Source organism: Scyliorhinus canicula, chromosome 1, assembly GCF_902713615.1.
Source record: "Scyliorhinus canicula chromosome 1, sScyCan1.1, whole genome shotgun sequence".
NCBI lineage: Eukaryota > Metazoa > Chordata > Chondrichthyes > Carcharhiniformes > Scyliorhinidae > Scyliorhinus > Scyliorhinus canicula.
The window spans coordinates 130,738,014-130,882,192 of NC_052146.1; the positions used below are offsets into that span (position 1 = coordinate 130,738,014).

At 48.3% G+C, this 144,179-nt stretch overlaps 3 protein-coding genes across 4 annotated transcripts; 1 reads left to right on the plus strand and 2 right to left on the minus strand.

Annotated features, from left to right (window-relative positions):
- Positions 1 to 34,280: 34,280 nt before the first annotated feature.
- On the minus strand, positions 34,281 to 34,523 carry LOC119956425 (ATP synthase membrane subunit DAPIT, mitochondrial-like). Its single transcript, XM_038784034.1, has one exon. It carries the CDS (start codon positions 34,503 to 34,505, stop codon positions 34,281 to 34,283), a length of 225 nt encoding a protein of 74 aa, XP_038639962.1. The 5' UTR covers positions 34,506 to 34,523.
- Positions 34,524 to 38,613: 4,090 nt separating this feature from the next.
- LOC119957110 (set1/Ash2 histone methyltransferase complex subunit ASH2-like) lies at positions 38,614 to 42,626 on the minus strand. The gene is made up of 2 exons (XM_038785215.1): positions 42,578 to 42,626; positions 38,614 to 40,728 (listed from the first exon to the last, which is right to left on the minus strand). Exons 1-2 carry the CDS (start codon positions 42,624 to 42,626, stop codon positions 39,356 to 39,358), a joined length of 1,422 nt encoding a protein of 473 aa, XP_038641143.1. The 3' UTR covers positions 38,614 to 39,355.
- An 8,525-nt stretch (positions 42,627 to 51,151) lies between these two features.
- On the plus strand, positions 51,152 to 83,709 carry LOC119967470 (UPF0500 protein C1orf216 homolog). 2 transcript variants are annotated; one of them, XM_038800043.1, is made up of 4 exons: positions 51,152 to 51,602; positions 72,116 to 72,293; positions 75,758 to 75,919; positions 82,532 to 83,709. In XM_038800043.1, the coding sequence occupies exons 2-4, from the start codon at positions 72,246 to 72,248 to the stop codon at positions 83,372 to 83,374; spliced, it is 1,053 nt and encodes a 350-aa protein (XP_038655971.1). In that variant the 5' UTR covers positions 51,152 to 51,602; positions 72,116 to 72,245; the 3' UTR covers positions 83,375 to 83,709. The 2 variants fall into 2 exon arrangements, with proteins under 2 accessions (XP_038655971.1, XP_038655980.1); XM_038800052.1 differs by lacking the exons at positions 72,116 to 72,293; positions 75,758 to 75,919 and having other exon boundaries at positions 51,157 to 51,602; positions 82,545 to 83,709.
- The last annotated feature ends 60,470 nt before the right edge of the window (positions 83,710 to 144,179 follow it).

Genomic DNA, 144,179 nt, shown 5'->3' on the forward strand with positions numbered 1-144,179 from the left:
ATAGTCTTTTCATGGCAGAGAGATCAACAGTACACCCGCTCTGTCTGGCTTCCGCTCCAACACTGAAAACAAAACTAAAACACACCCTGCAGCAAACAGCCTAAAACGAAAGTAAAAAGCTGACAGACAGCCCAGCTCCACCCACACTCTGACATCACTAATACACACTCATTTCTTAAAGGTACATTTCCTAAACACCCATTTCTTAAAGGTACTCTCATATGACAAAATAAACTCAAGGACTTATATCATTACAAGAATATAACATTGATAAATGTTGACCAGGGCACCCTTCTCTTTTTGAATTCTGCCTTACAGCACCTATGGCCACCAGAACATACAGAAGGTGTCTTGGTTTAAAGTCTCATCCAAAAATCAATGGCCTGGGATTTTCTTTGAAAAGTTGTATTGAAGCAATGTTACAATTGTGGGAAAATGCCCATTATTGTTATGTCAAGAGAATTTGGAGGTTGGATAGAAATGGGTGCAAACTACTTACTCCTGATTTTTTTTCAGTACTGTGTTGAACCCGCAAAATGTTCAACAAAAGTCTCACTTTGGCCGTACAAAACTGCGGTTCAAATATATTTGGATTGGATTGGGTTGGTTTGTTGTCACCTGTACCGAGGTACAGTGAAAAGTATTGTTCTGCGTGCAGCTCAAACAGATCATTCTGTACATGAAAAGAAAATACATAATAGGGCATACATAAAAGACACAATATAAATGCATAGACTCAGGCATCAGGTGAAGCATACAGAAGGTGGGGTACTACTACTCAGTAGTTAGAAAGGGTTCTAAATCTGTGCTGACACTTTTCAGCAGAGCAGGACTCAGAGCTATAATTCTATGGAGTTAATTTTAAGTGTTATTTTTTATTTGTCCTTACCTGAAACCCACAATTAATTTCCTGTTGATCAAAATATTTTGGTTAACTCCTCTGATGGCTCAGGGAATAAATTGAAAGAACAGTTGATCCATACAGACCATGAAATTCTCCATTTGATCTGAGGACTATGCAGAGTCCTGCTGAGCTAGCAGTAGGAGCGTTAGAATGAGTCAGCAGTTGTGAATTGGGATTGAGAATATCAGACAAGCTTCCGGTGTCTGAATAATATTAGGAGACCAATGCTGAAAGTGCATATGAGTATAAGTTGGATGAATACAAGCTATGTTTTTTTTAATAAATATTTTTATTAGGTTTTTCAATTTTTTTAACATAAAATACATTACACACATTCAACTAACATTTAACAATCGCTTCCTCAACCTGAAAACATTTAATTAACTAACGACGCCCCTCCTTTTAGCTGCTGACTGAGGCTAATTCCTTCAAGTGAGATATGAACAGACGCCATCTCTTGTGAAACCCCTCCTCATTCCCTCTTAAACTAAATTTAACCTTCTCTCGGCTCAGAAAATCTATTGCATCTCCCAGTCATACTGAGGCACAGGGTGGAGAAACTGACCTCCACCCCAATAGGATCTGCCTCTCGCCACCAGCGAGGCAAAGACTAAGACACTTGCTACTGCCCTTGTCCGGCAAGTCCTACACCCCGAATATGGCTCCCAGTGGTTGGGTTCTAGGTCCAACCGTAACACTGTCGGCATGGTGCTAAAGAAGTTGTCCCAGAACATCCTCAGTATCACGCATGACCAAAACATGTGTACATGATTGGCCGCTGCCTTCCCACATCTGTCACAAATGTCCTCAACCCCTTCTCATTCTCGACCTCGTCAAATGTGTTCTGTGAACTACTTTCAATTGTATTGGTGCCAATGTCACACATGAGGTCGATGCATTTATCCTCCATAAAATTTCGCACCAAAGCCCTTCTTTCAATGTCTCCCTAATTCCTCCTCCCATTTGGCCTTACCCTATTGAGGGATTCTGATCCTGCTTCCATAGTTTTTCTATAAATAGCAGAGGTAACTCCACCTTCTATCCTCAACACCATCAACACCTCCTCCAGCAAAGAAGAAGGGGGTAGGTATCATTGAAACATCTCCCTTACAAAAGCCATATCTGTGTATATCTAAAGGCCTCCCTCCTTGGGAGCTCATATTTCCCCCTCAATTCTTCAAATGTTGCAAACGACCTTCAAGAAGAAGTCTTTCAACATGATCACACCTTTTTCCTCCCAGTCTTGAAACCCAGCGTCCATTCTTGCAAGTTTAAACAGATGGCTTTCTCGAACTGGCAGTAATTTTGACCCTGCATAATTTAAAATGTTTATGAAACTGCTTCTATATCATCAGTGTTGACACTACAACCGAGCTCTTTGAGTATTTCCGTGGTATCAATGAATGTGGTGCTGTTGCCAGCACCCACGGCCTCGACCCTTTACACACTGTCATGGGAGTGTCCCTTTAAGAAATGTTTTGTCTTATCACATGGCTTCAGTGATGACATTCTGTGGGTGGAGCTGAGTTGTGGCTTTTGCTTTGGTTTGGGGCTGTTTTGTGGCTCTGAGGTTTTTTGCTTTAAGTTTCACATTTGGCTGCTGTATTCAGACAGACAAGTATCTTGGTGTCTCTCTGCATTTTAAAAGCTGTTTCCAGATGACTTGATAACTTAAAAAGAAATAACTGTTTTCTGGAAGATATTCAAACCTGCTGTTTTGGGAAGGATACAAGAGCGTCCATAACAGGTCTTGAGTGCTGTGTGCTGGGCCACACCTTTGAAAAGGGGTTTCTGGTTTCTGGGATTCTGTTACTAAATTGGAACAGCTTAAAGGGGGAATTTATTAAAGGTTATACATAGAGTACTGTAGCTGTGTGGGGTATTTATGTTTGTAGTTGATAAAAATGTTTACTGTGTGTGTTTATAAAAATGTTAACTAAATTCGTAGAATAAACTTTGTCTTTGATTAAAAGTGCTTAAGGCCTCTGTTGAGTAACACCTGAAAGGTAGACCCATAACCAACATTAGTAATCAGTTGTAGTTCAGGTGAACTCCATGATATATTTTGGAGCTTTCTAAACCCTGGCCCATAACAATGCCCCTTCCTCCATCTGCAACCAAACCGTACCTGGTTCTCAACTGCAGCATTGAACCTTCTTGGCATTCACTGTCCAATAACAGTGCTGAAGATTCGGCAGGGCTAGGCCACCCATTGTTGCTCCCCCTGACACAATGATTTACAAATCCTCGGGACCTTACCAGCCCATATAAACAAAGAGATCAATCCTTCCACACCTGTAAAAAAGGTTTTAGTTAAAAAGACTGGGAGACACTGAAATAAAAACAAAATCCATGGCAGAACATTCATTTTTACCCCTCACACTCAGCCCGTAAACAATAGGGGCAGAGTATCCCATCTTTGTAAGTCTTCCTTAACCCTTGCTTTTAGGCTTGTAAAATTCAATTTGCGGAACTGAGCCCAGTATTGAGCTACTTGTACCCCAAGTAGTTAGTTACTGATCGAAATGGAATGTCTTCCATGCTCTGTCCTTCCCTCAGTGCTGAGATTGAAAAGCACTCACTTTTTTCAAAATGTAACTGCTGAAAAGGTTACAAATGTTTCCAAGCGTAGCCATTGGGCTAGATATATACAAAGGTAAATCGTTGGCATATAATGACACCCTGTGTTCCACCCTTTCCTCATTATCCTCTTCCATTGATTTGAACTCCTCAGCACAATGGCCAAGGGTCCCTTCTCTAAAGTAAACAGTAGAGGGGACATGGGGCACCCCTGTCACATTCCCCTCTACTATTGCTGAAAGTATTCCAAGCTCATTTTGCTCATTTGTACACTTGCCCTCGGATCTGATTTGACCCAAGCTGCGAACTTAGGCCGAATTCTAAACTGTTCCAACGTCGCAAACAAATACTTCAATTCTACTCTATCAAACGCCTTCTCTGCATCTAATGCCATTATCACCTCCTACTCCTTTCCCTCTGCCAGCGTCAAAACCACGTTTAACAGATGTCGTACATTTGAAGCTAACCGTCTCGCAGTTACGAATCCCTTCTGGTCTTCCCCTATTATCCACGGCGGGCACTTCTCTAATCTAAGAGCCAACACCTTTGTCAATATCTTTACATCCACATTTAATAATGATATTTGCCGATATGACCCACACTCCATTGGATCTTTATCTTTTTCCAACACTCGTGAAATCAAAGCTTGCCTTAGCATCTCATCCCTTTACTGCATCTTCAAATATTATTACCAGTAGTGAAGCCAGCTTATCCATAAATTTCTTATAGAACTCCACCGGGAAACCATCCAGTTCTGCTGCCTTCCCCGTCTGCATCTTCCCTGTTCCAATATGTATTTCCTCCAACCCTTTGGGCCCCTCCCGTCCGGCCTTATCTTCTTCATCTAGAATAGGAAATTTCAATTCCTCGAAGAATTTTTGCTTATCCCACTCATTTTCTGGGGGCTCTAATCTATACAAATTTCTAGAACATTTTTCCAACACCTTATTCGCCTGTTCCAGTGTTGACATCAACCTCCTCGTTTCATATAGAATCATATAGAATTAGAATTTACAGTGCAGAAGGAGGCCATTCGGCCCATCGAGTCTGCACCGGCTCCTGGAAAGAGCACCCTACCCAAGGTTAACACCTCCACCCTATCCCTATAACCCAGTAACCCCACCCAACACTAAGGGCAATTTTGGACACTAAAGGCAATTTATCATGGCCAATCCACCTAACTTGCACATCTTTGGACTGTGGGAGGAAACCGGAGCACCCGGAGGAAACCCACGCACACACGGGGAGGATGTGCAGACTCCGCACAGACAGTGACCCAAGCCGGAATCGAAACTGGGACCCTGGAGCTGTGAAGCGATTGTGCTATCCACAATGCTACCGTGCTGCCCTGTTTCATCCCAGACTTGCATAATCTCCTTCGAGGCCACCTGATGTCTAAGTTTGCTTGCTAACGTCTGACTACCTTTGTCCCCACACTCATACACTGTCTTAACTGTCATACCGCTTTCCTGGTCGATAGCAAATCAAACTTCATTTGAAGCTCCTTCCTGCTCCAGTGTGGGTTTCTCCGCATACTTCCCATCTACCTCCAACATTTCATCCACCAGACATTGGTGTTCCTCCCTCACTTCCTATCCAACTGTGCCTTGTATGTGATCAATTCCCCCTGCACTCCTGCCTTTAGTGCTTCCCAAACCATTGAGGGCAAGACCTCCCAATTATTATTACGCATAATATATTCATCAATAACTCCACTTATCCTTCCGCATAAACCTGAATCTGCCAACGATTCCACCTCTACCCACCATGGCGGTCTTTGAATCGGCCCCTTCGCCAAGACTACCTCTACCAAGTGTGGGACATGGTCTGAAGTAACAATCTCAGAATAATCCGCTTTCCTCATCCCCGGTAATTGCGCCCTCCCTATGATGAAAAAAATCAATCGTTGAAAATACATTATGTACAGGAGAGAAAGGGTATTCTTTTCCCTCAAGGTGTAAAAACCGCCAGTACCACTGATCTTCCCTCCAATGTACCTTTGACTATGACGTACCTGCCCCCTTGATCTATTATCGCATGTTCCATCTGAAATTTAACCATTTTGCTCACCAATATTGTCAGCCCTCGGGCCCTGCTATTAAAACCCAAGTGGGGTATCTGACTCACCCATCCCTTTGGAGCTGCTACTGATCCTTTATCCTCAAATGAGCCTCCTGAGGCAGCACCACATCAGCTTTCAAACTCTTCAGATGTGAGAGGACTCTTGACCTCTTCACCGGACCTCCCAGTCCCCTTACGTTCCAAGTCACAAACTGGACTGGGGGTTTCTCACCTCTCCTCTCAACCAATTTAACCATCACCCTTCCAAGGGATATGTCTGCCCCCGCCAGAATTTCCAATTCCTCACCTCATTTTTATAACCTTTGAGGGCAGCACAGTGGCCTAGTGGTTAGCACAACCGCCTCACGGCACTGAGGTCCCAGGTTCGATCCCGGCTCTGGGTCACTGTCCGTGTGGAGTTTGCACATTCTCCCCGTGTCTGCGTGGATTTCGCCCCCACAACCCAAAAGTGTGCAGAGTAGGTGGATTGGCCACGCTAAATTGCCCCTTAATTGGAAAAAATAATTGGGTAATCTAAATTTATTAAAAAAAAATAAAAATTTTTTATAACCTTTGGCCTTACCCGCCCGTTGAGCCCAACCCTTATTTCATATCTCTGTCAGCCAGCTTCTCCTACTCCTCCACCCTATCCCATAAATCCCCCAGATATTTAGTCTTGAAACTATTTTCATTATCTTTATGCTATTCCCCATTCACTCACACCAGCTTACCAGCGGGGTGGCTCTCATTAAAGCCCTTTACATTAATGGCTCAGATATTAGGGACTTCACGTTGCCCTTCTCCCCTACTTCCCTCTTTTTAAAAATATTTTTTATTTGTTTATCTATTTTTCCCCCTAAATATTATATGTTTTTTCTTTTTCTTCCCCCTCTTAAACATACACATTCTTTACCCCAAATTATTTCCGAAACATTTATATACAATCCTAATATAATACAAACAGCCAAATATGTTAACAACAAACATCAAAACCGTATAAAATGGAGATATCTATAACAAAACATTACATCAAACCAATCCAACCTAATAATAATATCAAAGCCTCACCGCAAGACTTAATTAAGGGCAAAGGTCTTTGGAGTTGAATGTCACTCGTAACCTTGGCGGTTAGACCATTCTGAATCGTACATCCTCCTTATCGTGTGCTGCTTTCGCCTTGCTGAAAGATATATGTTTTTTTGCAAGCTCAGTTGTCACACCTTGACAGATGTGAATGGCGTTGACTTCCCATCTCACTTCACTTTCAGTTTCGCCCATTACAATACTTAGCCTGATATCTGCTGAAGCAAACGATCACTGCTATTGGCGATTGGTTCGCCTATGATTTTGGGCGAAGTGATCGGGGGCCCTGTCTAGCTCAGAGAGTAACCTCCTCTTCTTCACTCAACAGCTTCGCAAACATTCTGGCAAAGTATTCTGTTGGTCTCTGGCATTCCAGCCCCTCTGCCAAACCCACAATCTGAAGATTATTCCGTCTTGACCGGTTCTCCAAGTCTTCCATCTTTGTCCTCAAGTCATTGTTGATGCTATGAACTCTTGCTACCTCTATTTTCAGAAATTCTAGGTGGCCACTATGTATTGATAGTGCCTCTTCCATCCTTTCAAAACTTCCCCATATTCCTGCACTGTCACTGATGCCTTGCTCAAAGCCTCCTTTATTGCGGCCAACATATCCTCTAGTGACTGCTTCAGAGTTTTCATCATTTATTTACCTTGTCTTCCAAAGTGTTTGGTGAGTTGTATTTCAAATTCAGCAGCCATGATTTCTAAGAGGATATCTACTGTGACAAGTGTAGCAGTACCATCTGACGGTTTTATTTCTGCCATTTTGATTGTACTTTTATCTTTATTTTGAACGACTGTGGTAAGCCACAGCAGCACTTTGGGGGGGGGGGGGGGGGGTGGTCCACTACTGTGGTAAATGCAGCAGCAGCATTTAATGAACCGGGGTGGTTGAGGGTGGGGGGGGGGGGGGGGGAGGAGGGGGGGTTGGGGGTGGGGGGGGAGGGGGGGTTGGGGGGGGGGGGTGAGGGGGGGTTGGGGTGGGGGGGGGCCCCTTTTAACTACCTGCGCACTTTCAGCAGCAGCATTTGGCCGATTTCTTTTTTTTATTGTTGTAAGTGCACCAGCGTAATATCAACAGCAGCATCTGATGAATTCACTCCCGCCATTTTGACCACACTATCTGACGGCATTATCACCTCCACCCTACCTTCCTCGGGGCTCGAGCCTTCATTCATCACCATTGATGAAGAAACACCCATCTCTGTCCTTTTGTTCAACAGTTATTGCTGGGCTCGGCGTGCCTTTAAAATTGATAGTCACCGGAACCAATCTTCGGCGAATTGAAAACAAAACAGCGAAAGAAGAGCGAGAATCTAGGATATCAACGGGAACAATTCCAGGGAATTTTTTTTTAATCCCAAAAGAAAAGGGAGGAAGAAGAGCGATAGTTGAAGATGTCAATGGAACTAATCTCCAGTGAATTTTGTTTAAAAAAGGGAAAGAAGAGCAAGAATTGAGGACGTTGACAGGAGCCACCAACTTGCGGCCATCTCCTACATATCGTCAACCAGAATGGTTGAGGAGAAGCTAGATGCCCATTGAAATAATATAGTCTGTCAGTGGTTACAAGAGGCACAGTGGCACAGCAGTTAGCAATGTTGCCTCACAGCGCCAAGGCCCCAGATTTGACTCCGACCTTGGATGACTGTCTATAAGCAGTTTTCACGTTCTCCACGTAACTGCGTGGGTTTCCCCCGGGTGCTCCGGTTTCCTATCACAGTCCAAAGATGTGCAGGTTAGGTGGATTGGCCATGTAAATTGCTCCTGAGTGTCCAAAGATGTGTAGGCTACGTTACGGGGTCATCGGGATAGGGCGAGGGAGCGGGCCTGGGTGGAGTGCTCTTTTGGGGGGTCCATACAGAATTGATGCGCTGAATGGTCTCCTTCTGCACTGCAGGGATTCTATGATTCTATGAAGCCTGGATTTCGAACTGAGTGTCAGCATAGTACTTGCACAATTCATTTCAAATGACTCATTGCCAACATTAAGATAATTCTAGGCCTCATTGTTGCAGCCACACACATGGATAATATGAGCTAAGGGAATGATCCACACCTACAGGACTGCATCCCAAAAAGGAATCAGCACTTTATGAGGCAAAGGGCAAAATGTGGCAGGGACAAGAATTTCTCATTGACTCCATGAGCCACAGATACACTGTCGCTAAACTATCACATTAGGAAACATCTGATCCTTAACAAAGTAAATTATCAAGCAAGAAGCCTATTCACTTACCGAGATTAGCTAAAGATTAATGGTGATTGATGTACCATCAATTCACTGCAAGACGACGAGAGTGAGGGAACATAGGCTTTATTACCCAAGAACCTGCCTGCCTGAGACTGCTGTAACAACTGAGCGCCGCCCCCAGGCAGCCACCTCGGGGTAGTTAGAAATATAGTCCACGAGGAGGACGTAGTCCCGGCCTTTTGCGTGAAAGAGATCAATGCCAACCTTGGTCCATGGGGACGATACCAGTTCATGCGGCTGCAAAGTCTCTTTCGGCTGAGCCGGCTGGAACCGTTGGCATGTTGGGCAATTGAGGACAGTGTTGGCGATGTCCTGATTGATGCCAGGCCGATATACTGCCTCTCGGGCTTGCCAGCGACACTTTTCCACCCCCAGGTGACCCTCGTGGAGTTGGCGAGGATAAGCTCCCGCATGCTCTGGTATTATTATCCTGTCCAGTTTCATTAGTATGCCATCGACCACTGCCAGATCATCTTTTATATTATAGAACTGTGGGCACTGGCCGTTTTGCCATCCATCTGTGAGATGGCGCATGACCCGTTGGAGTAGTGGATCCCTGGCCGTTTCATGGCGAATCTGTACGACCCTTTCATCAGTGGCCGGAAAATTGGATGCGCAGAACTCAACATGGGCGTCGATCTGGCAGACGAAGTCCGACTGCTCGCACGGCATGGTGATGGAGCGAGAGAGTGCATCGGCTACAATGAGCTCCTTGCCCGGGGTGTAGACCAGGTCGAAATCATAGCGTCGGAGTTGAGGAGGATACGTTGTAGGCATGGCGTCATATCGTTGAGGTAGTTCTGTATGATGTGAACCAGTGGCCTGTGGTCCGTTTCGACCGTAAACTTGGGGAGTCCATACACGTAATCATGGAATTTGTCAATCCCCGGGCGTGGAGGAGGCATTGCTTGAGGGCGTCGGAGGGAGGCGTTGCAGAGGAGTCGAGGTAGGCCTCAAAACAGCGGAGCCAGTGGGGGAAGATTTCCTTAGCTTCTGCAGCTCGTGCGTCGAGTTCTAGTTTATCAGGCTTCAGAGTGGTTTCCATAGTGATGTCTTTAGGTAATAAATTGACGTACCAACAATTCACCTCAAGATGATGAGAGCGAGAGAACATAGGCTTTATTACCCAAGAACTTGCCTGCCTGAGACTGCTGTAACAACTGAGTGCCCCCCCCCCCCCCCCAAGGCGGCTGGTCTATATACCGTCCGGGGGGGCAGAGCCAGGGGCGGAGCCCACCAGGGTTCCAGTCCAATACATGGAAGGAGATCACATTACCATTGCTTGGCCATAGGCCACAGTACTATACAGACAACTTATATTATGGTGAATACATTCACCACAGTGATCTTTACAGCGCCAAGTCTCAATTTACTGACAAATGCACAATATTTGAAAAGAACTGTGGTCATAAGTCTATTACCAACCAATGTGATTCACTGCTACAAAACGTTCCAAATATTGTCAAAATTATGTTCACAAATGGGTGGCGAATGTTACATGCCGTGATTTAAAATTTTGGGAGATTTCTTGGCTCAATGGTAACATTCTTGCCTCAGAAGTTTGTCAGTTCAAGTCCCACCAGTGAACTGAGCCTCTCGCCAAAGCTGATACTTCAATCACAGAATTACTGCAGTACAGAAAGAAGCCATTTGGCGCATCGAAGCTGTACTGGCCCTCTGAAAGAGCACTCTACCTAGGTCCAAGCCCCCACCCTATCCCTGAAACCCTACCTAACCTTTTTGGACTCTCAGCAACAATTTACCATGACCAATCCACCTCATCTGCACATCTTTGGACTGTGGGAGTGATGCACGATCAATTGCAGAAAGACAAGAGTTGAATACGACTGAGGCTTCATTACACTGAGATGTGTGGCCTCCTACAGCAGCTGGCGAAATGGCTGCTGTACGGGGCGCACACATATTTATACTCTACCTACTGGGTGGAGCCAGCAGGCAGGGACTACCCCCGTACCTGTAGTACAGGGTCTTACCACACCCCCCCAATATATACAACAGTGGTGCTTACCACATTCACACCCTGTTAAAATTGAGTCCGGCGGGGGTGGCGGAGAACTATATACGGAACAAGTTTTAATATACAGAGGCAAAACATCTTTGGAGTCCAGTACAAGGTGCTTTAACAGTCCCGAACCAATTACAGGTTTAGCCGGTCCAGGGCCTTGATCTGACTTTGGGAGCGACGCAGTGGTGGCGGCGATTCCGGTGTCGGTCTGGTCCTCGGTGACTCCGGGAGCATGCCGAAATCCTCCTCATCCTCGGGCGTGGGCAGGGGGAGGATTGATGGTTCTGGGGAGGTTGCTGCTGGGTGCGCCAGGGGAGGGGAAGGTGGCGCCGGGCCAGAGGGGTGTGTGTTTGGGGAACCTGCTGGTGCCAGGTCCCTGAGGGAGACAGTATCCTGACAGCCATCGGGGTACGCTACGTAGGCATACTGGGGGTTAGCGTGGAGTAACTGCACCCTTTCAACCAACGGGTCCGCCTTGTGGAGTCATACGTGCTTACGGAGGAGTACGGGTTCTGGAGCTGCGAGCCAAGTCGGGAGCGACACCCCGGATGTGGACTTCCTCAGGAAGGCGAATTGACGTTCATGGGGTGTGTTGTTAGTCGCAGTGCATTAGAGCGACCGAATGGAGTGCAGTGCAATGCATTGGGGAGGACCTCCTGCCAGCGGGAGGCCGGGAGGTTCCTGGAACGGAGGGCCAGTTGGACGGCCCTCCAGACCATCGCATTCTACCTCTCCACCTGCCCGTTTCCCCGGGGGTTATAGCTGGTCGTCCTGCTGGAGGCGATACCCCTGCTGAGCAGGAACTGACGCAGCTCATCACTCATGAATGAGGATCCCCTGTCGCTGTGGATGTAGGCGGGGAAGCCGAACAGAGAGAAGATTGTGTTGATGGCTTTGATGACGGTGGCAGACGTCATGTCGGGGCATGGGATGGCGATGGGGAATCTGGAGTACTCATCGACCACACTGAGGAAATACGTGTTACGGTCAGTGGAGGGGAGGGGCCCTTTGGAATCCACACTGAGGTGTTCAAAGGGGCGGGAAGCCTTGACCAGGCACATGCAGTGAGCTGGTAGAAGTGCAGTTTGCACACCGCACAGACCTGGCAGTCTCTGGTGATTGCCCGTACTTCTTCGATGGAGTAGGGCAGATTGCAGGCTTTGATGAAGTGGTATAACCGTGTGACTCCTGGGTGACAAAGGTTGTCGTGCAGAATCCAGAGACGGTCCGCCTGTGTGCTGGCACATGTACCTCGGGATAGGGCATAGGGGGGCTCGTTGAGCTTACCGGGGTGAATCAAAATCTCGTAGTTGTAGGTGGAGAGCTCGATCCTCCACCGCAAGATTTTATTGTTTTTGATCTTGCCCTGCAGTGTTTGTTTAAACATGAAGGCTACCGACCGTTGGTCAGTGAGGAGAGTAAATTGCCTGCCTCCAATGCCACACAGCTTCAACGATGGCCTGGGCCTCTTTTTCGCTGGAGGAGTGTCGAATTTTGAAGGCATGAAGGGTTCGTGAAAAGAATGCCACGGGCGTCCCTGCCTGGTTGAGGGTGGCGGCTAGGGCAATGTCTGATCCGTCGCTCTCTACTTGAAAGGGTAATGTCTCGTCGACTGCGTGCATCGCGGCCTTGCCGATGTCGGCCCTAATACGGTTGAAGGCCTGTTGAGCCTTGGCCATCAGGGGGAAAAGAGTGGACTGGATGAGTGGGTGGACCATGTCCACATAGTTTGGGACCCACGGGGCATAGTAAGAAAAGAACCCCAGAAGGCCTTGGGGAGTGGGGAAGGGGGAGTTCCATGAGGGGGAGCATGCGGTCGGGGTAGGGCCCCAGAACACCGTTCTGGACCACATAGCCGAGGATGGCTAAGCGGTTCGTGCTGAATACGCACTTCTCCTTGTTATAGGTGAGGTTTAGGAGAGTGACGGAGTGGAGAAATTTGGCAAGGTTGGCATCTTGGTCTTGCTGATCGTGGCCGCAGATGGTGACATTGTCTAGGTGCGGGAAAGTGGCCTGCAGCCCATACCGGTCAACCATGTTTAGCACAGGGCTTAATCGCTGGCTTTGAAAGCAGACCAAGCAGGCCAGCAGCACGGTTCGATTCCCGTACCAGCCTCCCCGAATAGGCGCCGTAATGTGGCGACTAGGGGCTTTTCACAGTAACTTCATTTGAAGTCTACTCGTGACAATAAGCGATTTTCATTTAATTTCATTTCATTCAGTCCATCTCCCTTTGGAAGTCCGAGACCCCGTTGGTGACGCTGAATGGAACCCTAAGAAAATGGTAGAGGCGGCCATCTGCCTCGAAGGCAGTGTATGGGCGGTCTGCCTTATGGATGGGGAGCTGGTGGTAGGCGGATTTTAGGTCTACAGTTGAGAAGACCCGGTACCGTGCAATCTGATTGACCATATCAGATATGCATGGGAGGGGGTACGTGCCGAGCTGCGTGTACCAATTGATGGTCTGGCTGTAGTCCACGACCATTCAATGTTTCTCCCCAGTTTTCACCACTACTACTGGGCCCTCCAGGGGCTTTTGCTGGCCTCAGTGATGCCTTCCCGAAGCAGCCGCTGGACCTCGGACCTGATGAAGGTCCTGTCCTGGGTGCTGTACCGTCTGCTCCTGGTGGCGACAGGTTTGCAATCCAGGGTAAGGTTTGCGAATAGGGAAGGTGGGTCGTCCTTTAGTGTCGCGAGGCCGCACGCAGTAAGGGGTAGTAGGGGCCCGCCGAATTTCAATGTTAGGCTCTGGATGTTACACTGGAAGTCCAGGTCGAGTAGCAGGGCAGCGCAGAGGTTGGGGAGGACGTAGAGGCGGAAGCCGCTGAATTCTATGCCCTGGATCGTGAGTGTGGCTATACAGTACCGCCGGATCACCACGGAGTGGGACCCAGAGGCCAAGGAGATTCTCTGATTGGCGGGATGTACCGCGAGGGAGCAGCGCCTTACTGTATCGGGATGAGTGAAGCTTTCGGTGCTCCCGGAGTCCAGCAGACAGGATATGTCATGCCCATCGATCTTCACGCTTGTCGAGGTGGTGGCTAGATTGTGCGGCCGAGACTGGTCAATCGTGACCGAGGTGAGTCGCGGCTGGTCGTCGCTGGTGTCGGACGATGGGGTGCCCGGGAGGCACGGGTCCTGGTACGATGGTGGCGCCCATGTGCCGTGGGGAGACAAGAGGTGGACAAGATGGCGGCGCCCACGGGCCGCATGTGGCGGGGGTTGAAAGAGATGGCGGCGTCCATGGGCCACACTTGGTCTGAGGAGGGGACGATGGTGGCGCCCACTGGCTGCACGTGGTCCGAGGAGGGGAAGATGGCGATGCCCACTGTCAGTACGTGGGGGGGGGGGGGGGGGGGGGGGGGAGTTCGGGGTGATAGCGGCGACTGAGCGGGTCTGGCACACCGTGGCAAAGTGCCCCTTCTTGCCACAGGCCTTGCAAAGGGCGCTGCGGGCCGGGCAGCATTGGCAGGGATATTTTTGCTGCCCACAGAAGTAATATCTGGGGCCCCCAGGGTTGGCTGGCTAGCGCGTGGCACAGGTGTATGATTGGCTGAGTGGGGTCCCCGGTGGGGCGGCCGTATGCGGAGTCCACGATGTGTAGGAGGAGTGGGCCGCGTGGCTGGGGGTGTAGGCCTGGATATTGCACGAGGCGAGTGTCATCGATAGCGCCAGCTTTTTGGTTTCCGTGAGGTCGAGCGTGGCCTCCTCTAAAAGTTGCTGGCAGATGTGGTTGACCCTATCCCCGTGACGAAAGCGTCCCGCATGAGGGGGTTCGAATGTTCCGTGGCCGTGACGGCCTGACAGTCACAGTCTCTGACCAGGGGAATTAAAGATCGCCAGAAATCTACGGACTGACCAGCGAGCTGACTACGAGTAGAAAGTATGTATCTGGCGAAGAGCGTGTTCGTCCGCTGGGCGTAGTTCCCTTTCAGTAGCGCCATGGCTTCATCGTAGGTTGGCGCGTCCTGGATAAGCGGAAAAACTTTGGATCTCAGCCGCGAGTAGAGGATCTGGATCTTCTGAGCTTCCGGAATTGGGTCTGGTGCAGACCTGATGTAAGCTTCGAAACAAGCTAGCCAATGTTCAAAGTCCTTTTTGGCATTGCTTGATTGCGGATCCAGCTGCAGGCGATCCGTCTTGATGCGGAGGTCTGTCTTCTGAAAACTTTAGTGGAATAAATTGATGCACGATCAATTACACAAAGACGAGAGTTGAATACAACTGAGGCTTTATTACACTAAGATGAAAATGAAAAAATGAAAAATGAAAATCGCTTATTGTCACGAGTAGGCTTCAATGAAGTTACTGTGAAAAGCCCCTAGTCGCCACATTATGGCGCTTGTCCGGGGAGGCTGGTACGGGAATCAAACCGTGCTGCTGGCCTGCTTGGTCTGCTTTAAAAGCCAGCGATTTAGCTGAGTGAGCTAAACCAGCCCCTAGTGAGCTAAACCGGCTCCTGTGGTTTGTGTGGCCTCCTACAGCAGCTGGCGAAATGGCTGCTATACGGGGAGCACACATATCTATACTCCACCTACTGGGCGGAGCCAGCAGGCAGGGACTACCCCCGTACCTGTAGTACTGGACCTTACCACACCTCTCCTAATATATACAACAGTGGTGTTTACCACAGGGAGGAAACTGGAGCACCCGGAGGAAACACACACAGGCACGAGTGTGAAAGTGCAAATTCCACACAGACAGTCACCCAAGGCCAGAATTGAAATGGGTCCCCGGTGCTGTGAGACAACAGTAATCACCATGTTAGCACTGTGTTGCCCATAATATTTATCTGATATTAATATTTATCCTTCTAACAACATCACTAAAGCAGATTATCTTGTTAATATCTCGTTATTTTTGGGAGTTTGCTGTGTATAAATGAAATGCAATGTAACAGTGGCTACATTTAAAAAGCATTTTGTTGGCTATAAAGCAACTTGCTAATCTCTGAGGCTATGAATGGTGCTATGTTAATGCAATGCATTCTTCTTTCACCAGTTTACAATGTCATCAGTATTAGTTGAATTTCTGCTTTTTAATCCATTTCCTGTCCAGTTCGATATTCTCTAACTTTCTCTCAACAATTAATAATTGCTTCAGGGTTTCGCTGGCAGATGTTCCTTATGCTCAGGTTAAAATATGGCTTCCAACATGTTACTACTATTTCTAGACCCCATAAAAATGAAAGTGCCATGATGTTTTTTTTTCAGGGCATTGTGAGAGGACTAAATCCTATGCAGTTCTGTAGGGTAGAATTAAGGGCCCGCAGAAACCTCTCCAAGATCAATGCATGGACAGCTTTGATCTCAGAACGTGCTCCTTTTGATTCCAGCTCTCAAAGTGTCTGCCTTGTCTCCTGAGAGTTCTGGAATCAAGCCTTTTCTTTAATCTCCCCATCATTAGTGCTGCTTACACAGGAAGTTGACACTTCCCAAAGACCTCTGGGACTTTTGCTCTCGGGCTGAATTCTAAGGTTTGCACATCCACTGAAATTTCTTAACCATTTTCTACTTTCTCTTGCTGTTATATAAAAACATCCCGCACCCTGTGTCCTAGAACCAATTCCATTTTAACCTAAACATCTTTTATATTTAAATAGTATTTGCTAACCAATGCTTCGTTTTGCTCTCTTGCACTTAACAATTTGTAATATATTAATGGAATCAAATATATTGCTTCTGAGGAAAGAAATAGGAATGAAATGAAAGGCATTTAGATTCTGTACATCAGTGGGAATCTCATATGGCTTTTATTGATGTATTTATTTATTCATGTTTTCCCTTTGTTTTTCAGTCCTGCTGCTCTGCGTGGAGTGGAGGAATAAAGTGAATGACAAATTCTGTGGCATTTTTTAAGCGCTGGTTGAAATAAACAGGTTCGCAACTTCATTTAAAATAAATGTCTAGGCATTTTACAAAAATGCATTAAGAGCTTTGCTAAAATTAGCGCTGAGGCATATTAGTCACCAGAGAGGCTAGTGGACTCCCTGGTGGTGGGAGGATATCTGCAAGTTACAACGTGATATTGTGAATAAAAATACATCCAAACTCTTTTTTTTAAGCTATCTTTCAAAATCTGCCAGGAATTAAAACTGTAACAGTGACAGACACAAAAAAGCCAATCAGTTATAAAGAGCTTGCATCGAAATTGGAAGGTAGTCAAACCATCAGTAATTGCCAACCCTTATCAAGGCACTAAGTGTTGTCAATGATCAAGAACCCTCAAAAATCAATCAGCGGTGCTCTGGGGGAATAAAGGATACTCCACAGTACGGAAGTTGTAATGAAGGTTATTGAAAACCAAGGAAAAGCCTTGGGGGACAAAAAGGAACAGTTTCTGTAGGGAAAACTAAGTTGCCTTATCACATTGGAAAGAACTGCACACCGATTGGTCAACAGATCAGTGAGGATAATACATCTGAGCTCTCTTGGGCCTAGCACTGCATTTATATTATCTGTACTATCACTCTCACTCAGGTATGTACAGAATTGTAAGTCGCAAGGCCTCCTGTTACATTGTTTGACTCCATACCTCCCCCCCTCCGACATTGATGGCCCAACCAACTCTTGGAACTCTTCTGTGAAGTCTCTTCACCTCACTAACCTCTCTCGCCACCTTCAAAAGCATCTTTAAAATGGACGTCTTTACCATGCTTTCAGTGACTTACCCCAACCTATTACCTGCTTGGTGTCTGGCTCTTCACCTGTAAAGCACCTTGGGACATTTCAATGCTTGGAAAGGGTAACATAAATGTGAGTAGTTGTATCCACTACAGTAAAATGGCTGCAGAACCTAATATAATTAAATATTATTGGTTGTCTGAAGGTAGTTCAGTAGCTATCACCTGATGCTGAATAGGAACGGTCACTTTTGGAGATGGCCCCAGCTATGTTTCAGTATCTATGTTGGGTATGTCTTTTGTCTTTCACTATGCATGGGTTACATGATATTTTAGTGTGAAATATCAAACTAAGTTCAGATTGAAATTGCCCAGAATCAAGTCTGTCATAACATAAGATTCAAACTGTAAAATTTAATAGAACAATAATTTTTGAATGAAACAATCACGCGTTGGAAATTACATACATACAAATTAGGAGCAGGAGTAGGCCACTCGGCCCCTCGAGCCTGCTGTGCCATTCAGTAAGATCATGGCCGACCTGAATGTAACCCCAAACTCACATTCCTCCTGTCCCCGATAACATAGAACATAGAACATATGGTGCAGAAGGAGGCCATTCGGCCCATCGAGTCTGCACCGACCCACTGAAGCCCTCACTTCCACCCTATCCCCGTAACCCACCAACCCCATCTAACCTTTTTTGACACTAAGGGCAATTTAGCATGGCCGATCCACCTAACTTGCACGTGTTTGGACTGTGGGAGGAAACTGGAGCACCCGGTGTGGTAAACCACTGTTAGTATATTATATGTATTGTGGTAAACTGTTACTGTATTACATGTATTGTGGTAAACCACTGCCTGATGGCTCCGCCTCCCCTCAGGCTCGGTATAAAGGTGGCCGACCTCCGGCCCTGCCCCAGTTCGGGATCAGAGGCCAGGAGGCTTTCTGTTTAATTTATTAAAGCCTCAGTTTTGTTCACTACTCGTCTTGTGTTGATTGATGGCACATCACGGAGGAAACCCACGCAGACACGGGGAGAACGTGCAGACTCCACACAGACAGTGATGCAGCGGGGAATCAAACCTGGGACACTGGCGCTGTGAAGCCACAGTGCTATCCACTTGTGCTACCGGGCTGCCCACTAACCTTTCACCCCTTTGCAGAAAATGGGTACCAACACAAGATGGCTGCTGACAATGCTTCCACGTACTTATCGGCCCATGTGCAGAAGTCAATGATGCCATTTGCAGGAGACACCAGTCCATCCTCATAAATGGCAATAGCTTATTTTTGGCAGGCTTCAAACTTCTAATAATTAATCTTATTTCATTGCCCATGTATCCCCAGAATGATTTACACCACAAAAAATAACGCACCCAGGTGGACCATTCCTCTGAGCTAATTAACTGCCTGATGTGAAACTTCAAGCAATTGCACATTTCCTCAGCCCTGGGGTGAGTGGGGACTCAGGACACTGTTCACTGTCTCTCCTGCTTTCTCTCGCTCCCCAGCCATTTCTTTTGATATTTGATCTTTTAATAAATTTCCAAAAAGACACCAACACAATGTGTCATTTTAATTGGGGTTTGAGGATGAGCGGACGGAATGGTTCCATTTGCCACTTTCTCTTTCCAGCCCTGTCTGTGAAGTTTGCGGTAAACTGTCGATGGAGCACATTGTTAAACATGTTAACATGATGCTGCTAGGCCTGTAATATTGGCAATTCCAGGGTAGTGATGACTGTATATGCCCTACTGCAAATTCCCTACTATAAAGATGGTGGCCATGCATACAACTATGCATGAGCAGTCTTGGCAGCACATGGATGCATTGAAAACTTGCAATTCAATGAGTCTCAGCAGACTCATGGTCAGGCAGAGTATTGTAGTTTATTTGACTCTGATTAGCTATCACTGTGAGGCAATAAGATGTGTTAAACTCTTTGCATTAATTTGATCAGTAAATAGCAATGATGCATTGCAGCATGCAGCCAACTGTGTTTGACTAATTTTAAATTCTCTGTCTTAAAGAGTCATTACATTTGTTCTTAAGCTACTGTGCATTCTTATTGTGTTAGTGAGCACTCTTAATGTACAAACATAGGGCACGATTCTCTGGAAAGATTTCTACTTGGTGTAATGAACAGGAATTGATGCGAGCTTTCCAGTGCTCGGCCCAGCGAGGCCGGCAATGCTATTCAATGTTAATTGGTCCACTTAATGAGGCCTCATGGGCTTCTCGCCGCAAATGAAGGCTTGCCAGCTGATTTGCCGGCACTGCACTTGCCAGCCCCCCCCCCCCCCCCCCCCCCCCGCCCGCACTAATAAGGTCGAGCAGCACTTAAGTTGCACTTGCTCAGCCAACCCAAGCCAGATCACAATGATGGTGCCCAGAAAACCAGCCCCAAGGCTCGGGACACTGACCTGTGGAGGGTGCTAGATGCTTTGGAGGCCAGGAGAGATGCCCTATTCCCCCGAGGGTCCAGGAGGGTCAGCTACAAGGCAGCCTGGGATGAGGTAGCCATCCCACCACTATGAGCCACGTGTGTGGCTAGCGATGCCCCCTTTGTGTGTCTCCTCAGTTAAGTTCTCCCACAATCGCCGGGAGAGGGTCCAACTGTGTGCCAGATGTGCCAGATATCAGGATCCTCACCACCTTCAAGGAGCATGCCCTGAATGTGACCAGTGTGGCCGAGAACAGGGCATTCACCAATACGGAGGCTGGCGGACGCCGCAGAGATGAGGAACCACCGAGGAGGACCTGTCAAACGTGAGTTGTTATTGCCTTAATGACTGACCCATTCTCCCATAGTTCCTCCAGCCGACAGCGCCGGCCCATCCCAGGTGGCACCCTCTCCAGTTTCCCATGAGACCACCTTGGAGGAGAGCTCTGAGGATGCCACCATACTAGCCACACCACAGCTGTCATCCCCGCCCTCCAACGACGCAGATACATGCTCAGTGGGAAATGTTAGTGGTCGGGCTTCCGGGGCACAAGCTGGTGAGCACCACACTGCTACTGATGTACAGGTGAAAGCAGGAATCCCCAGGCGAGGCAACAGTCGGAGGTCTTGTGGTTGCTAGGACCCAGCTGGGTCCCAGGCTGACGCTGTGCCTCTGGAAGAGGACATCCAGCAACTATTGGAGATGTTAGGGTGAGGCTGGGACATTCAGATGGAGCAGTCAGTGACACTCCAGCAGATACATAGCCGCTTGGAGGAGTCCCAGAAGCTACGGGCAACATCTCGTTGCCGGTGATCCGTGGCACAGAGGCCAACACTGCTAGGATGGCGACCAAAGTTGTGAGCCTGGTGCACGACGTCGGCGCCATTAGTGAAGGTGTCCAAGATGTGTGCAGTCAGTGATAGCCATAGCTGAGGGTCTCGGCAGATGTCTGTCTCTCCGGGGGTTGTCACCCAGCACCAGGCTGATCTTGATGAGTTTCTTCGGGACATGCCCCGTTCTCAGGTGGGCATGGCCAAGGCGCTGCGGAGCTTGTCCCGGTCGCATTTGGGCATTGTCGCGGTACTGCAGAACATGTACGAGTCACTGAGATGGTGCAGACCTAGGGGAACTGCCGGTCCTGGCCGAGCCAGATAACGCAGGGGCAGACGGGGCTCAAACTAACTGCCCTCCGTCCCTAGGTGAACCCCATGGCCCTGTGGGCAACGACCGGGAGGAGGGGGTGCTGGTTGCCAACTTGGACCGGTCCCATAGAATGACCACCAGCTCCCCTGAGTTCCACCCCTCTGATGAGGCCATGTCTCACAGACAGTATCCGGAACAGGATGACACTGCTGTGCGTGCCGCTGACAAGTGAGCCGGAAGCCTTTGGCCCCAGAAACCCCAGAGTCCACATTCTTCCGCAATGCGGGCTGACCTCCGAACCCTTGGCCCATCTCTCCAGACATCTCCCCCTCCCCGTGGCACTCACCCACCTTTCGGCCGTGGACATGTCCCCGGAGCTGTGTCCCACCCCCTGGGTGTTCAGATGTTGGTTGCTGCATGTGTGGTGTTGCCTCCCACAGTGTTCAAGCACAGTGTCCCGGCATCAAGGTGTGATTATGATACTCGGCAATGAGCTGCACATGCTATGTGACCCGCCTACGCATCAGAATCTACTTGGGTTGTGTGAAGTGCTCATCTAACCACGATTGCCAATTCCCGATTAGTAATAGCCTTCAACCACATAGCCAGGGATCTCGGTAGTCGGTGGGGGTTATGGCTGGTCAGTGGGGCAGCCGGGCAGGGACAAGGGTTGCCCCAGGAACGGGTACACATGATCCAGGATATGGCAAGGTGGTGCCGCGCGCAGTTGAACCCCCCCCCCTCCCAGTTGCCCCCCCCCCAACCCTGCGATGGCGGCCCGCCCCGGCAGAGGATTCCCCACCCCAGGCGAGAGTCCCCCACCCCCCACTGAACATTGGGGGTGGCAGGTACTGCTCTGTGCCTATGAGCAAAGATGACAACACACCTCCTCGGCTGCCCGCAGAAGCCCTTCCGCCAGGTTCATGTTTTTCAAAAGGAGTACTAATCGGCACCAGCCTGGCCACTTTTTGGGGAGGCCGCTGATTGACAGGGGGCCATTGGATAAGGGGTGGCTCACGTTAATTGTATGGAAATAGCGCTTAAGTGGTGATAATTGTTTCTCTATGGCAAGATCCCAATTTCACCTACAGGAGCGGACCGGTTACATCACAAACTGTTTGGTGCTTGGTGCGGTTCTCATTTTTGGCCTCTCCCGTATTCACCAGCCTCGGTTTGCTTGAGTGAGAACGCAGCGAGGCCGGAGAATAGCGCCCTTAGTGAGCTTCCATACCGTGGCTGTGTACATTGCTGGATGGCCGCGGAGTGGGAGAACTTGGTGTCAACTGGTATGGCACTCTCTATGACATATGGGCGTTACAGGGGCTGGGGTGCAACATCATCCCTGGGAATTATGTTTTGGTTTAATTAGTTATGCTTCCTGTCACATTTTTGTTTTGCTTAAAATGCCCCACCAGAGGCTCTCACCCCCTCTTATTCAGAGATTTTTGTTTAATTTATTGATTTTTGTTTTCCTTAAAACGCATAATGTGCTTCCATTACGAATTTTCCAGAAACATTTCTTGTCAGATAGGGTTATCTTTGTGTGGTTGGATATAAACAAGCACAAGGAAGATATAAATGAAAACTGGACCTTGAATGTGGTTCTTTTGAACATATTTCCATGAAAGCTAGTATAGATCATTTGAAATTCCAATGGTTGCAAGGCAGAGCTGATAATTCATGTGATGCACTATTCTGAATCAAAAAAATCCGATGGTTTGCTTGGTGTCTTTTGATCTTTAAAAGATAGACCTTTGCAGGCTTACACTTAAAAAGGCCCATTGTTGTTTGTTGACAAGCCAGTTAACCAGTTGAGTGTTTATTGTTTCATATGACCATATTTTAATTTGATTAGACTGACAAGGTGTAATCATATAATTGTAATGGGGAACAGCACTGTTGAGCGTCAGATGAAATTCATACTGCAAATGCTCTCAACTCTTCTTCAAAGAATTGTTTTCGCTTCTCTTCTACTTCCCTGTTTACTTCTTTCCAAAATGACCTCACCGAACCATAAATGTCTCAAATGAAATGAAAATCGCTTATTGTCACGAGTAGGCTTCAATGAAATTACTGTGAAAAGCCCCTAGTCGCCACATTCCGGCGCCTGTCCGGGGAGGCTGGAACGGGAATGGTATAACTTATAACAAGTTTCCAGTTGGTAACTCGCACAAACAGGTGAGGAAGATGGGATGGCTTCCCTCTTTTCCCAATCCTCGTTTAACCGCAACAGTATTTGTAAAAAAAGAGTTTGTGCTTGCTAATTCAACAAGTTTTTAACTATGGCTGTTGCGCTTTTTTTTTAGCATGTCTTCACGCACACACATTTTTCCTTTTGAAGAATGGTGGAAGGATTCCTGAGCTGATTGAATCAGGTTGTGAATGCTCCTTTCGTGGCCAACTAGTCCTGGCGCTGGACTTAAACCCAGAGCTTCTAGTCCGAAGATTGGGATGCTAATACTGTGCCCCAAGAGCTCACCCATTGTGCTGAAACTATTAAAGACACAAGCAAACAGGTTTCTTTATGTTTTAAAGAAAGATACAATAGTATTTATTGTACATAACTTGGCCTAAAATATTCCATTTCACATACACACACGCACACTCAAAGTTTACACACGCACAAATAGATTACAGCGTGGGAGGTTAGATGAAGCACTTTAAAACCCAGTAAAGTAAATGGCTTTTTAAGGTTGTTGACTTGGTTGGCTTCTGGCTGAACTGAGTGGTCCTTCTGAATTTGGCATTGATGTTGTTTAAAGATGTAGATGGACAATTCATATCTTGTTTTGAGAGCTGGCTGCAAGGTTGAGCTCCTTTTAACAATGGAGTACCTGCAAAATCAAAAACAGCAGACAGGGTTCAAAACTTGCAAGTTGCATGGAGAGGGAGAGTGATAGGCAGAGGGAGACCCACACAGGGATATTGCTTCTTCAGAATCACATTTCCTTGTGCTGGGCTGCAGAGAAAAGAAGTGCTTAAACACAAGGGGTTAGTTGGCTTGATATATGACCCTCTAACTCAAACTTCCCAGATATTCCAAATATTTGATTTGATTTATTGTCACATGTACCGAAGTACAGTGAAAAGTATTTTTCTGTGGCCGAGAGAACGTACACAGTACGTACATAGTAGACAAAGAATAATCAACAGTGAACATTGACAAATGGTACATCGACAAACAGTGATTGGTTACAGTGCAGAACAAGAAGCCAAACCAAGCAAATACATGATCAAGAGCAGCATAGGGCATTGTGAATAGTGTTCTTACAGGAAACAGATCAATCCGAGGGGGAGTCGTTGAGGAGTCTAGTAGCTGTGGAGAAGAAGCTGTTCCTATGTCTGGATGTGTGAGTCTTCAGACTTCTGTACCTTCTGCCTGATGGAAGGGCCTGGAAGAAGGCAATGCCTGGGTGGGAGGGGTCACTGATAATGCTGTCTGCCTTCCTGAGGCTGCGGGAGGTGTATCTAGAATCAATATGAGGGTGGCAAGCTTGTGTGATGTGTTGGACTGAGTTCACCACACTCTGCAGTTTCTTGCGATCTTGGACCGAGCAGTTGCCATACCAAGCTGTGATGCAGCTGGATAGGATGCTCTCTCTCGCATATCTGTAGAGGTTTATGAGAGTCGATGCAGACATGCCGAATTTCTTTAGCTTCCGTAGGAAGTAGAGACATTGTTGGGCTTTATTGACTGTTGCGTCAACGTGAGTGGACCAGGACAGACTGTTGGTGATGGTGGCCTCCAGGAACTTAAAGCTATCGACCATCTCCACTTCAGAGCCATTGATGCAGATGGGATTGTGTGTCATGCTATGCTTCCTGAAGTCTTTGATCAGTTCCTGGGTCTTTCCAACATTTAGAGAGAGGTTGTTTTCGGTACACCATGCAACCAAGTGATAGCTCCCTCCTAGAGTCTGATGTAGTCCTGTAGTATGGTTGTGGTATGGTGGATTCCAGATGCTTGGCTCACATGATTAGATTACGGGCATGACTCAACCAAAATAAAACAGTCTGTTCTTGCCGGACTAGCTAACTGGGGTGGGATTCTCCCCTATCCGGCTGGGTGGGGGGTCCCAGCAGGACGGAGTGGCGTGAACCACTCCGGCGTTGGGTCGCCCCAAAGGTGCGGAATCCTTCGCACCTTCAGGGGCTAGGCCCTCCCCGGAGTGGTTTGCGCCCCGCCGGTCGCCGGGAAAGGGGCTTGACGCCACACCAACTGGCGCCGAAGAGCCTTCACCGGCCGGCGCGAGTCGGCGCCTATGCAGGAGCACCAGGGTGTGCTGGCGTCATCCCCGCGCATGCGCAGAGGGATTCGCTTCCACACCGGGAATGGTGGAGGACCACAGCCTCTGGTGCAGAAGGATAGAGTGCCTCCATGGCACAGGCCCACCCACGGATCGGTGGGCCCCGATCACGGGCCAGGCCGCCGTGGGGGCACCTCCCGGGGCCAGATCCCCACATGCCCCCCCAAGAACCCCAGTGCCTGCCCGCGCCGCCAGGTCCCGCCGGTAAGGGACCTACTCTAATTTACGCCGGCTGGACTGGCAACGAACGGGCCTATGGCGGGCCTGAGAATTCATGGAGGCCCGGGGCCCATTGAGTCGCGCCAGTCCCCGCCATTCTCCGAGGCGGGCAGCGCGACTCATGCCGGGACAATTTTTGGGGGCTGGGAGAATTTGGAGTACGGCGGGGGCGGGATTCATGCCGACTCCCGGAGATTCTCGGACCCGGCCGGGGGGGCGGCGGGGGGGGGGGGGGGGGGGGGGGTCTGTCTTGTTTCAATGCCCCGGTGGGGAACGCCTCTTGACACCGCACTTTAGCATCATTTCCTGTGCTGAAGAGCTCTGACGAGCGGAGCGATCCTCAGTGCAGCAAGAGATCGGGATACCATTTTTAAATGACATCCAGATCTCTCGATGCCCCAACCTCCCAACGGACCATCAACACAGCCCCAGACCCCCCAATGCACCAACTCATCTGTTGGGGTGTCCTCAGGCCCCCCTGCATCCCACCTCATACGGGAAGGCCACTCCCAGCCCTGATCCTCGGCACGGGCACAATGCCAGCTTGGCACCTTAGCACTGGCAGTCTGGCACCCTGGCAGTACCCCTGCCAGTCTAGCAGTGCCACCTGGGTACCCTGACACTGCCAGACTGGCACCCAGGTGATACTGTCAGGCTACCAGGCTAACAGTGCGAAGATGCCAGGTGGCATCAACAGTGCCAGGGCACCACCCTGCCCATGGCCGACCACCCAGCGGCCTCCGATCACCTGAAAGAACCCCCACAGATACCGTTCCGCCTGGTCCCAATTTGGGGATCCAGTGCTGAATGGCACCCAGCTGTGGTCTCCTCGGTGGGGCTGATAGATGCCGATAGATTGATTTGGTGTCGGTACGGCTAAGTATGTTCTTAAATTCACTTAGCAGTACAAGACTGGGTCCCATGGGCGGGATCCCGATCGCGATGTCCTGCGAGATCTGGTTAGATCTCGCGAGGCGTAACGGCTGTCAGGAATCCTGGGGAAGGCCTCTCTCAACACAACCGGCTGCATCCCACCCCAATTTCGTGGTCAGTACATTGCGTTCTACATCTGGGCAAACTCCTTTCATAACCAGAGCCCCATTGTCTAAGTGATTGTGTCTAATGGGTTGTCTCCATCCAGGTGAATGTCTGAATGCTTTGCATAGGAGATGGCTCCCATTTATGCTCCTTGAAGGTAATTATTCCTGGTGAAGCTTTGCAGTCAAGTGTTCTCCATTACAATGGCTTTTGATTGTAGTAGGTACAGTGATGCAAAGATGCCATCTTTGACTGACTCAACGAATTGGAATGTGGCCCCGAACTTTCCGGCAATTTATGCCGGTGGGATCTTCCAGTCCTGCCAATGGTGCACTCCCGCCATGGGTTTCCCAGTGGCAAGGGGTGCAATCAATGGGAAGCCCCATTGACATTGCCAGACCAGATGTCCCCAATGCCGGCCAATGACGAGCTGCCTCCGTTGCCACAAAACACATGCTGGGTTGCACCGAAAATCCCACCCATGGTTTTTTAAACATCAATTAGTGGCTGTTAGCCAGTGAATTCATTAAGTCTGTTATATTTTTTATAAAGCATGGCTTCATAGCAGTAGCCAGCAATTATAACACACTTTAAGAAAATTATTGGACAATGAAGAGGGTGTGAAGCCTAAGAAATGAGGCAATAGTATCTACCAGACAACAATGATTTCAATGCTACTTTTAACTGATGTTAATTAATTATTGCTTATCTGTGAACTCTGATCACCCATCTAAGAGAAGCATGTTATGGTAGTGGGCATCTACAGCTCAGAGATGATATTGGCATATAAATGTAAATGTAAATGATCTTTATTGTCACAAGTAGGCTTGCAATGAAGTTACTGTGAAAAGCCTGGATATTTTCTATCTTTATTAATTAATAGGGAGCAGCATTGATGCCAGCTGTAAAAAGAATGAATTTGGATTTCTTGCTGATCTTATCGGCATGACAGCAGCACCTAAGGCACTTGGTCAGAGGTGTGCCACCCAGAATGCTGGATAGGTGCTCATAAGAGTGGGTGGTGCACTGCAAGTATTGATTCATGCGCGCATCATTATCATTTTAAAGTTAGTGTCCAGTGCAGATTGCTTCCATTGTATTTCATGCTGCATGATCTTGTAATATGGGAGGATCAATCCTTATGCCTATTTGGGCAGGAAGAAGTGGAAGAGTAGTAAGAGGAGGGTGGATAGGGACAGTATTGAACACCCGCCCTCTTGGGTGTTTGAATGTTGCCTTCTGCCTCTGTGGTATTGAAGCCTCAGGTGTTCAGGCAGAGTGTCCAGGCCTTACGGTCTGGTTGGCATACGGGGCAGTAACTCTCACCAGCGAATGGCACATGCACCCAAGGAATCTACTTGGGGGCTGTAACGTTCTCAGATTACTACAGTTGCCAATTCCCTATTAGCAATGGCCTTCAGCTGTGCGCCCAGAGGCCATCAGGTCATGGTGGTTGGGAGGACAGATAGGCAGTACCCGGAGCTGCCCCCGTTATAGGTACAGACAATCGAGGGGGTGGTGTGGCATGCCCACGGGCCCTGGAGCACCAATCCCCAAGCCCAGGACATTCCCCCCCCCCACCAATGGCGGTCCACCGCCCTGACAGAGGTCGTTTCCCCCAACCCCCGAGCATTGGGCCAGCAACCCAAGTGCCCCGGGCTGATTGCCCAACTTCGAAGATGGCTACTCACCTCCTTGGATCCCCACAGCATCTATTCCACCAGTTCACATTTTTAAAAATGTCGACTAATTGGCACCCACCTGCCCACTTGCTAGGGAGGCGGTTAGATCATAGGAGGCCGTTAGATAGAGGATAATTTCCGTTAATGGTATGAAGATTGGTTTGGTGATTATTGGTTTCCTGCTACACCATGGCGGGATCCTGATTTCGCCAACGGGAGCGGGCTGGTTGGATTGCAAACCAATCGGTGTGCGGCGCGTTTCCTGATTTTGGCATCTCCCGTGATCTAACGGCCATGTTGCGCTCAAGCAAAAGCCCAACAAGGCCAGTAGATTGCGGCCATAGGTTGAGAGCTGAGAGGAGGACGAACTGCTTCTGCAGAGGCTGGTGAATTTCTGGAACGTGCTGTCCTATAGTGCGGTGGGGTCTGATTCATTGAATGGTTTCAAGAAAGAGATCGATAGATCTCTGATAAAAAAAACAGGTTAAAGGAATGTGGGGAACAGGCAGGGAAGTGGATTTGAGAGTCATGATCTGATTGAATAGGGGAGCAGGTCCGAAGAGCTGAATTGTCTGCTTCTGCTCCTGATTCCTGGACCCTGGGAATCTCGGAGGGTCAGAGAGACCTTGGTGTGCATGTTTATTGATTCTTTAAGGTAGCAGGACAGGTGGATGTGGTGAGATAACCACTGTAGTTATGTGTACTGCAGTAGGGGGATGTATGCCTGTACCTGTAATACAGGTTCCTCCGGTCAGCCCCTGCTGGCTAGCTCCGCCCACAGGGAGCTTATGTATAAATGTATGAGAGCTGCTCAGACCCTCAGTCTACTGTTGCGGATGGAGGGACAACATCGTACAGCAATAAAGCCTCTATTGTACTAGTCTCTCGGCTTTGAGTATAATTGTTAGCGCCACAATTTATTGCTGTACGATTTCCCAGTCACCATGGACATCAGAGTCAAGCCTGACCGTCTGCAGCTGGATCCACATTCGCCTCACGCCAGAAAAGACTTTGATCACTGGCTCGCAGTCTTCGAGGCCTACATCTCTTCAGCAGACCCTCCCCCGACGGAGGCTCAGAAAAAGCAACTCCTGTACTCCAGACTTAGCTCCAGCGTCTTTCCACTCATTCGAGATGCGACAGACTACACCGCAGCTATGGAACTGCTCAAGGAGAACTATGCACCATCGGCGAACACCCTGTTTGCGAGGCATCAACTTTCTACTCGCGTCCAGCAGCCGGGTGAGTCGATTGAGGACTTCTGGAGGGCCCTTATACCTCTGGTACGAGACTGCGACTGCCGGGCCATCACAGCCACGGAACATTCTGATTTACTCATGCGCGATGCCTTCGTTACAGGCATTGCATCGGACCCCATCCGGCAACGACTGCTGGAAGGGGTTGCCCCCGACCTCGCGGCCGCAAAGGCCCTGGCGCTCTCCATGACGGCCGCCTCCCGTAGTGCGCACACTTACTCCGCTAGCCACTCGGCCCACCCGTCCTACCCCTCGTGGACCCCGCAAACGGCTCCCCAGGCCCATCCGTCCCACCCATCGTGGACCCCGCAAACGGCCCCCCCAGCAGCCGCCCCCGCGCACTATGCCTGCGCTGCCCGCCGCACCGCACCCCCTGGGGGTCCCCACTGTTACTTCTGCGGCCAACAGAAGCACCCTCGCCAACGCTGCCCGGCCCGCACAGCGACCTGCAAAGCTTGTGGCAAGAAAGGCCACTTTGCAGCGGTGTGTCAGTCCCGGACGGTCGCCGCTATCGCGCCGCCGGTCCCCACGCCTCAGCCGCTCCCTCAATGGGCCCCGCCGTCCGCTTCCCCCGACCCCACGTGCAATCAGTGGGCGCCGCCATCTTTTGCCGGCCCGCCACGTGCGCCCCATGGGCGCCGCCATCTTCATCCACCACAGCCATGTGCGTTTTATGGGCGCCGCCATTTTGTTCCGACCCCATAACGTGCGCTCCATGGACGCTGCCATTTTACCCACAGGTACTGCGGATGCCGCCATCTCGTCTCCAGGGGCCGCCATCACGGGACACGGGTCGCTACCGCTCCTCGTCGGACTCATCTGACTCAACCGCCGACCAACCACTGCTCGCCTCCGTTACGCTCGACCAGTCCCGTCCTCGCAACCTGGCACCCTCTTCCACATAGGTGCTGGTCAACGGCCATGTGACCTCCTGCCTCATCGACTCCGGGAGCACCGAGAGCTTCGTCCACCTGGACACGGTAAGGCGCTATTCCCTTGCGATCCATCCCGCCGACCGGCAGATCTCCCTTGCCTCCGGTTCCCACTCTGTCCCGATCCGGGATTTCTGCCTGGTTAAACTCACTGTACAGGGTGTGGAATTCGACCGTTTCCGTCTGTACATTCTCCCCGACCTCTGCACTTCACTCCTACTAGGCCTGGATTTCCAGTGCAATCTCCAGAGCCTCACCCTCAAATTCGGTGGACCCCTACCTCCCCTCACCGTTTGCGGCCTCGCGACCCTCAAGGTCGAGCCCCCCTCCCTCTTTGCCAATCTGACTGTGGATTGCAAGCCCGTTGCCACCAGGAGCAGACGGTACAGCACCCAGGACAAGGCCTTCATCAGGTCCGAAGTCCAGCGGCTGCTTCGGGAGGGTATCATCGAGGCCAGCAACAGCCCTTGGAGAGCCCAGGTGGTAGTGGTTAAGACCGGGGAGAAGCACAGGATGGTCGTGGACTACAGCCAGACCATCAACCGGTACACGCAGCTCGATGCGTACCCCCTCCCCCGCATTTCTGATATGGTCAATCAGATTGCACAGTACTGGGTCTTCTCTACTATTGACCTGAAATCCGCCTACCACCAGCTCCCCATCCGTAAATCGGACCGTCCCTACACTGCCTTTGAGGCGGACGGTCGTCTGTACCAATTTCTGAGGGTTCCCTTCGGCGTCACGAATGGGGATTGGTCTTTCAGCGAGAAATGGACCGAATGGTTGACCGGTACGAATTGCAGGCCACCTTCCCGTACCTCGACAATGTCACCATCTGCGGCCATGACCAGCAGGACCATGATGCCAACCTTTATAAATTCCTCCACACCGCATCTCTCCTTAATCTCACGTACAACAAGGAGAAATGCGTGTTCCGCACAGACCGCTTAGCCATCCTCGGCTACGTAGTCCAAAACGGACTACTGGGGCCCGATCCCGACCGCATGCTCCCCCTCATGGAGCTCCCAATTCCCCACTGCCCCAAGGCCCTCAAACGCTGCCTTGGGTTTTTCTCTTATTACGCCCAGTGGGTCCCGCAATACGCAGACAAGGCCCGGCCACTTATCCAGTCCACACATTTTCCCCTCTCGGCCGAGGCACAACAGGCCTTCGCCTGCATTCGATCTGACATAGCCAGGGCGGGGATGCACGCCGTAGACGAGACTCTGCCTTTCCAAGTAGAGAGCGACGCTTCAGATGTCGCCCTTGCCGCCACGCTGAATCAGGCCGGCAGACCCGTGGCATTCTTTTCACGCACCCTCCACGCCTCCGAAATTCGGCATTCCTCTGTCGAAAAGGAAGCCCAGGCAATCGTTGAAGCGGTGCGGCACTGGAGGCATTACCTGGCCGGCAGGAGATTCACTCTCCTCACTGACCAACGGTCGGTAGCCTTCATGTTCAACAACACGCAGCGGGGCAAGATCAAGAATGACAAAATCTTGCGGTGGAGAATCGAGCTCTCCACCTTTAACTACGAGATCTTGTATCACCCCGGCAAGCTCAACGAGCCCCCAGACGCCCTCTCCCGAGGTACATGTGCCAGTGCACAAGTGAACCAGCTCCGTGCCTTGCACGACAGCCTTTGCCATCCGGGGGTCACCCGCTTGTACCATCTGATCAAAGCCCGCAATCTGCCCTACTCCGTCGAGGAAGTACGGACAGTCACCAGAGACTGCCAGATCTGTGCGGAGTGCAAGCCGCACTTCTACCTGCCAGATCGCGCGCGCCTGGTGAAAGTATCCCGCCCCTTTGAACGCCTCAGCGTGGACTTCAAAGGGCCCCTTCCCTCTACCGACCGCACCACCTACATCCTTAGTGTGGTCGATGAATTTTCTAGGTTCCCCTTTGCCATCCCATGCCCAGATATGACGTCTGCCACCGTCATCAAGGCCCTGGATTCCATTTTCGCCCTGTTCGGTTTCCCCGACTATATCCACAGTGACAGGGGATCCTCATTCATGAGCGATGAGCTGCGTCAGTTCCTGCTCAGCAGGGGTATCGCCTCCAGCAGGACGACCAGCTACAACCCCCGGGGAAACGGGCAGGTAGAGAGGGAGAACGGGACGGTATGGAGGGCCGTCCAGCTGGCCCTACGGTCCAGGAACCTCCCAGCCGCTCGCTGGCAGCAGGTCCTCCCTGACGCGCTCCATTCCATTCGGTCGCTACTGTGCACCGCAACTAACAGTACACCCCATGAACGTGTTTTTGCCTTCCCTAGGAAGTCCACATCCGGAGTGTCGCTCCCGACTTGGCTCACGACTCCGGGCCCAGTCCTTCTCCGTAGGCATGTACAGCACCACAAGGCGGATCCCCTGGTGGACAAAGTACGCCTTCTCCACGCCAACCCTCAGTATGCCTACGTGGAGTTCCCCGACGGCCGCCAGGACACAGTCTCGCTCCTGGACCTGGCTCCCTCAGGTGCCGATCCCATGCCCACACCCCTTCCTGCGCCAACCCCAGCGCCCCCCTATTCGTCCCCATCAGGTCCATCCCTCATCCCCCTGCCCACCCTGGAGGACATGGAAGATTTCGGCTTGCTCTCGGAGTCATCCCGCCAGCAGCCAGCACCAACACCGCCAGCACCTGCACCATCGGGGCCATCACCGCCTGTGCCGACGTCACCACCACAGCTACGCCGCTCACAGCGGAACGTCCGACCACCGATTCGGCTCAACCTGTAACCTGCTAACCGGATGGACTCTTGATTTTCCTTGTTGGACCCTCTTGTAAATAGCATCCTTTGTATTAGAGTTACATGTCACCCCCGCCGGACTCATTTTTACAGGGGGTGAATGTGGTGAGATAACCACTGTAGTTATGTGTACTGCAGTAGGGGGATGTATGCCTGTACCTGTAATACAGGTTCCTCCGGTCAGCCCCTGCCGGCTAGCTCCGCCCACAGGGAGCTTATGTATAAATGTATGAGAGCTGCTCAGACCCTCAGTCTACAGTTGCGGATGGAGGGACAACATCGTACAGCAATAAAGCCTCTATTGTACTAGTCTCTCGGCTTTGAGTATAATTGTTAGCGCCACAGTGGATAAAGTGGTTAAGAAGGCATACTTTATTAGGCAAGGCATTGAATTTAAGAGCAAGGCATTGAATTTAAGAGCAGGGATGTTATGCTGGAGCTGTATAAAATGTTGGTCTGGCCATAGCTATGATATTTTCTGCAGTTCTGGAATCTACATTATAGGAGGGATGTGATAGCGCTGGAAAGGTAGCAGATGAGATTTTCCAGGATGTTGCCTGGGCTGGAGAATTTTAGTTATGAAGTGAGATTGGATAGACTGGGCAGCTACAAAATGGAGGAATCTCTCATCTGTGATTTTGCGGCCAAATCCTGGATCGTGTGACAGCAGTGTACGTACCGGTCACGTGACCTTCTCTCTATCGCCACTTCTGGTGGGAAGACCTGCCATTTTTAAAAAGAAATTTGGTCCTGGGACAGCGCAGTGATGTCAGGAGGTGGCAACCTGCCCGGTGGGCACTGTGCTTGTGCACTGTCAGATCTGTCTGAGGGGGCATGCATGCGGATGATATTTCCTTTTTGTTTTAAACAGCACATGGAGTCCCATGAGTTTTATTTGTGAAGGCTATACACCATTATAGTGTCACGATTGCAGAGGTTTCAAATATTCACACAGATTTCACATGCTGATCCTAAATTCCACTTGCCCTGCCCCAGAGGAGAACCACGCAGCATTTATTTTCTGTGATTATCGCTGGTGCCTTGTTCATGGATCTCAGTTTGAAGGACAAACAAATTGCTGCAATCCCTGTATATGTAGCTGTCACATACTTCTTCCCCCCTGTGATGGTGTAGGCATTGAAGTACTTGCGGAAGCCAGTGAACTGGTGCTGACTGCCAGCATCGTGACCCGCCATTCTCACCCCTCACACAAACTTCACCCGTCGCTCTCCGTGTCCTTCACAGGCCCCGTGCTCCAACAGTCCCACCGCCAGAGGTACCGCCCTCGCCTCCTCCTATTGGTCAGCGGAACAACTGGCTCCGGATGTAACGTTAGGGAAGCTAATCACTCAGTGAATAACCTGGGTGCCGATCGGATGGAGGAAGGCAAAATGCTGCCGGTCCTGGCAGTCGCGGAGGGCATTCTCAGCCCAAAAGCCAGTCCTGGCCATTCGGCGCTTCTCCCGCGACCGGGAAGGACACAACCGATTTTTCCGCAACCCTCCCGACACCCGCCCGCGACCCACCCACCGGTCACGACACTGAGTTTGAAAACCCTGAAATAGAGATTTGAAGAAAGGAGCTAACAACATATGTTCCACATTCTCCTCGAGGCCCTGATTGTTTAGGTTGTTTTCTCCTGCTTTTTGCATTCCAGAATATGCTCCTAAGATTCTGAGGGAATTTTGGTGTTACGTTGCTTTTGTCAAAGTAAATCACCAATCATAACTGTAAATCGGATTGGGAAAATGTTGCCCCCCCCCTAAATGTTCATATAATCTCCAGGTTTATTTTGTTTTCAGTTTTTGTTCAGTAAGAATAGTCTTTGCCAATTTATGTCATGTCAGCTTCAAAACAAAATTTACGTGAAATCTGTCATAATATGCAAACATGCACATAATGATATACAGACAGGCAGCTAATTAACACCGAGAACAGGACATGGCCAATGAGCAGGCAGGACACTCAGGGGTGGTATCTCACTTTAAAAGGCACAAGGCATTCACACTCCGCCTCTTTCCACTGATGAACATCTACAGAGTGAGTCAGGGTGTATGTACAGTATCACACCTCCAGCACGTGGCTAAGAGCTAGTCTGGTTCAGTCGGACAGAGTAACCACACTTAGGTTAGCAGAGAGTCGAACTCATAGAGAGCTGTGCTAACTGTGCTACTAGTTCAATAAATCAGATTGAACTAACTTCAAGTTCTGGAGTATCTTTTGGTTAAAGCTGCATCCAGTTGCAGCCTGTGTTATCCCAGAGTACATAACACAACAAAATCTACAGTGCAGATCTACAGCACTTATAAACTAATGACTGTCCGAAATGTTTCATGATAGTTCATTTCCCAGAATGCTTTTCTTTAATAACGATATTTTGCCTCGTGTAGAATCAAAATCCATATATATATATATTTATAAATTGTATTTACTGTTGTATTTTTGCAGAAGAATTGTGGCATGGATCACTGAAAATCTACTGATCGGATTATAATAACACTTAAATTAGATCATACTAATTTGATCTGTTGAACATTAACTCTGTCTTTTGCTAATTGACAATATATTGGCCATACTCCAGTCCTGTGGCATACATCCAGAATCAGAACCCTAAAATGTACTTTCTAAGACCTTTGATACTTCTTCCCTCTTCAACTCCCTGAGGATCTGCAACGTTCCCCGTCAGATACTGGCACCTTTATCCTTCCTTACATTGCTCAACTTCTTTAATATTTAGCATTTTCCCCCCATATTTGTTATTTCACTTTTAACCAGTTTGACAATAGTGTCCTTCCCCAGTATGGCACGGTGGCACAATGGTTAACACTACTGCCTCACAGCACCAGGGGCCCAGGTTCAATTCCAACCTCGGTTGATTATCTGTGTGGAGTTTGCACTTCCTCCCCGTGCCTGCGTGGGTTTCCTCCAGGTGCTGCGGTTTCCTCCCACAGTCCAAAGATGTGCAGGCTAGATGGATTGGCCATGAAAAATTGTCCCTTAGCATCCAAAGGGTTAGGAGGGGCGATGGGATAGGGTGGGCTGTGGGATGATATTTCCAAGGGTAAGTGCAGATTTGATGGGCCAATTGGCCTCCTTCTGAACTGTAGGGATCCCCCATCCCCATCCTGGCATGTTTTTGGCACAGAGGCAACTGCCTGGAAAATCCTACCCAAAGTTCTTGTTAAGTGTTTCCTATCTTAACCTCTCCTTTCTGCAAGATTCGTTTTGCAATTCTCCTTTCACTGACATATTTGGAGAATACATTACTCCAATAGGTTATGGCCTAGATGTGATGTTCTAACAGCCCAGAATGAAGAAGCACAGGACTTCTGTTATCCTTCGTTCATTTACTCACTCGGATGCAGATCACCATGACTCACTACTGGCGAGGGGTGTTTGACAGTAACATTCCAACATATGTGTCTCCATTGTTAGTCTAATTAAACCCTAAGAACCAACTACAAACACTGTTGATCATTTATTCCTTCTATAATGAGCACCAGCATGACCATGCTGGAGTACCTGCATGGTCGGCTTTAGGAGCCTGCTCCTCATGATAGAGTATTAGGAATGGGAGTAGGAAGAGCTGCCGGTGACAGAAGAGGAACAGGAAGCAGACAAGTGGACCATCTAACATAATTTCTTTATTTCAGGCCATTAAAAATCAGACCTCACCAGGTTGCATTGAGAAGATGGATCTTCTGAACTTGAGCACTTAGTTCTTTGATATCATTAGTGTCTGTAAATGCCTGGTGAGTTCTGGTAGTGACTATGTTTAGAGCCCATTCTTCATTTATGTGCAGTTGTGTGCGACTATTTTTACAAAACTGCAATTGACAATGAAAATGTGGTCCAGGGACCAGCTGCTGCAGTACTCCCAGTGACTGGGACTCCAAACCCAATTCAAGTATTTCACATGAATACCCAGATTGCTGCTATTGATTCCATAAGATCATAAGAAATGGGCGCAGAGTTAGGCCTATTCAGCCCATTGAACCTTACCCACCATTTTATAAGATCATGGCTGATCTGATCTTGGCCTAAAATCCACTTTCTTGCCTATTCTCCTATAATCCTCGATTGGCGGGGTGTTTCTCGATGGCCACGGTGGCGAGATCATGGCCCGTACATAAAGGCACTGAGTGCTGAAATGAGCTCCCACAGCATCTCGTCATTACTGGCTGTCTCGCCATCTTATTCACCAGTCTCGCGCATCAGCATCTTGCCGTTAACAAGGGCAATCTTCTTTTAAACGCTCCCTCACCACTCAATCCCAGTCAACACACTAGTATGGGAGCGTGCAGACGTGCTCCTTACTCTGGGGATGCTGACCTGGTCAGGCTTCTCAATGCTGTCAGTGAGAGATGGGGCATCCTGAGGGGGTCAGTGGACCTTGATGCACGATCAATTGTACAAAGACTTGAGTTGGGTACAACTGAGGCTTTATTGCTCTAAGATGTGTAGCCTCCCACAGCAGCTGGTGAAATTGTTGCAGCATGGGGGACACACATATTTATACTCCGCCTACTGGGCGGAGCCGGCAGGCAGGGACTACCAAAGTACCTGTAGTACAGGTCCTACCATACATCACCTAATAGAGATGCAACAGTGGTTTACCATAGATCTGCAGCTGGGCCCTCAATACCACCTCGGAGGCAGTGGCAGGGACTGTCAGTGCGGGCAGCATGACAAGGAGGACGCTGTCCATTGTCTGAAAAAGACCAACAATCTCTAGAGAGTTGCAAGAGTAAGTTACCACCTCTCTCCTGGCATCAATTCCGCCTGCCATCCCTCAAATTCCCAACCCCCCTCCCCCTCACCCCCCACACAAATCACTGGCTGACACATTGAACACTCCCCACATCTGATCTGAGTGTTTGTTCCTCAGCATCCCCTCTCATGTCCTGGTGCGGTACCTACACGTGCCACCTGCTATAGATCCCCCCTGATCCATCAAGCGAGTGGCTCACAAAGCCCATACTTTGTCACAGCAGGAGAAGATAGCCCATTAGTGGGAAAGGGCCAAGTCAGGGGACAGAGTCCCAGAGATCTAAGTCCTCAACCCCTATGAGGAATGGGCCCTGGAAATCACGGGGATGTCCAAGGAGAGAGCAGTCACCGACAGCGAGGTTGGCCTGCACTGTATAGGTGAGGATCCATTGCCTAATTACCCAAATGGCCTGTCTCAAGTGAATTGTCCATATCAGACAAAATGATCCTTCCCTCTCACTGACCACATGCCAATTATCTCGCAGGATCCCCATCTTTTTTTTTTTTTTTTTTTTTTTTTTTGAGAAACAAACATCTATTCCAGCTTTTATTACAGGGTAATGATATCAAAATACAAGACTTTGTTCCGCCTGCCCCCATTTGGTCTTTGTCAGGCCGTGTTCCTATGATTGTGAAACCTGCCATTCCTGTGCAATCACCCAGTCACGCCCGCAACCCACGCAGCGCAACACAACGTTCTTACAGCGCTTTGGAACCCAATGTTGCGCGGCCTCTCGCAATCACTTCAGCCCGTTAGTTCCGATGCAGAATTGAGTGGAAGTTCACGGTGCTCCCGGCGCCGCTTTCACCAGCGGTTAAGTAAAGTGGTCGATGTTGGAAGCAGTAGCCTCGGCCAGGTCTGCGAGTCAAGGCACAGAGAAGCAAGAGGCCCATTCAACGCCGAGAGAACGCCAATGTTACTTATCCCATGTTGAAGGGGAAATATATCATTCAACGAGGCAGCGATTACGTGTCACCAGGCAATTGAGACTGGGTTGCTGGTGGGTGGGGGGGGTGCGCGATGAGCACGTGTACAAGATCTGACCTTGGCAATTGTGCACCGTATGACTGACATGTGCACGGAGATGGCTGGTAGTAATAATATCAGGTTGGCTCACCTGACCACAGTCCATTGAAATTGTTCTGAAATGGCTGTATTGTTGTATGAGCCCCTTCGCAGCAGTTTGTGGTTCAAGTATTACTTCGATTCAGCTCAGCTGCCCACAGTTCCTCAGCAACTTCTCCAGCCCCCGGGTTTCTCTCAGTTGAGGGGAGCTTACGGCTCCCATGGTGGGCTGCGCCTCCCGTCCACCTCCCCTTCGGCGTGGTAAAGTACGTCTGCTAGTGTGTGCTCCACCACAGCATACCAGCCCATGTCACTTATTGGTTTGAACGGAAGGTCTTTTGGAGGATACTTGAAATTTGGCCCAAAGTTGATCGACACTGTGCAGTTCTTGTACAAAGAGATTGCAGGGTGGTACACACCAGCATACACATCTTCATAGGCAGTCCCCTCACTATCGCCATTCTTATAAAATATCATCTTGCTGCCTGCTGCTGGTTTGAGATTCTTCTCAGCCTTGTCCACAAAGTCTTTCTCCTCAAAGTACAAGTAACTCTTGAATTTGATCAGAGCCTTGTCTTTGTAGGTGTCTGGCAGCGCCCGGGCAGCCTCCGTGTCCTCAGGCAGGTAGAGGTAAAAGCCCAGGATGTCCCCTTGGCCGTAGCCTTTGGCAAAATGTTTGCCTATCGACTGGTGGAACTTGGTCCCCTTCTTGCTGCGCCACGAGTAACTAAACTTGTCGTAGCCCAGAGGGGCCTGGAGGTTGCCTAAAGGCTGCGACCAGCCCAGCCTCGCAGCCGTCTCCGCAGGCATTTCATCCACTGTGATCTCGAAGTACCAGCCTCCTTTCCGGATCCCGTGAGACGCTCGCACCATGGAGTAACCTTTCTCGCCCGTCACTGTCAGCCGGTCGTCAGAGATCTTCAGCTGGGGGGCTCGATCATGCAGAGCCAGAAGAACCTTTTCATACAAGCACGCCCGGTAGAGATCCCCAGGGATGGGTTTACCAGCCCAGCAGTCCAGCTCCAGTTTCTCTGGGTCCGGAGCATGGGGATCTGGTTCAGCCAGAATGTATCGATAACCGTCCTTGTTGAACGGGTGTTCCAGGGGATAGCCGTGTGGGGGCAAACGTTGAGCAGCGAATAGCGGGTCACTTCGGGTTCTCTTGGCAGTCCCTCCTGAAGTGCCATCCTGTTTCCGTTTGGCTCCTCTTCCTTTCCCGCTCCCTCCGACATTGCCACCATTGAGGTTGCTACCCGGGGTCAAGGAGCCACCTTGCTTCTGGGTGTCGTATGCCGGTCCAATGTTAGACAGATCCTGGTCCAGCAGCCCAAACTTGGGGTACTCTTCCTGTGGGTCCTTGCTGCCAGGGTCCGGGTTCTCCTTCACCAGGAACACATCGCGCTCTTTGGTCATCGTCTTCACAATGTTGTTTGGCCAAGTGATTTTGCTGGGTCGCTGCCGTGTGGTCAAACATTCCCAGTATTTGTCAATGAAAGGGATGATGTCCTTATCCTTTGAAAACATGGTTTTGGGGTGTTCGTCTTGCGTCCTCGAGCGCCAGGTCAGATTTGCCAGATCCCCATCTGATGGAGCCGGATCATCCGAAGTCGTTTGCCCCAATCCCCAACCCCCCAAGAGATTACCTCAGAGAACGCCAAGGAGTCCACCATCGAGGCGTCATAACTATCACACCCACCTTCCACCAGTGCAGAGACACACACCTCGGTGTGTGGAAATCTACTGGGGCACAATCTGATGAGCACCACACAGTTGCTGATGCACATCAAGTGGAGGCAGGGACATCTAAGGGAGTTAGAAGTTGGCGGTTTGCTGGATCCCGGTACTCAACTGAGTCCCAGTCAGATGCTGAGCCTCTGGACAAGATTATCCCAGAGCTGATTCAGATGCATGACTGTGATATCAGGAGGGGATTTCAGCGACATTCCAGCGAGTGCATTGCCAGTTGGAGGAGTCCCAAAGGCTATGGGTGCAGGAAATGATGCCGACAATGTGTGGAACCAAGACCAACACTGCTAGGGTGGCTTCCGCAGTGGAAAACCTGGAGCATAAGGTCAGTGACTTAAGTGGTGGTGTCCAAGGCATATCTCGGTCTATGACGACCATGGTTGAGGGCCTTGATGTCATGTTCCAGTCAATGAGAGACATGTCCCAGGCACGGGACCCAGTCACTAAAGACCATCGCTGAGGTCGTCAATATCATGATGCAGACAATGGGGAGCCACCAAGACTGGCAGAGGTAGACAACAGAGAGGTATCTGGAGCCTCACTCCAGCTCTCCCTCCATCCCATGGCCCACGGGCACCATCAGGGAGCAGGAAGTGGCAGTGGCCAACCCGGGGCCTGCCTCCAAGAAGACGACAGCTGTCTCCAGTTCTTCCAAATCCCCCCCTCCTGACACTGGCACATCATAAGGGCAATGGGCATAACAGGGTGGCATGGCGATGCCAGTGACATTGCTAAGTCTGCCAGGGCCCTCGGCTCCAGGCCCTCCAGAGGATATCCGCAAGGGCATCAAAGGCCACAGGCCGTGGAAAGCAGCAGGCTGCCTCCACCTCTGATGTAATCTAGAGGGCACACCTAGACATAAAAGTAGACCACGGAAGACCATAAGATTGAGGAGCACTGATTGGGCATGGGAGATCACTATCTGTAACTACGGGGACTGGAAATGTCAAATATTCACAATTAAAACATGTCACATCTGATACATGTGATGCCTCTGTCATGTAACATTCATGGCAGGCCCCCCTGCACCCTCACCCCCTGTTGACCTCCACACCCCCCAGTCTCCCCTACCCCCTCCCCCACCACAGGCACAGTGGTCCAAGATCAAAATCTCCCGATGCAGACTCCATTCAGAGGAAGGATGTGAGTGCACTGTCAGCAGAAAGACAGGAGTCAGACTTTGGAATAAACTGAGGATCACCAGAGCTTTCCTCACAGCGAGTGATCATCACTCTCCTGCCTTATTGACCCGCTGACATTGCCAACACAGGCCCATCACCCTGGCATGATGTCACACAGACCCTGGGAGGGTGGAACAGGGTGTTTGGAGCTGTGGGGAGAGGAGGGGGTTGTTGGGGAATATGTTGGGAGGGGCACACGTTGAATATTGAGTGAAACCCTTTCCTGTGAATGAAGGTCACTCCCTGATGCCCCATTGTGTGCAAGGCAACATGCGTACCATTAATAACCCCCTGGACCTGGGCATCTCAGCAATGGTGGAGAATCCTGCAGTCCAGGCATCTTGGTTGGCTTGGTCCAGCTCCAATTTGATATATGGCGCAATCCACCTGTGCGTCCTGTCGGAATCGGAACCCGATGCGGCTGGTAGATCCTGGATGAGGCCTGGGATTACCCAGCTCGCCATGCCTCGAGAGATCTAACGGGATCTCGCAATCTGGATCCCACCTGCAGTGGCTATGATCCGTATTTGGCAAATCTCGCCTAATCGACACATGGTGTTGAGATCGAGTTAGTACTGGTCTCCACACATGGGGACCAGTTTACCGGCACTTGATGGGGTTACATTGGGGATTTGGGACTCCTTGGTGGCTGGGCTCTGGGCAGGGTGGTACCCTGGCACCCCTGATGCCACCCAGACATTGCCAGCCTGGCATCCTGACAATGCCACCTGAGTACCATGGCAATGGGAACCTTGCCCAGGTGGTACTGCCAGGCTTCTAGGGGCACTATCAGGCAGTGCCAATGCACCCAGTGGCATTTTTCCCACGTTGTGAACCGGGCATGCCCTTATTAGGGCAGGGGATGGAGGGCTCGATGACCCCCCCTATAGGTAAGTCGAGAGACTGGAAGCGGTCCGGGGTCATGTTGGGTGAGTCTTGAGATCGGTGACGCCCCGATCTCTTCCTGCACTGACGAGACTAAGTGAGGTCTTGGCAGGGCCTTCCCAGCTGAGGCCCCGAAATAAAACAGAGTGCTGTTTGGTAACAGGGTCTTTCACGGCACTGCTAACACCGGGAGACACTCAGCACAGAACTCTGTCTCATTTCTGTTAAATCATGCCCATAGTCTGCTGCCCGGGCATAAGGGGCATCTGCAACCTCACGGATTTACTTGTGTGCTGCAGTTTGTGATATGTCCCCGCTCGTGCCCTGGAATGAACTGGTTCACAGAATTCACAGAATTTATAGTGCAGAAGGAGGCCATTCGACCCAGCGAGTCTGCATCGGCCCTAGGAAAGAGCGCCCTACCTAAGCCCACGCCTCCATCCTATCCCCACACTTCCATCCTATCCCCTTAACCCCACTTTTTTTGGACACTAAGGGCAATTTATCATGGCCAATCCACCTAATCTGCACATCTTTGGACTGTGGGAGGAAACAGGAGCACCCGGAGGAAACCCACGCAGACACGGGGAGAACATGCAGACTCCGCACAGACAGTGACCCAAGCCAGGAATCGAACCTGGGACCCTGGTGCTGTGAAGCCATTGTGCTAACCACCATGCTATCATTGCACAGACGTTCAGGACTGCGGTGACCTTCAATGCGACCAGGAGCGGGTGACCTCCTCCTGCACAGAGTGCCAAGTCCACGAGGATGTCGTACAGGGCAGCACGGTAGCATGGTGGTTAGCATAAATGCTTCACAGCTCCAGGGTCCCAGGTTCGATTCCCGGCTTGGGTCACTGTCTGTGCGGAGTCTGCACGTTCTCCCCGTGTGTGTGTGGGTTTCCTCCGGGTGCTCCGGTTTCCTCCCACAGTCCAAAGATGTGCGGGTTAGGTGGATTGGCCATGCTAAATTGCCCGTAGTGTCCTTAAAAAGTAAGGTTAAGGGGGGGGTTGTTGGGTTACGAGTATAGGGTGGATACGTGGGTTTGAGTAGGGTGATCATTGCTCGGCACAACATCGAGGGCCGAAGGGCCTGTTCTGTGCTGTACTGTTCTATGTTCTATGTTCTAGGTGCCGTACTGTCTCTTTGTTGAGATGCCGCCTCCTGCGGCAGATGCTGTCCATCATCTCCTCAAAAAACCAACCGCGTCTGTACATCGTGGACCATTGTTGGCATCCCCTTTTGGGCTCCTCCATGGCTTGATGGGCGGTCGGGTCTTCAGGATGTGCAGTGGACCCCTGCACATGAGGTGCTGCCTCCATCTAGCGTTGATGCTGCTGCCTTCTCCGGCATCCAGCTGCCTAGGGGCTGCCATCAGCAGAGGACATCCTCTAGGGGAATGACACTACTATCCATTTTGGTTTCTGTAAGGAATTGGAGAAGGAGATAGACCGACAATCAGTTAGGGCTTCCACCCTGGGACCCACAAATGCACCAAGCCCCTCCCACCCTTATGTATCCTGCCTCCTCTCAGAATGACATCCAACGAGCCAGTTGCGCTGGAAAACCTCACTCTGCACACTCAGCCCAGGCCACTGCAGGAGCCCCTAGACCCCTGCCAGGAACATTAGGGAAACCATGCTCAGGTACCCTCACCTGATCCACAGTCACCTTTTGGTTGCGAGGTTACCCCAGTGCAGAATCCCAGCTCTCGAGTGTTTGATTGGTGGCTGCTGCCTCTATGGTGCTGATGCTTCTAGAGTTCAGGCAAAGTGTTCAGTCTTCAAAGTTTGATTGAAATGTGATGCAATAATCAATGTCTGAGACATAGCACATGTAGCCACGAGAAGCCACTTGAGAATATTTTGTTTATTAAACAGTCAACTGTACCATCATATAAAAAGACAACTACTCAACAGTCCATACATCACAGTAACCATGAACCAACAAGAAAAAAGCACCGCGCCACACCTTTTACTACAAAATATCAGCATAAACACAAAGCTGCAACAGTGCATTTATACAAGGAAAACAAAAACATACTTGAAACATCAAACAGTCAATAACACAATGAAATATCTTGCATCAAGCTACAGAAGTAAAAGTGGCGGCAGCATATAACCCCACACCATGTCCAGGTATGAAACATTAAACAGGCAACAATACAATAATAAAGTCACCAAAAATCAACAAAAGCATTTTTTCAATACCCCCACCAAATGGCCCATTCAGAACAGTCCATCACTCCCTTGATGCCTTGATGCAGCTGAAGGCCTGGCAGGTCTCAGTTGCCAGTGGGAAGATGGTGGCCTTGATTAGTGGGTGGGCGTTGTCCGAATAGTTGGGGACACACTGGGCATAATATGAAAAGAACCCGAGGCACCTGTTCAGGGCCTTGGGGCAGTGGGGGAGGGGAAGTTGCAGGAGGGGGCGCATACGGTCAGGGTCGGGTCCTAGAACCCCGTTTTCCATGACGTAGCCGAGGATGGCGAGTCTGGTTGTGCGGAAAACACATTTCTCCTTGTTGTACCTGAGGTTTAGGGTTTGGGCGGTTTGGAGAAATCTGTGAGGGTTGGCGTTGTGGTCCTGCTGATCATGGCCGCAGATGGCGACATTGTCCAAGTATGGAAATGTGGCCCACAGCCCGTACTGGTCCACCATTCGGTCCATTGTTCTTTGGAACACCGAAACCCCGTTCGTGACGCCAAAGGGGACCCGGAGGAAGTGGAAAAGGAGGCCGTCTGCCTCAAAAGCCGTGTAGTGGCGGACCTCCGGGCAGATTGGGAGCTGGTGGTATGCAGACTTCTGATCCACCGTGGAGAACACCCGGTAGTGTCCGATCTGGTTTACCATGTCTGCAATCCGGGGAAGGGGATAGGCATCGAGTTGTATGTACCAGTTTATGGTTTGGCTGTAATCTACAACCATCCGGTTCTTTTGCCCAGTCTTGACGGCCACCACCTGAGATCTCCAGGGGCTATTGCTGGCCTCGATGACTCCCTCCCACAAGAGTCGCTGGACCTCGGACCTGAGTGGGGGTAGGGCCCCCCCGAACTTCAGGGTTAGGCTCCTGAGGTTGCATTGGAAATCTAGTCCCAATAGGAGAGGAGCGCAGAGGTCTGGGAGCACATATAATTTAAAATTGGCGTACTCAGCGCCCTGTATTGCTAGAGTTGCGGTAGTGCACCCTCGGATTTTCACCGAGTGCGACCCAGAGGCGAGGAAGATGGTTTGGTGCGCCAGGAAAATTGTGAGCGTATGCGTCGAGTGGCACAGCAGATGGCAGCCAAGATGGCGGCCCCCGTTGGTCGAGCGTGGCGGGCAGTGAGGAAGGTGGCGTTCGAGATGGCAGCCTCCATGGATCGCACGTGGCCGGCTGCTTGGGGGGGGGGGGGGGATGGCCAAGATGGCGGCCCCCGTGAGTCGCACAAGGTGTGAGGGCTGGAAGATGGCTGCCCCCACGGATAGCACAAGGCTGATGACGCGTCTGCAGGGGGCGGAGTCGGCAGACACGCTGCCACACTGCGGGGTCTGTGGGCCTGTGAGTCTGAGGATTGGGCCTGAGAGTTAGAGTTCTTGGACCTGGCCAGGCAAACTTTGGCGAAATGTCCTTTTCTCCCGCAGCTGCTGCAGTTCGCGTTACGGGCCGGGCAGTGCGGGGGTGTTGGGACTGGCTCCAGAAATAGCAGGGTAGCCCCGCATGATGGGCGGGCGGCCGCGCGGCACAAGCCTGTGTAGTATTTGGTCGGGGGTCCACGAGGGGGTCGCGTGGTAAGCCGGGAATGCTTTAAGGCTCTGGAACGCTACCTCCAGAGAGGAGGCTAATTTTACTGTCTAATCCAAGTCCAGGGCCCCCTCTTCGGGTTGGTGCTGTCTCACATAGTTGGACCTGACGCCCGCCACGTAGACGTCTCGGACGGCGAGTTCCATATGTTGAGTGGCCGTAATGGCCTGGTAGTTGTAGCTGCGTGCGAGAGCATTGAGGTCGCGTAGGTAGTCTTCTAGCGATTCCCCGGGACGCTGGCAGTGAGTGGTGAGGATGTGTCAGTGCGTAGACCTCGTTCACAGGCCGTACATAGAGGCGTTCGAGCATCGGGAGGGCGTCTGCGTAGGAGGAGGCCTCGTCGAGTTGAACAGAGATTCGATGGCTCACCCTGTGCATGGAGGAGGCTCAGCTTCTGTTCGTCGGTGACGGAAGGCATAGAGAAGGCTGCGAGATAGGCCTTGAAAGCAGCGGAGCCAGTGCGAAAAAATGTATTTCGCCTCCGCGGCCTGCGGATCGTGTTCCAGTCGGTCAGTTTGAGGGCCGATTCCATAGTTCCGTTTAAGTTGATTAAATTGATGCGACCATCAATTCATTCGAGACATGAGTAGAAGTAAACCGTGGCTTTAATCAACTTTGAGCAGTGCCTGCCTGCGACTGATCCAATACTGAGAACTGCCTACAAGTCGACTGCTCTTAAGACCCCCCTTCAAGGGGAGGAGCCATGGGTAGAGCCCATACATTCCCCAACATGTTCCCCTATGGATAATGCCATACAATGGCCCATAGGAGAAGCCCACAAGGACAACAGTATAGCACAGATACAAATACAATGGTGGATTATTGGCATAATACATTCACCACAGAGAATATACAGTCAACGCAAAATGGGTTTACAAACATCCAGAGATTGCTCAAACTAGCCCTCCTGCAACTTCAGCCCAGTGGTAGGCCCGTCAAAATCCTCCCCTCGCCGCACTCCAGATAAAAGATACCAAAGGCAATTCATTACCTTCCCTTCATCCAGAGAGCAGCAAGTAAGCCCAAGGTGAAGAGGTAGCAGCAAGCAAGCAGAAAAGGCAGCAGAAAACAGCAAATAGCGAACAAACTCTCAGCTACAGCAGCCTGCAGACATTTGCAAGTCACCAGCAGCAGCAAGAAGCAAATACAGTCTGCAGTCGGGAGTTGCTCTCACAACTAACAAGGCCAATTCCTTATCAGCAATAACCTTCAGCGATGAAGCTGGAGGCTGCTCACTATCAAAGGGAGTTGTAATGACCTTCAGCATAAAACCAAGAACAGGGCTCTGTCCTGGAAGTGTTTGGCAGTACCAACAAGCAATAGCTGTTGTAGTTGCCCCTGTTATGGGTATCCACAATATTTAAAGATGGTTTGAAGGCCTCACAGATGAAAAGCCCCTCACTCAACTCCCCCCCCCCCACCCCCCCCCCCTCAGCGTACAACCTCTGACCCGAAACGCATCAGCCCTCCCGACCAAGCCACAGTCCAAAGATGTGCGGGTTAGGTGGATTGGCCATGCTAAATTGCCCGTAGTGTCCTAAAAAGTAAGGTTGGGGGGGGGGGGGGGGTTGTTGGGTTACGGGTATAGGGTGGATACATGGGTTTGAGTAGGGTGATCATTGCTCGGAACAACATCGAGGGCCGAAGGGCCTGTTCTGTGCCGTACTGTTCTATGTTCTATGTTCTAACCCTCCTGAGGGGTCCCCAACCCAAGAGAAAATGCTGGAAAATCTCAGCAAGTCTGACAGCATCTGTAGGGATAGAAAAGAGCTAACGTTTCGAGTCCAGATGACCCTTTGTCAAAGCTCAGGTGGGGTCACCCCCCCTCCCCACCTGACCACTGGGGTGGCAGCTCGTGACCTTGAGCTGCATGCCCAAAAATGGAAATGGCTACTCATCTCCTCAGTGCCCCTCAGCAGCTATTACGTCAGCTTCACATTTTAAAAAAGGAGTGCAAAATTTTGCATGTGTGATTTCTCGCTGGGGAGCCAGTTAATTCCTGGGAGGCTGTTACATTCGACTTCAATCTCGCAAATGAAATTAATGCAAATTAGGGTTAACGATATGCTCGCTATACTTGAGCGAGATTGGTAACTTGCCATCGGGAGTGAGCCGGTTAGATAGCAAACAGAATCGCGCATGCCGCAAATCTCGATTTTGGCCTTTCCTGATAAGTAACCAGTGCAGATCCCGGTGCTCTTATCGTGTCCCTTGTCAATTAAATATCTGCCCAACTCAAATATATTCAATGATCCACCCTCCATTGCTTGCTGTGGAAGAGAATTCCAAAGATTACCAACCTTATGAGAAAATAAATTCCTCTTCAGCTCCGTCTTAAATGAGAAACCGCATATTTTTAAATTGTTCCCCACTAGTTCTCAATTCTCCCACGAGAAGAAACATCCTCTTCCCATATACCCTGTCAAGTCCGCTCAGACCTTACATGTTTCAATGAGATGGCTAGATCATTGGCCTCAATATCTAGCTGACTGCTTCCTTTGCTTGAACATGCTGGGATCCTGTGGAAATATTATAGAGATCTTCACTATCCTTACTGTTGCTATAGAATCATAGAATCCCTACAGCCCTAACCACACTCACTGGCTGTGTTTCACTTCAGATGTGGTCCTGCATCAAAGCTCACTCGCTGCGCACAAAAAATGTTTCTCCTCATTAACTTTTGCTTCTTCAATTGACCTCCAACAACCACAACCACCTTTCTTTGTGGTAGGGATCCCTGGTCGTGCACTCAGAGCCTGCGCATACCAGCTGGCAGGGGTATTCACAGACATCTTTAACCTATCCCTACTCCACTCCGAGGTCCCCACCTGCTTCAAGACGACCACCATCATACCGGTACCAAAGAAGAACCAGGCAACATGCCTCAATAACTATCGCCCAGTGGCCCTGACGTCAGTTGTAATGAAGTGCTTCGAGAGGCTGATCATGAAGCGCATCACCTCCATACTCCCGGAACGCCTTGACCCACTTCAATTCGCATACCGTCGCAACCGGTCCACATCAGACATCATTTCCCTGGCCCTACACTCATCCCTAGAGCATCTCGAAAATAAGGACTCCTACATCAGACTCCTATTTATTGACTACAGCTCCGCCTTCAACACCATAATCCCAGCCAAGCTCATATCAAAGCTCCAAAACCTAGGACTTGGCTCTCCACTCTGCAACTGGATCCTTGACTTTCTGACCAACAGACCACAATCAGTAAGAATGAACAACAACACCTCCTCCGCAATAGTCCTCAATACCGGTGTCCCGCAAGGCTGTGCACTTAGCCCCCTACTCTACTCCCTGTACACACACGACTGCATGGCAAAACTTGGTTCCAACTCCATCTACAAGTTTGCTGATGATACGACCATAGTGGGCCGGATCTCGAATAACGACGTGTCCGAATACAGGAGGGAGATAGAGAACCTAGTGGAGTGGTGTAACAACAACAATCTCTCCCTCAATGCCAGCAAAACTAAAGAGCTGGTCATCGACTTCAGGAAGCAAAGTACTGTACACACCCCTGTCAGCATCAACGGGGCCGAGGTGGAGATGGTTAGCAGTTTCAAATTCCTAGGGGTGCACATCACCAAAAATCTGTCCTGGTCCACTCACGTCGACGCTATCACCAAGAAAGCACAACAGCGCCTATACTTCCTCAGGAAACTAAGGAAGTTCGGCATGTCCACATTAACCCTTACCAACTTTTACAGATGCACTATAGAAAGCATCCTATCGAGCTGCAGCACAGCCTGGTATGGCAACTGCTCAGCCCAGGACCGCAAGAAACTTCAGAGAGTCGTGAACACCGCCAAGTCCATCACACGAACCAGCCTCCTATCCATGGACTCCATCTACACCTCCTGCTGCCTGGGGAAAGCGGGCAGCATAATCAAGGATCCCTCCCACCCGGCTTACTCACTTTTCCAACTTCTTCCATCAGGCAGGAGATTCAGAAGTCTGAGAACACGCACGAAGACTCGAAAACAGCTTCTTCCCCACTGTCACCAGACTCCTAAATGACCCTCTTATTGACTGACCTCATTAACACTACACCCTGTATGCTTCAACCGATGCCAATGCTTATGTCGTTACATTGTATATCTTGTGTTGCCCTATTATGTATTCTCATGTATTTTCTTGAATTTTGTTTAATTCCCTTTTCTTCCATGTACTGAATGATCTGTTGAGCTGCTTGCAGAAAAATACTTTTCACTGTACCTCGGTACACGTGACAATAAACAAATCCAATCCAATCCAACTACTGGAGAGTTTGCTCCCGATTTCCATTGGCTAGTTTGGCTGGGGCTCCCTGATGCTACACTCGGTCAACTACTGCCTTGATGTCAAGGGCAGCCAGTCACTCTCACCTCAGCAGGGAAAATTACTGGGATCCACCCTAACAAAATGGATGCCCACATTGAAATCCACCTGCCCTCCTCTCAATGCCTCTTTGCAATTGGATAATTGGAGGGTCAAAGGATTCTTAATAACACTTAAAAACAAGTGGAAAAGCAATGTCTCTATGATTTGCCCCCTGGGTTCGTCATAACAGAGTCTGGAGGCTAATCTTTAATTCCAGAACAATGCCGGGCAGGTAGCTTGCTGTGCCCCAGCTGTCAGCAGCACTGGCTCCTGTGTTGGGGCTGAGTGGCTGCTGGATATCTGGTCCTCCTGTTTAGTGGATGCTCTGAGTGACGGGGCTGACGCTGTGGAGCTGCTGATGTATCTGCCACTGGCCAGGCTGGCGACGTGATGTATTTCCGCTGTCTGCAGCTGATCAAAGCTGCGGAGAGACCTGAGCAGAGAGCGGGGAAGCAGCCAGATACACACGCCTTCCTGCACGGTAGGTCAGCCTGGATCAAGCCGGGAGCGGTGACTGCGTTGGAGATGTGGGCTGAGTGCGGGGCTTGTTAGTTTTGTGTGGACGGGGAGGGTTTAATCTGTAGCCGGGAACCATTTATTAATGCGGCGAAATCCCGGGCTCTCTGATTTGGAAATCACAGATGGAAGATATATGTGCGGAGATGGGGGGCACCGGAATTGTGGATTTTGTTTAAATTCTTCCTCCTGCTGCTTTTTTAAAAGTCCTTAGCGTTAAAAAAGACATCAGCTGCCTTCTTAAAGCACCCTTCAGGGTGCTGAGCCCTGTATGAGTTTGATGACAGGACTGTATTCCAGGTATTTTACATCTATCACAGTCATTGGGCAGCTGATGGCCGACCTGGGAGGGGTGGGGGGTCCCTGGGAGGGGTGGGGGGTCACAGGGAGGGGGTGGGAGGCGATTAGAGGGGAGGGGGTTGTCGGGGGGGAGGGGCTGGTTGGAGGGGGGGGTGTCAGGGAGGGAGGGGCTGGTTGGAGGGGGGTGTGTCAGGGAGGGAGGGGCTGGTTGGAGGGGGGTGTCAGGGAGGGAGGGGCTGGTTGGGGGGGGTGTCAGGGAGGGAGGGGCTGGTTGGAGGGGGGGTGTCAGGGAGGGGGCTGGTTGGAGGGGGGTGTCAAGGAGGGAGGGGCTGGTTGGAGGGGGGTGTCAGGGAGGGAGGGGCTGGTTGGAGGGGGGTGTCAGGGAGGGAGGGGCTGGTTGGAGGGGGGTGTCAGGGAGGGAGGGGCTGGTTGGAGGGGGGGTGTCAGGGAGGGAGGGGCTGGTTGGAGGGGGGGGGGTGTCAGGGAGGGAGGGGCTGGTTGGAGGGGGGTGTCAAGGAGGGAGGGGCTGGTTGGAGGGGGGTGTCAGGGAGGGAGGGGCTGGTTGGAGGGGGGTGTCAGGGAGGGAGGGGCTGGTTGGAGGGGGGGTGTCAGGGAGGGGAGGGGCTGGTTGGAGGGGGGGTGTCAGGAGGGAGGGGCTGTTGGAGGGGGGGTGTCGGTAGGAGGGGCTGGTTGGAGGGAGGGGCTGGTTGGAGGGGGGGGTCAGGGAGGGAGGGGCTGGTTGGAGGGGGGGGTGTCAGGGAGGGGCTGGTTGGAGGGGGGTGTCAGGGAGGGGTGGGTGGAGGGGGGGTCAGGAGGGAGGGGCTGGTTGGAGGGTGTCAGGGAGGGAGGGGCTGGTTGGAGGGGGGTGTCAGGGAGGGGGAGGGGCTGGTTGGAGGGGGGTGTCAGGGAGGGAGGGGCTAGTTGGAGGGGGGGGGTGTCAGGGAGGGAGGGGCTGGTTGGAGGGGGGTGTCAGGAGGAGGGGCTGGTTGGAGGGGGGGTCAGGGAGGAGGGCTGGTTGGAGGGTGGTGTCGGGAGGGGGGCTGGTTGGAGGGGGGTGTCAGGGAGGAGGGGCTGGTTGAGGGGGGGTGTCAGGAGGGAGGGCTAGTTGGAGGGGGGGGTGTCAGGGAGGGAGGGCTGGTTGGAGGGGGTTCAGGAGGAGGGCTGGTTGGAGGGGGGAGTCAGGGAGGGAGGGCTGGTTGGAGGGGGAGTCAGGGAGGGGAGGCTGGTTGGAGGGTGGGTCAGGAGGGAGGGGCTGGTTGGAGGGGGGTTTCGGAGGGAGGGGCTGGTTGGAGGGGGGTGTCGGAGGGAGGGGCTGATTGGAGGGGGGTGTCGGAGGGAGGGGCTGGTTGGAGGGGGGTGTCAGGGAGGGAGGGAGGGGCTGGTTGGAGGGGGGGTGTCGGGGAGGGAGGGGCTGGTTGGAGGGGGGTGTCGGGGAGGGAGGGGCTGGTTGGAGCGGGGTGTCGGGGAGGGAGGTTCTGGTTGGAGGAGGTGTGTCACAGGGAGGGGGGACTGGTTGGAGGAGGGGGTGTCACAGGGAGGGGGGAGGGGCCGGGTGGGTGTCGGAGGGAGGGGCTGGTTGGAGGAGGGCATGCCACAGGGAGGGGTGGGCTGGTTGGAGGAAGGGGTGTCAGAGGGAGGGGGGAGGGGCTGGGTGGGTGTCAGGGAGGGAGGGGTTGGAGGAGGGGGTGTCAGAGGGGGGGAGGGGCTGGGTGGGTGTCAGGGAGGGAGGGGCTGGTTGGAGGAGGGGATGCCACAGGGAGGGTGGGCTGGTTGGAGGAGGGGGTGTCACAGGCAGGGAGAGGCTGGGGGTGTCAGGGAGGGAGGGTCTGGTTGGAGGTGGGTTTGTCATGGAGTGAGGGCTGGTTGGAGGAGGGGGTGTCACAGGGTGGCAGTGGCTGGTTGGAGGAGGGGGGTGTCATGGTGGGAGGGGCTGGTTGGAAGACGGGGGTGTCACAGGGAGGGGCTGGTTGGAGGAGGGGGTGCCACAGGGAGCGGCAGATACAGAGGGTGTCACAGGAAGAGAGGGAGGGTTTGATTGGTGGAGGGGAGTGGTTAGAGGGTGTCACAGCGAAGTATGAGCTGGTTGGAGGAGGGGGTTTCTGAGAGAGGGGGTGCCACAGGGAGGGAGGGGCTGATTGGAGGAGGGGGGTGTTACAGGAAGGGGCTGGTTGGAGGAGGGGATGCCATAGGGAGGGAGGGGCTGATTGGAGGAGGGGGTGTCACAGGAAGTGGTGGTTGGAGGGGCTGGGTGTTTGAAGGAAGAGGTGCCACAGTGAGGAGGGGGTGTTGAAAGTAATGTCACAGATGGGCGGGGGCTGGAAAGGGTGTCACGAGGGAGGGGGTGGTTTGGATGGGGTATCACGCGGGAGGGTGTGAAGAGGGAGGTAGGGTGTCATGGTGGGGAGAGGAAGAGTTAGTGGGAGGAAGATGAATTGTAACAATGGAGAGTTATGGTTTGTGGGCGAGGGAAGGAGAGAGTTTTACAGTGAGCAGGATAGACAAGTGTAATTGGAGGTGGAATGTGGTTGTAAAAACAAGGTAATGAGGCTGTAAGACTAAAATAAGTGACGTAATAGGAGTTCAATGGGAAATGGTCAGTGGATGTGGGGGTGGGTGGAAGGTGAAATTTTACACAGACCAGATATCGCTTTTTTTTTTTAATCGCTATCGATCTAACCATTGACTGGTGCCAGATTTCTTCACACTTGGTATTTTGACCCTTGGCCGAGTTGGCTTAGTAAAGCACTGGCAAGGGCCTGTAGTCATTCCTTCAAGGCTGCTGGATGGGACAAGGATCCAAGAAAACAGCATTATATCTCTTTCCTTCCCCATTCACCTTGGGTGCGATTCTCCAAAATGGACACGATGGCGCGAAATGGGCGCAGGGACTACTGAACGATGCTGGGGCGGTTCATGCTGCTCCAGCCTCCCTTCCCGGTGTCAAATGGGGGCTGCGCCAACCCGTGCATGCGCAGTTGGGTTGCGCCAACCAGCGCATGCGTGTGGGACTTCTTCAGTGCACCGGCCCCTACGCAACATGGCGTGGGGATTCTGGGGCCGGAAGCGGAGCAAAGTAGGCCCATTTGGGGGGGGGGGGTGGGGGAGAGGCTGGCCCGCCGATCGGTGAGCCCTGATCGCGGGGCAAACCCTATCGGAGCCCCCCCCCCCCCCCCCCCCCCCCCCCCCCCCCGGTGAAGGAGCGCTTTTCCTCACCGCACAGGCCGCCCCCCGACCCTTCCTGCAGAGTTCCCGCCGGCAGCAACCAGGGGTGAATGGCGCCGGAGGGACTCTGCCGTTTCCGCGTGGCTGCTCGGCCTATCCAGGCCGAAGAATTGGCAGCCCGGCCGGGATAGCGGCCCGCGACCGGCGCTGTGCCAAATGCGCCGGCGCAAATGGTGCCGATTCTCCGCACCTCAGAGAATCGCGCGTCAGGGCGGCGTGGCGTGGTTGCGGTGATTCTCCGGCCCAGCGCGCGGCTGGGAGAATCGTGCCCCTTGTCTCTGAAATTCAAAGCTGATCTACCACCACGCATCATTCCAGTATGCAGTTTTGGTACCTTGTGACACTGGACACTTTAACGATGTTGCAGGAAATAATGATAGAGAATGGAATGATGTGAGAACATGGGAATAGCACTGGGTTATTAAATCACCTTGAGCCTGCTACAGAGTGCCGCTGGATCATGGCTTCTCCGTATTTTAACTCTTTATACCTGCCTTGACTTCATAGCCCTTGATTTAAAAAAAATCATCTTTATTGTCACAAGTAGGCTTACATTAACACTGCAATTAAGTTATTGTGAAAAGACCCTGGTCGCCACATTCCGGTGCCTGTTTGGGAGGCAGAATTCAGAATGCCCAATTTGCTTAACAAGCATGTCTTTTGGGACTTGTGAGAGGAAACCGGAGCACCTGGAGGAAACCCACGCAGACACGGGAGAACGTGCAGACTCTGCACAGACAGTGACCCAAGGTGGGAATCAAACATGTTAATGTAAGCCTACAGTGTTAATGTGAGCCTGCTTGTGACACTAATAAATATTAGAGATCATTATAGAGATAAGGGTGTACCCAGAGCTCTGTACACTTGTATCAACTTATTCCACTTTGTAGTCCGGTCCTCTTAAAGTCAAAACCAACACCTCATGAGCCTTACCGAGTTTGTACCATACACTAGCTTTTAATGATTTTTTGTACTTAGAACCCTAAATATCTCAATCTTAGTTCCTAGCTTCTGGCCATTTATAAAATGACTAGGGTTCCAAAGAGTCATAGAACATAGAACATAGAACAGTACAGCACAGAACAGGCCCTTCGGCCCTCAATGTTGTGCCGAACAATGATCACCCTACTTTAAACCCACGTAACCCGTATACCCGTAACCCAACAATCCCCCCATTAACCTTACACTACGGGCAATTTACCATGGCCAATCCACCTAACCCGCACATCTTTGGACTGAGTCATATTGGACTCAGTTGTGTTACTCTCCCCACGGTTGTTACTAGACCTGCTGAGCTTTCCTAGTCCCTTCTGTTTTTGTTACAAAATAACTAGACTCATCTTTCTTGGTTCCATAGTGAATGACCTTGCGCTTCCCCATACTGAACACATTTGCCATAATTTTCTCCACTCAGTTCATCTAATCAATGTCCCTTTGTAATTTTCGGCATTTATCTACATTATTTATGGGGCTACCTAATTTAGTGTCGTCAACAAACTTAAGATATTCCTTCATTCAAATTTAGTATAATGGAGTATGTTAGACTAAGTCCCATAAAGGGTATCTGTCATAGTCTGTGATGTCATAGAAGGAAGTGACAAACTTGTGATCTGAGAGGGTCTAGGAGAAAGCAGCATGGGAAGAAGCTAGTGTAAGGAAGTGTTCTCATAACTATAAATCTTCATAAAGTTTAGTATTTTCAGCCAGCAGTGTTTGGGAGATATTGAAACTTATGCAGCCCAAAATGATGTTAGAAAAATCTCTACCTCTATGGGATAGTTTCAAGAAAATTGCAGACCTAAATTGGGCAGAAACATGGCCAGTGTTTCCTCAATTTCAAGCTGTATTCAGTCTTGCAGCATGCCAGACTGTAAGCAGGTCAGTACACTTTTGTACACAATGGGTGACTTTGCAGATGGCATTTTAGTAACCCTGGGGATCGATAATGGTATGTCATAAATGCCAAAGTCATTGATGTATCGAAGACATATTTCAATCTCTGCAATAATACCTTTTGCGGAACACGCAACGTTTAATAAATGTGTCCTGAGACATGGAGAACAGCATTGATACATTTATCAAAGATTTGTAATGGCTGAATCATGATCAGATGACTTGCAGTTCCAGGAAGACTTGATGAAGGCGATTGAAATAAATGGACAAACTATGATTAGGAGGCAGAACTGAATGGTAATTAGAGGACAAGAGAAACAGACTGAATCCCAAAGTAACAGATGAAGTTGAATTTGTCAGACCTAAGAAAGGGAAAACTGAGAAGGCGACACATGTGACATGAAAAGCAATTAATAGCAGCAGACTAGCTGATGTGGAAGAGAAAGACACTGGGCTTGTCCTGCCAAAGAATACCATTGGTAGAAAAAAATGGACCATTTCTAGGCTGTATGTTGCCACAGGAAAACATGGGCAGAATACTCCAAAGGAAAAAGCTTTATTTAAAAAGAAAGAGTCCACGATGTCCATAGGAATAACCCTTCTTGGGACAGATTAAAGAAACGGAGGGCAGCACGGCGGTGCAGTGGTTAGCACGGCTGCCTCACTCTACTGAGGTCCCAGGTTTAATCCTGGCTCTGGGTCACTGTCCTTGTGGAGTTCGCACATTCTCCGTTTTGTGTGGGTTTCGCCCCCAGAACCCAAAGATGTGCAGGGTAGGTGGATTTGCCATGCTAAATTGCCCCTTAATTGGAGAAAATGAATTGGGTACTAAATGCATAAATCCTGGCAAACGATCATAGGACACACTTTGAAATTGGATATGGAGCAGTAGTTTCAGTTCTTTCAGACACTGAACTATTGCTAAACAAGAGACTTCTTCAACCATCCTACAAAAAGCTACATGGACCAGGAGGGACAGAGCTGAAGGCTCTGGAAGAATTAACAGCTACTCCAAAGCACAAAGTACTTTACAAAAATTCTGGTCAGAGTAGGGTTGTGTCAAATCTCCATGGAGGCTGGACATTGGGTTTGGACCTATGAGCCAGGTCAAGGGCATGGGGCACCTGGTCTGATACAACTATGGCAGAATACCTGGCAGTTTGATCTGTGGGGAGAAGAGCTCTATCCAAAAGAAAAATAGTTGATGTGAGTAAGCATGGTGGACATGAGAGAAGTAGGAAATGTCCCTTGTGTTCTTGTGGAGGAAACACCAATGGTCCACACAACCCATTTGAGTCATGAAGTTGAAAAGAGCCTTGGAAACACCGGAGAAGGTGGATCTGGAGTTATCCTGCTTTGATTCTGTAACACCATTTAGATCCCCTCTGGAAACAAAAGATGTTGGGTGTCTAGATTAGGAAGGGAAGATAAAATATGATAAATTTTGTATTATCCCAGTTGGGGGCATAGATATAGATGCTCACCAAAACTACAGGGGTTTTAAAAAATGTGCCAGTAACCTTTGTATAATAATGTCCACTAGAGTCTGAGATTAAATTTAAGGGGGAGAACTGCATTCTTTTGTTAATCAAAATTGCTGTCCACCTAGCTCTGCCATCAAACCTGGAGTGAAACAACTAGCCAACCAATGTTTTCAGTAATCTGGTGTGATCGCTAACATGAAGATACATTTCATGAAGGAATGCAACATCTGTGTACGTTCCCTCGGCCGCAGAAAAATACTTTTCACTGTACTTTGGTGCATGTGACTAAATATCAATCAAAGCTCTTGAGATGTGATAACACTTTAGAATGCTTTACTGTGCCATTCAACTCCCTAACATTCCAAGTGACTAATCTGATTGAGAACCCTGCACCACCCTGACCGCCTAAGCTAGTCATACATACAGGAATACTTAATAAAAGGATCAGTAAATTGAATGGAAAAGAAAGTAAAGCCAAAAGGATCCATTTGCATGATAGAGAAATACAGAACAGGCCCTTCGGCTCACGATGTTGTGCCAAACTTTTGTCGTAGGTTAATCATAGATCATAGAATTTTGGACACTATGGGCAATTCATCATGGCCAATCCACCCAACCTGCACATCTTTGGACGGTGGGAGGAAACCGGAGTACCCGGAGGAAACCCATGCACACACGTGGGGAGGATGTGCAGACTCCACACACACAGTGACCCAAGCCGAAATCGAACCTGAGACCCTGGAGCTGTGAAGCAATTGTGCTATCCACAATGCTACCGTGCTGCCCTTAAGAACAAATTAATCTACACTCCATTATTCTACCCTAATCCATATACCTATCCAATAGCCGCTTGAAGGTCCCTAATGTTTCCAGCTCAACTACTTCCACGGGCAGTGCCTTCCATGCCCCCACTACTCTCTGGGTAAAGAACCTACCTCTGACATCCCCCCCCCCCCTATATCTTCCACCATTTACCTTAAATTTATGTCCCCTTGTAATGGTTTGTTCCACCCGGGGAAAAAGTCTCTGACTGTCTACTCTATCTATTCCCCTGATCATCTTATAAACCTCTATCAAGTCGGCCCTCATCCTTCTCCGTTCCAATGAGAAAAGGCCTAGCACCCTCAACCTTTCCTCATAAGACCTACTCTCCATTCCAGGCAACATCCTGGTAAATCTCCTTTGCACCTTTTCCAAAGCTTCCACATCCTTCCTAAAATGAGGTGACCAGAATTGCACACAGTGCTCCAAATGTGGCCTGACCAAGGTTTTGTACAGCTGCATCATCACCTCACAGCTCTTAAATTCGATCCCTCTGCTAATGAACGCTAGCACACCATAGGCCTTCTTCACAGCTCTATCCACTTGAGTGGCAACTTTCAAAGATCTATGAACATAGACCCCAAGATTTCTCTGCTCCTCTACATTGCCAAGAACCCTACCGTTAACGATTACTGTCAATGCAGGAAATCCCTACCACCCCCACACCATCCCCAGAACAATCATTTCACTCCCGAACCACTAGAACAAAAACAAAAGTGTGATAATAAACCTTTAACTAAATAAAACTATGAATCAAATCTTAAGCTCGCCATTCTAAACAAGATGAGCGACAGGTATTCCATCTTGTATGCATCAGTTCACTAACTAACCTTGTTTATGGTGCATACCCCAATATGAGTTACATTAGATAATACGCCATTGAAAAGTTGCTTGGTCTAACCATGTTGTAGAGGTCGAGTGGAAACACACTTGTCGAACATGCCCTTCATTTTGGGAATGTTAAATGGCCTATACAGGTGTTCAAAACACATGATACCCAAGTACAAAACCACAAACTTAGTAAGACTGTCAAGAATTAAGTATGTGCCGCTGAAGGAAAGAATCTGTCTTAGCTGGTGCGACAAAGAAGTAATATTCTCTGTTAAATATGATGTGGAGATGGGCAGGGTGAATCAGCCGTAAGCCAATTCCTTCCTACAGCATGGACTTGATGTTGTTCAATGCTGCATGCCACCTTGCCAGGTCTGCACTCATGACTTGGTAGATTCTGATTGAGTGGCCCTGGTAAGTAACATCACGGTGCTCTCATAATGGAAGCGGACCACAATGGCTCACGGGGGGTCACCAGGGCAAGATTTCGGCTGGAGGGTATGATGAGCTTGGTCTAGCTCTGGGGGTTTAAGGAATGTATATTCGCCCACCACCTTTTTGAATAATTCTAACAAGCTGTGTTGGAGTTCAACCTTCAGTCACTTCTGGTATATCAACAATGTGTAGGCTTTGTCATCCTGATCGCGTTTTCCAGGTCATCGGCTTTGCCCTGCAATGGCGCATTCTCCTTAATCGCTGCTCCAGTCAGCCTGGTCTCTGGTGCACTGATCCTGTCCCTATGGGTCCCTGTGGTCTGAGAAGGGCTGGCTCGATGTCAGTAAGGGTGCTGGTGTGAGACGACAACTGAACGAATGGTGTCAAGAGATGACCGAGTAGGTTTGTTGAGCGCAGTGACTAGAATTTTGTTTGTTAGAAGTGTGGGGGAGCTGGCTGCCATCTTAGCTGTAGCCATCTTGGCAGGGACACTTTTGTCATTTAATATTTTCCGGCCTGTATGTTTTGAATTTTTCGGCATATTTTTTAAAAACTTGTTCCTTGAGTGTTTAAATTGTTTTTTACGACGGCAAATAACAATATACTGGCACATTAAGAAAGAACTCAAAGAAGGATTGTTGTGAGTGTTGCCAATTTAATGGAACACTATAATAATGTTGCACTTTAGAGTCGCCAGTATGATACTGAGACTCTTTTTAAGATATGATGTTATGTCCCAATAGCATCGCCAATACTGTGGGTGTTTCTGTTTCTCTTACTGAACCACAAGGCTTTACCGTATATCGGTCAAATGACCACACAGTTAGTCAGTTCAAGTTCAAAGATGGTTTATTTACACACAAGGGTTACTTCGACATGCAAGCACACTGTACTACACCTATAAACTACAATAACCTATGCTTAACTTCAGGCGACCGGCACTGTGCAAGTGGATAAGGCCTTTATCTTGATCGCGTGGCTGGTTTAAAGAGGTGGCTCTGTCTCTGCTGGGCTCATCCGTCAGGTAGCGATCGTTGGTCTTGAACTTGGCTGTCTGGTCATTATGCTGCAGTTGGGCTGGCACAGGCCGGATTCAAAGGAGGCTGGCACAGGTGGGGTCCAAAAGAAGGCTGGCACAGGCAGGGTCCAAAAGAGGCTGAACACATGGCTGTGTTCCTTTTTATCCTTCTGAGTTTCACGCTGTTTGGGTCGGTCCTTAATCTTGGGCCCAATAGTTCGACAGGGCTTCGATCACTGCCTTTGATTTCAGCCAATAAAGGGGTGGGTGCCTTGGTGGCTGGGCGGGTCCTTAGCAGTCATTGACCTTGGCAGTTGGGCTCTCTGAGTAAAGGGAGTGGCGCCGATCAGTCTGTGGCTGTATCGGTTTCTTGAGTGCAGTCCTATTGTTCTGGGGAAATGGGCCATTAGAATGCAAACAAGCGCGGGTTTCGATCAGGTCTAGCTATCTGGGTTGCAAATACACAAGTTCTCTATCTGTCTGAGTCCTGGGTTGGCCACAATTCCCATGATCCTTTGCAGGTGGCCATCTCAGATGGCTACAGGACCAACACCATGTGTGCTTCCCCTACATCGCTGATGCACAATCAATGATGACTAAAGCGAGGTTGTAGTACAACTGAAGGCTTTAATAAGCTAGATGTTTCCCCCAGCAGCTTGGGTACAGAAAGGAAGCTGCTGGGGTGGCACGGGCTCTTATACCCCACCTTGCAGGGCGGAGCTACCATATAGGCTCGACCAATAGAAAACATCCATTATCTACCAATGGTGTTCCAGCATTACTAGGTACCGTAATAGCTCTACACAGACTACCACATTCACCCCCTGTTTTTACAAAAGTCTGGTGGGGGCGGTGGCTTCATATTACAACATGGTAACGTGGTAGATGTTATGATTATGGAGGTACCGTAATGCCTCCGTACAGCGTTTTACCTTATTATTGTAACTATTTGCAATTTTATAATTAACTATATACATGTTGAAATGAAGCAATCAGTCGATCGGGGGCCCTGGTCATCCTCTGTGATCGTCGAAGCATCGGTGGTGACGCCGATGGAGGTTTGGGCGTCTGTGACTCCGGGAGCATGGTTTCGATCTCTGTGGCAGCTTCAACACCCCTAGACGGCGCTGGTGGGTAAGCTGATTGATCTGGGAAGGGAGCGTCTGGGGGGTGCGTCAATGGGCGGGGGCGGGGGGGGGGGGGGGGGGGGGTGCCTAGACAGGGCCATATCGGCGAAGAACTGATCCTCCTGGGAAGGGGGCAGCTGTAAGGTGCACCGGTGGGGTGGGACTGGTGGCGGGGGTTTGCGCGGGGATCTGTAGGTCTCGTAGGGAGACCGTGTCTTGACGGCCATTGGGGTTTGCCACGTAGGCGTACTGGGGGTTAGCGTGGAGAAGATGGACCCTCTCGACCAACGGGTCCGACTTGTGCGCCCGCACGTGTTTTCGGAGCAGGATGGGTCCGGGGGCTGCCTGCCAGGTTGGGAGCGAGGTCTTCCTGGGGAAAACAAGGAGACGTTCGTGAGGTGTTTGGTTGGTCGTGGTGCAGAGCAGGGACGTGGTGCAGAGCAGGGACGTGGTGCAGAGCAGGGACCGGATGGAGTGGACAGCATCCGGGAGGCGGACTTGAGGTCCACCGTGGAGAAGACCTTGTATTGCGTGATCCTGTTTACCAGGTCAGATATGCGGGGGAGAGGGTACGCGTCCAGCTGCGTAAACCTGTTGATGGTCCGACTGTAGCATCCTATTCTTCTCCCCGGTCTTTACCACCACTACTTGAGCTCTCCAGGGACTGTTGCTAGCTTCAATGACTCCTTCCCTCAGTAGCCGTTGGACCTCTGACCTAATAAAGATCCAGTCCTGGACACTGTACCGTCTGCTCCTGGTGGCGATGGGTTTGCAATCCACGGTGAGGTTTGCAAACAGGGAAGGTGGATCGACCTTGATGGTCGCGAGGCTGCAGACAGTGACTGGGTATAGGGCTGCCGAATTTGAAAGTTAGACTTTGGAGGTTGCACTGGAAGTCTAACCCTAGGAGTGTGGCTGCGCAGAGGTGGGGAAGGACGTAGAGCCAGTAATTTTTGAACTCCCTTCCCTGGACAATGAGATTTGCTACACAGAACCCCTTTATCTATCTCTACTGAGTGGGAACCAGAGGTCAGGGAGATTTTTTGATTAACGGGGTGGATGGGGAGAGAACAGCGCCTTACCGTGTCGGGGTGTATGACGCTCTCCGTGCTCCCAGAGTCGATTTAAGCAGGACGTCTTGTGTCCGTTGATTAGCACCATTGCAGCAGCTGGGTGTTCTCGTCGGGCAGTGTGTGGTCATCTGCACTGAGGTCCTGGGAGTCCATCCAAGATGGCGGCACCCACTGGTCGCACTTGGCTGTGGGTGCACAAAATGGTGGTGCCCATCCATCGCCCGCGGCGTCCGTGGAACACGATGGCGGCGCCCGGAGGCCACACGTGGCCCTGGAGGAGGAAGATGATGGCGTTCGCTGGCCGCACGGGCCTGTGGAGAGGGTTGTAGTGGCTGTCCGCATTCGCTTCCGGAGACCACAGCGACCGCCCGGGCCTGGCATACCGCCACAAAATGGCCCTTTTTGCCGCACCCTTTACAGGTGGATGAACGGGCTGGGCAGCCCTGTCGGGGGTGTTTGGCTTGCCCGCAAAAATAGCAGCAGGGCCCCCCAGGGTTGCCGGGCCGTCTTGCAGTGCAAGCTTGTGGGGGAGTGTGGGACATTGCCTCTGAGTCGGCTACAGAGGGATTTCACGCTGCCCAGGGGGCTGCCGCGCGGTCGGGGGTGTAGGCGCAGGCGTTTTGGGAGGCCACTTCCAAGGAGCCGGCAAGGGCCCGTACCCCATTGAGGCTTAGAGTTTCTTTCTCCAGCAAACGCTGGCGGATTTGAGAGGACAGCATGCCCGCAACGACAGCGTCCCGAGTCAACAGTTGTGTTGTCGTTTGCTGAAACTTGTGAGCAGCTGCAGTTTCTCCCCAACACTAGGAGCGAACGGTAGAATTCTTCTAGTGACTCACCAGGAATTTGTCGCCTCGTTGCTAGTAGATGCCGGGCATAGACCTGACTCACAGGGCGAATGTAATGTCCTTTCAGCAACTCCATCGCGGCATCGATGTCGTCCGCGTCCTCTTGAGGGTGTAGACTTCTGGGTTTACCCTCGAGTGCAGGATCTGCTGTTTCTGTTCTCTTGTGGATGTGTTTTCTGCCATTCCGAGGTAGCCATTGCACGCAAGCCAGTGCTTGAAAGTCGCCGCCGAGTTTACTGCGTGGGGGTTGAGTTGCAGACACTCCGGCTTGATTCGGAGCTCCATTCTTTAAATCTAGCTTATTAAATTGATGCACAATCAATGACTACTAAAGCGAGGTTGTAGTACAACTAAAAGGCTTTAATAAGCTAGATGTTTCCCCCAGCAGCCCGGGTACAGAAAGGAAGCTGCTGGGGCGGCACCGGCTCTTGTACCCCGCCTTGCAGGGCGCGGAGCTACCATACAGGCTCGACCAATAGAAAACATCCATTATCTACCAATGGTGTTCCAGCATTACTAGGTACCGTAATACCTCTACACAGACTACCACAATCGAACATACTCAAAACGTCAAATCTTTTTGAGGGCTTGCATTGAGTTGTTTTCCACATGGATGTGGTGAATCATGGACCCACCCAGCCTCAGCCTGACATGAGACTGAGAGCAATGCTGAGGCAGGAAAGTGCAAGTTTTCATAGCCAACCATCATAGAACATAGAACAGTACAGCACAGAACAAGCCCTTCGGCCCTCGATGTTGTGCCGAGCAATGATCGCCCTACTCAAACCCACGTATCCATCCTATACCCGTAACCCAATAACCCCCCCCCCCCCTTAACCTTACTCTTTAGGACACTACGGGCAATTTAGCATGGCCAATCCACCTAACCTGCACATCTTTGGACTGTGGGAGGAAACCGGAGGAAACCCACGCACACACGGGGAGGACGTGCAGACTCGGCACAGAAAGTGACCCAGCCGGGTCATAGGGCAGGATTGTCCAAGCTCGTCCGTTGAGGGGCCCATTGCGAGTGAGAACAAGAGAAAAGGTTAATTCACTGAAGACCAGAGTCACAAAATAACTTCTCACTCCAAGTCACACCACACAGTTACAATGGTATATCGGACTGGTGAAGCAAGTGACAAAGATTCTTCTTCACAGAGCTCAATGAGCCACTATGTCAGTTGTTCTGCCAAGACGATCAATGGTGTTGGGGAAAAAGTACATCAGATACCATTTGGAAAAAATGAAGGACGGGTTGATGTCATCAGATATTAGTGCACACAATAATAACAGTGTATGCATCCTCTACAGGACTGGGCACAGTACATTTTCAGAGTGCAAAAGAGATGGTAAATCGGACCGATCAGTCTATTATGTATCACACTTATTACCAGATACAAAGAGCTACACAGTAATCGAAAAGGAAGCTATGTGGGCATGTGAGAAATTTACTTACCATTGTCTTCACATTGTGATAGAATGTCACATAATTGAATACAAAAGTCCTTGTAATGTTGCCCTCAAGAGTTCAAAGGTTTAAATTAAGATTGATGTTTGAAACTCGTCTGGTATGTGTTCAAGGGAAAAATAGATCACATATTGAAACAAAGAATCCAGAAATTGCAATTTAAAGGAAGTTGAGTTTGCTATAATGACTGTCCAAAAAGATTAAGCAAAATCAGATGTGGAATGTAAGCAGATTAGAGAAGGCCTACATTTCAATGTTCTGCTTCACAGGAAAAGCATAACTGACAATATTAAGATGGTGGCCACGGTGCTCGAGACTGTCACTGTCCAATATTTCAGCACTTTCTACAGACAATTTCTTACTTGGAGTGAAGGTTAGGTGAGAATAATGAAGCCTTGTAATGTCACAACACTTTCTATCTTGGATTATTTTACATTGCGTGTTAGGATTTTCCTTCAGGCAAAATTAGTTCTGGTCTATTTTGCATTTGTTTAATTGGCCACGCCGAGAATGGTTTGACGTGGAAAATTGGTGAGGGGGAAAAAAAAAATCATCCTCCTTTTTTAAGATGAACAGTTTAGTAGATGTCAGATGGTGCCTGGCCCTACAGAACATTGTTCATGTATGACCCTTCACCGGAACAGACTTGATGGTCATGTATTCCTACCTCTTTATTGTGATGAAGACTTCCCATTGATGTTGTAGTCGTATTGTAATAAGGGCATATTTGTCCAGGGTTCCTGTTCATTACCCCATGGTCCATGTTGGAAACACGTGTGTACTTTTCAGCCCTAGTCTGCAGGTTCCATATAGTCTGCAGACACATCTCCTCATAATTCACACAAGTGGATTGGGCTCCCGTACAAGGTTACTGAATGGTTCGTGATGTGTCTGAGACAGCAATCCTGCAGTTAGTTAGTTCTCTACAGGAAGAAGGGCTGGGATGGGGAATCGGCATTATCTGTTAATAGTTGTAATGCCACAAGTGTCTCGAGTATCTCATTCTAACAGTAAAACTGTCACCACCAGTATGAGCACTAAGTGGAAAATTTGTTTGCCTGTCTGCTGGGGCTTGCTAATATCACTCCCTAATTCCAGGCAGTAAGATCACCATTCATTCATTCACAAGTCACATCCTAGGAATGTAACTGGCAATTGTAGAGATCCTGAAGTATATGATATTTCATCTTTGTCTCTTTACTTGGTCCTGACATTTTTTTTTAAAACTTCAGATTATAAAGCTAATGGGTAATAATGCAACTGGATCTCCATCCCCTGAGCCTGTGTTTGATTTATTTTCTTGTGCTGAAATCTGTTAAAAATATTCATTGAAAAACGGTCTTAAATATTGATAATCACGACCACAAGCTGATTGTGGTTCTGTTGGCGAAATAGAAGCTATCCCATGAGATGATACGAGTGAGGCATAATTTACATCCAACATATCTTGCTATGTTAGGTATAATACAACTAACTGACTGTTTAAACTTCAGTGGAAGAAAAATAAATTCAATTTGAAATCTGGGGTGAGATTTTTGTTTAGTAGCATATGTCATATATTAAATATTAAAAACATATGGATGGGAACAAATGTTTATTTTAAATGGCAGCAATTGATGAAACAATACTGATGTTGGTGTAAAATGTCTTCTGTTCACCAGTAGTTATTTCATGCCTCATCTTGATGAGCACAAACATTTGATGCCTGGAAACATTTTTAGTAAACAAGCATGTGATATTTGAACAAACAAAAGTAGCTTTATCTGGCTGGACAACTCATCAACATTGAAGGATGTTACACTACGCACTACACAGTCTTAGGATCAGAACTGACCATACTAATGCTTCCCTGGTTTGAAAAAATTAAGAATTAGTAGCTTCTACACTGACATGAGATGGCATTATATCTTCCATGACATCTAATCATGAAATCAATAATCAATTTGTCACCTTTATGGTAAGTCGGCCACAATTTGGGTGGAATTTTATCTTTTTTTTAACTTGACACCTTGTGCAGGAAAAGGAGTATGCCACCGTTGGCTCCACTCTTGGCTTTTTGCACCATGTTTTCTGTTTTTAAATCAAAATCCCGGAGGTGGTTTGATTTGAGAGCCTGCCCACCAGCAACCTCTGCTTTCAAGAGAAGAATTCCTGATCTAATAAAAAAAAAACCGAACCCCTCCCATACACACGTGCACCCTTGCCCCATCCAAGAACAATGGAAGCCTGCCCTGGGCAGTACCAGGGAACAGTCCCAGGATACTGCCTGGGCATTACCCTCTCCCCATTTGGGGGCTGTAATTAGCTGCGCGCCCTGTTCCCATTTGGCAAAACCTGTTGTTATGAACCCCGCCGAAGTGAGGTCACACTGTGGGACAATGCTACAATGACGAACCGGTTAATGAGATGGCAACAGGGCTCCTAACTTTTCACGGCGGGATTCCAGTTACATCACTGATGGGGCCAGGGATGTCCCATCAACGTAAAAGCCGTTTTGGGGACCTCCTATTGGGTTCTCCGCCCCAACCGGCTTTCCTGTCTGCGATAACCCGGGGGGGGGGGGGGGGGGGGTGCAGGGTGGAGAATCCCAGCCTAATCTTTTCTATCCCCATTAAGAAGTTTATATCTGGTGTGCCAGTAACTTCAAATCTATGAGCGTGATTTTCAAGCCTGTTCACAGTGGGCACACACTCCGTTATGACCACTAAATCTCGCAAGAGGGCCATAACGGGATTTGTGCCGAGGGATCTGTTTCAGATCTTCCTTACAACCCCCCCTCCCCCCTGCTGATGATCTGGTGAGAAAGAACCTGATTCCCATGTATTCTGTAAAAGGGCAGCACGGTAGCATAGTGGGGGCAGCATGGTAGCACAGTGGTTAGCACAATTACTTCTCAACTCCAGGGTTCCAGGTTTGATTCCCGGCTTGAGTCACTGTCTGCAGAGTCTGCACATTCTCCCCGTGTCTGCGTGGGTTTCCTCCGGTGCTCCGGTTTCCTCCCACAGTCCAAAGACATGCAGGTTAGGTGGATTGGCCATGCTAAATTGCTCTTGGTGACCAAAAAGGTTAGGAGGGTTATTGGGTTACGGGGATAGGGTGGAAGTATGGCCATAAGTAGGGTGCTCTTTCTAAGGGCCGGTGCAGACTCGATGGGCTGAATGGCCTTCTTCTGCACTGGGATTCTATGATATGGTGGGGGGGAGGAAAGGGAAAACATTTTCACAATGATGAATTTGATGGAAAAGATGGAAGGAGACGAGTGAGCATAAACATCACTGATTGGGTCAGCTGACATGTTTGTGTGCAGTTAATCAAATCCTATCCGAGGTAGCTTTCTGTCCTACGCAATGGTACAGCACCTATTGTCAGCTTACTTCCAAGTTCAGCAATGGGAAAAATGCCCCAAACCTGAAATGCAGTCAGTAACCCACAAATGGTGAATGGCTCTACAGTGCTTGGAAAAGAGAGAGGAAATACATTCAAATTTAGGAAGTCAATGTTAAACAAACCTCTACGCTGAATGAGGGTTAATGCAAGTGACAAAACTGTATTTTATTGAGATTTCCAATGCTCGCTGTGGTTTGAAACTTGGGCTTCAAATGCCAAATATTTCATTATTGGGTAAAATTGAACCCTACCTTTGCACCACCTTTTGGATCATTTAAAATTAAAAGAGTCCCCGGAGAAATGAAAATGTGCTACCAAGAAACTCCATTCTACTTTCCCTGAATCTGAATGAAGGAAATGAAATGGATTTAAAAAATCCCATTTGAATGAAAGAACCACAGGTATAGAGCTGTCTAAGGATTCCTTCACTGAGATTATTATTTTTATCAAATAACCTGACTGAGCAGAAAGAAATCCTCAACATTGTTTGTGTTACTCGAGTTCAAAAAAGGATGCAGAGGCCCATCACTATGAACCAACCCGTGTGGCAACGTGCTGGTATACAACATGACATGTTATATTGTCTGCCCTTACAGCTCTTCGCGTTGCAAGTAAATTACTGATGTGGAAAACAAACTGCGAAAATTTTCAGGCAGTTATTACCTGCAGTCATTTTACTGAGCTGCTAGTCATTTTCCTGCTTAGTTTTATTTTTATTTTTTTTTTTTAAGTGTTCACATTTTAAAAATAGTCTGAACGATGTTTTGAGGTGATGATGCTCCAGTCATTTGATCTCCTTTCCCCGCCCCTGCCCCCAAACCTTGCTGAACATTGATTTCAGGAGAAAGTAAAATGGAAATGTGGTTAATCAAGCCAGATAAATTTGCTTTGTATCACTTGTTTCACCATGTTGTGATCCTGTTTATTTTTCCTAGACGAGTAGTGTTCGACTCTGAATTTCTCAAAAGTGTCACAATTAATTCTGTTGGCACATCTGAAAAGACTTGGGGCCATGTTTTACTTTTGTGCATTAATATTTATAAGATGTTTATGAAAGCAGTTTGTACCATGACTTTGAGGAGTGTTTTCCACTCGAAAATTAGCAAGTGGGGTCAGAAAACCCCATTGTTGTAATACTCTCTCAAAGGGCATTAATAAACTTTTAACAGATTTAATTCTGGCAGGAGGGGAAAAAAAACTGGAAAGTTTTTTTTTAAAGAGTATTCAACTCCAAATCATCAGATCTAGTTTAGCTGAAAGGAGCGTTCTGGCACAGAGCCTGGTGCAGTGACCATATCTTTTATGGTGCAGGTTATAGAGGTTGGCAGGGACACAGGGGTCAGAGGGAGTGCACCATTCATAACACAAACTACCCCAGGCAGTGATGTATGGCAAGAAAATTAGCTGCCTTGGCAACCCCAACTTTCCTTGATTTCCATATCAATCCTGTAGTGTTACTTTACAATGTTGTTGCCTTACCTTGTCGCTCTTTCTTGAGCTATGGGACTTCCTTCCAGGATCTCTCAATAGCTAACACAGAAGCCACATTGTCTGTGTTGTATCACCAAACATGCTGTCTGTTGAGCATGTTTAAGGGCCCTTCCCCGGTTCAAATGAATCACGTCGTACCTTTCCATGATAACATAGATCATAGAATTTACAGTGCAGAAGGAGGCCATTCGGCCCATCGAGTCTGCACCGGCCCTTGGAAAGAGCACCCTATCCAAGCCCACACCTCTACCCTATCCCAGTAACTCACTCAACCTTCCTGGACACTAAGGGCAATTTAGCATGGCCAATCCACCTAACCTTCACATCTTTCGACTGTGGGGAGGAACCTGGAGCACCCAGAGGAAACCCACGCAGACATGGGGAAAACGTGCAAACTCCACACACAGTGACCCAAGTCGGGAATCAAACCTGGGACCCTGGAGCTGTGAAGCAACTGTGCTAACCACTGTGCTACCTGGTCCCCCACATCTGCAGTGAATGCAACTTCACATGACATTGTCCAATGTAAAATCTGAAACATCAACCTACTGATTGACTGTTTGTGTAAGATTATTAAAATGCGCATTTAACCCATTTTTTGTTTTAAAAAGTCGAAAATGTCACAATTACCATAAGTAATTGCCAGACATTTTTATCTAAACCACAACGCAGCTGGTTCATTGAGACAAATTTATACAAATTGAAGACTGATAAGTATTTGACACTTGGCTACTTGATGCTTGCCAGTAGAGTGAAGCCACTACCTGGCACCATTGGGCAATGAGCCTTTACCATGGATGACCATTTCATTTTCACAAGAATGCAAACATAAAAATATTGATTTGGATGGGGTGGCACAGTAGATAGCACTGCTGCCTCAGTGCTAGGGACCCGGGTTCAGTTCCAACCTTAGCTGACTGTCTGTGTGGAGTTTGTACATTCTCCCCGTGTCTTCATTGGGCCCCCAAGTAAAATAAGCACTGTCACATGGCGCATCAGCAGGTTGCAAGGTTGTCATGTTGTACTCGATGGATCTTATTTAACATTTTCTTATTGTATTTTCCTTTTGTTCGAGATAGAAAATACATCCGTGGATGGATCAGTGAAAGCTCGTTCTGTGCTACCCTCTAAGTTAAAAGCATTGGCTTGAGTTACCTGAAAGACAGGTCATATCTTCAGGCAATAATTCGGTCGTCATTGTGTTCGGGTATGTGCTGGCAATGCTTATACAAGGAATTAAATGACATTTCTATTAAGGTATTTCATGACACCTAAAATAATGGGAATTCTATTTCACAATAAATTCTCCAACTGACTGAACTGTTTATTTTTTTTTAAAGTCTTAATGATTACACTTTTTTTTCCAGGGCTTTTTACTTGCGCAACTTGCTTGGTTTTCATTTCATAATTGGTGTTTATTAGGATCTGAAGTCTGCATCATTATTCCCTGCCTGATTTGGATTCAAGTGGGCGCGATTCAACTAAATAGGAACCAAGTCCCATAGTGAGCATGTTTCCCAGCCCTTGCAGCGCCGAGAAACACATGGCTATAAAACGCCACTCGCGTTAAATAAGGGCCCTCAGCAGTGAATGCGTGGCCCAGCCTGCACATAACCCCATTTTCTACACTGAAGAGCTCCGCTCACCGGAACTCCTCAGAATAGCTCCCCCTCGCCCCCAACACCTGCGCAGGTCACACCTGGCCCGATCACACAATGCCAGCTTGGCAGTGCTAACCTGGCAGTGGCACCTAGTTAGCACTGCCAGGGTGCCAAACTGGCACTGCCAGGTGGCACCAGTGCCACAGTATCACCCAGCCCAAAAGGCATGCACCTGGGGGCCTCCGATCATCTGGGAGATGCCCGCGAGTGCAGTTCCGTCTGGTCCCCATTTGTGGAGGCCAGTATTGAACCGTTCTCGCCCGAGGACTCTGAGGTGAAAGGGGATAGATCCCAATGCCTCGGGTACCTCGGGGGGAAAATGCATATTAAAGTGAGATTAGCTGTCTCACTCTAAATGTGTAGATTTGCTTAAAAAGTGATCCTGCCCACAGTGTGTGGGATTTACATCCCAACGTCTTGAGATCACGCTAGATCTTGTGAGGCGTTGCGAGCCAGGTAGATCCCGGGAGCGGTGTCTCCTGGCTTCTATCAGTCACGCTGTGCTGTGGTGAGCTGCTTTTTGGGCGCAGCATGGTCATAATAATTACATGTGCGAATCAGACTTTGTCACCCACTTTGGAAGAAAGGAATGTATTAGTTCATTTTGCAGAGACTAAACTACAATCAAAGGAAAAGAATGAGCTTGCATATAATGCCCTGAATTGTTTCAAAGTCCAGTGTCGTGCCAATTACAATGTAGGGAAGCACAGCACCTATACTACACAAATGGTAAATAACCTGGAAATTTATGGAGCTTGTTGTGGTTAAATTCCTTGCTTTCTTTAGACTACTGTCTTGTGCAGTTTTCGTCATCTGAGAGATGGGCAAGGTCTTTGTGTAATATCCATCCCAAATGAATTCTAGGCTCACTTACAAATGTGAAATGAAAATAGCTTATTGTCACAAGTAGGCTTCAAAGGCAGTTACTGTGACAAGCCCCTAGTCGGTGCCTGTTCGGGGAGGCTGGTATGGGAATTGAACCGAGCTGTTGGCCTTGGTCTGCTTTACAAGCCAGCTATTTAACCCACTGTGTAAAACCAGCCCCTGAGTGACCCATGCAAAAGAGATCTCGGCAAACTACTTGTGTGAGAAAAGTGAATAAGTCCAAAAAGCTTCCATTTTGCAGTTTGCAGAGAGAATAACAATTCCTTTGAATAAATCAACCATATTCTCTCCCCCCACCCCCGGCCCCTTAGTACATGGTCGCAGTCTTCCAAGTTAGAAATTTGCATCTAGAATATGTGAACCACATGCACCGTGCCCATGAAGCTTGTACCCAGAAAACCTGTAGTCAGAACTGGGATATTTATCTTGTGGTATTTCTTTCATGTAATATTTCTTTTGAAGTAACCAAGTGAGGGAAAAGTGGGCAGTCTTTGAGTGAAGGAATAATAGCTGGTATCTGTTGGTTTCTTTTTCATAAACGACAGCTTCTTGACACCTTTATACAAATTGCATTCCAATTTGACAAAATAATACCACATTGACAAACAAGAACAGCCCCAACTTCAAAAGTAGCTTCACCAAAAACATTTCCCTTTCTCCTATCTGCCTTCCATTTTGTACCTGGCACTGCTTCCATTTTAGACCCGAGCTATTTGGAGCCATAGAAAACAAAAAGGCACAAGTTCCTATTTTTGCCCCAAGACACAACATGATTGGAGCAGAAGTGGTGCCAGCAAACTCATTCTCAAAGGAAAAGATTATTTTACGAGATTAATGTACGTGGAATAAGTTGCAAATAAACTGGCTAGATTCAATAATAGCATGGCAATAGGCAGAAGGCACTAGGCAAACTAAGGAAGTGTTATGAGTTTGTTATAGCTTCTAATATGTTGGATAGCTTTTCCAGTAACACTTGGAAATTTGCTGACGACAAATTTCCTTCAAACTTCCTTCAAACTGCAGCTAAGTGACCAGCCCAGGCAATGGGTGGATTTTTCTGAAAAATGGCCAAGCTGTCATTTACGATGCAAAAATTGGCGTGATACCGTTGGCCCCAGCGGTGCAATCTTCAGGCACCTTTGCACTTTGGGGGAAATGTTTTCTTCCCATGTAAAAGGGTGCCGCCGTGCCGGAGGTATGAAGGGTCTGATTGCCCTACCCCAGGGATCATTTGAGTACTTCAATCAAGGGGGCACTGCCTTTAAATGGCTCCATAGGACGGCACGGTGGTGCAGTGGTTAGCACTACTGCCTCACGCCGCCGAGGACCCGGGTTCAATCCCGGCTCTGGGTCACTGTCCGTGTGGGGTTTCACCCCCCCCCCCCCCAACCCAGGTGGACTGGCCATGCTAAATTGCCCCTAATTGGAAAGATTTAAATAAATAAATGGCTCTACAGCTAACTCAGAATGGCCATTCGCAGACCAGCACCAAGATTCCCAGAGGGGGCTCTGACAAGACTGTTGGATTCGATGGAGGAAAAGCGGACAACTATCTACCCACGTGTTGGCAGAAGGCCCCTGAGCAACATGACAAAGGCTGCCTGGGAGGCAGTGGCAGCAGTGGCTCTTGCCAGCTGTATGACCAGGGGGACGGTGGTTCAATTTCCCCAAAAAAAGATGAATGACCTCCTAAGAGCTGCAAGGGTGAGTGCCCCTTGTCTCCCCTTACGGCACCCCAGATTGACACCACTCGCTGTCACCTCACAGGTTCTCAGCACCCAATCTCCCCAGCATCATCCCCCACCCCCTGGCACTTCACTTCAAAACACCTTTCTGCCTAGGTGCAGTGCCCAAAAATGCCAATTGGCCTCAACATTCAAAATACCATGCTCTGGCTCAGTGTACCCTTTGACTCTGCAGGAGAAGATGGTCCATAAAGATGTGAGATGGGGGGGGGGGGGGGGGGAACTGTGCCTGGTCTAAGCTTTTTGACTCCCTTCGAGGAAAGGGCGATGGAGCTTCTAGGAGTGGGTCTGCACCGACAATGAGGTTGGCCTGCAACTGAGAAGTGAGGAACCACTGCATATTCATCCAGATGACCTGTTTCAAGTGAGTTGATAGATGCCCAAACCTTTGGCCTTGCCATTTAATAAAACCATGTCCCTTGCCTTGCAGGAACATCAGCTCTTGAGACCGGGCCTTTTACGAGCAGAGCTCCCCTCCACCTTCCACAACGCCGAGGAGGGCACCGATGATGCGTCTCATCTAGCACCAGCACCATCGCAGAAGCCAGCATCTCGGGCGAATTTAGCAGACAGTCTTCTGACTCACTATCTGGTGAGCACTGCATTGACGCTGCACATCGGATGGAGACAGAAACATACCAGGGATTTTGGAGTCGGAGGTCCGCTGAGTCCCAGGACATGGTTGTGCCCAGCCAGGTGCTGTATCTCCCTCAGCTGCTAGAGATGCGCAAAGGCAGAGCTGGGAATTCCAGGAGGAGGCGTCAGTGACATTGCAGGAATGGAGGATCCCAAAGTCAACTGGTGCAGGGCATGTTACTGGCGTTGCGTGGCACCCAGGCCAATACTGCCAAGGGTGGCGACGCAGTGAAAAACCTGGGGCAGAACATCAGAGCCATGAATTGCGAAGTCCAAGGCCTGGCTCCGTCTGAGGACCTCTAAAGCTTGGTCCAGACACTGAGAACTGTTGCTGAAGGCTTCAACACCATGGTTCAGACAATGGTGGGTCTGCAGGACTGGCAACACCAGGGGAAGTTGAGGCTTATGGAGCTCGCTTCAGCTGCCTCACCATCCTGGGGAGTCACCCAGGGGTCGACAAGCACCCTGAGGGAGGAGAAAGTGCTGGAGCCCATCCTGGGCCTTTCACCAAGGAGACTCTGGCAGTGTCCAGCCCTTCTGACTCCCTGGCACTGGCACATCTTGGTAGCAGTGGGCAGAACTGGGTGACACCGCAACACCATTGACACATGAAAGTTGATTGGGGTCCTCCACAAGATGCCAAGGGTATCTGTGGCAGCAAGGCATGGAAGGCAGCATACTGCCTTCACTTCTGATGTGCATTCTGGGATCACACCTAGACGTAATGGAAGGCCTCGCATGTTAGAGCTCTAGGGGTGCAAAGTGAATACCCATAGGATTTTAATATGTCACAAGTCACCTAATTAAACTCTTCCCTTGTTCAAATCATTAACACCTCACTGTCTTTAACCTTCTCCCACAGGGAAACATCTTCAACCCATCTGAACATAGCTATTCCCACAGGCCCTCAGAGCTTTACGAACGATAAGACCTAATCAAATTGATACTGACATCCTGGAATGACTGCTATCACTCAGTGAAACTTTGGCTGTGCGTATTTTCCCCTTTTTGAGCTGGAGAACAAAGGAATGAGCCCCTGACCCTCACTCGGACGTGAGCCCAGGAGCCAGTGGACAGTCAGCAGACAGACAGGAGCAGAGCCTGAAGAGCATCACAGCTTTCCTCACTACTGCAAATCATCATCACCCTCCTGCGACCCCATCTCACACACCACCCAGCACGCTGATCAGAGGTTAATGACCCATTGGGTGGGGGGATCTAATAAAAGATTTTTGGGGGACTGGGGAGGTTGTTGTGGAGTTGCCAGACAACAAGCCGCCTATTGGGATCCTGGAAGTGATGTGGGCATCTGTAGTCCACCTACCCAAGCACACCATGAGCACTGCCTAGTGCGGGAGACCCTCTGGGGACTGTACTGAAGGACACAACTGGACGAGTCATGGCAGCAGAAGCCCATCTTCAGTACACCAATGCATCGCCCTATAACTGACCAGATGGCACTGGCATCATCCAAAACCTTAGCGGGTTTTGGATGATGTCCCCATGAGCCATTGTGGCAGTCTGGGTTGACCCTCGAAGATCCCGGGAAACTGCGAATACACCAGGACAAAGCTGCCATGCATGACCCTGGGAATCACGCACAGACATGCATGAAGTTCATGCGATGATCAGCTGGGAGTTGAACATTTAACGGAGTAGAACCCCTTCCGGTTGATAAAGGGGGTTCTCTGATGCCACAGTGCTCTTAATGCCACGTGTTCAATTGATGGTCCCCTTGACCTGTGGCAGGCCAGCGATGGATGCAAATCCCACATTTCTCTCATCCTGACAATCTGAAGCCTGGGCATAGAGTATCTGACAGCTCGCAGATGCATTTGAAAAATGAAAAAAAATGAAAAATCGCTTATTGTCACAAGTAGGCTTCAAATGAAGTTACTGTGAAAAGCCCCTAGTCGCCACATTCCGGCGCTATTCCACAGATTCATTCTGGGCATTTAAGACAGATACCACAACAAGCTTCAGGACAACACATACCAACCATGACTCCAATCCTGGGGGCGACCTCCAAACTGGCCTCCTCATCTCCATGCCCCACCCAACTCTGCAGCTGGCCAGAGGGTACCTTCCCCTTGTGCACCTTGGTTCAAGGTGGAGACAGTGGAACTTGCCTCCTTCCGCCCTCTTGGTGCTTGGTACCGATTTTTAAAAAGCAGTTGCAATTCGCACCCACATGACATTACGCTGGTGGGCAGGATGATTCTGAGCACCTGACTTTAAGCAAATATCAACGATAACCGACTACCATCAGACCGGCCAAGCACCTGACTTTAACCCCGCTAGTGAGATTATAATAGATTCAAATCAGATTATCTCCCTTTCCGGAGGTGAACCTAATTATGTTGGGTGAGGAGGGCCCCGGAACGTTTTGTTCAGAGCTCTCGCCAGACAAACCCCATTTTTTGGCCTCTCGAGCATTGACGGCCGTTATAGGATATGTACCCATGGCGAATGGGCCCAAAACAATCGTGGTCAATATTAATGGCATTCGGTCAGATCGAGTCAATTGGATAGGCAGGTTTAGAATTATAAATTGAACTTTTTGCAGATGATGCTAATGGCAGCAAGTTTGAAAACTATGTTAAGCAAATTACATTGTTGGCAAGGTAGGACCATTTGTATATAATTAAAGACCATTCATAGTAAAAAATAAATATTCATTCTGAGGTGTTTGATGCAAATCAAGCACAGGGATGAGTTTTAACCATGTGCTTAAAATGACAATAGAGCAGTTTTTTAAATCCAAAACAATTCAGGAAATTCTTTTGTTCAAAAAAGGTTGTAAAGATAAGCCCAACCGCTACAGGCTAGTCAGTTCAACATCGATGGTGGAGAGTAGCACAGTGATTACCACTGTTGCTTCACAGCACCAGGGTCCCGGGTTCTATTCCTGGCTTGGGTCACTATCAGTTCTCCCCGTGTCTGCGTGGGATTCCTCCGGGTCCTCCGGTTTCGTCCCACAAGTTCCAAATGACGTGCTTGTTAGGTGAATTGGGCATTCTGAATTCTCCGTCTGTGTACCCAAACAGATGCTGGCTTGTGGCGACGAGGGGATTTTCACAGTAACTTCGTTGCAGTGTTAATGTAAGTCTACTTGTGACACTAATAAAGATTATTATAAACTTCTAGAGTCAATAATCTAGGACCACATTCAATAGTCTCCTGGACAAATGTGGGTTAATTAAGGAAAGCCAGCACAGATTTGTTCGGGGTAAATAATATTTAGCTAACTTGCTGGAGTTTTTTGAAGTAACTGAGAAGGTTGATGAGGGTAATGCCGTTATGTCGTCTACATGGACTTCCAAAAGCCATTTAATACAGTGCCACACTACAGACATGTGAGCTGTCATATCCCGCACGGGACTTATAGGGTGTGAATGTTCCCTGTGCTCCATGCGGAGTGCGAGCTCCCCTGCAAGGGCAGGTATCTCAATAACCTGATGTAAGGCACTGCCCAGAGAGTAACCTGGTACCGATCTACCGGGTAGTGTATATATCCTGGGCGGGACTCTCTCAGGCTGGGCTGGAGAATCCCCGCGACCGGTGGGAATCGCATACGCGGCACGCGATTCTCCGCAGAGTGGAGAATCCGCACCATTGGCGCCGGCGTGGTTGGCACGGTGTTGGTTGGGGGCCGCTTTATGCGGCTGGCCCGCCGATTCTCGAGCGACCATCGTAAAAACGCCGAGTCCCGCTGGTGCCCTCCACACCTCTCAGCCGGTGGGACCTCGGTGTGGAAGGGTCAGGGACGGCTTGTTTTTGGCGGGCGGGGGGGGGGGGGGGGGGGGGTTCTGATGTGGGCTGGCCTCTCTGGCTGGGGGGCCTCGTTTCTTCCACGCCGGCCTCTGTAGTCCTGCGTCATGTTGCATCGGGGCGTTGAAGGAATCCACTGCGCATACGCCAAGTTTGCGCTGGGATCAGCAGCTGGAGCAGCGTGAACCGCTCCAGTGCTGTGCTGGCCCCTTTTGCCGACCAGAATTAGTCGTCAGGTCAGCCCGTTCATGCAGTTGTAAGATGCAATGGCGTTTACGACGACGGCGATATTGCCGCGGGATTAGAGAATCCCGTCCCATTTGTATAAATTAAACTTCTCGGACTGGAGGAAAATTTGTAGTGGATTTCCCCAAGGGTCAGTGTTGGAACCTGCACTTTTCCGGATATATTTAATGACCTAGATGTATAAGGCAAAATTTCATGGCAGCATTGTGAACTGAGAAGGATAGTGTAGAACTTTAGAAGGATGTGGACAAGTTGGTGGGATGAGCTGGCAGGTGATGTTCAATGCTGAGAAATTTGAAGTGATTGATTTTAGTATGAAAAGACAATGGGCGGGATCTTGAGCCCAACCTCGCCATCTGCTGGATCGGTGGTGAGGGCGGGAAATGTCATGAGAAATGTGATTCTCGCTGCAGAGATCGCGTTTCCGATATACCCCCCTCCCTCAGCGGTAACATCACGAGATTCATGCCCACAAAGGGTGTAAACCTCATTTTAATACATTTCCGTTTTTTTATTTGATTTTTATAAATTTAGAATATCCAAATTTTTTTTTCAATTAAGGGGCAATTTAGCATGGGCAATTGACCTACCCTGTGTTGTGGGCGTGGGACCCGCACAGACACTGGGAGAATGTGCAAATTCCACGCAGACAGTGTGGGGCTTTCATGCATTTCTATGTATTCAACAGCGCCACCCCCCCCCCCCCCCCCAAATTAAGTATTCATACTTCGCCCACGTCATGTCAACTAGGTTTAGGACTACTTGGGCCAGGTGTGAGGCAGTTGAGGGGATCGCTCAGTGGGCACAGAGATAAGTCTAGTGGGGGTGGGGGAAAGGACATGCCTGGGCCCCTGACCCAGATTGGCATGCAGGGGCAGTGCCAAACGGCAGTGCCGGGTGGACCCTAGTATGAGCCCCGGTGAAGGGGAGAGGGGTTGGCGGCAGGGCTGCGTATGTGTGGTGAGCGGGGAGTGGTTGGAGATCAGTCACTGAGGGGGGGCAATGAATGTTTGGGGTGGATTTGTTTTGCTGGCAATGTATGTCGGGGTCAATGGAGAGCCTCCGAGGCCTCCGGGAAGTGGGCTGCGGGTTGTTGGGCTGCAGCGCTGGCCATGGCACCCTGATCTGTTTGGAGCAGGTTCCCGGCTCTGAGCTGCTGCCCCACCAGAGTGATGGTGTTGTCCACTCTCAAGGAGGTCATAACTTCTAGCAGACACTAGTTCAGCCTCGGCTGGAGTACTGCATCCAGTTCTGCGTGCCGCACTTTGGGAAGGATGTAAAGGCATTGGTGAGGGTGCAGAAAAGATTCACAAGAATAGTTCCAGGGATGAGCAACATCAATTATGAGGATGAATTTGAAAAGTTAGGACCTGGAGAAAAGAAGGCTGAGAGGAGATTTGGTAGAGGTATGCAAAAGTATGAGGGGTCTGGGCAGAGTAGATGGGGAGAAACTGCTCCCACTTATGAAAGGATTGAAGAACAAAAGGGATTTAAAATAATTTGCAAATGGGATATCAGAAAAACCTTTTTCATGCAGCGAGTACTTAACATCTTGTACTGCCCGAGATTGGGCATTAATGTATTTGAGAAGGCTGGAGGGATAAATTCTTTTTGAAGGCTGTTTCTTCCATGTTAGTTATACCCTGGAAAAAAATTCTCCTAATCACCTAAGGCTTGAAAGGATTTTACATGTATTCTTTAAGCCTCATGATCACAATTGAAGTGAAGATCAACACAAGGAAAAGCATAATATTTTTCTTGGACAGCATTACAAACACTGTCTAGCCCACTGAGCTAAACCAGCCCTAAATTCATTCCCAAAACGCGCAATCAATTTCAGTTATATTAAGGGTTCAGCTAAATAGTAGTCTTTTTGTACTGTATTTTATAAAAATGCCTTGTGTGATTTCCAAGATAGCATCATAGAGCTTCCTACAGTCTGTCAAAAAATTGTTGTTATCCCAACAGGACACTGGCTCACTCTTCAACATCACAAAACAAAAAGTAAAGGCTTTAGCGTAGACCCATCTGAATTATACCATAAGAATTGCAATTTTGGATTGGAACATTCATTTCACAAGTATGTTCACAGGGGGATTAGGGGTTATGGGGAGAAGACCGGAGAATGGGATTGAGAAACATATCAGTCATGATTGAATAGCGGAGCAGACTCTATGGGCCGAATGGCCTAATTCTGCTCCTATGTATTATGGTTATGTGGTCTAATTAGTATATGCCATGGACAGTGAGTTCTGATAACCATCAGCATCTATCAAGCTGACTGAACTCACAAGTAAATATATAACCCTCTAACATCACAATTGTCTACAGTGCCTATAGTAACTACTATTCACTCTTTTTGTAAATTGGATGCCCCAAGGTCATAAATACGCTATATAAATGAAAGTCTTCTTCTTTCATTATGTCCTCTTTTGTTAATTAACAGTCATTAACATTTCATTGGCTTGCTGTGTTGCAAAGTATTAGCAAATATTGCAGTAAGTTTGTTATGTAATAATGTTTCTTTTTTTCTGTAACTACCTTTTTTCACCTTTTTTTAAAAGCTATCAGAATGTATGCAGTTGAGCAGTTGAAGGCCCATGAAATGTCTTCAAAACCTCTGTTTTGCAATGGAACACTTGACCCTCAAGTTAGAAATCAAGCTATCGGTGTGACAGAAGTCAAACAGGACAAGAACTTTAATGTTATGGAAGACGTATACGACAAGAATGAAAACCTTGGTCAGCTTCACTCGGGTGGGACCACGTTCAGGAACAGCCTCAACCTAAAAGGTGAACCAGATTTACAAGTGGAGAAAGAAGTGGCAAATTGTTTTCCTGCAAAAGGATCCTCCAGTTTGGAATTGGGGAGGAGACCACTCTCTGTCGAGAATGTCCGCGTTCCACCAGAAGGAGCTGAGATGGGCCACACCAGCAAGCCTGGCACAGTTAAGGATTGTGAAGAGTTTGCTGTTTCTCCCTCGGATGACAATGGCTATTCCAGCAGCTGCCTGAGTATTGAAAGCCCAGACAGTGTCGAAGGAAGCATCTGGGAGGCAACCGAAATTATAAGCAGCGATAATCTGTGGCAGCAAGCTGCAGCAACCGAGATCAACCATGTCCCAGGGAGTCCACCAGCGGCAGATTCCTTACTCCCTTCAATACTTGAGGCAGTCCAGAGTCTCCACGAGAAACAAAGATTCAAAGAGCAAGAGAAGGAAAAGCATCAAACCCAGGTGATCATGTACCGGCGGTTGGCCTTGCTACGTTGGATCCGCAATCTCCAGCAGAAGGTAATGGACCATCAAAGCCGGCTACAAGAGAGTTATGACACCATTTTGAACAACCGCAAAGAGCTGCTCAAATTCATAAAACAAGGCATCATCTCGCAATAAATAGCAGACAACCAACCAATGTGTCAAAACACAACTCTTTGGGCAAGACCAAAAAGATTTGGAAAGGAGCAAGTTAAATCTCTTAGTATATCAGAAAATACCGCATATCTTTCATTGTACACAAACCAAACACTGAACTGATTGAACAGTAAGCCGGGCTGTGATGGCAATGTGCTTTAAAGCCCGGGTATTATTAATTCAGCTTCAAAAACTGGATATTTAAATGGGACGTGTAATGATGTCTTTGTTTTTGACAGGGAGGAATGAATTGGGTTTTTTTCGGTTTTCTGGCAGCTTTTCGAACTGCTGGTTCTCTCATTCCGAATGTTTTTTTTTAAGTGATTAAACAGGAATTAAACAAAGTAAATTATGTTAACATCACAGTGAAAGGATTAATTTTGTGACCCGCCGCACCTAGTCAAACAGTCAGTGTTATGGCCATCACTTGATCTGTACTTTCACAAGAGATTTTCTATCACCAAGGTTGCAATTGTTTCTTTCCAGTATGATCAGGGAAGATTATCTCCAGCCAAGAAAGTTTAAAATAGCATTCCACAACATTTGCGCAGTTACTATATTGTTATAAATTATTTTACATTTGTAAATGTGCCCATTAAACCACATCTAGAGGTATTCATTTCCTTTTAAAGGCGGCAGAATACTTCTAATTTTTCAAGTTGTATCACTAACAACTACAGTGATAATACTTTGCAGAAATGCTGGTAAGGAACCAATTTTTTGTTTTCTGCTCGAGAAAAACAGGAAAGGAATCAAAGATGTTGACTGATGTCTAATGGCAGTATGTGAGACACTGCTGCAGATCCTGACTCCAGACAACTTTTGTTACCGTTTATTAACAACATTCTTAGTTTTGATACAATTTAGATTTCCTGAACCAAATATACATTCAACATCTTTTGTGTTTGAAGCATAAAGACGCTTTAAAAAAACATGAAGACTGCCATTAAATGGAATTAGAGAAATGTAAAATATTCCTTTTTTCGTATTCTCTGCTTAAACTGAGACAGCATTTTATTTTTGTTCTTTTGCAGAACTTCTACTGGAGTTCTTTAAGATTTATTAGGTCCATTGCAAACACAACATTTTATGAGTTTAAGGTATCTTGTTTCTACAAAAGAGTTGCATTCAGTGTAATAGATTCTTCATTTCTAACATAAATGTTAATACTATATTAAAAATTAACAACATATGAAAGTATTGCAGTGTCTTCTGAGATCATTATGCATAGGGGATATTTGTAAATTAACTTTGCTGTAAATCAGAAACAGTGTTGGCCGGCTCCTTATACTGGGCCACTAATCTAAATACATTACAGTATGGATCTTTACAGGGGAGCTCTGTGCTGAAAAACTGCCTCTCTCTATTGGTTGAATATTACATTCCTGAAATTGCATAAACCTTCTTGTGAACAGAATAGCAATTGCACACGTGCCAAAAGTTGCTCTGGCCTGCAAACTTGGAGCATGACAAAATATGTCCTTTTTGACTTGTTTAACACCTCCATACAAGTCCTGTAGACATGATTTCTTTGTGAAATGACTAACACCATGGGCAGGATTCTCTGTCCCGCCACACCCATTTTCTAGTGCGGCGCACCCCAGCCCGCAGCAGGACTCCGTTCCGGCAGCCGGCCAATGAAGTTTCCCATTGTGGCCACCCCCATGCCGTAGGAAAATCCACGAGTGTGAGTGCATTGCCGGCGAAACGGAGGATCCCGACAGCAGAGGATCCAGCCGGATGTTCATCATCAAACAATGAGAGCAAAAACTGTTACACTGTGTTGCCGATTTGTTTTAATCTTCAAACTTTGTGTGCAAATGTTTTCCTATCTCTATGATTGCATGATTAGTTTAAATTTCAGATGTGCAATTAGCAACATACTAAAGCAGAATGATCCATTTTTATGTATTCAATATATATTTATGTGTGTATATATAGAACATATATAATATATATGCAGTCAAATTCAATGGTAAGCTCCAACAAATGTGAAGTTATACTCAGTTTGTCAAGTATTTAAAATAAATGAGTTATTTATGAACATTGATCTCTTGCTTTTTAATGAAGCCTCAACATATTTGGGAGCCATGTGGGACAGTTTTAGTGCAATCACTAAAACTCTTTTGATAGGTTTGCATCATGAATTCAACACTGTGCTGTATGAATATGGGGAGTTGGCACATCAGTTGCGGAGGTAGGTGGCTCCGAGGGAAATTTTGGGGGTACTGAGGAGGTGGGGTCGGAGCCAGGGAGGAAAAATTAGACATTTAGGGAATACTATAAGGATGGACCGGGGGGGTGAAGAGGAGGACATGAGGTTTTTTGACGGGCTGGGGATCCCAAAGCTGGAGGAAGAGAAGGGGCAGGTGTGAAAGGAACCTTTTGGGCTGAGGGAAGTATTGGAAAATATATGGGGGATGAAATTGGGAAAGGCCTTGGGGCCGGATGACAATCCGGCAGAATTTTATAAGGAGTTTGGGGGAAACTGGCATTGGACCAAGGCAGCCAGCAGCGCGGGTTCAATTCCCGTACCATCCTCTCCGAACAGGTGCCGGCGGGAATGTGGTGACTAGGGGCTTTTCACAGTAACTTCATTTGAAGCCTACTTGTGACAATAAGCGATTTTAATTTCATCTGCTGGGGGCATTTAGTGAGGCGCTGGAGTAGGGGGAGCTGCCAGAGACTATGACGCAGGCTGAGATGGGCAGTGTATGAAGAAAGAGAGAAGGTGAGTAGGATGCCAGCACACCAGTTGCGGAAGCAGGAGGTGGCGAGGAATTTTGGGGAAAGTGAAGGGCACAGGAGGGAATATGAGGTGCGATTCTCCGAAATGGAGACAAAGTCCCGACGCCGGAGTGAAAACCGGAGTGTTTCACTCCGGCGTCGGAGCCCGCTCCCAGCCCCCTATTCTCCCACCCCTGGGGGGCTAGGAGCAGCGCGTGTATTTTACGCGCGCTGGGCCTTGGCACCGCATAAAAAGCGGTGCCACGTAAATGACGCGGCCGGCGTCGTCCTTCCTGAGGCCGCCCTGCATGAAGATGGCGGATGGATCTTGTGGGGCAATGGAGGAAAGGAGGTCCTCCTTTAGAGAGGTCGGCCCGCCGATCGGTGGGCCCCGATCGTGGACCAGACCCCATCGGAGGCCCCCCCCCCCCCAGCGTTCCTGCACAGTTCCCGCTGGCAGCGACCAGCTGTGGACGGCGTAGGCGGGAACCTGTCGGGTCGGAGCGGCCGCTCGGCCCATCCGGGCTGGAGAATGGCGGGGGTACAGGAGAATCGCCGTTTTGAGTGTCTCGGGCGATTCTCCGGCTGGCGCGGTGCAGAACTCGACGGGGCCGTTCTCGCCGGTTGGAAGAATGGCGGGACGGCATGGACCGGTGTAGCCGCGATAAAATGACGCGGCCGACGATTCTCCCAACCGGCGCGGCCTCGGAGAATCGCGCTCATGGTATAGGACCCGGCGGGGATGAATGGGGTGTTTAGGGATGTTTATAGTAAGTTGTGTGAGTCGGAACCCCCACCCGGGCCAGGGGCGATGCAATTGGGCAAAGCTCCAGGGCCGGATGGGTACCCGGTGGAATTTTACAAGACGTTTTTTGGGGTACTGGGGCCGTTGCTGGTCAGGGCTTTTAACGAGGCAAGGGAGCTGGGAGTACTCCCCCGATGCTGTCACAGGCTTTGAGAGGATTGTGTGCCCGGGGTGATAGGGGAGGACCAGACGGGGTGTGTGAAGGGGAGGCACCTGGCGACCAACATCAGGAGGTTATTTAAAGTAATTATGATGCCCCCAGAGGGACGAGAGGTAGTGGTCACTATGGATGCAGATAAGACCTTTGATTGAGTGGAGTGTTGGAGTGGGACTATGTGTGGGAGGTCCTGGAGTGGTTTGGGTTTAGGAAAGGGTTTGTAGACTGGGTCTGGTTGTTGTACCAGGCACCGATGGTGTGTGTGGACAAACCTGATCAGTTCAGGATATTTCAGGCTACATTGGGGCATAAAGCAAGGGTGTCCACTCTCCCCACTGCTGTTTGCCTTGGCTATAGAGCCATTGGCAATGGCACCAAGACCGTCAAGGGGCTGGTGGGGGATAGTCCCTGGGAGGTTGGAACATAGGGTCTCGCTATAAGCGGCGATCTAGGCAAGGGAGCAGAAGAGATTGGGAGAGATGCTGTTCAAAGTGGTGAGAGGGAGCTTTCGATATCTGGGTATCCAGGTGGCATGGGAGTGGGAGCAAGCTAAATCTGGATCGGAGGTGGGATGCACCCTTTTTGTCACTGGTGGGGAGTGTGCAAACAACGAAGATGATGGTGCTCCCGAGGTTTCTATTTATTTTCCAGAGCCTTCCAATTTTTATCCCCAAGTTTTTTTTAAAAGTTAACGCAGTGATTTCGGGGTTTGTGTGGGGGGTGAAACCCCACAGGTAAAAAAGGTGTTGTTGGAGCAGGGGCGAGGGGGGCGTTGTTTAATTGCTGTTCCGAACTTTACTAATTAATACAGGGCAGCAAATATAGCAATGGTCAGGAAGTGGGTTGTGGAATTGTGGGGGAGGGGTCGATATGGGAGCGGTTGGAGGTGGCCTCGCGTAGAGGCGCGAGTTTAGGGACACTGTTAACGGCACCTCTGCCGTTCTCACCGGCCAGGCACTCCACAAGCCTGGTGGTAGTGGCAGCCCTGATGGTGTGGGGACAGTGGCGGCAGCACATGGGGAAGGCGTGGGCACCGATATGCGGCAACGAACGGTTTGTGCCGGGGGCTGGATAGGCGGTTCGGAGGTGGCAGCAGGAGGGGATCGACAGAGTCGGGGATCTTTTTATTGATGAGGGTTTCCCAAGCTTGAAGGAGCTGGAGGAGGAGTTTGAGGTGCCAGGTGGGAATTGGTTCTGGTGAGCCACTTTGTGGTGTCGAGAGCAGGAGTGGGGAAGGGGAAGGTCTCGGAGATTTATAAGGAGCTGATGGAGTGGGAGGGAGCCCCAAAAGGGGAGGTGAAGCAAAAGTGGGAAGACGATCTGGGTGGGGAGTTAGAGGCTGATTATGAGAGGTGGCCCAAAGGTGAGTCAGTGCATCCTCGTCATGTGCCAGGCTCAGCCTGATACAATTCAAGGTGGTCCACATGGCGCACATGACAGTTGCCCGGATGAGTAGGGTTTTTGAAGGGGTCGAGGATAGGTGTTGGCGATGTGTGGGTGGGCCCATAAATCACGGCCACATGTTGTGGGCATGTCCACGGCTGAGCAGTTTCGGGTTCGCTGACGTCAAAGTACTAAAGGTAAGGGTGGTTGAGTCCAGAGGTGGCAATTTCTGGCGTGTCGGAAGATCTGGGAGCCCAGGGAGTGAGAGAGGCCAACATCCTGGCCTTTACCTCCGTGATGGCCCGAGATGGATCTTACTCGGATGGAGGTACTCGGAACTCCCAAAGTCGGGGGTATGGGTTAGCAGCACTGCGGAATTTCTCAGACTTGAGAAAATTAAGTTGGCCCTCAGGGGATCATTGCACGGGTTTGCCTGGAGATGGCATCCGTTCGTTGACTTCCTCGAGAAAAATTAAACTGTCAGCAGGGGAGGTGGGGCTGGGGAAACATGGGAGGTTGAGGATAGGAAGGGGAGAGGCAAGTGGGGTTGGGAAAGGAGGTCCTGTTTGTGTAAGCCATGTTGGCTGGGGTTTGGTTGTTGGCGTGGTTATTTTGTGTTTTGTTAAATAACTTGCTGTTAAAATTGGTAAAATTATAAATGCCTAAATTAAATATTTTCAAAAAAAGACTGATGCAGACGACGATTACATTAATACCGAAGAAGGGGAAGGACCCCTAAGAATGTGGATTGTACTTATCGCTGTTAAACATGAACGTAAAAGTGCTGGCCAAGTTGGTGGCCGAGAGGATGGAAGGATGTGTCCTGGGGATGGTTGCGGAGACCCACACAGGTTTTTTAAAAGCCAGGAAACTCTCCAGTTAGATGAGGCAATTGTTGAATGTGATCATGGCCCTGTTGAGAGGTCAGTTATTGGAGGTAGTGGTGACTATGTACATGAAGAAGGCATTTGACAGGGTGGAATGGTGGTCCTGTTCAAGATCCTGGGAAGGTTTGGCTTCAGGCCGAAGTTTGTGGCGTGGATGCCTCTGTTGTATGTACAAAGAACAAAGAAAATTACAGCACAGGAACAGGCCCTTCGGCCCTCCCAGCCTGCGCCGATCCAGATCCTTTATCTAAACCTGTTGCCTATTTTCCAAGGTCTACTTCTCTCTGCTCCCCACCCGTTCATATGTCTGTCCAGATGCATCTTAAATGATGCTATTGTACCCGCCTCTACCACCTCCACTGGCAAAGCATTCGAGGCACCCACCACCCTCTGCGTAAAAAACTTTCCACGCACATCTCCCTTAAACTTTTCCCCTGAATGTGGCCCCGGTGGCGGGCGTACGGACTAATGAGATGAACTCTCAAAGTTTAGGGTTGCACAGGTGAACAAGGCAGGGGTACCATTGCTGTTCACTCTAGCAATGGAGCCCCTAGCAATTACCCTTAGGGGGTCAGCAGAGTGGCAAGGGATTGGGGGCGGGCAGCAGGGAGCTCCGGGTATGGCTAGATGCAGATGACCTGTATGTGTCAGACACGCTGGAGAGCATGGGGAGAATTATGGGCCTATTAGAGAGGGTTGGGGCTTTCTCGGGCTACAAACTGAACGTGGGGAAAAGTGAGATGTTCCCAGTGAACAAATTAGGTCAGAGATCCAGCTTAGGAGGGGCTAGCATTCAAGGTAGCTAGAGACACGTTCAGAATTTTGGGGATCCAGGTAATTTGAGAGTGGGCGACGTTGCATAAATGGGACCTAACAAAGCTGGTGGTGGAGTTCTGGGAGTATTTTAAGAGATGGGAAACGCTGCATCTGACTCTAGAAGGGAAGGTCCAAGTAGTGAATGTCATAATATACACCAGTATGTCATGGTTCAGACACACACACTGATTGACACACAGCAAGACCAATCAACATACACAACACCACAGCCAATCACCAGTTAGAGCACACTCACTATAAAGACAGAGGGCATCAGTTTTCCTGCTCATTCGGGATACAGCCTCTCAGAAGGACAGAGCTCACAGCTTGCAGCACAGATCCTCACCATGTGCTGAGTGCATAGACTGGTTAGGATAGGCATAGGTCTTTAGTTTAATCTAACATAGTGTTGACCCACAGTGAAAGTATGTTCAACAGTTTCTAGCTTAATAAAATAGTGTCGTACTATTTCAAGTGTTGGTAGCCTCTTTGTGTTACTGCTGAGGAAAACGCAGTCTCCACGGATCCACTTGGGTAAAGGCAATTTTTATGTGCTTCACATTGGTCATTAACCTGTAAATACCGATCAATGGTTTAGAGCTAAGAATGCAAACAGCCATTAGTGTTAGCATACTAATCTATGTCATTGAACTAGAAGTGCCTTCAGATGTCTTTGGACAAAGCTCTGGAATTCACTTGCTTTAAGCCTCTCCTTAACAGCACAAAATAGGAGTAAAAGTAGGCTTGCTCTGACATTCAATATGATCATGGCTGATCTTCCACACCAATTTTACTTCCCACATTATCACCATAATCTCTCAATTTCCTCAGTATACAGAAATCTATCCATTTCTGATTAGAATATGTTTAATTGGCTGAATATCCACAGCTCTCAGGTAGAGGACACTAAACAGCCACAATCCTTTGAAGGAATTTCTCCTCATTTCATTCTGAAATGGTCAATCCCTAAATTACTCAGACTGTAACCCCCTCCTCGGTGTGTCCTGTCCTCTCGGGGGAAAGATCTTCCCAATAGCTACCTTAGCAGGCCACTTAAGAATTTTATAGCTTTCAATATGTTCATTCTTATTCTTCTAAATTCTAGAGAATGTAGGCCTAGTCTCTTCTCAAAGGAGAATCCCTTCATCCCAGGAATCAGTGCAGTGAACCTTCATTGTGCTCCTTCTCAGGCAAGTATATTCTTCCTTGACTAAAGTGACCAAAGCTCTGTACATTACTCCAGATGTGGTCTCACCATAGCCCTACATAATTGCAGTAAGACTGCTCAAGTCTTTTATCCCAATCCCAACATACCATTTGCTTTCCCAATTCCTTGCTGTACCTGCACGTTATATTTCTGTAATTCATGTACAAGGATAATAAGACACTTTGAATACCACCATTTTTCCAGTCTCATAATTCCTGTTCCTTTCTTTGTTCTGGTTTAGTTACTTAACCTGTCCATATCACTTTGCTGTCTCTTTGTGTCCTCCTCACAGCTTACCTTCCCATCCAACTTGGAGACATCATGCTCATTCCCTTTATCCACGCCATTGATTTACCTTTAGTTTTAGTGGCATGTCTGCTGTCATTCCTGTTTAAATGGCTTGGGAGTTTCTTACCGCATTAAAGGCATGATATCGATGGAAGAAATGAAACCATAGAATAAACAATTTAAAATGTTATGAAGGGGATGTTCATTGAACTTCTGCTGCCCTTTGATCCCTTCAATATGTAAACTTTAGAATTGCAGGTTGTTACAGATTCTTTCAGCTTCCAGACACACCAGCATTCAGAATTAAAAACACGAGATGCTCAGAATTTACGCTTGCACCGTGGAGAAATCAACCACTTGCACTCATTAATGTACCAAAGGGGCCAACAATGAAAAGCAGAAGCAAGTGGGACAATGACTGTCCATGGATACATTGCAGGTGTTTCATTCTCTAACTACATGGGCTACATTCAACAAAAACAAAAGTCATGAAGCATCTTATGACAAACAAACAGCACATCTGCTACCACAATGAAAACATTGTAAACATTACAAAGATTAAATATTTATAACCCACTTACAGTCAACTACCACTTTCTTGGAACATGGCCCCTCGTGAATCAGACATGTAATGAGATAAATAATGAATGATTTAGCTATTTTATTTACTGTTCACAAACTGTCAATCAAAAACGGAACATACGCACAATACATAGCAGGATGGTATTGGAAAAGAGGAAAAAGATGGTTAACATTTTTGGCCTGATGCTTTGTGAGAAGAAAAAATGAAAGATAAGCAATTATTTTAGCGGGGTTGGGAATAAAAAAGAAACTGCGGACATTAAACACACACATAAAAAGTTATGGGTGCAAACGTCTTATGAGAAAATGGTTTGATTATATTAAAAAATGGAAAGGCAGTTAAAGTAACTTCATTGTGCACTGAACATTATTGGAAAGACATAGCTGCACATGCTAATACTATAGTTCAATTAACACCAGTTATCCAATAATACTTATGCTTTGAGACATAGAATACTTACAGTACAAAAAGTGTCCCTTCAACTTGTCACGTCTGTGCTGGCTCTCTCTTAGAGCTATTCAGCTAGACCTGCTCCCTTGTCCTTTCCCTATAGTGGGTTAGCCCTGCTGCCTTTACGGCGCCGAGGTACCAGGTTTGATCCCGGCCCTGGGTCACTGTCCATGTGGAGTTTGCACATTCTCCCCGTGTTTGCGTGGGTTTCGCCCCCACAACCTAAAAATGTGCAGGCTAGGTGGATGGGCCACGCTAAATTGCCCCTTAATTGGAAAACATGAATTGGGTACTCTAAATTTTTATTTTTTAAAAATAATTATCCAATTTTCTTTTCAGAGCCACAATTCAATCTGCCTTCACTGCACTCTCAGGCAGTGCATTCCAGTGTCTAACTAGAATCAAAGAATTCATACAGCACAAAAATGTATGCACTAGGCTCCCTGAAAGAGAAATTTACTTAGCGACCTTCTCCCACCCTCTCCCCATAACCTTCACATTGTTCCTTTTTCAAATAACAATCTAATACCCTTTTGAGTTCCTCAGTTGGACTTGCCTCCGTGACACTCTCTCAGGTCATGCATCTTAGACCTTAACCATCCTTAATGGCAGCACGGTGGCATTGTGGATAGCACAATCGCTTCACAGCTCCAGGGTACCAGGTTCGATTCCCGGCTGGATCACTGTCTGTGTGGAGTCTGCACATCCTCCCCGTGTCTGCGTGGGTTTCTTCCGGGTACTCCGGTTTCCTCCCACAGTCCAAAGATGTGCAGGTTAGGTGGATTGGCCATGATAAATTGACCTTACTGTCCAAAATTGCCCTTAGTGTTGGGTGGGGTTACGGGGTAATGGGGATAGGGTGGAGATGTTGACCTTGGGTAGGATGCTCTTTCCAAGAGCCGGTGCAGACTCGATGGATTGAATGGCCTCCTTCTGCACTGTAAATTCTATGATCTGTGACATGAAAAAGATTTTTCTCATATCACTTTTGCTACTTTTCCAAATTACTTTAAATCTGTGCCCTCTCATTCTCAATCCTTCCACGAGTGGGAACAGTTTCTCCTGTTCCTTACTTCCTGCATAAAAACGTTTTTCCTCATGACACCCTAGTTTTGCCAATCGCTTTAAACAAGTGGCCTTTGGTTTTCAATCCTTTCGCTGACAGGAACTGTGTGGATCGAGAGTTGTATGTAGATCAGAATTGTTTGTTACTTGCAAACATGTGGTGAGATAACCACTGTAGTTATGTGTACTGCAGTAGGGGGATGTATGCCTGTACCTGTAATACAGGTTCCTCCGGTCAGCCCCTGCCGGCTAGCTCCGCCCACAGGGAGCTTATGTATAAATGTATGAGAGCTGCTCAGACCCTCAGTCTACAGTTGCGGATGGAGGGACAACATCGTACAGCAATAAAGCCTCTATTGTACTAGTCTCTCGGCTTTGAGTATAATTGTTAGCGCCACAATTTATTGCTGTACGATCTCCCAGTCACCATGGACATCAGAGTCAAGCCTGACCGTCTGCAGCTGGGTCCACATTCGCCTCACGCCAGAAAAGACTTTGATCACTGGCTCGCAGTCTTCGAGGCCTACATCTCTTCAGCACACCCTCCCCCGACGGAGGCTCAGAAAAAGCAACTCCTGTACTCCAGACTTAGCTCCAGCGTCTTTCCGCTCATTCGAGATGCGACCGACTACACCGCAGCTATGGAACTGCTCAAGGAGAATTATGCACCATCGATGAACACCCTGTTTGCGAGGCATCAACTTTCTACTCGCGTCCAGCAGCCGGGTGAGTCGATTGAGGACTTCTGGGGGGCCCTTATACCTCTGGTACGAGACTGCGACTGCCGGGCCCTCACAGCCGCGGAACATTCGGATTTACTCATGCGCGATGCCTTCGTTACAGGCATTGCATCGGACCCCATCCGGCAACGACTGCTGGAAGGGGTCGCCCCCGACCTCGCGGCCGCAAAGGCCCTGGCGCTCTCCATGACGGCCGCCTCCCGTAGTGCGCACACTTACTCCGCTAGCCACTCGGCCCACCCGTCCTACCCCTCGTGGACCCCGCAAACGGCTCCCCAGGCCCATCCGTCCCACCCCTCGTGGACCCCGCAAACGGCCCCCCCAGCAGCCGCCCCCGCGCACTATGCCTGCGCTGCCCGCCGCACCGCACCCCCTGGGGGTCCCCACTGTTACTTCTGCGGCCAACAGAAGCACCCTCGCCAACGCTGCCCGGCCCGCACAGCGACCTGCAAAGCGTGTGGAAAGAAAGGCCACTTTGCAGCGGTGTGTCAGTCCCGGACGGTCGCCGCTATCGCGCCGCCGGTCCCCACGCCTCAGCCGTTCCCTCAATGGGCCCCGCCGTCCGCTTCCCCCGACCCCACGTGCAATCAGTGGGCGCCGCCATCTTTTGCCGCCCCCGCCACGTGCGCCCCATGGGCGCCGCCATCTTCATCCACCACAGCCATGTGCGTTCCATGGGCGCCGCCATTTTGTTCCGACCCCATAACGTGCGCCCCATGGACGCCGCCATTTTACCCACAGGTACTGCGGATGCCGCCATCTCGTCTCCAGGGGCCGCCATCACGGGACACGGGTCGCTACCGCTCCTCGTCGGACTCATCTGACTCAACCGTCGACCAACCACTGCTCGCCTCCGTTACGCTCGACCAGTCCCGTCCTCGCAACCTGGCACCCTCTTCCACATCGGTGCTGGTCAACGGCCATGTAACCTCCTGCCTCATCGACTCCGGGAGCACCGAGAGCTTCGTCCACCCGGACACAGTAAGGCGCTATTCCCTTGCGATCCATCCCGCCGACCGGCAGATCTCCCTTGCCTCCGGTTCCCACTCTGTCCCGATCCGGGGTTTCTGCCTGGTTAAACTCACTGTACAGGGTGTGGAATTCGACCGTTTCCGTCTGTACATTCTCCCCGACCTCTGCACTTCACTCCTACTAGGCCTGGATTTCCAGTGCAATCTCCAGAGCCTCACCCTCAAATTCGGTGGACCCCTACCTCCCCTCACCGTTTGCGGCCTCGCGGCCCTCAAGGTCGAGCCCCCCTCCCTCTTTGCCAATCTGACTGTGGATTGCAAGCCCGTCGCCACCAGGAGCAGACGGTACAGCACCCAGGACAAGGCCTTCATCAGGTCCGAAGTCCAGCGGCTGCTTCGGGAGGGTATCATCGAGGCCAGCAACAGCCCTTGGAGAGCCCAGGTGGTAGTGGTTAAGACCGGGGAGAAGCACAGGATGGTCGTGGACTACAGCCAGACCATCAACCGGTACACGCAGCTCGATGCGTACCCCCTCCCCCGCATTTCTGATATGGTCAATCAGATTGCACAGTACCGGGTCTTCTGTACTATTGACCTGAAATCCGCCTACCACCAGCTCCCCATCCGTAAATCGGACCGTCCCTACACTGCCTTTGAGGCGGACGGTCGTCTGTACCAATTTCTGAGGGTTCCCTTCGGCGTCACGAATGGGGTCTCGGTCTTTCAGCGAGAAATGGACCGAATGGTTGACTGGTACGGATTGCAGGCCACCTTCCCGTACCTCGACAATGTCACCATCTGCGGCCATGACCAGCAGGACCATGATGCCAACCTTTATAAATTCCTCCACACCGCATCTCTCCTTAATCTCACGTACAACAAGGAGAAATGCATGTTCCGCACAGACCGCTTAGCCATCCTTGGCTACGTAGTCCAAAACGGACTACTGGGGCCCGATCCCGACCGCATGCGCCCCCTCATGGAGCTCCCAATTCCCCACTGCCCCAAGGCCCTCAAACGCTGCCTTGGGTTTTTCTCTTATTACGCCCAGTGGGTCCCGCAATACGCAGACAAGGCCCGGCCACTTATCCAGTCCACACATTTTCCCCTCTCGGCCGAGGCACAACAGGCCTTCGCCTGCATTCGATCTGACATAGCCAGGGCGGGGATGCACGCCGTAGACGAGACTCTGCCTTTCCAAGTAGAGAGCGACGCTTCAGATGTCGCCCTTGCCGCCACGCTGAATCAGGCCGGCAGACCCGTGGCATTCTTTTCACGCACCCTCCACGCCTCCGAAATTTGGCATTCCTCTGTCGAAAAGGAAGCCCAGGCAATCGTTGAAGCGGTGCGGCACTGGAGGCATTACCTGGCCGGCAGGAGATTCACTCTCCTCACTGACCAACGGTCGGTAGCCTTCATGTTCAACAACACGCAGCGGGGCAAGATCAAGAATGACAAAATCTTGCGGTGGAGAATCGAGCTCTCCACCTTTAACTACGAGATCTTGTATCGCCCCGGCAAGCTCAACGAGCCCCCAGACGCCCTCTCCCGAGGTACATGTGCCAGTGCACAAGTGAACCAGCTCCGTGCCTTGCACGACAGCCTTTGCCATCCGGGGGTCACCCGCTTGTACCATCTGATCAAAGCCCGCAATCTGCCCTACTCCGTCGAGGAAGTACGGACAGTCACCAGAGACTGCCAGATCTGTGCGGAGTGCAAGCCGCACTTCTACCGGCCAGATCGCGCGCGCCTGGTGAAAGCATCCCGCCCCTTTGAACGCCTCAGCGTGGACTTCAAAGGGCCCCTTCCCTCTACCGACCGCAACACCTACATCCTTAGTGTGGTCGATGAATTTTCTAGGTTCCCCTTTGCCATCCCATGCCCAGATATGACGTCTGCCACCGTCATCAAGGCCCTGGATTCCATTTTCGCCCTGTTCGGTTTCCCCGACTATATCCACAGTGACAGGGGATCCTCATTCATGAGCGATGAGCTGCGTCAGTTCCTGCTCAGCAGGGGTATCGCCTCCAGCAGGACGACCAGCTACAACCCCCGGGGAAACGGGCAGGTAGAGAGGGAGAACGGGACGGTATGGAGGGCCGTCCAGCTGGCCCTACGGTCCAGGAACCTCCCAGCCACTCGCTGGCAGCAGGTCCTCCCTGACGCGCTCCATTCCATTCGGTCGCTACTGTGCACCGCAACTAACAGTACACCCCATGAACGCGTTTTTGCCTTCCCTAGGAAGTCCACATCCGGAGTGTCGCTCCCGACTTGGCTCACGACTCCGGGCCCAGTCCTTCTCCGTAGGCATGTACGGCACCACAAGGCGGAACCCCTGGTGGACAAAGTACGCCTTCTCCACGCCAACCCTCAGTATGCCTACGTGGAGTTCCCCGACGGCGGCCAGGACACAGTCTCGCTCCGGGACCTGGCTCCCTCAGGTGCCGATCCCATGCCCACACCCCTTCCTGCGCCAACCCCAGCGCCCCCCTATTCGTCCCCATCAGGTCCATCCCTCATCCCCCTGCCCACCCTGGAGGACATGGAAGATTTCGGCTTGCTCTCGGAGTCATCCCGCCAGCAGCCAGCACCAACACCGCCAGCACCTGCACCATCGGGTCCATCACCGCCTGTGCCGACGTCACCACCACAGCTACGCCGATCACAGCGGAACGTCCGACCACCGATTCGGCTCAACCTGTAACCTGCTAACCGGATGGACTCTTGATTTTCCTTGTTGGACCCTCTTGTAAATAGCATCCTTTGTATTAGAGTTACATGTCACCCCCGCCGGACTCATTTTTTACAGGGGGTGAATGTGGTGAGATAACCACTGTAGTTATGTGTACTGCAGTAGGGGGATGTATGCCTGTACCTGTAATACAGGTTCCTCCGGTCAGCCCCTGCCGGCTAGCTCCGCCCACAGGGAGCTTATGTATAAATGTATGAGAGCTGCTCAGACCCTCAGTCTACAGTTGCGGATGGAGGGACAACATCGTACAGCAATAAAGCCTCTATTGTACTAGTCTCTCGGCTTTGAGTATAATTGTTAGCGCCACAAAACAAAAATGACCAATTTTCTAAAGATGTATAGCAATTAAGGCCCAGTTAAATTGTTCAGTCTGCAACACAACCCCTTTTCAAAAGACTGCAAAATATCCTTAATTAACATGTAAATTACACACCAAAAGAAACCAGTTGTGAAAATGGCCCTCTCATAGAACATAGAACAGTACAGCACAGAACAGGCCCTCGATGTTGTGCCGAGCAATGATCACCCTACTCAAACCCACGTATCCACCCTATACCCGTAACCCGACCCTCTCCCCCCCTTACTTTTTAGGACACTACGGGCAATTTAGCATGGCCAATTCACCTAACTCACACATCTTTGGACTGTGGGAGGAAACCGGAGCACCCGGAGGAAACCCACGCACACACGGGAAGGACGTGCAGACTCCACACAGACAGTGACCCAGCCGGGAATCGAACCTGGGACCCTGGAGCTGTGAAGCATTTATGCGAACCACCATGCTACCATGCTGCCCCTGCTCTCATACTGCATTAATCTCACAATGTAATAACTCAAATTGCTGCCCTCCTAAGTGGTGCGTTCAGAAGAAGAATTCATTGGATGATTCATTGACGCCATGGAAAGTGGAAAGTGTGACACCCCTTTCATTTGGAAGAATTCCATTGTGTATGGCCTCATGCTATTGTGAGGGAGCCTACAGGGTTCACTTCAGGCTTTCAAAGTCATATGCATCATCAACGACAATTCATTATTATTGTAAACATAAAGCATGTTCACCAAACAACAACCAGTATTTAACATTATAAAACATCTCAAGGCAATTCACTAGGGTTTTATAAGACAAGATATGACATAAAGCAACAGAGAATGATGAAAAGGTTACACCACAGAAGGAGTCCATTTGGTCCTTCAAGTCTAGCTCTCCGAAAGAGCAATTTAGTTAGTCCCATTGTCCTGCACTTTCCACCTGCATTTTTTCTCTCTTCATGTGTTTATCCAATTCCTTTTTTGAAAGCAACAATGGTGTAATAAAAAAGCTAATTGTGTAAAAGAAGGGCGCAATGTAACCAAATTGGAACAGAGGCCGTGACGAGCACATTTAGCCGGGTGATTCCCAGCACTCGCAGCACCGAGAAACACCATGCTGTCTATCAGGACTCTGTTTCAATTTGGGGCCTCAGCAGGTCATTCTCTGCCGAAGTCGCACTTTGTCCCATTTCCTGAACTGAGGAGCTCCGCTCGCTGGAACTCCTCGGTGCAGGATGTGATCGGGACGCCATTTTTAAATGGGTCACAATCTCCCGAACCCCCGACGCAACCTCCGAACCCTACCAAATCCCCAGCTCACCTACACTGGATACCCCCAGGCCCGATCCTCAGTATGGTAAAAATGCCAACCTGGAACCCTGGCAGTGTCCCTGCCAGCCTGGCAGTGCCATATGGATGCCAGCCTGATACTGCCTCCGTTCCCTGGGAGATGCCCCCAAGTGCCATCCCATCTGGTCCCCTGTTTATGAGAACTAGCACTGAATGGCACTCACCCAAGGTCTCCAAAGCGAGGGGGTTAGATGCCAATGCCTCGGGTAGGTCAGGGGACTGCATATTAGAGTATGGCTAGCTGTCTGACTCTAATGTGCAGATTTGCAAAATAGTGATCCCGGCATTGGGTAGAATTCGGATCTTGAAGTCTCACAAGATTGCATTAGATCTCGTGAGGCATGATGAGCCGGGTATGTCCTGGAAGAAGGATCTCCTGGCAACTACCGGCCGCGCTGCCTTTCGTCAGGTAGATCACGACCAAAGTCTTTCCACCTGCTACCTCTGGTTCTTTTACCAATCATCATAAAGTTGTGTCCTCTGGTTGTTATTGCTTCCACAAATGGGAATGATTCCTCTCTGTCTAGACCAGTCATTTTCAAACCCAGAGTCGCGACCCATGGGTAGGTCGCTGGTGGGTGTCAGGAGGGTTGCGGGGCTATGCATTGCAGTGTTCCCAATCGGGGGGGCATGCGCGCAGCATTCACGATCGTGGGAAGAAGTGCCCGACAGTCTGACCAGCTTTTAAAAATGCCGGCCAAAACCGGCTTTCAGAGTGCCGGCCATTCTGCGCATGCATGCCCCCTCAGCAGTACGCAGGACAGGAACCCAGCGACGCAGAAACCGACTCCTCCTGACAGCAGTCTGCTGACCCAGGAGCAGATTTTTTTTTTTAATCGCTGGAGTCTTCCTGCCTTGAGCAGCAGCAGAGAGCAGGCCCTGTACACTGACAGTTCTGGGCGCGAAAGAGATTCCCCCATTTTGCAGCTGGCAGCAGTGCCAACGTGAACTCCAGGGCCTCTGGTGAACCACCCATGAAAAAGAAGCTGAAAATAGGAACAAAGCAGCATAAAGACCATTACTTGAGTTATGGGTTATTAATTGTGCCAATGCAAATCAGGATTCAAAGCTCATGTGTTTTATGTAGGGAAGTGCTGGCAAATGAAAATTTAAAACCCTCAAAACTTCAAAGACATTTTAAGACTAAGCATGGCAGGTTCGAGGACTAACAAATGTAACATTGAGTAATAAAGCAAATGAGGTCGTGAGGGCCAAGCAGGCTCACTTGAAACAAAGGGCAGAATATTGTCCAGCCAATCAATCAAAACAAACACCTATCTCTTGGGTGCCATAAAGTCTGAATTCTTCTGCCCAAAATACAAATCTTTATGACACAGTGTACTATTTTGACACTGAGTTTGTTAGTTCCTTTGCTCAACTTGTAAGTATGTCTCCATTAATGAGTCATGGACCAAAAATGATAAAAAGACAAAATAAAAGAAATAAGAACTAAGGGAATCAACAGGAAAGGTCCTTACAATGCTCAATTCCAAGTTATAAACGTATATCAAAAAAACACTGGTTCCAGTACCGATCCCCAGGGAACAGAACTGAATACCTTCCTCCAGTCTGAAAAGCAACCATTTGCCACTACTCTCCATTTCCTGTCACTTCTCCAATTTTGTATCCATGCTGCCACCATTCCATGGGCTTCATCTTCTCGGGTAAGCCTATTATATGACACACCTTTCCATATACATTACATCAATCCTCTCTGTCATCTCATCAAAAAACTCAATCAAATTAGTTGAACAAAATGTGTCTTTATCAAACCATGCCGATGTTTTGTAATTAATCCACATAAGGAGATATTAGAGCTGATGACCTGATGCTTGTTCAAAGGGATAGATTTTAAGCAGTGTCTTAAAGGAGATAAGTGGGGCTGGGAGGCAGGAAGGTGTAAGAAATCTATTCAAGAACTTGAAGCCCAGGCAACTGAAGGCATAGGGCAGACAAATTAAGATTGGGAATGGTCAAGAGGACAGAATTAAGGGCAGCACGGTGGCCTAGTGGTTAGCACAACCGCCTCACGGCGCTGAGGTCCCAGGTTCGATCCCGGCTCTGGGTCACTGTCCGTGTGGAGTTTGCACATTCTCCCCGTGTCTGCGTGGGTTTCACCCCCACAACCCAAAAATGTGCAGAGTAGGTGGATTGGCCATGCTAAATTGCCCCTTAATAGAAAAAATAATTGGGTAATCTAAATTTAAAAAAAAAAAAGAAAAAAAAAAAAGAGGACAGAATTAAAGGCACTTGGATATCACTGAGGGTTCTGGGCTGGAGGTGAGTACAGAGAAAGGGAAGGGCATGGAGAGATTTGAAAGCAACAATGAGAATTTTAACATCAGGGTCTTACTTAACCAGGACTCAATGTAGGTTAGTGTGCAGAGGAGTGATGAGGGATGGGATTTGATGTGAAATAAGACACAGGCAGCAGGGTTTTGGACGTTGTCAGTTTACAGAGGGTAAAATTTGGGAGACCAACCAGAATTTCCTTGAAATAGTCAAGCTTACAGGCAACCTTCATGATGTGGTCAAAAGCTTACCTCGGAGTCAAATATGACAGGAAGGGTGCGATTGATTTGGTTTACCCTCAGACTATTGACAGGGATGGAGTTAGTGGCTATGGAGCAGAGTTGGAATACGAACCGAAGACAATGGTTTCAGACAACCCGTAATTAATTGGAGGGAATTCTGTTCATCCAGTAGTGGACATCAGACAAGCAGTCCGACAATTTGCAGACAGTGTAGGGATTGAGAGAGTTAGTGGTGAGGTATATGAGCTGGGTGTCATTAACATACATGTGGAGATGGAAAATGACTTTACAGGTGACGTCAGGAGCAGCAGGTCATTGAGAAAAAAGAGGGAGAAAAGGAGAGGCCCACGGCAGACACAAGCGATAACTGTCCAGGAGCAGAAAAAGAAGCCATTGCAGATTTTCTAACAACAATTAGATAGACAAGAAGGAAATGGTTGAGCGCAGTCCCACCCAGCTGTTCTCAGAAAGAGACAGGGTGGTGAGGAAGAGAATTGAAGATCTGGTCATGCTGACAGCTATCGTCTCCACCAGTGCCACGGCTGTGGACTCCAAGGACTCCCTCTCCAAGAAAAGCTCCAAGAGGGTGATGAAAATATCTAAGAACTTGATGGGGAGCACAGGTGGATCAGGAAGGAGAGCTACGGCATCTACATCTACAAGGTGCTGAAACAGGTCGACCTGGATACGAGCATCTCCTCCAAGGCCATGAGTGGGGGGCAGCATGGTAGCACAGTAGTTAGCACAGTTGCTTCATAGCTCCAGGGTCCCAGGTTCGATTCCCGGCTTGTGGGGGTGGCAAGTTTGTGTAATGCGTTGGGCTGAGTTCACCACACTGTAGTTTCTTGCGATCTTTGACTGAGCAGTTGCCATACCAGGCTGTGATGCAGCCGGATAGGATGCTCTCTATCGCACATCCGTAGAAGTTTGTGTGAGTCGATGCAGACATGCCAAATTTTTTAGCTTCCGCAGGAAGTAGAGACATTGTTGGGCTTTCGTCCCTGTTGCATCAACGTGAGTGGACCAAGCCAGAATGTTGGTGATGGTGACCCCCAGGAACTTAAAGCTATTGACTATTTCCACTTCGGAGCCATTGATGCAAACGGGAGTGTGTGTTGTGCTGCACTTCCTGAAGTCGATGATCAGTTCCTTCGTCTTTCCAACATTTAGAGGAGGTTGTTTTCGGTACACCATGCAACCAAGTGATTTATCTCCCTCCTGTAGTCTGATTCGTCGTTGTTTGAAATGCGGTCCACCACAGTCATATTAGGTTGAGTTGGAGTTAAATCTTGCCACACAGTCATGGTGTGTAGCGAGTACAGTAGAGGACTGAGCACACATCCTTGCGGGGCCCCGGTGTTGAGGACTATTGTGGAAGAGGTGCTGTTGCTTATCCTGACAGATTACGGTTTGTTGGTGAGGAAGTCAAGGATCCAGCTGCACAGGGAAGGGTCAAGTCCAAGATTGCGGAGTTTGGTTATTAGTCTTGTTGGGATAATGGTGTTAAAGGTGGAGCTGTAGTCTATGGGGTGTTTGAGTGTTGATTTCAGAGCCAGTGAGATAGCGTCTGCTGTGGACCAGTTGCGGTGGTAGGCAAACTGCAGTGGATCGAGACTATCTGGGAGGCTGGCAGTGCTCCGTCTCATGACTAGCCGCTCAAAGCATTTCATAATAACAGACGTCAGGGCCATCGGTCAGTAGTCGTTGAGACAGGCTACCTTGTTCTTCTTTGGTTCTGGTACTATGGTGGTCTTCTTGAAGGAGGTGGGGACCTCAGAGCGGAGGAGTGAGGTGGTGAAGATATCTGCGAATACGCTCGTCAGCTGGTCTGCGCAGGCTCTGAGTGCTCGCCCAGGGACTCCGTCGGGGTGAGATTGACGTGGCTGGTGGCCAATGAAGCAGCCCAGAAAATTGTGGCCAGCCCGGTAACCAGTAGTGATTGGTTCTGATCTCACTGAGAGATTTTTTAGAAACAATGCTGGGTTTCTAGTTTCACTTTTGGTTCTGAAGTCTGGTTGGGAGAGCTTTCATTCTTTCTCTCTCCAAGATCTGATAAACCTCTTTAAAGAATCCACTGTAAGAGCTCTATTCTTTCCCTGCTAAGACTTTGTGTCATTTTCTCAAGACTGCAAGGGCATGAAGTCAAACCACAGGCTAGAAGCCAGGTTTGATGTGGGGCAGCACGGTAGCATGGTGGTTAGCATAAATGCTTCACAGCTCCAGGGTCCCAGGTTCGATTCCCGGCTGGGTCACTGTCTGTGCGGAGTCTGCACGTCCTCCCCGTGTGTGCGTGGGTTTCCTCCGGGTGCTTCGGTTTCCTCCCACAGTCCAAAGATGTGCGGGTCTGGTGGATTGGCCAGGCTAAATTGCCCTTAGTGTCCTAAAAAAAGAAAATAAGGTTAATGGGGGTTGTTGGGTTACTGGTATAGGGTGGATACGTGGGCTTGAGTAGGGTGATCAGTGCTTGGCACAACATCGAGGGCCGAAGGGCCTGTTCTGTGCTGTACTGTTCTAATTCTAATTCTAACAAGGGTCTCAAAGAAGGAAGATAGGGCTGAAGGTGATCCTTTGAGTTGAACGGCCGGTTTAATAAAAACTAAAGTATCTCTCCAGAAGATATCCTACTCTTTGTGAGTGCTGAACAAATGTTTCTGCAAGAAGCCCATCACCAACTATAAACCAAAGGTTTTGATCAATCCGTGCTGCAAAGAACTAATCATCTGAGAGAAGAACTCTTTTGACCTTCGTCCTTATTTATTTTTGCCCCTTTCCACCCCTCTGTGTTTGTCTGTCCTTTCTGTGTGTGGGTAGAGGGTGGAGTAGTTAAGTGGGTGGTAGTAGGTTAGTTTGCCATTATTCAGTTGTAATTACTGCATGTTTAATCCTTATTCCTGTTATGAATAAACAGTAACTGTGTTTCAACTTACAAACCTGGTAACTGTAATTATTGAGCAGCCAAGGGCCAAAACATAGTTATAAAATTTACAGTGCTCAAGGAGGCCAGTCGGCCCATTGAGTCTGCACAGTCATCCAAGCAGGGAATCAAACACCAGGTCGCTGGCGCTGTGAAGTTACAGTGCTAACCACTGTGCTACCGTGCCGCCCACTAATATTTTGGGAATTTTTATACAAATTATTGGTTAATTCACTTGTGTTGGAACTCCGGAGCCTGTGGGACTGGAATTGACTGCGCACTAGCTCAGGGTAACATAACTTAAATTGGGGATTTTTAGAACGTTAGATGGCGAAGTTGGGGTTACAGTGTAAATTTAAAAAAGGCTCCAGGTTTGTAGTAATAGAACATAGAATCCCTACAGTGCAGAAGGAGGCCATTCAGCCCATTGCGTTTACAACGACCCTCTGAAAAAGTACCCTACCAAGGCCCACTCACCTGCCCTATTCCCATAAACCCAACCTAACCGTTGGACACTAAGGGGCATTTTGGCATGGACAATCTGCTTACCCTGCACATGTTTGGACCGTGGAGCACCTGGAGGAAACCCATGTAGGCACTGGGAGAAAGTGCAAACTCTACACAGACAGTCACCCAAGACTGGAATTGAACCCAGGATCCTGGCATTATGATGCAGCCGTGCTAACCACTGTGCCACTGAGCAGCTCTTGATATAACAGGATGACTCTGGAAGCTGCTAAGCATTTTCTTAAGGTGGACAATTTATCTCTGCTTTATTTAAATTGTAAAGACACGCTAGTCGAATTGACAAGTGAATTAAAAACAGCAGTACCAGCTAGAGCTAGGAAGACAGAGATAATTAAGTGATTGCTCAAGATCTAAATTCGAAAGGGATGCAAGGCACAGAGGTGAGCCCACAAAGTAATGTAACATCAGGGACATTTTCCGGTGGGGCCGTTGATCTGGAGAGAGTTTGGCGGCAGTTAGAGCATAAAAGGGAATTAAAAGGTATAGAAACGGAAATGCAGGAAAAAGAAATGGAAATGCAGCAAAACGAAAGGGAGCAGCAGCATGAAAAAAAATAAATGGAGAAGGAAAGGAGAAAGTTGGAAAAAGAGAGAGAGAGTGGAAAATGGAAAAAAGCATGGAAAAAAAGAAATGGAGATGGAAATGAGGAAGTTGGAATTAGAGAAAGACTTCCAGCTTAAGGCACTACAAAATAACTTAAGAACATAAAAACTAGGAGCAGGAGTCGGCCATCTGGCCCCTCGAGCCTGCTCCGCCATTCAATAAGATCATGGCTGATCTTTTTGTGGACTCAGCTACACTTACCCGCCCGCTCACCGTAACCTTTTAGTCCTTCACTGTTCAAATATCTATCTATCTTCGTCTTAAAAATATTCAACAAGCTAGTCTCAACTGCTGTGCCCTCGAGTTCTAGTTTCACCCGCTAGTGGAAACAACTTTCCTGCTTCTATCTTATCAATTCCCTTCATAATTTTATATGTTTCTATAAGATTCCCCCTCATTCTTCTAAATTCCAATGAGTATAGTCCCAGTCTCTCCTCATAAATCAATCCACTCATCTCCGGAATCAACCGAGTTAATCTCCTCTGCAACCCCTCCAGTGCCAGTACATCCTTTCTCAAGTAAGGTGACCAAAACTGTATACAGTACTCCAGGTGTGGCCTCATCAGCACCCTATACAGCTGCAACATAACCTCCCTGTTTTTAAACTCTATTCCTCTAGCAATGAAGGACAAAATTCCATTTGCCTTGTTAATTACCTGTTGCACCTGCAATCCAACATTTTGTGTTTCGTGCACAAGGACACCCAGGTCCCTCTGCACAACAGCATGCTGCAATTTTTTACTGTTTAAATGATAGTCTATTTTGCTCTTATTCTTACCAAAATGGATGACCTCACATTCACCAATATTGTACTCTATCTGCGAGACCCTTGCCAACTCACTTATACTATCTATATCTCTCTGCAGCCTTTCAGTGTCCTCTGCGCACTTTGTTCTACCACTCATCTTAGTGTCACCTGCGAACTTTGACATATTTCACTTGGTGCCCACTTCCAAATCATCCATGTAAATTATAAACAATTGAGGTCCCAACACTGATCCCTGAGGCACGCCACTGATCGCCAACCAGAAAAACACCCATTTATAATAATAGTAATCTTTATTAGTGTCACAAGTAGGCTTACATCAAAACTGCAATGAAGTTACTGTTAAAATTCCCTCGTTGCCAAGTACACTGAGGGAGAATTTAAATTGCCCAATTCACCTATCAAGCACATTTTCCAGGACTTGTGGGAGCACCCAGAGGAAACCCACGCAAACAAGTGGAGAATGTGCAGACTTCACACAGAAAGTGACCCAAGCCGGGAATCGAACCCGGGTTTCTGGCACTGTGAAGCAGCAGTGCTGACCACTGCGCCAGACTCTTTGCTTTCTGTTAGTTAACCAATCCTCTATCCATGCTAATGCATTATCCGTAACTCTGCACCTTTATCTTATGCAGCAGCCTTTTGTGCGGCACCTTGTCGAATGCCTTCTGGAAATCCAGATACACCACATCTACTGGTTCCCTATTGTTCACCACGCTCGTAATGTCCTCAAAGAATTCCAGTAAATTAGTTAAATGTGATCTGCCTTTCATGAACCCATGCTGCATCTGCCCAATGGAGCAATTTCCATCCAGATGTCTCGCTATTTCTTCCTTGATGATAGATTTAAAAATTTTCCTCACTACAGAAATTAAGCTAACCAACCTATAGTTACCCGCCTTTCGTCTACCTCCTTTTTTAAACAGCGGCATCACATTTGCTGTTTTCCAACCTGTTGGAACCACTCCAGAGTCCAGCCAAATGTGGTAAATTCCTACGAGTGCATTTGCTATTTCCCCTGCCATCTCTTTTCGTACCCTGGGATGCATTCGATCAGGGCCAGGACACTTGTCTACTTTTAGCCCCATTAGCTTCCCCAACACTACCTCCTTATTCATAATGATCGTTTCTCGGTCCTCACCTGCCATAGCCTCTTTGCCATCAATTATTGGCATGTTATTGTGTCTTCCACTGGGAAAACCAACACAAAATACCTGTTCAATGCCTCGGCTATTTCCTCATTTCCCATGATTAAATCCACCTTCTCATCCTCTAAAGGACCAATGTTGACCTTAGCCACTCTTTTTTGTTTTAAATATTTGTAAAGACTTTTGCTATCTGTTTTTATATTCTGAGCTAGTTTACTCTCATAATCTATTTTACTTTTCTTTATAGCTTTTTTTGTGGTTTTCTGTTGACTTTTAAAAATTTTCCAATCCTCTACTTTCCCACTAATCTTTGCCACTTTATATGCATTTTTTTTCAATTTGATATCCTCCTTTATTTCCTTAGATATCCATGGCTGGTTAGCCCTTTTCCTACAATCCTTCCTTTTCACTGGTATATACTTTTTCTGAGCACTGTGAAAAATAGCTTTGAAAGTCCTCCACTGTTCCTCAATTGAACCACCATAAAAGCTTTGCTCCCAGTCTACCTTAGCCAACTCCTCCCTTATTCCATTGTAGTCTCCTTTGTTTAAGTACAAGACACTGGTATTGGATTTTACGTTCTCCCACTCCATCTGTATTTTAAATTCAACCATACTGTGATTGCTCCTCCGGAGAGAACCCCTAACTATGAGATCATTCATTCTTCCTGTCTCATTGCACAGGACCAGATCTACGATACCAAGCACCCTCGTGGGTTCCTTTTACATACTGTTCAAGGAAACTATCGCGGATATATTCTATGAACTCCTCCTCAAGGCTGCCTTGACCGACTTGGTTTGACCATTAGATATGTAGATTAAAATCGCCCATGGTAATTGCCGTACCATTTTTACATGCATCAGTTATTTCTTTGTTTATTGCCCTCCACACCGTGATGTTATTATTTGGTGGCCTATAGACTCGCCTATCAGTGATCCTTTTCTCCTTACTATTTCTAATTTCCAACCAAATGGATTCAATCCTTTTCTCCATAGAACTTATATCATCTCTCACTACTGCCCTGATGTCATCCTTAAATATCAGAGGTAAACCACCTCCCTTACCTTTTTGTCTGTCCTTCCAAATGGTTTGATACCCCTGGATATTTAACTCCCAGTTGTGACCACCCTGCAATCATGTCTTTGTAAAGGCCACTAGATCACAATCATTCACGATGATTTGTGCTGTCAACTCATTTACCTTGTTTCGAATGCTACAAGCATTCAGGTAAAGTGTCCTTATACTTGTATTTTTTATCTTCTTTTTGAATCCTAACACCTCCATTAATAACATCTCCTGAGTTCTTCATCCCTTTATCTTTTTTCACAATTTTCCATGTAGTTGAACCCACCTTCCCACGTGCTAACCTGCTGTTTTGCTTCCTATTAATCATTCCTGAGGTTTTACCCTTCCCTTCCGCTTGCTAATTAAAAAAAATAAATTTAGTGTACCTAATTGTTCTATTTTTCCAATTAAGGGACAATTTAGTGTGGCCAATCCACCTACCCTATGCATCTTTGGGTTGTGGGGGTGAAACCCACGCAAACACAGGGAGAATGTGCAAACTGCACATGGACAGTGACCCAGGGCCGGGATTCGAACCACTGCACCACGTGCCGCCCCACTTGTTAGTTTAAAGTCCTGTGAACACCGCTCCCAGATTGATTCAGGTAAAGTCCGTCCCAACAGTATAGATCCCTCATGTTCCAATACTGATGCCAATGCCCCATGAAATGGAACACCTCTTTCCAGCAACACTCCTTTAGCCACACGTTTACTTCCTTAATTTTCTCATTCCTATTCCAATTTGCATGTGGTTCGGGTAGTAATCCAGAGATTATAACCCTTAGAACCCAAAGAGAAAATGCTGGAAAATCTCAGCAGGTCTGGCAGCATCTGTAGGGAGAGAAAAGAGCTAATGTTTCGAGTCCAGATGACCCTTTGTCAAATCTAAAGACAGAGAAAGTGGGAAATATTTATACTGTGGAGTGAGAATCAAAGAGGAATCATAGCCACAGAAACCCAGGGAAACCGGGTGCTAATAGCCACAGAAACCATGGGAAAAGAGTGCTAATGGCAGTCCCCAGAGAGAACAAAAGGTGTGAAAGGCCAATCTGCAGAGAAACTAACATCAGATGTACACATGAGGGGAGGGGGGGGGCAAAGGCGGGAAAAGGGTAAGAAAAAGTGGATAAGTTGAGGGAGGGTAAATATATATAAAGAAAGAGAAGAGAGAGAGAAATGGTAAAAGACAGATAAAATGAAATGGGATGAAAACAAATGGGCCGAGGTGGGGTAGAGCTAATCATCTGAAGTTGTTGAATTTGATGTTGAGACCGAAAGGCTGTAACGCGGCTAACCGGAAGATGAGATGTTGTTCCTTCAGTTTGCATTGAGCTTCACTGGAACATTGCAGCAGGCCAAGGACAGACATGTGGACCTGGGAGCAGGGTCTTGTGTTAAAATGGCAAGCAACGGGAAGGCCAGGGTCCTGAATGCGCACAGGCCGAAGGTGCTCAGTAAAATGATCACCTAGTCTGCATTTGGTCTCTCCGATATAGAGGAGATCACACTGGGAGCAGCGAATGCAATAGACCAAATTGGAAGGGGTGCAAGTGAAACGCTGCTTAATCTGGAATGAGTGTTTTGGGCCTGGGATGTTAAGCATGGAAGGGGTAAAGGGGCAGGTGTTACACCTTCTGCGGTTGCATGGGAAGGTTCCATGGGTGATGGGAGAGGTGTTGAGCGTGGTGGAGGAGTGGACAAGATTAGCTCAGAGGGACTGGTCTCTGCGGAATGGTAACAGGGGGAGTGAAGGGACGATGTGTTTGGTAGTGGCATCACGCTGGAGTTGGCGAAAATGGCAGAGGATTAAGAGGCTGGTGGGGTGAAATGTGAGAACGAGGGGACTCTATCCTTGTTCTGGGAGGGAGGGGAGGGGGCGAGGGTAGTGGCGCGGGAGATGCCCCACACACTGTTGAGGGTCCTGTCAACAACTGTAGATGAAATCATGGTTGAGAAGAAGGAACACATTTTCGAAGCACCATTTTGGAAAGTGGCATCATCGGAACAAATGTGATGGCATGAAGGAACTGAGAGAAGGGGATGGAGTCCTTACAGGGTAGGGTGCAGAGAGCTTTAATTTAGATTCTAGTGCCTGATAATCTTCCAACAGGTTCTCCTTCCTAGTCTTGCCTAAGATGTTTGACCACAGCAACTGAAGGAAGGTGAAGTAATCAGTAATCAATTCCTTTTTAAAATTAAGGGGTCGGTGAATGGAGAACCCTGTAGTGGTTCTGCAACCACATCTGTTAACAACAACCAGAAAGTTCTTAGAGCCAATAATATGCCATTTCCCACTACTGAAAGTAAAGAAAAGCAATTTAAACCTGGAAAACACAAATCAAGTCAGTTTGTGTTAATAATTGGAGATTAAGGCAGTGTTTATAAAAACTCCGATGAGGAGTTAAAAGCTGTCACACAATGAATGGTGCATATAAAATCAACCAACTCTGAGAGTATTGAACCCTCAACTGCACTTGTGTCTGAAGGTGGCCATGTGAAGGACAAGAGAGAATGTAAAGCTGGGTGACTTGAAGAGTTTTTATTGTTAAAAAAATAACTAAATATTTCCCTCAGCGTTGACAATCCTATTTTCAGGTTAGTTACAAGAGATTCTATAAATTTGGTTAAACATTCAATGGACAATCAGGAAAGACTGATTGCATTATCCGAGAGATAGAAAGAAACCAATATAACAAAGTCATTGAAAGGGTGATGAGAAAACACCAGGGGGCACTCTGCTAACTAATTAGGATGTAGACATTAGAAACTCTGAACCAGCAAAGCCATATCCATCTTGCAAAAACCACAGCGACTGGCTCAGTTGGAGACTGAAATAAAAAGCATGTTGGACATGTTGCAGAAATAAGCGAAACTGCTGTGGTCCACTGAACGTTAAATAGAGTTTGGGAGACCATGTCAGAGGAGGAACTGGTGCTGGCCGCCCTGGACATTTCCAAACCATTATCCACTTGGGTTTATAGAGACGTTTAAAGCCCGGAATGCAAGATTATTTGGAAATAAAATACTTTCACAGCATTTGAATTCTGTACCAGGCGAGTTTTGATCTTTCTGTGATAGTGAGTAGTGTCAATGTTAATCAACAGCAATCTTTAAATGATAAATGCCCTGTACAGAAGAATGCCAATTTATGTGCCTGCGTATGTGTGTGTACATAACAACAGCCTCTGTACTTTAGAGTAATTTATTGGGTGAAGTACTTATTTTGTGACAAGGAGGTTTGTAAATTGACATTTCTTTAATTTTATGATTTATTCATACTTTGCAAATTTTCAGACAAGAGCCTACAAAGCCCCCAAACCTCCGACTGCAACACAACTAAGAATCTATAATGCCGAGTAGGCTGCGGTATGGTGCTGAAATATAGACCACACATCAGAATTAGGAATACGAATTGAATTCATTGAGAAAGGTACTTGGAATCCATTGGCAGCCAGGAGTCTCCAATGCAGAAGTTCTGCAGCTTTCTAACTCAGAACGCACCATCAAGCATAATGAAATGAATGAAAATCGCTTATTGTCACGAGTAGGCTTCAATGAAGTTACTGTGAAAAGCCCCTAGTTGCCACATTCCGGCGCCTGTTCGGGGAGGCTGTTACGGGAATCGAACCGTGCTGCTGGCCTGCCTTGGTCTGCTTTCAAAGCCAGCAATTTAGCCCAGTGTGCTAAACAGCCCCATTATCAAATATGATGGCTGGTACTATTTCTTTAGAATGGATGATGGTCGCCTACCAAAAGATGCACTATAACGAGCGCTTGATGTGGCGAGTCGGGCTGTAGGGCAGACAGAATCTAAGATAAGGATTTGTGCAAACGAGAAGTGGTTGCATGCCAGATTGAATTCAACAACTGAGAACAGTCTGTACATGACGAAAGCACGTGGTTCCGAAGTCTCCGCACTGAGGAAAGGAAATTTGAAGAACTATGTTTGCAGGTTGCATCGCAGGAAAAATCATGCCCCAGTAGCTCCTGCATCAGTATATGACAACCCACAGTGACCTGGCTTGAACAGGACTGCATTTACACCTGGAGATTCGCACAGATGAACAATAAATGTGAATCATCATTAATGATGGAAAGCCAAAGAGAGAATATTAAAAGCTTGAAAGCCACAAAGATAAGCAATGTTCAAATGGCTACGAAAACAACCATAATAGCTGTGATTCAAAACCAATTGGAATCAATTTTCCAAGAACTGTTTCTACCGTCTATGGTCTACAAAGTGTACACAAAGTGTTTCATTGTGGTACAAAGTTCCGGCTGCTTTCAAAATTCGGTCAACTGATGAAGGCCATTAAGATGTAGCAGACAAGTTAGTTGAAGTTTACCAGAGGCAATAAATGCTGTGACCACAAAACTCCATAGAAAGAATTCACTACCAGCGACCGGAATAATCTTTACCAACATTATATTCAACTCTCCTTTTCTTAAAATATTTTTTTTGTAAACACTGCAATGCATAAAAATAAATCAAGGTATAGGTATCCTGGCAGACATTGAGTACAGCATTTGGGAACCCTGTCACATTACATATCTGCTCAGAGTGTGACACAACTTATAAAAGTGGCATAGGGTTTTCAGTTTTATCAATTAGTTAATGAGGAAAATATTTTTTTACACAGTTTAGTGGTCAGGATTTTATGGCCCCACCATGGCATATCTCCCCAATACCCCCCCCCCCCCCCCCCCCTCTTTTAAATTACCATTTATTTGGCAGGACCATAATATCCCATTAGGCAGGAGCGGGTCATAAAATCCTGGCCAGTATATTAGTTGCCTACAAAGTCATGTTTGATTAATGTTGCTTTTAGTTTGTTTGTTACAGTAAAAGTTTTAAAACGTGAATTTTTTTACCATGTGATATTTTCTATCGGCTGCTAGAAATTCATTTTTCTTTTAAAATGTTTTCGGTCTCTATGGGGATCATAATGGCAGCCCTTTGTACTGGAACATAGTAACATTGGAATTAGGAGCAGAAGTAGGCAATTCAGCCCTTCGAGCCTCCCCCACCATTCAATCAGATCATGGCTGCTCTCTTCCTGGTCTCTAATTCACCTCCCCACCTGTTGCCCATATCCCTTTAACCCGTTTTTTATCAGATGCCCCCAGGATTCTTTGAAACTGCATTTAGTGTTGCCAGGAGTGGCCAAAGGCCAAGTTAACCAGTTTACAGCACCCATAATCCAAAAATAATTAAGGACTCCCTCATGCATAAGGCAAATTAATTTCCTCCCACAAACCTAGGAGAAGGAATGCTAAGTAACAACAATCTGTGCCAATCCAAATATAATTAACAATCACCTGAGACTGTCAGCCCTTCTCGAATTGGTAATATTAAGGGTGATTCAGTGGAGACATTATGCACTAGGTATAGGGATTGGGCCGCAAATAAGCTGAACCTGTAATTAAAGTCAGGTTTTCTAATTCCAAAATATTTTTTTTATGATCAGATTGTGTTTCAGTATGGTATATGGAAACAAAATAAGGGTAATTCAAGCACAATCATCCAACCTAAAGCTCCGGTGCAAGTTACACGCCTCCAAACTTTAAAAATGCTTCAAAAAAATCTAAAAATTGTAAGTAACAGGACAGCATCTTAAAGTAGTTACATTTTGGTCCTTAAAAAAATGTTTTCATCTAGTTATAGTAAAATGAAATACTTGAGTTCTTCTGTCATACTGATGTTCAATTGCCACGCTTAACAACAAGAGTCATGTCTACTTCTACGGTTTTTAATACGGAACATGGTGGCACAGTAGTCAGCACTGCTGCCTCAAAGCGCCAGGGACCCGGGTTCGATTCTGGCCTTCGGTGACTGTCTGTGTGGAGTTTGTATATTCTTCATATATCAGTGTGTGTTTCCTCCAGGTGTTCTGGTTTCCTCCCACAGTCCAAAGATGTGCGGTTTAGGTGAATTGGCCATGCTAAGTTGTCCATGACTGTCCAAAGATGTTCAGGTTGGGTGGATTGGCCATGATCAATGCATGAGGTTAAGGGGATAGGGCAAGGGAGTGGGCCGAGGTAGAGTGGTCCTTCAAAGGGAAGGGTCGGTGCAGTCACGATGAGCAAAATGGCCTCCTTCTGCACTGTACGAATCCTATGATTCTAACACCTGCTATCGAATCCTCCAGGTCAGGTTGTCTTGCTCTGCCCATCATTTTGAAATGAATCCAAATGATTTGAGAGACAAGAAAACAAACCAAAGTTTTACATGAAATAATCTGTGCAATTCCATAAAAAGCTCTTCAGTCCATTGGCTTATTTCATTCTTGTTACCTTTTTATTTCCTGTGTCGCTTAGTTTTCGGGCCCACCACACCTTGTTTATTTTTCAATGCTCTCTCCTTCAAATTCCACCTTTTGCCCCAGCCCACAAAATACTTTATTTCCCCAGTCCTGCAACAAGATAATGTGAGGGGAAGTGAGCGGTAGAGGAATTTTGGATGATGTTTTTTTTTTTTTTTTTTATAAATGTTTTTATTCAGTTTTCATATTTTATATTGAACAAATTACAAATTGTTAGGAGAGAAAAAGAACAAAAAAAAAAAAAAAAAAAAAAAAAAAAAACACAACAAACAAACACGCAAAAATTAACATACATATTTACAGGTAAGCATCTTCGTAGTAGTAACTGCGCCCGCCCCCCCCCCCCCCCAACATGTTTATTTAGTTTGGTTTTGGGCCTTAGCTAGCCATCGAACCCCCGTACCGAACCTGTAGCCCCTCCCGCTACCTTCCCCCGACTATTCTTCCTCTTGTACATTGGCCACAAATAGGTCCCGGAACAGTTGCATGAATGGCTCCCACGTTCTGTGGAAGCCGTCGTCCGACCCTCGGATGGCAAATTTGATTTTCTCCATTTGGAGAGATTCCGAGAGGTCGGACAGCCAGTCCGCAGCTCTGGGCGGTGCTGCTGACCGCCAGCCAAACAGGATTCTACGGCGGGCGATCAGGGAGGCAAAGGCAAGGGCATCCGCCCTCCTCCCCAGGAATAGATCTGGCTGTTCTGAAACCCCGAAGACCGCCACTATCGGGCATGGCTCCACCCTCACTCCCACCACTTTGGACATTACCTCGAAGAAGGCTGTCCAGTACTCCACGAGTCTGGGGCAGGACCAGAACATGTGGGCGTGGTTGGCCGGGCCTCTTTGGCACCGTTCACATCTGTCTTCCACCTCCGGGAAGAACCTACTCATACGGGTTCTTGTTAAGTGGGCTCTATGTACCACTTTTAGTTGCGTCAGGCTGAGCCTTGCGCACGTGGAGGTGGAGTTGACCCTATGCAGTGCTTCGCTCCAGAGTCCCCACCCTATCTCCATCCCCAGGTCGTCCTCCCATTTCCTTCTTGTTGCGTCCAGTACGGTGTCGTCCCTATCTACCAGTCGGTCATACATGTCACTACAGTTCCCTTTCTCTAGGATACTTGCGTCCAGTAGGTCTTCCAGTAGTGTCTGTCGTGGCGGTTGTGGGTACGTCCTTGTCTCCTTTCGTAGGAAGTTTTTGAGCTGCAGGTACCGTAGCTCGTTCCCCCCAGCTAGCTGAAACTTCTCTGTCAGTTCGTCCAGTGTTGCGATCCTGTCGTCCGTGTATAGGTCCCTGACTGTCAGTGTCCCCCCGTCCTGCCTCCACCTTTTGAAGGTGGCGTCAGTCAGTGCTGGTGTGAACCTATGGTTGTTGCAGATGGGAGCCCTGTTCGACATTTTGGTCAGGCCAAGTTGCTGCCGCAGTTGGTTCCAGGATTGGAGGGTGGCTGTCACCACTGGGCTGCTGGAGTGTTTTTTGGGTGGGGATGGGAGTGCTGCCGTGGCGAGGGCCCGGAGGGAGGTTCCCATGCAGGAGGCCTCCTCCGCACGCACCCACTCAGCCTCTGGCTCCTGGATCCATCCCCTTACTCGCTCGGCTGTTGCTGCCCAGTGGTAGAATTGTAGATTCGGGAGGGCTAGCCCTCCCCTGGTTTTTGTTTTTTGTAAGACCTTCTTTGGGATCCTAGCATTTTTACCCCCCCATACGAACGCCATGATGAGTTTGTCCAGCGCTTTGAAAAAGGCCTTGGGGATGTAGATCGGAATGGATCTAAACAGGAAGAGGAACCTGGGCAGTACGTTCATTTTGATCGTCTGAACTCTCCCCGCGAGGGAGAGCGGGAGTGTGTTCCATCTTTGCAGGTCCTTTTTAACTTCCTCCGTCAGGCTGGTGAGGTTCCATTTGTGGATCCCTTTCCAGTCATGGGCTATTTGGATCCCCAGGTAGCGGAATTTATGTCGGGCTTGGTTGAACGGCAGCCCCTTTAGTGCTGCCCCCCCCCCCCCTTGCGGGTGTACTGGGAAGATCTCACTTTTGCTCATGTTGAGTTTGTAGCCCGAGAAGGCTCCAAACTCTTTCAGGAGCGCGATGATTCCGTCCATGCTGCTTTGTGGGTCCGAGATATAGAGGAGCAGATCATCCGCATAGAGTGAGACTCTGTGCTCTCTACCTCCCCTTCGGATCCCCCTCCAATTTTTTGCTGCCCTGAGCGCGATTGCTAGCGGTTCAATTGCTAGTGCGAACAGCAGCGGGGACAGTGGGCATCCTTGTCTGGTGCCCCTGTGCAGCTGGAAGTATTGGGAGTTGGTATTGTTGGTCTGTACACTCGCCATGGGTGCGTTGTACAGGAGCTTTACCCAAGCGGTGAACCCTGTTCCAAGCCCGAACCGCTCCAGTACCTCTATGAGGTATTTCCACTCGACTCTGTCGAAGGCCTTTTCTGCGTCCAGGGAGACGATCACCTCTTGTGTTCTCTCCCCGGAGGGGGTCATTATCACGTTCAGCAGGCGCCTGATGTTCGCGGTAAGCTGTCTACCTTTGACAAAGCCCGTCTGGTCCTCTGTGACCACCTCAGGTACACAGTCTTCTAGCCTCTTGGCTAGGATTTTGGCCAGTATTTTGGCGTCTGCATTCAGCAGAGATATGGGTCTGTATGACCCACATTCCGTTGGGTCTTTGTCTTTCTTAGGTATCAGCGAGATTGAGGCCTGTGCTAACGTGGGTGGCAATGTGCCCCTAGCTAGCGAGTCTGTGAACATCTCCCGCAGGTGCGGGGCCAGCGCTGTCGCAAATTTTTTGTAGAAGTCCGCCGGGAATCCGTCCGGTCCCGGCGCCTTCCCCGCCTGCATGGAGCTAATGCTGTCCATGATCTCTCCCAGTGCTAGTGGTGCTTCCAGATCCCGTTTTCTGCCCTCTCCCACAACTGGTATGTCCAGTCCGTCAAGGAACCGGTTCATCCCAGCCTTCCCCGTTGGGGGCTCTGAGGTGTACAGCTCTTGGTAGAAGGCCTTGAAGGTTTTGTTAATCCTCTCTGGTTCTGTTTCCAACGTGCCTCTGGTATCTCTGATTTGCGCAATTTCTCTGCTGGCTGCCTGCTTTCTCAGCTGGTGGGCCAACAGGCGGCTGGCTTTGTCTCCGTGTTCGTATAGGGCCCCGCGTGCCTGGCGGAGTTGGTGTACTGCTTTCCTGGTGGAGAGCAGGTCAAAGTTCCTTTGTAATTCTTTCCTCTCCGCCAGGAGTTCTACGGTCGGGGCCTCGGAGTATTTATGGTCTACCTCCAGTATGGAGTCGACCAGCTTCTGCCTAGCCACCCTTTCCTCCCTATCTCTTTGCGCTTTGTAGGCTATGATTTCCCCTCTTAGTACGGCCTTAAGCGCTTCCCAGAACGTGGAGGGTGAGACCTCCCCGTTTTGGTTGATCTCAGTGTACTCCGCTATGGCCCGCGCTATCCTTTCGCTGAAGGCCTTGTCAGCTAGTAAGGCACCGTCCAACCTCCATTTGGGGCGCTGGGCCCTTCCCGTCTATTTTGGATGATGTTGATAGGAAGAGAGACGAGGACAGAGTGGTGAGCTGGCAAGAGGAAACACAGCATCAAACATGAATGGAATGCGTAATGTATGAAAGGGATATTGGAAAGGGAAACAGATGGGCAACACAAGGCCATTGCTCACTGCAGAAGAGCCTGCGTGGAGGAGAGAGTGAAGCACATGGGTGTAGAAAAGCTGTTTCTTGGAATCAAGGACGAGGAATAGTGAATTAACCCACCAGTCCCTGCAAGCTGTATTTTCCAAAAATCAATGTCACAAAGGCGTGACCTGCAACCCTCAATTCCCTGCCATTATGACCACATTGTCCTGCAGAAAAGTAATGTAAAAAGGGGAGACTAAATTAAAGCAGAACGCCAAAGACAGGGAGAGCACAAACAAACTAAGTCAGAGATGGACAGAACATGATAAAAAGAGGCATTGGAAACTTTAATAAAGACAAATGGAGTTAGATGAATAACACAAAGAAGATGTTTATTTACAATACGTACTATTATAAAGGGACCCGGTAAACCTCAGAGGGTCCTCTCTCTGACGGTCGGTTCCTATCAGGCCGACCTTACATACAACATGGTATCAGCCCTGTAGTTAGCGGGGGGAGTTCATACTCCTTGAGCACATGGGGAAAACAATCAACCCAGCCTCATGTGTTCCGCAAAGGTTATTACAGAATCGAAAAATGAAAGAGAAAGAGATGAACAGCAACACAATCAAATGACAAGTGGAGGGAGACATTGCATCCTCTTGCTTTCTATAAACAATGTCATGAATGATCCACCAGTGCTTTATATTACTTCCCATTATTTATAGTACTGCCTGTCAGCTATACCATGAGCCTTTTGGAATTCATGCTTTTTCAGGCACAAAAATGTTGCTACAGTCAACATTGACACAAATGTTCCCAGTAAATGTCGGTGGTCCTCACTATTGGAACTTCAGCATGGAGGAGAATATAGAGCTGAATCAATTCTTCTCATTTTAGCTTTTCAGGATTCCAAATGCAGACAAGTTATATTCACATGAGGATTCACTGCTTGCAGATTGACAACCACAGGCAAGGCAGGGAGAGAGTGAGTTAACGTAGCCTTCCTTCTTAGTTTGTACCCCAAACACACTGGGTGGAACTCTCCAGAAAATGACTAAAGGCGGAATCTTGAGCCTGCACTCAGAACCTGTGGGATGGGCAGAGAGGGCAGAAAGTCTCGCAAGGTTCAGGGAAACGCGATTCTCGTCGCAGAGATCGCGTTTCCTGATTTTCCCCACCCCTCGCTGGCAAAGTCACAAGATTCCCTTATTTTAATTATGTTTCCATGTTATTAGTGCCTCCCCCCCCCCCCCCCCCCACTGCCAAATGATTCCCCCCTTACTAAATATTCATACCACGTGGCAAGGTTTACAACACGTTGGGCGTGAGGCAGTTGAAGAGATCCCTCTGGGAGCCCTCACAACGGGGGGGATTGAGTGACGGCAGGTCAGAGGTCATCACTGCCAAGTTGCCACAAAGAATGGGCATTGAGGGGGGATGTTGGTGATGAATGTCAGAGGAGTTGCTAACGATGATTGTCAGTGGGTGGGAGCACTCCTGTGACCTCCCTGATGTGGGCTGGAGTTGTTACACTGCAGCATTGGTTGGGGTGCCCTTTGATAATGGCAGTCCAATCCATTTGGAGGCAGTTCCCAGCCCTATTAGGCTTCTCCCCACCAGAGTGAAGGCGTAAACCATGCCCACTCATTTTCCTTTGGCAAAATGGCTCAAGATTCTGTGAGAAAACTGGACTGTGCAACTGAAGAGTTACACACCAGTTTTCTGTCTAATCCTGACACTTTACCAAATTTTGGTAATATTCTATCCTAAGTCTCATTTCGGCATGGGAAATTGGTGCAAATCGTGCCAACAGGTTGACGCATTTCCCATTGAGATCCTCCCACACTCAGCCATTTTTTTGGATCCACAGATGATTTGCACCCAAAATAAGCTGTGTGTTATCTGAAGATGCCGACAAGGCTGGTCCCCAGAATAACTACAGCAGCCCCACTTCTCGCCAGCAAAGATTTCTCCGCGCCCCCTCTTGATGGCAAAGATCTCCTCTTCTCTCTGGCAAAGATCCCCCCCCTTCTTGCTGACAAAGACACCCCCCCCCCATTTACGCCAGATAATGTCTCCCCCTCAACATCGGTGGCAAAGAACTTCCCCTCCTTGATGGCAAAGACCCCCCTGTTTTCGCAGACAAAGATCTCCCCTCAGCATTGCCAGCAAAGGGGTGGCATGTGGCACAGTGGTTAGCACTGGGACTTTGGCGCTGAGGACCCGCATTCGAATTCCGGCTATGGGTCACTGTCCGTGTGAAGTTTGCACATTCTCCCCGTGTTTGCGTGTCAGTACCAACCTGGCAGTGCAAGATTGGCTCTGCCAGGTTTCGAGGGTGCAGTGTCATGGCACTGCCCTGCCAAGTCTCTGACCACCTGGGGGCTACAATGTCCTCAGAGCCTATCCAGGGTAGTCATCATGTACATCCGGAAAATTCAACAGTGGCTGTGAGACAGTCCTCGTTGAGGAACCCTTACGCTTTAATGTCTGAATGCTGCTTCTAGTACCTCTAATGCAGGAATACAGTTCAGGCATCAGAGGTTGAAAAAGATCCAGACTAAAATAATTTCTGTCAGACAGAGCATTTGATCTTTCTAGGAAGCACTTCAGAGTAGAAAGAAATCCATTATGAAAAAAAAGCACTCAGACAGAGCACCTGATCTTTTTAGATAGCACTTCAGAGTTAATCGACCGTGAATTCTACAAAAACAAACAAACCTAACCCTCCTTCGAGGTAGCCTTTAGCTGTCAATCAAGATGCCAAACACAAATGGATAAAAGCAGACATACTGCAACATTGAAACCAGAGAGTCTTTTCAAATTTTAAGAGGAATGAAATGGTACATAAACAACCAGGCACAAAAGGATAAAAGCAGATATACTGCAAAAATGAAACCACAGAACCTATTGAAACTTCAAGGGGAGTGAAATACTTCTCAAAGAAACAAGCTACAAATAGGCACTGTGCTGTGAGAGGATTTTAGGACAGACAGGTTGCAGCTGTACATTGTCTTGTTATGAGGTGTTAACATGAAAGAAAACAGGCTACAAGGCTTCACAGACCCAAAGTGACTCTGAAACTGGCAGAGACCCCCAAACTGGCCCACTCCAGCACAGCCAAGCCCCCCAACCCCCAGTTGCCTTGAGAGACCGTCCCCCACACATGGCATATGTTCAGAGGCTGCTGAGCTCACTGGAGGTAAGCGAAGAGGAGTACTCACCTCTTGCTCCCCCTCAGAGTCTCTACATTTAACTACCAGTCGTGCTTCATGTCCGGGTGAAGAATTCCGGGAGGTCGCTGCATTCGACTTCAAGCTCACTAATGAGATTAAAATGAATGTAAATGAGCAATGATCGGTTTCTCGCCCTTTCTGGCTGAAATCCTCATGACACCAGCTGAAGCGGGCTGGGAGAATGGTAGACCATTTTGCGCCAGGCACAAATCCTGTTTCAGGGCTACCGGCAAATCGCCCAACATAGCGGGAGTCACACAGAGTGCAAGGTTACCGGTGAATCACTCCCACTGATTCCAAAAACAACAGGTCCAACACTTAAAGCTTGTCTGTCATGTGGTTTTCAGTAAATCTTTAGCATTTGCCTTTACCAATCTTTTCCCCATCAATTAAAGTGATTGCAATTCAACACAAACAGCTAATTCTCCCTCATGTACAATGATGGTCTGGTGATTCATTGGGAAAGGTGGTCTTGTTGACAGTCCAAGGTGGACTTATGACCTTCTTTTAAAAATCCAAATGTCCAAAAAATAGTGTCCTTCCATACTTTAACAGGAAAATATACGGCAGGATCCTCTGCTCCGCTGTCAGTGTACCGGCGTGGGGCGGCCACAATGGGAAATCCCATTGGCCGGCTGCTGAAACGAAAGATCCTGCTTCCAGCGAAGGCGCACTGCGCAGGAAAACGCGGCTGGCAGACCAGAGAATCACACCCATAGTTTTTCACATTTCAATTTAATTTTGATAATTTTATGTTGATGTTTTTTTGCTGTTGATTGCAATGGCCCTTGAAGGGTCTGTCAATCTGTTAATTTGTTTCACTGGTGCACTTGTCATAAGCCCCACGAGGATCACGGGGAAACCATTGTCGATCTCCCCGTGGGACACCTGGAGTACCAACTTCCCAGGTAGAGGGCGGAGGCCACCCAGCTGGAGCTCATTAGACTTCCATATAAAAGCCGGCCCAAGCAGGGCCCAGAGTTGTTGGTTGTTCCAACGGGGATTGGATTGTGAGAATTTCTGCCGTGGGCAGAGTATTGTATATAGTTTAAAATAAATCCTTGTTCCACTACCGCTGGCCTCCTCAGATACTAAAGTACTCAACAGAGGATTATACACCAGGAGCTGGCAGCAAGTGGGGTTTTGGCTCGTGTGGTCTTAAAATGGAGATGATCTGAGGATGGCTGTCTATTTATAATTAAACTCAATGCGCTTTCTATTTGCGAAACTGCCGTTGTAAAGTCAAGGCTGTTACTCCATGGGAATCAGGATAAGGAGAGTGTGGATAAGGCTGAGTGTTTCATTTGCTGGTCAGTTTGACTTCAAAGTATACCTGTCACAAATATATTTAAGATATTTTGAGAAAGGTGAACAGCTTCAATTAAGATGCTCCTGCTGAGCTGTCCTTGAAATGTTTAAACTGGCATAACTGCCTGACCATACTGGGATACCTGTCAGGTGTCAGATTTGGATTTTGAAAGCTGATTGGCTCCCTTGTATAAGAAATTGACTTCATTGATATTATTGAATAGGTGAATCCCGGGACCTTCACTTATGAAAGGAAGTAGTAAGTGTAATGTTATAGTCAAAGTTAGTGACCACTTCACTTTCCTTGGAGGAATAATGTTATTGTGAAAAAGGAAAAAGCCCCACTGGTTTTAAGTTCTACCAGATCGAATACATTTTCTGATTTTAGTCACTGAATTATTCAATGAAGTCTTTGTGGTAAAGTGGCAGCAATGCCGTTTCCTTGGATGAGTGCAGCTCCAATAACACTCAAGAAGATTGACACCATCTGGGACAAAGCAGCCCACTTGATTGGCACCCCATCCATCAACATCCAACCCCTCCACCACTGGCACACAGTGGCAGCCGTGTGTACCAAGTACAAGATGCATTGCAGGAACTCCCCGAGGCTCCTTAGGCAGCACCCTCCAAACCCACAACCACTACTAAGGAGACTTGAGGCAATACTATGGTGGCTTCCTATAGAACCAAACAAAGGTTTATTGATAACAAGTGAAAAGTAAACTATACATAGGCACAGAGTTACCAAGTAGGTCTTCACTCTCTGATTCCTGGATCCACACTGCCCGGGCCCCTGCTCCTGAGGCCCGCACTTTTTCTCCATTGGTCAGGGTTCACGCACTCTGGCACGATAGGCCCCGAGCCAAACATGTGGACCATGAGGGCTCACCCCTCAAAGGGGCCATGCTACCACATTCCTCCCCTTTAAGTCCCTCAATAACATATTTACAACATGGGCTATTTACAGTCACTATGTGCAAGAAACATGCTGAGAAACACAAGGGGACAGATTCCATAACAATCCTTCAGAGTGTTCGTTTGTCAGGAGACTTTCTGGGCCTCCTAAACTGCCTTAGTCTGCCAACCAACTCTTCCAGCTCTGAGTAGCATTATTGTTATCTGGAAGGTTGCCTCTGAGATTCGACCACTTCAAGGACATTTCCCTCTTCAACTCCCCCCCGCCCCCCGTGTCATCGGCGGGTCCTCCACAGAACTCCTCAGCTCCCTCTGTTCTGATTGCGCCACAGGAGCACCAGTGCTGCCCGCTGGTTCCAAATTGGGCTGAAATTGGAGCTGTGGTCCCCAAGCTCCTGATGTGGTCAACGTGTGTCCGCACTATCCTGCCTTTCAAATCCACCACGTCTGACACCGGACCGGTCTTCGGTTTACTTCTGCCGGGTAGCCAAAGTAAAGTTTCATACGAAGACCAGGTCGCCCATTTTAAAAGATCCATCTCCTTTGTGTGAACCGTGCTGCTTCATCTAGGAGGCCTGCCGTGCCTCCACCCTCTCCACCAAATTCAGCAAATCGAATCCGAAGCCAACGACCCACGAATATCTCTGCAGGCATGACTCCAGCAGTGGCAACGAGGGGGGGGTAAATGTTAAATTACATAAGACAGTTGGCCAATCTAAGTCGTAGTGGTCTGTTGGATTATTTCTTCATCACTGTATTGAACGTCTAGGCTGCTTTCTCTGCTCACCCGTTTGATGCTGGGTGATAGGGGCATGTTCAAATATGGTGGATGCCACTTGTCCTGACAAAGTGCTGAAACTCTTTCTCAGTGTGAACGCCGTACCAGTGTCAGCTACTATTACTTCAGGGAGGCTGTGGATAGCAAAGACCCACTGCAGGGCCTCAAGAGTGGCCGTTGAGGTTGTTGTCCCCCATGTCCTGAACATCCAACCACTTGGGCGTCAACAAAGATGAGGAACGTTCTGCCCAGAAGGAGCCCGGCAAAGTCTGTAGGTAATAATAATAACAATCTTTATTTTTGTCACAAGTAGGCTTATATTAACACTGCAATGAAGTTACTGTGAAAATCCCCTAGTCACCACAACCAAATCCATGGATGACCAGGCCATTCCCATGGGTGGAGGTTGGTAGTGGGTGGCAAAGTCTACCTGGCAGAGGTTGTATGGTGCACTAGGTGGTTAATATCCTAATCTAGGCCAGGCTATCAAATGTAGCTCCCAGCTAGCCTTTTCATTTTCATTTGACCCGGATGTGCAACTCTTACAACAGTGACTCTCTTGCTGGGGGTGGCCCCACCACTCGAGAAGCCCAGAGTATGACTCGGTCCTCACACCTGAGCTAGTCTTTATGAGTGAGGTAAGGCCATAGCTGGTCTAATTGTTCATGATGCCATCCGGTTAAGATCATTCACTTCACTTTAGACAGGACTGGATCATGTTGCATCCAGTTCTTGATGTGACCTGATGAGACTGGCAAGGCGTCAAGACCAGGTGATTTCTTGGGGCACAAGTGGGTGTGCCAGATTCTTTGGAAGAGGAAGCCGACTCAGCGCATCGGCATTTGAGATGTGTGCCCGGCCGATGCTGAATGATCTTGTAATCGGCCACCAATAACAAGTTCCACTATTGAACACCTGGTGGAGGTGTTCAGCTTGACTTCACGGAGAAGCCCAAGCAGAGGCGTATAGTCAATTATTTTGGTTAAGTGTTGCCCATAGACTTGCTGATGAAATTTCTTTGTGCTGCAGATTATGGCAATGCCTTCCTTTTCAATCTAGGTGTCTATTCATTCGACATTGGAGAGAGTTCTGGAGGCAAAGACAATGAGTTACTCTGAACCATCTTCCATTTTATGGGACAGGACCACCTGTATACCATATGGCGATGCATCACAAGTTAAGATGATTGATTGACCCCATTCAAAGTGGACTAAAAAACTAAATGACTGTAGGGTCTGCTTCACATGATGGAAGGGCTGCCCCTGTGGTTCCTTCCAGGGCCAGCGCTGGTGTTTCTTTAAGAGCAAATATTGTCATACTAACGTGGTTGCTAGGTTGAGGATAAACCGACCATTGTAGTTTACCGTCCCCAGGAATGATTTTACTTTGTCACATGCTTAGGTGCCAGGACTTCTCTTAGAAACATAGAATCATAGAAAGATTACAGCACACAAGTGATATTCAACTTACTGTGAGGACTATCACAATCGGGGCTGTTTCACTCACTTTCATCATATTTAATCTGTATGTTTCTGGTTATTTATCAGAGTTCTTTTCCACTTTGTTCAGCAGAATCATTGTTTATTTTTTGATTTGGCAAGCCCTGCCTGGCATGGCAATGTGTCTGAATGTAGCCCTTCCCTTTGTACCAAAAGCGAATAAATTCCCTGCACGCTTCTTGTTCTCCCCATGGTCGGAATTCTCCGACCCCCCCCCGCAGGGTCGGAGAATCGCCCGGGGCCGGCGTAAATCCTGCCCCCGCCATGGCCGGAATTCTCTGCCACACGGGAATCGGCGGGAGCGGGAATCACGCCCCGCCGATCGGCGTGCCCCCCATGGCGATTCTCCGGCCCATGATGGGCCGAAGTCCCGCCGCTGACAGGCCAATCCCACCTGCGTAGTTTAAACCACCTCTGTGCCGGTGGGATTGGTGGCGCGGGCACCCAGGGTCATGGGGGGGCGCGGGGCGATTGGACCCCAGGGGATGCCCCCACGGTGGCCTGGCCCGCGATAGGAGCCCACCGATCAGCGGGCGGGCCAGTGCCGTGGAGGAACTCTTTTTCTTCCGCCGCCGCCACGGCCTCCACCATGGCGGAGGCGGAAGAGACCCCTCCACCGCGCATGCACCGGTGGTGATGTCAGCGGCCGCTGACACTCCGGCGCATGCGCGGACCGGCGAACGCCTTTTGCCAGCCCCGACGCCGGGCAGCGTAGCGCCAAAGGCCGTTGGCGCCAGTTTTCTCCATGCCTGTCCACCAGGCTGCGTGCCTTGCAGCCATACGGTCCCACAGCTGGGTCACCTCACCGGACATGCACTTCGCAGCATATTCAGTTGCTCGGGCTATTTCTATCACTTTGACTCAGGAAATATTCATCTCAGACACTTCTTTTGCACGTCTGTGTTGTTAATGCAGAATTCTAAGCGGTTGCACAGCATATCGCTCAACGCTTTACCGAACTAACAACGTTCAGCCTTTTCGCGGAGTCCAGGAATTAAGGCAGAGATTGTCTCTCCTTGGTCCCAGACAGCTGAATTAAACTTATAGCACAGCAGAATAATGGACAGTCAGGGGTTGAAGTGCTCCTTCACAAGCATCACCAACTGGTCAAAAGATTTTGTATCGGGAACCTCCAGGGATGTCAAATACGTTATGAGGTTGTAGTTATGGACCCACAAACCATTAATAGAATAATCTTCTGTTTATTCTCCCACGTGATTCATTTGCTGTAAAAAAGTTACAGAGCTGCTCGATATACTGGCTCCAATCTTCGGCCCCCTGGTTGAACAGATTGAGTTTCCCAATCATAGGCATATTACACTCAATGCTTTACAATAGCTTTGACGTTTTCTGATTTCTCTGGGTTTGTTTTAAAGCTTTCTTCTTCCCCTCGAATTCTGCAACTAATGACGACATGCGATCATTGTCTGATTTACGTTCATCACCAATGTGGTGGCTTGAGGCAATACAGTGGAGCCTTCTTGTATTTTTTTAAAATTTAAAGTGCCCACTTTTTTTTTCCCAATTAAGGGGCAATTTAGCATGGTCAATCCACCTACTCTACACATCTTTGGGTTGTGGGGTGTGAGATTCACGCAGACACGGGGAGAACATGCAAGCTCCACACGGACAGTGACCCGGGGGCTGGGATTGAACCCAGGTCCTTGGTGCCGAGAGGCTTCTTGTTTAACCAAACAAGGATTTATTAATAATAAATAAAAGATAAACGATACACTGACATAGTCACGAAGCAGGTTTTCATTCTCTGATTCCCGGGCCCACACTGCCCGTGTCCCTGTGCCCAGCGCCCAGTGCCCTGTGCTGTTTCCCTATTGGTGGCTGCCGCAGGATAGGCCCAAGCCAGTCACGTGGGCCATGAGGGCACGCTTCAAAGCTACCATCTAGAAGGATAAAGGCAGCAGACACATGGGAACACCACCATCTGGAAGATCCCCTCCAAGTCACTCATTTTCCTGACTTGGAAATATACCACTGTTCCTTCCCTGCTGCTGTCAAAATCCTGAAATTCCCTCCCTAACAACACTGAGGGTGTACCTAAACCACTGGAACTTCAGCAGTTAAAGAGGGAAATTAGGGATGGGCAATAAGTGTTGGTCCAGCTTGCGATGCCCACAACCAGTAAACTCATTTTTAAAAAGGAATCTGCTGAGGTTTCATTCAACTCAAAATCAACCAGCAGATCAAAGGTTTAATGTACACTACAACAATAAGCATTAATTATTGCAATTTTCTGATGCAGAAAATATCCCATGGTGCTACAGTGGTGTTATACCTAAAGGGTGGATTTCTCTGGCCTCCCCATGGTGTGCACTCCCCGTGCTCCCCACCGCACTGGAGATAAAAGATCAGGGAAGCAGGACATGAATTGCAGCCAGAAATTTAGGAGCAGCCCCCCAAATAATGTAAGGGGGCTGCGACGTCTCACCTCCTACCTGGATGTGAAAGACGCACTCCTCTGGACCACGGAAATTACAGGAGGCTGGGAGACTATGAAATAGTTAAATCTATTGCATGGGATGGCCGTTAGGTTTAGATTCTTAATCATAGAGAGACTAATTGATGTAAACATTTAAACATCTATTAAACTGGGTCACTGTCCGTGTGGAGTTTGCACATTCTCCCCGTGTCTGCGTGGGTTTCACCCCCACAACCCAAAAGATGTGCAGGGTAGGTAGATTGGGCACTCTAAATTGCCCTTTAATTGGAAAAAATAATTGGCTACTCTAAATTTATAAAAAAAAAAAACATCTATTAAATATTGCAGATACGTAAACATTCTTACAAACGCTGTTTGAACTAAGTTTGAGGCCAGGATTTCTCTACCCGCAAGCGGCAAGTTTTCCGGCGGCAGAGGAAGCTGCCCATTAGTCCATGGAGAGATCTTCAGACCGAAGGCAATGGCGTTTTCCATGGCTCACAGGCTGTGTCACCATGGAACACACCAGCAGATGGTGACCTGCCTCTCCTACTGGAAACCCCACCACAGTTTGCAGGGTGGGGGGGGGGGGGGGGGGGGGGGGGGGGGGGGGGGGGGTGATGGCGGTGGTTGTGTAAAGGATGGCCGCAATTTAGGTCTTTTCTCTCATGAGTAAAAACTCACTTTTCTTTTTCTTATCTCCTGATCCACATCTTTAAAAAGGAATTTTAATGAATTTGGTGAAATGGTAACAGCAATGGTGACGTGTTGAGATCATTGTAGCTCTCCAGCATTGACTTTCATGCAGATGGGTGCCGGGGGGGAGGGGGGATGCGTTTTTGATTGGGGTGATCACCAAGATGCCATTTATACTGCCAAATGTTTATATTTTTCTATGAAAGAAAACACATCTGAATATTGCGGCAAAATTCAGCAAGACGAGCAAAAAAGGCTCACAGTCAATGACTGTAGTAACCATGGAAACATCTGGAGACTCAAACACCTGCCACCAACCAGACATGTAAAGTGGCCGCTGGCATAATTCCACCAATCAGGCTGAGAGTCAAGGTGCTACATGTTCTCTCAACAGGACTAGAATATACTAGGGCTCTATTTGAAACTTCTTTGATCAAAATGATTACTAACTTCCCTTTTGAGAGCCATTTATTTCAGTGAAAGCTTTATAAACTGCATCTGACCCCCAACAGTTCTTGGCTGAACAAGGAGGCTAATGTCCTTTCGAAGCAGGAATGATATTTAGTCGGAGAATTTAATATTATTGTCTGAAAAAAAGCCAGAACAAGAATGTTGTTTTGCAACTGGTGAAAGGTGTGGGGTGTCGAGCAGTCTTGTTCAAGTCAATAGCTCTGATAACTGACTGAAAATAGATGCTGGGGGACCTGTGCACACTAAAATTGGGAAACTAACTTTCACGATCTTGTATCCAAAGTCACATTTAGCGTGTGATGATTTGATATTAGATTTTGCTATTAAATTGTGCCAAGACATTCTTTGTCCAGCTGCCTGCGCTTGATATGATTCCTTCCTTTCTGAAGTATTTCCATCCTGCCCTTTGACAAACCCAGTCTCTCTAATCCCTTCATATCCGCAACAGTCTAGGGAATTTACCATTCAAAATATGGTCTGAAGAGAGCGAGCCTGTGAGTTGGTTCTTTATCTAAATGGTGGCATGGTTGGCAAGAGCTGTACTTGATAGGTTGATTATAGAGACTGAACCCAGTTGGTGCGAACAGGAAGAAATATTAACCCTTAGAGACCATTGTTTTATGAAAGCAATACTTCAATGCACCTTACTTTTAAGCATCGGTTTGAAGAGTTAATTCTAGGCTTATTCTGATTTTCTTAATGCCACTTCTCAGTGCACAGCAGTTTATTTTGTGTTTAACACATCTAATGTGCTCTCAAAAAAAGTCGTGCTAAATGAAAATTGTTACCAGCGGTTCCAAGACGAGGTTCCCTAATTTATTAACTTCCAAACGGGACCCCGATTTTGTTCTGCCCCCAGGTGAGGAGGAATTAGCTTGCTCCCATTCTTCATTCAACCACCTCCTTTGTTCATAGCAACAAGGTTAATTTAAAAAGGAACCCCTTCCCCTGTGGATACCTTTTCACAGTACAAATGTATTCACTTTTTAATAGGTGCCAATTTAACCGGACTTTCTTGACGCAAAGAATATGTACCATATTCCCGTACCAGCCTCCCCGGACAGGCGCCGGAATGTGGCGACTAGGGGCTTTTCACACTAACTTCACTGAAGCCTACTCGTGACAATAAGCGATTTTCATTTTTTTTTTTCATATATTCAGTAGTTACAAAAAAGGAAACCTGAGAAAATAATAAAGAACGCAACACACACTGATTAAAGAATCATAGAATTTACAGTGCAGAAGGAGGCCATTCGGCCCATGGTGCCCGCACTGGCCCTAGGAAAGAGCACCCCGCCAAAGCCCACACATCCACCCTATCCCCACGCCCTCACCAGATCCCCGTAACCCCAACTAACCTTTTTTGGAAACTAAGGGCAATTTATCATGGCCAATCCACCTAACCTGCACATCTTTGGACAGTGGGAGGAAACCGGAGCACCGGTAGGAAACCCACGCAGACACAGGGAGAACTTGCAGACTCCACACAGCCAGTGACCCAAGCTGGGAATCGAACCTGGGACCCTGGAGCTGTGAATCAACTGTGCTAACCACTGTGATACCATGCTGCCCAAGTGAGAAGTTATAAGTCCAGATAAAACTTTAAAATATACTAATCAAACTTTGACTTGACTGTGGACATAGATGGTGGTACGTTGCGTATGTTACGTTGGGTGGTTCCAGTCGAGCTGACATTGGCAAGTTAGCAGTTAGATTGGATTCTGCATGGTCGCTGCAAGACTGTCCATTTTCCTTGTGGCTTTTCTGGGGCTTTCTTCCATCCACTTGGAGAGAGGGAGAGATCCTTTTTTGCCTGCGAGTTTTTTTCACGGGTGACGGACTGCTGTCTCCTCTTGTTTCTGTGTCTCACACACACTGACACCCCAGTACCAATACACACAGGTCTGTTCTGCAATTATATTTTGTTCTAGTTCCCTATGCATTCCTGAGGGAACAAGTAACATACTTTTCACCCCACAGTCAGTTTTCATTGAACTGAGACCATTTCCATATCCTGAGAAATAACTCAACAGGAAATGGGTTTTAGATGTCTGCTGAGATATGACAATCGACAACCATTGTTTCCGCAATCACAGGAGATTAAAGTTTGGTCTTTTGCATCTTTCCTATCCCCCCTTTCAAGCGTCTCAGTCTGAATGAGACCTTTACACCCTACAGGTGTGCCATTCCATGGTCTCTCTCAAAACAGAGTATAATCCACACAGGAACTTTCCAGAAGTTGGCACTTAATACTCTCACCCATCTTTAGTTTAGTGCCTTTGCTTGTATTACTTTTTTAAAAACACACCTCCCTTAAAACGTTCAGTGTGCCTGTAAGTAATTCAGAACTGTAATACATTGTGATTAAATGCGCTAACCTAAAATATGTTTCCCATCAGAAAATATGTTGGGTGAAAACGTACCAGAATTTGGCAAGTTGTGCCAGGCTTACACTGGAGACTGGCATGTAACTCTCCAGTTAAATAGACTAGTTTGCTTGCCAAATCCTGAGCCTGTTAGGCAAAATAAGAGTGGGCAAGGTTTACACTGTCACTCTGGTGGGGTGGGCCTTCATAGAACCGGCAACACTCTGTAAAGAGATTAAATAAAGGGCACCCCAATCAGCGCAGCAGCCTAACGGCCTCCAGCCTCCATCATGGGGTTCACACTAACTTCATTGTAGTGTTAATGTAAGCCTACCTGTGATAATAATAAAGATTATTATTATTATTATTTTCAGGGGCACCCCTTCCAACAATTTTGATGGTGTTCCACTTCTTCACCACCCCCCACCTTGACCTGGCATCAACACCCGGCACTCCCCCTGTACAACATATCAATGCCCCTCCCCCCTTAACATGGGGCTCCCACTAGGGTCCGTCCCTGGCATTGCCCTTGGCAAAGGTTGAAACTGCCAGGTTGGCACTGTGGCACCCTGGCAGGGTAGAATCTGCTGCATTTGGTACAGATGAAGTGCATGGGGTGAGATTGTTCATAATCAGCTCAGCATTCTGTTTCAGCTCACCTCTTCCAATGCCCCTCGCTTCAGGCTCCAGACATCAGGGCTATTAGTGACAGTCTCCAAGTTGTCTGTGTCAATGTCTGCCATCTTATCTCATTGGTGTCCTTGTAATGGAAATATGGATGCCCAGGAGATTGTGACCCAGTAGCCAGTTCACCATGAAGCAAATTTCTGTTGATTGTGGAGCCAGAAACTATCAAGAGCCTCCAAGTATCACATTGTCAAGACTGATAGATGGCAGTCTGACAATATCCAAGACCATAACATTTGTCTTCCTGATGCTGAAGACAAGAATATGCCAGAGTATCAGCAGTATACAAATCTGCTTGATCCTACTGGGGATCTCACAGCATCTCAATGTTGCCCTGGAGCTGACCTTACCCATCTTGTGGTCATGGAAAGAAGAGATCACATTGAGCAGCTTCAGCAGGCAGCCAATGTTCTCCAGCAGGTTAAATAGACCGCCTTTGCTCTCATGGTCACATGTCTTGGTGAGATTGGTGAAAGCAAAATATTAGTGTACTACTTTGTTCACAACATTTCTCTTGCAGATGTTGGATTGAGAAAATCATATCAATTGTAGATCTTTCAATACTGAAACTGAAGGGGGTGTCCAGAGGTGAGACCTCTTAAAACTGAATATCTAGGATAACACTAGAATAGTTCTAATTAAGTTAGTGTATTAAGGATTGAGATTAATCATAGAAAGCATACCCAGTAAACATTATTAAACCTATATTTTTAGGACATAGTAGGACATAGCAGTATTAAGCATTTAAACCCTTGCGACAAGCAGTGGCCACAATGCATGATGGGATTTAAGCTAGCTAACTTGCCCATGTTTTTGAGACAAACGGGATTGTGTGGTCAGCAAATTATACAGTCAACTCAGTAAACATTTTTTATCAGTGTCCCCAATATCCTGTCTCAAACAATTTATGGTGTGCAGAGGAAACCAACTTTGGCATCCTGCCCCTGGATGAACAATGAGGTGGACAGGAACTGACTTCGATACAAGGTTGGCAATGTCCGAAAAACAACTTTAGAATGGACACAAGATCCTGGTAAACAACAGGTGACAGGATGGAGTTAAACCATGCGTTGATCACAAGTCAATTAAAGTAAATGTTACTGGATAATATAGAAGTGTCAGCTCCAAGGATTGGATCAAGTCCAACTGGGGTGGGCTATTGATTTTTGTAAAATGCTATAATTAGTGTGTTTTTATCGGTGTTAACCAGATTGATCGTGGCATTTAAGAACACAAGAACATAAGAACTAGGAGCAGGAGTAGGCCATCTGGCCCTTCGAGCCTGCTCCGCAATTCAATAAGATCATGGCTGATCTTTTGTGGTCTAAAATCAACTTTCCCACCCGAACACCATAATCCTTTATTCTTCAAAAAACCATCTGTCTTTATCGTAAAAACATTTAATGAAGGAGCCTCAACTGCTTCGCTGGGCAAGGAATTCCATAGATTCACAGCCCTTTGGGTGAAGAAGTTCTTCCTAAGCTCAGTCCTAAATCTACTTCCCCTTATTTTGAGGCTATGCCCCCTAGTTCTGCTTTCACCCGCCAGTGGAAACAATCTGCCCACATCTATCCTATCTTTCCCTTTTTAATTTTATATATTTCTATAAGATCCCCCTGCATTCTTTTAAATTCCAACGAATACAGTCCCAGTCTACTCAACCTCACCTTGTAATCCAATCCCCTCAACTCAGGGATTAATCTAGTGAATCTCCTCTGCATCCCTCCAGTGCCAGTACGTCCTTTCTCAGGTAAGGAGACAAAAACTGAACACAATACTCCAGGTGTGGCCTCACTAACACCTTATACAGTTGCAGCATAACCCCCCTAGTTTTAAATTCCATCCCTCTAGCATGGAAAGACAAAACTTCATTCGCCTTCTTAATGACTTGTTGCACCTGTAAACTAACTTTTGCGACTCATGCACTAGGACACCCAGGTCCCTCTACACAGCAGCATGTTTTAATATTTTATCATTTAAATGATAATCCCTTTGCTGTTATTCCTACCAAAATGGACAACCTCACATTTGTCAACATTGTATTCCATCTGCCAGACCCTATCCAAATCCCTCAGCACTTTGTGCTTTACCACTCATCTTAGTGTCGTCTGAAAACTTGGACACATTGCACTTGGTCCCCAACTCCAAATCACCTATGTAAATTGTGAACAATTGTGGTCCCTGAGGGACACCACTAGCTACTGATCGCCAACCAGAGAAACACCCATTAATCCCCACTCTTTCCTTTCTGTTAATTAGCCAATCCTCTATCCATGCTACTACTTTACCCTTAACGCCATGCATCTTTATTTAATGCAGCAACCTTTTGTGGTTGCCAAAAGCTTTCTGGAAATCCAGATATACCACATCCATTGGCTTCCTGTTGTCTACCACACTCGTAATGTCCTCAAATAATTCCACTAAATTAGTTAAGCATGACCTGCCCTTTATGAACCCATGCTGCATCTGTCCAATGGCACAATTTCCATCCAGATGCCTTGCTATTTCTTCCTTGATGATAGATTCCAGCATCTACCGAAGTTAAGCTAACTGGCCTATAATTACCGCTTTCTGCCTATCTCCTTTTTTAAACAGTGGTGTCACGTTTGCTAATTTCCAATCCACAGGGACCACCCCAGAGTCTAGTGAATCTTGGTAAATTATCACTAGTGCATTTGCAATTTCCCTAGCCATCTCTTTTAGCACTCAGGGATGCATTCCACCAGGGCCAGAAGACTTGTCTACCTTTAGCCCCATTAGCTTGCCCATCACTACCTCCTTAGTGATAACAATCGTCTCACGGTCCTCCACCTGCCATAGCCTAATTTCCATCAGTCACTGGCATGTTATTTGTGTCTCCCACCGTGAAGACCGACCGAAAAAACCTGTTCAGTTCCTCAGCCATTTCCTCATCTCCCATTATTAAATCTCCCTTCTCATCCTCTAAAGGACCAATATTTACCTTAGCCACTCACTTTTGTTTTATATATTTGTAGAAAGTTTTACTATCTGTTTTTATATTCTGAGCAAGTTTACTCTCATAATCTATCTTACTCTTCTTTATAGCTTTTTTAGTAGCTTTCTGTTGCCCACTAAAGATTTCTCAATCCTCCAGTCTCCCACTAACCTTTGCCACTTTGTATGCTTTTTCCTTCAATTTGATACTCTCCCTTATTTCCTTAGATATACACGGTCGATTTTCCCTCTTTCTGCCGTCCTTCCTTTTTGTTGGTATAAACCTTTGCTGAGCACTGTGAAAAATTGCTTGGAAGGTTCTCCACTGTTCCTCAACTGTTTCACCACAACATCTTTGCTCCCAGTCTACCTTAGCCAGCTCTTCTCTCATCCCATTGTAATCTCCTTTGTTTAAGCACAAAACACTAGTGTTTGATTTTACCTTCTCACCCTCCATCTGTATTTTAAATTCCACCATATTGTGATCTCTCCTTCCGAGAGGATCCCTAACTATGAGATCATTAATCGATCCTGTCTTGTTATACAGGACCCGATCTAGGACCGCTTATTCCCTTGTAGGTTCCATTACATACTGTTCTCGGAAACTATTGTGAATACATTCTATAAATTCCCCCTCAAGGCTGCCTTGACTGATCTGGTTAAACCAATCGTCATGTAGATTAAAACCCCCCATGATACCTGCTGTACCATTTCTACATGCATCGGTTGTTACTTTGTCTATTGCCCGCCCCACCGTAATGTTACTATTTGGTGGCCTATAGACTACTCCTTTCAGTGACTTTTTCGCCTTACTATTCCTGATTTCCACCCAAATGGATTCAACCTTATCCTCCCAAGCATCGATGTCATCCCTCACTACTGCCCAGATGTCATCCTTAAATAACAGAGCTACACCACCTCCCTTACCATCCACTCTGTCCTTCCGAATAGTTTGATACCCTTGGATACTTAACTCCCAGTCGTGACCATCCTTCAACCATGTTTCAGTAATGGGCACTAAATCATAGTCATTCACGATGATTTGCACCATTAACTCATTTACCTGTTTCCGAATACTACAAGCATTCAGGTAAAGCACACTTATGTTGGCTTTTATACCTTCGTTTTGAATCTTAACACCTCTATCAGTAACCTCTCCTTAATTTTCCTTTTAACTTTTCTCCTAATTTTCCTATCGTAGAACGCATATCTTCATGTAATAACCTGCTGCGTCGCTTTCCCATTTATGTTTTTATTTCCCGTTTTAGTCCTTTTAGTATTACTGGGCATATTTACTGAGCTCTCCTCAGTCACTGTACCCTCTACTGTCACCCTTTTTGATTTTGAAAAGCTTTTCTGCTTTACACTTCCCCCCTTACTGCCTTTCGTTTCTGTCCCCGCTTTACTTCCTTCTGACTTCCTGCATCGGTTCCCATCCCCCTGCCACATTAGTTTAAACCCTCCCCAACAGCATGAGCAAACCCCCTCCCGGACATCGGTTCCAGTCCTGCCCAGGTGCAGACAGGTCCCACCTGGTTTGAACTGGTCCCACCTCCCCAGAACCGGTTCCAATGCCCCAGGAATTTGAATACCTCCCTTTTGCACCATCTCTCAAGGCACGCATTCATCCTATCAATCCTGACATTCCTACTCTGACTAGCTCGTGGCACTGGTAGCAATCCTGAGATTACTACCTTTGAGGTCCTACTTTTTAGTTCAACTCCTAACTCCCTGAGTTCAGCTTGTAGGACCTCATCCCGTTTTTTCCTATATCGTTGGTGCCTATATGCACCACGACAGCTGGCTGTTCACCCTCCCCCCCCCCCCCCCCCCCCCCCCCCCAGAATGTCCTGCAGCCGCTCTGAGACATACTTGACCCTTGTGCCAGGGAGGCAACGTACCATCCTGGAGTCTCGATTACATCCGCAGAATCGCCTGTCTATTCCCCTTACGATTGAATCCCCTATCTCTATAGCCCTGCACATCTTCTTACTTCCCTCCTGCGCAGCTGAGCCAGCCATGGTGCCATGAACCTGGCTGCTGCTGTCAACCCCTTGTGAGCCATCTCCCTCAACAGTACCCAAATCGGTATATCTGTTTTGCAGGGAGATGACCGCAGGGGACACCTGCACTGCCTTCCTACTGTCGCTCTGTCTTTTGGTCACCCATTTTCTACCTCCTTCAGTAATCTTCACCTGCGGTGTGACCAACTCGCTAAACATGCTGTCATAATATACACACAAGTATATGATGGTGCACAGACAGACACTGACTGACACACTGAATGACCAATCAGCACACAGGACACAGCAGCCAATCACCAGACAGGACATGGCCACTATAAAGGCATGGGCACTAGTTTTCCCGCTCTCTTGGGATGCAGCCTCTGAGACAGCCAGAGCCCGTGAGCAGCAACACGGACATCCACCATGTGCTAACAGGATAGTCTGGTCAGGTTAGTCTCAGGTCTCCAGTCAACTCAGCATAGTGCCAACCCACAGTTCAAGTATGTTTAACAGCTCATAGTTCAATAAAATAGAGTTGTACTTCTACGAGTGTTGGAAGTCTGTCTCCGTCACTGCTATGGTAAACGCAGTCTTCACAGACCCAGCATACCCAACACACCACGTGCTATCCACAATGTCCTCAGCATCACGGATGTTCCAAAGTGAGTCCATCCGCAGCTCTAAAACCATCAAGCGGTCTAACAGGAGCTACAGCTAGACACACTTCTTGCACGTGAAGGCGACAGGGTCAGTGGACATGTCCCTGAGCTCCCACATCGCACACGAGGAGCATGACACAGGTCTGGGATCTCCTGCCATGTCTTAAATCTTAGTTTAACTTATACATCTACAATGCCAAAAAACAAAACAAAAGAAAGAAAAACAAAAAAATAGACAAATGAAAAGAAAAACTCCTTACCAGTCACTTACCAGGGATAAAAAGCATCTCCTCCCCACCCGGCTTTGAATTCCCACCGAGCATCAAATTCCCAAACGCACTCTTCGATGTGTCTCACTCTGGCTGTGCCTTCTCTGGCTCACTGGGCGAACTCACTGGGAGTGATTTACAAGTTGCTCTTTTAAATTGACCTGTGATGACTCCCCCCACCTGCTAAAGTTAGATCAAAGTAACTCCAATCAGTGCCTAAGGTGACTGGCAGTTAACTGCCAATCAGTTCTGTGAGTTATTCAGATCTTTCTCCATGTACATGAACCAAGCTTGGAATAATAAAGCCAACTTAACCAGCTTGATGAGTCTGCTGAGCTGTGTATTAAGCTAAGCTATAACTATGAACCCCACGTAAAAGCTGGCTCAATACTCAGGCCTTTGAAACGCTCCTACAGAAACCACCATTGTATGAGGTAACAGCATGGCAGTATAATATAGGGAAGTGTTTCTATTGCAAGGGGATTGGAATAGAATAAGGATGTTTGTAACAGTTGTACAGATTTTGGCAATACCACATCTGCAATACCAGATGCAGTTTTGGTTTCCACATTCCGGAAACCTAACCCTAATTTTCTTATTCAATTATGGGGAGTAGGCATCGCAGGCTATGCCAACATTTATTGCCCATCCCTAGTTGCCCTTGAGAAGGTAGAGGTGAGCTGTCTTCTTGACCCACTGCAGTCCCTGAGGTGTAAGTACACCCACAGTGCTGTTAGAGGGGAAGTTCCAAGATTTTGACCCAGCGATAGTGAAGGAAGGATTATATATTTCCAAGTCAGGATGGTGAGTGACTTGAAGGGGAACTACCAGATGGTGGTGTTCCCATGTGTCTGCTGCCCTGAGTCTTGATTTTGGAAGGTGCTATCTGAAGAGCCTTGGTGAGTTCCTGCAGTGCATCTTGTGGATGGTACACACTGCTGCCACTGTGCGGTGGTGGAGAGAATGGACTTTCGTGGAAGTGGGCAGCTTTGTCCTGAATGGTGTTGAGCTTCATGAGCGTTGTTGGAACTGCACTCATCCAGGTTAGGGACATGTGACTTGTGCCTTGTAAATGATGGATAGGCTGTGGGGAGTCAGGGCATGAGTTACTTGCCAAGGATTCTTAGCCTCTGACCTACTCTTCTAGCCACAATATTAATATGGCTAGTCCAGTTCAGTTTCTGGTCAATGGTAACCCCAGGATGTTGATACTGGGGGATTCAGCGATGGTAATACCATTGAATGACAGGATAGCTAGATTCTCTCTTGTTGGAGTTGGTCTTTGTCTGGCGCTTGTGTGGCACGAATGTTACTTGCCAATTGTCAACCCAAGCCTGAATATTGTCCAACTCTTGCTGCATTTGGGAATAGACTGCTTCAATATTTGAGGTGCTGTGAAAGGTGCTGAACATCAACGAACATTCCCACGTTTGACCTTATGATGGAAGGAAGGTCATTGATGAAGCAGCTGAAGATGGATGGGCCGAGGACACTGCCATGAGGTATATCCACGTTGGAGGCGGTGCAGAGAAGGTTCACTAAATGAGTCCCTGGGATGAGGAGGTTGCACTCTGATTAGAGAATAAGTAGGTCAGGCTTATATTCTCCGGAGTTAAGAAGAATGAGGAACGATCTCATTGAAACCGACAAAATTCTGAAAGGTTTGACAGGGTAGATGCAGAGAGATTGTTTCTGCAGGTTGGGGAGTTTAAAACACAGGGCACATTCTCTGTTTAAAGGGCCGCTCATTTAAAACTGAGATGAGGAGAAATTACTTCACTCATAGGGTTGTGGGTGCTCCAACACTGAATACATTTAAAGCTGGAATAGATAGATGTTGGTATCTTAGGGAATTAAGGAATGTGGGGAGCAGGCAGTAAAATGGAGTAGAAGCCCAAGGTCCACCCTGATCATATGAAATGGCAGAGCAAGCTTGATGGGATGTATGGTCTACACCTGCTCCTGTTCTCCAGGTTCTTATGGACTGATTGAAAAACAAGGCTGACATTGCAAAAATCAAATGCTTGCCAAATGTGGAAAAAGGTGCTGTCCTATAATTTGGCTGTCAAGATAAAGATGAGAGTAATACTGCCCACTGCACAATTGTAACAGCGACTTCTAGCATGGGACAGATGCCTGAAAACCCAGATGTTGGACATGTGACAGTTTGCCATTGACATTGTGGAAACAACATTTCATTGTCTGGATTTCACGTAAAATGATTCGAATGGCATGGAATTGCTTCATTTTTGTGGTAGACTTGAACTAAACTCAAGACAGAAAGTTAGAGCTGGTGGGATTAGAGCCCATTTTTGACCCAATTCAAGATGTGAGCATGTTTAATTGAGCCTGGATTAGCTGTTGGATTTTAACAATGTGTTAATTAACACCAGTGAACCCTATTCAAACTGAAAATGAACTATTACAGTGTGGAGTCTCAGATCTTCAGGTTTTAATTGGTGAATCCAATCTTCCTTTTCCTCTCATTCTCTTCTAGTTCCTGATTTGACATTGAATTCTTCCACTGGAATGTACACATCCTTGGGAACCATTACCATCTAGAAGGACAAGAGCAGCAGATACCTGGAAACTCCACCACCGAGAGGTTCCCCTCCAAGTCACTCACTACCCCGACTTGGAAATATATCTTTCTCTGTCACGTAGACAAAATCCTGGAACTCCCTCCTGAACAGCACAGTGGGTGTACCTACACCTCGGAGACTGCAGCGGTTCAAGAAGGCAACTCACCACCACCTTCTGAAGGGCAACTAGGGATGGAGAATAAATGCTGGCCAGCCAGCGATGCACATGTCCCGGAAATGAATCCTTCTCAGCCCTCCAAAATTCCAATCTGCAAGGGAACATAGAACATAGAACATAGAACATAGAACAGTACAGCACAGAACAGGCCCTTCGGCCCTCAATGTTGTGCCGAGCCATGATCACCCCACTCAAACCCACGTATCCACCCTATACCCGTAACCCAACAACCCTTAACCTTACTTTTTTTTATTTAGGACACTACGGGCAATTTAGCATGGCCAATCCATCTAACCCGCACATCTTTTGGACTGTGGGAGGAAACCGGAGCACCCGGAGGAAACCCACGCACACAGGGGGAGGACGTGCAGACTCCACACAGACAGTGACCCAGCCGGGACTCGAACCTGGGACCCTGGAGCTGTGAAGCATTTATGCTAACCACCATGCTACCCTGCTGCCCAGGGACATACTGGCTCCTTGTATTCCCGCTTTCCAGCACTTTTGGAAGAGGCATTGAGATCTGTATGCCAGCAATCTTCAACAATACAGCATGTCAATGAAGCAGTTAACGCACCGCTAAAAGGCACAAAAGTAATTATTGATTACAATAGGATCACAAAGGGTAGCACTGAGATGGGGAGTCAGTCACTGGGCCGAGTCTGTTTAACAGTATATTCAATGGGAACAGTTCAGAGAGTTGTTCAGGCAGTGACACATGGTGGCCAATGACTGTGCAAAGGTTGTATCGAGGTATCTCCCAAGGCACTGAAGCAATTGGCAGGGAGTGATACCACAGAGGTGTAGCAAGGAATCTAGGCAGCATTGACCTCACCAGGCAAAGAGAAGCTAAATGTGGGGGATAGAGCTGAGCTCAGATTTAGGGATGACCAGAAATGAGGAGCATCCACTTATGCAGCAAGTGCAGGCCTTTGGTCCTGAGGTATGCAGAGGTGTTGGGGGCAGGGAGGGAACAAAGGCTAAACAGACAACAAATTAGCTTCCTGAAGCTATCTGCATTGCTGCAAGATGTGGCTATCAGGGCAGATGGTAGTAGAGTACTGTGCACTGGTGAAGAGCCCCCTCAATCCATGTCACTGTGCTAACACACTCGGCCATAGCTACAAAAGTGACCATGGAGCTGAACATTGCTGGCACCCGGTCCATCCAAGGGGTGGGCGTGGACTTCACTGGCATATTGCAATGATCTACCCATCACAACATGAGGTCACAGATGTGGTTGGAGAGGATATCTCATTACATTATGTTCACCACTGATGGGCCTATAGGGGCTAGAGGGCAGTGGCTCTATCATTAGACTCCCAGGTACAGGAGATTGTTGGCTACACTTATGTGGCCATTAAGGCTCCAGCAAAGCAACCAGAGATATTCATGAACAGGAAGGGATTTCACTCTTGATATTCAACTGGTAGGGCAGCATGGTGGCACAGTGGTTATCATTGCTGCCTCACGGCGCCGAGGTCCCAGGTTCAATCCCGGCTCTGGGTCACTGTCCGTGTGGAGTTTGCACATTCTCCCTGTGTTTGTATGGGTTTCACCCCCCCCCCCCCACCCACAACCCAAAGATGTGCAGGTTAGGTTAATTAGCCACGTGAAATTGACCCTTAATTGGAAAAAATTATTTCGGTATTCTAAATTTAATTTTTAAAAAGTATTCAACTGGTGTGAAACACCAGAAGTATTTCCGCCAGGTTTGTGTAACGTCTCTGGGTAGCTGCCATGACGT

Coding starts and splice junctions, on each gene's coding strand:
- LOC119956425 (XM_038784034.1), bottom strand. CDS start 34,505: ATGGCGGGTCACGATGCTGGCAGTCAGCACCAGTTCACTGGCTTCCGC.
- LOC119967470 (XM_038800043.1), top strand. CDS start 72,246: ATGTGCTGGCAATGCTTATACAAGGAATTAAATGACATTTCTATTAAG. Junction 72,294..75,757: donor TAAATGACATTTCTATTAAG/GTATTTCATGAC, acceptor CTTGCCTTGCAG/GAACATCAGCTCTTGAGACC. Junction 75,920..82,531: donor GTCTTCTGACTCACTATCTG/GTGAGCACTGCA, acceptor ACCTTTTTTCAC/CTTTTTTTAAAAGCTATCAG.
- LOC119957110 (XM_038785215.1), bottom strand. CDS start 42,626: ATGTGTCGATTAGGCGAGATTTGCCAAATACGGATCATAGCCACTGCA. Junction 40,729..42,577: donor ACGGATCATAGCCACTGCAG/GTGGGATCCAGA, acceptor CGGCTCCATCAG/ATGGGGATCTGGCAAATCTG.